Source organism: Drosophila miranda (assembly GCF_003369915.1).
Source record: "Drosophila miranda strain MSH22 chromosome Y unlocalized genomic scaffold, D.miranda_PacBio2.1 Contig_Y1_pilon, whole genome shotgun sequence".
Classification (NCBI taxonomy): Eukaryota; Metazoa; Arthropoda; class Insecta; order Diptera; family Drosophilidae; genus Drosophila; species Drosophila miranda.
Window position 1 is genome coordinate 14,777,502 of NW_022881603.1, and position 144,179 is coordinate 14,921,680.

The window sequence follows — 144,179 nt, forward strand, 5'->3', positions numbered from 1 at the left end:
TAGTCCAGAAAGATCGATGAACGGGTTGAGCGAACTAATAGAACTGGATTTCATGACTTGACCATTGCGCCGAATCTCCTTTATGTCCATCCACAAATTTGCCAGCTGAATGTGTCGAATTAGAAGATGCGTTCCTTGCCGAATATCAGAAACGGTGAGTCCTGGATGCCTAAGACGATGTATAAATTTATGCATGTAGGCGAATGTGCGCTGCATGCGAAAGAATGAATTCGCAAATTTGCATCCGGACGTGAGATCGGCATGTGGAGACGTGATTAGCAATCCTCTCTTGCGAAGCTCCAAAGTTGCTATGTTGTTAGATGGAGATACAGGCCACTTATCCTTGGAGCCTAGCAAAAAGGATGGGCCGTGAAACCATAGCTCTGACTGGATAAGATGGTTGGGAAGCGAGCCTCTCGAGAGAATATCAGCAGGATTTAACGATGTGGGAACATAGCGCCATTCCATGGCTGCCGTCAACTCCTGAATTGATGCCACTCGATTTGCCACGAAAACTTGAAATTTAGCTGGCTCGTCCCTAATCCAAGATAATGCTGTTGACGAATCCGACCAGCAATAGAACCGACCTGTAAAGATTCCCATGTCCTTAACATTCTGCATGATTTTCGCAAGCAAATGGGCTCCACTTAATTCCAGCTTAGGAATCGATATAGTCTTTAGCGGACACGACATACACGCAAGCGCCATATGCTTCTAAGCTGGCATCACAGAATCCGTGAACTTCTGTAGCCACACTAGAACGAAGAACCAAGCGAGGAAATGAGATCCGAGAAATGCTTGCCAAACTATTTCTCAAGTCCATCCAAGTTGAATGCAACGCTGAGGGTAGGCTTTCATCCCAATCCAAATTTTCTCTCCAAAGCTGCTAAAGGAAGATTTTGCACCTGACAATGACTGGATTTATCAATCCAAGAGGGTCGTAGAACCGCGCAATCGTAGATAAAACCGACCGCTTTGATGGCTTTGAGTTTGTGTCCAGTGCGGACAAGGCAAAAAGCAGCTGATCCGAAGCAGGGTCCCACGCTAAGCCGAGAGTTTTGGCAATGTCGCTTCCATCATTAAACTTTAGGAACTTCTCTATGTCATCTTCAGGGGTTCCCTCAAGTACTTCCTGGTGACTGGAGCACCATTTCCTAAGTCTAAAATTACCACGGGACAGTAAAGCTGATGTTTGGTGCATCTTGTCCATGACCTGTGCGACCGAATTACCGCCCGAAATAAGGTCATCCACGTAAAACTCCTGCCGCAGACCAGCTGAGCCAAGAGGGTAGGACTCACCCACGTCGATGGCCAGCTGGTGCATTGCGCGGACCGCTAAAAATGATGCAGCCCTCGTCCCGCATGTGACGGTGTCTAATGTGTAGACTTGAACCTCGGACTCGATGGAATCTCGCCATAGGATGCACTGATACAAATTGTCGGGTGGAGACACTCGTACGCAGCGGTACATTTTACAAATGTCCCCAGTGAGAGCGACTGGATATGTTCGAAAGCGAATCAATATGTTAAACAATGCAGGCTGAATAACAGGGCCTGTCATCATCACATCATTTAGAGAATATCCAGTTGATGTAGCTGCGGATCCGTCGAAAACGACACGGAGTTTTGTCGTCGTACTGTCCTCCTTTAGGACACAGTGATGAGGCAAGAAATATTTGCAGAGACTACGGGAATCTGGGTTGACTTGGTGCATATGATGCAAATCAATGTACTCCCTCATAAAGGCGGAATACCGCTCCTTGAGTGTAGGATTACGCTCCAGTTTTCGCTCCAGACTGATGAACCGTCGATAAGCCTGAGCATAAGATTCTCCTAAACGATCAGTATTGTTATTTAGCGGCAGACGAACTGCATACTCCCCGGATGGCAACCGTGAAAGGTGGCTTACGAAATGTGCTTCACAATCGTCTTTTTCTTTGGTATTCAACCCAGCCTCCACACAATTCTCGACTTCCCAAAACATACGAAGAGTTTTATCCAACCTTGCTTCCATCTCAGCTATCGAATCTGGACAATTGTGCGTAGCCAAAAGCGCCGAGCTTGATACCTTCTGTCCACCGCCAGATACGATCCACCCAAGCCGGGTCTTCTGCAGAAGAGGCAGTCCATCGGTGAGTTTGATTTGCCCTACGCAAAGGAGATCATAAAAAACGCTCGCACCAATGAGAAGATCAACCCGTTGAGGATTGAAAAATGCAGGATCAGCGAGCTGAATGTTAGATGGAATACGCCAATCGGATACATTAACTGTCATACTTGGTTGAGAATCGGTAATCGTGGGGGCGATGAGAGCAGTAAGTGTAGTTGTGTAAGCAGAGGTGCGAGAATGCATACAAATGCTTATGGTGGATCCCTCAGTAGAAACGCTGGTATCGCCCAGCCCAGACACAAGTGCAGACGATTGAGTTCTCCTAAGCTGAAGCTGCTGGGCGAACCTGGATGTGACGAGATGCAGCTGCGATCCTGAATCTAAGATGGTACGACAAGGAACTAAAACGCCAGACCGATTCTTTACGAGAACCACGGCTGTAGCCAGAAGCACGACATCAGAGTGAAGACCTTGGGCAGCAAGAGAGGTAGACGAAGGTAGAGACGAGCTGCTAGCAGAATTTTGAGCAACGGAAAGAGAGTCCGGTTGAACGGCCAGATCGGGAGGAGTAATACCTGGGCAGCCTTGTGTTGTGGGCTGTATACTATCGAAGTGCAACAAACTATGATGACTACCGCCGCATACTCGACATTTTCCACTATTGCATGCGCGGGTCCGGTGCCCCGGCTTTAGGCAATTGAAGCATAGGGAAAGCTTCTTCACTTCTTTGTGGCGCAGCAACGGTGAGAGATTTCCGAATATCTTTCACGAGTATATTCCATGGCCCGCTGAGTGGCAAAAGACGCATACAGACGGGTCGGCGGAAGAGTTGGAAGCTACAAACGTTTTCTTAACCTGCGTATAGGAATGGTTTTTTCCCACCTGATCGCTACTAGCGTGTGTCGCTGTAGCATATTCCAACCGCTCCATTTTCTGGCAGCGTTGCTGCAAGAATTCGAAGAATTCCTCTGCTCCTCCCATTTGGTTTGCGTCTTCGAATCCAACTTCTGCAGCAGCATGTTGATGACCATGAATCCTGAAATCTCCTCAGCAGTTCCCAATGTCTGCAACGCTCGCATGTGTAAATTGACTGCATCCGAAAACTCCCGAAGCCTTTTAGCAGAAGGTGAGTCTACCCTCTTTAGCCCAAGAATCTTCTTGATGTGTGCCTGGAAAACAAGTCTTTTGTTATTAAAGCGTTTATTAAGTATATCCAGAGCCGCACGATAATTGGAACTGGAGGGATCTAACGATCGAACCGAATCCAAAGCCGCATCAGCGAGGCAAGAGCGAAGGTGCTGGAATTTCTCGATGTCACTGAGATCCGCATCCGCTTCAATCACCGATTTGAACATTGCCATAAAATCCGAGAACTCGAGGTATCCACCAGAAAATTTAGGCACCTTCAGCCCAGGAAGTCGCTGCTTGTGAGCCATGATGATGGTACTATGTCCGGAATGGCTTGGCAGAGTCGTAGAATGGGCAGCGGCGTGTGACTGGCTTACTTCAAAAGCAGCCAGCAACTCAGCTTTCAACGATATGAAAAGAGTATCGAAGATTTCGCGCAGCTCACTCCCAATCTCGTTTTGATCGAGAGCCTCCAACTCATTATGGGCCTTATTAAATTCCTCTCGAATTTCTGCCAACATATCAAGGCGCACCTCGACTTCCGCGGCGGTCTGCTTATCGATTTTATTCCCCGCGAAGGCTTCGCCAAGCCTGTGCAATCGATCATATAATGACTGACTTTTACGCTTATATTTCCGCCCGCGCCTGTATTCGGATCGTTGTCCATGTTAACCGTTGTGCAATTCGACACAACAACGGAAAATGAAATACCGCTTAAGCGACGATGTATAGACGCGAGAGCGAGAATGCAAGACATGAAAAGTCAAGAACCGCGGCTACAGCTGCGCAGAGAATGAGAGATTCGACGCTTAAAGTACCGGAATTTGTCTATAAATATTCCAGCCGCACTCTTACTGAATTTGCACTTTAAACTGTTTTTCAACGTGCACCCAAATGTATTTGTTGGTAGTTAAACTACCCAACAACAAAATATTGTATAAATAATAAGTGTTTTAACGGAACGCGATTAAGCAATGGTTTTATATCACGTCGGGGTCACCAATGTTTGAGATGCCAAGCTTTTTTGGCACCTATGTGTTTCAAAATGAAAAGAGATTTTGGGTTAAACCTTATAATTCGTATTTAATCTTGGTGGCTTAGCGGAAGCCGATTGCTTGCTATTGCCAGATAAACTTTATGCGAGATCGATATGCAACCAATGCGCAGAGGGGTTAGCATAGAACTAAACTATAGACGACGGCGTTAGATCAAAGTGATTGCCGAAGTGGCGGCAGCAGATCAAAGTAGTTGCCGAAGTGGCGGCGGCAGAGAGCCCATTTAGCGGGAGAGCGCAGCAGCTCTGCAGAACGTCAACGTTTTACAACATAGGCGGCTCTCTCTGCTCATACAATACTAATGTTAAAGTTACGGTTATTCTTCAGCGGCTGGCCCGAACAGTAGTCTTTAATTATTCGTCAAATAAAGAACACGGACTTCGTCCGCAAGAAAACTCAATACGTTGAATTTATTAATATAAAAATTTAACTTGTATAAGTTTATTATATTTTGCTTATTTTTTATTTTCATTTATGTATATGTATGTACATATGTATATCTAACAGATTTAATTTTAGGCGGGGAACATGGATGTGACTTAATTACTTAAAAGTCTTGAAATTAAGTCATATCAAGTCGACTCAAAGGTCAGATTAATTTTTGACCCCATTTAATATATAATGGCCTCCTCGTGGTGTTCCCTGGGTACCGATCTTCAATCGGGAGCCAATTTGAGCGGCGACTTTAAGTACATATGTATGTATTTACGTATATATGTATATGTAGTTACATATATGAACATTCTTAAGGCATATCCTCTATTTATAGAAAGAAATATATATATTTGTGCAAATTTATTTAAGTATATATATATTTTTTCTTATATTGTATATTTAGATACATCATTGTTTTAGTTATAATAAACAAAAAAGTCGAGAACATAATTTTTATAATTTATAATAAACCTGTTTAAAATAAGGAAATAAATGTGTATACACTACCATACACTAAAACATGCTGGTGGCAAAACAGAACCAGACCTGAGAGAGTTCAAAAAATCTGAAAAAGCATACAATCACATATTTTTGTCGAAACATATTGCGTATGTACTAACACATGCAAAGATGTTCTCTCTGCGCTCTCTCTCTCATGATGACGTCACTCTGGCGTACTGAACGCGCTAGCCAGTGTGTGACGCTTTCGTTGTATGAACTGGCACATCTATGTACATATGTATGTATATACTGTATGGTTAGTGCTTGCGTCGATGGAACAAACGAATTCCTGGCCGTGGGTAGCGATGCGGGCATTGTATTCTGGTACAATCGCCAAACGGGCGAGATGCAGAAGCTCAAGTCGGAGGTAGTCTATGACTCATTCTACAATTTAATCTCAATAGCATGACCCATCCCTTGCGTGTCATTCACTCATAATTTTGGCTAACGGTGGCGTGGGCTTCCCCCGTCTAATGTCTTTGCAGGTTGCCACACGCATTACGTGCGTGAAGATAGTCAATTCGGTGGAGTACATGGTGGCTGCAGGATGCGCCAATGGACAAGTCAGCATATTCCAGATACAGAAGGAACTGCCCCAGGACTTGAATCTGGTGGCTCCCTGTACGCGCAGCAAGCCCATCGAACGCTACACCATCCGCGACCTGCACCGCTGCGTGGTCAGCTGCTGCGAGTGGTCGAAGAATGGAATGACACTCTTCTCCGGCGACCGCCAAGGCGTTGTGGTGCTAACGGAATTCGACTATCAATCGGTGGGTACAAGAGTTTTGAAAGAATCCTCCAGTAGCCACTATATTTTCCATCCAGCACCTAAGCAAATCTGTTGAGATCCTGAGCGAAGCCTATGAAATCGTCCAGCTAAGCGTACACCAAAGCCACTTGCTCGTGGCCACGCTCTATCGTTGTATCGTGTGCCAGCGCGACGTCCAAACTGGACAGTGGCACATCACCCAGGTGGGCAAGAAGGATCGCAAGCAGCTCATCGACTGTGGCGGCGTGTTCCTTAAGAAGTTGTCGAATAGCAAGCCACAGCTCATTTGCGGGCGACCTGGTCTGCGCTTCTGGATAGCCGACACCATCGGCAATGTGTCTAGGACCCTTATATTTAGGGACGCTGTGCTGCACAGTCACACGTGGGAGATACCCATACTAAACCCGAAGCTGCGCAGTGATCCATCCACAAGGCCACAACCAGCCGTTGCGGAAGATGGAGAAAACGAAGTGCCCTACGTGGCCAGCAGCAATTTCCGCCAGTTGTATTTTTACGACGGCCAGGACTCCTTGCTGGTGACCCATGACGATACCACTTTGTATATATTGAATGTCGACCGCCTCAAGGTGGAAGCGATAGCGCGCGGGTTTCGCAAAATTCTCGACTTTTGCGCTTATGGCAAGGAAATCTTTGTTCTGGAAGGCGAGCGCTCCCTGTTGCGGTTGGCTCCACTTCCGGAGCCACCAAACAAGACGGCGAAAGTAATATTTAATCCGTTGATGCCGCCGCCAGTTCCTGTCCTAGGCGCTCCGCACTCCTACCAGCTGGAGTCACCGCTGGAACTGCAAGCGGAGCCCCTGCACTGTGCCGAAGAATGCTTTGAGCTGATCGAGAAGCTCGATCTGAACGTTCCCATTGAGCTGGCCGTGGAGTCGCCGTTGGCTCAGCAGAACCGACGCCTAGACATTTTTCGTCGCATAGGCGAAATGGATTTCGAGCAGTCTATAGTTCACACCAGCGGTACGACCTCCAGTAAAAAGCGCAAGACATCTGTGGGAAAGCAGAGCAGTGGCTTGGGCGTCGTAGAAATCGGCCACGAGACACATGAGATGAAACTGCCGCTCACTAGTGCCGCCACGATAATGGTGGCCAGCTACTGTCAGATGGAGAAGTGAGTATTCAAAGATTTCACCATTTTTTTTTGCAATCAAGATGTATCTCTATATCCCGTGCAGCAATGGCCTGGCCTCGCCTTTGGATTTGAAGAGCGCCTTTATGGAGCACCTACCGGACACCTTTAGCCCGACCACACTTCAAAAGACCGTGGCGGCCAAGGCCAAGTCCCTCGCCGCCGAGCTGGACCTGCCCGAGGTGCTCCTGGCCCCACTCACTCAAGAAGAGCTGTGTGCCGCCCATGCTCAGACGAAACAACTGACTGAGTCTTTGATCAGCTGCTATCCCACGCGACTGGAGGAGGCCAGTGTGCAGACAGCTCCACACAAAATGAATACCGTCGACGATTACAATGCGGGCCAGCCGATAGACGGGATTTGTGCGTCTGCTCCCACGAAGCCAAAAGTGGCGCCTCTAAAGTTTGTCAACAGCAGGCCGAAGGCAACACTAACCCTGAAAGATGAGACGGACGAGGAGGAGTACACAAGCTTTTTGCCAGACTTTCGACGGGCTGGAGACCCCTTGAGAAATGAAACCCCAGCCACAAGCGATTCCAACACGTCCAGTGAATGGGAGTTTCTGGACAATTAGTTGCAGTATTACCCATAAGTGTATCATTTGCACTTGCTGTCAAATTGATTTTGAGCACATTACACGCTTTTTCTTGCAGCTCCACTCAACGAAACTGTTGAGCGTTTTAGAGTGTGATTATCGTGATTTATTTATATGAGTCGAATTAACACAAGTGTACATAGCTTTAGGATTAGTAATCTTCATTCAAAATTTAAGCCTGTCATATGGAGGTAACACTTAGATGAGCACTGTGATCTTGTCCTAGTGCTAGGATATTGATATCAATCCCTGTGTTAGTTCCCTCACACATTCGAATGCTTTAAGTTTTTTATATTGCAACACACAAAATACAATTATCTTACATAAATGCAATCATTCTACGTATGCACACGAGTGTGTTCATTCACATTAAGGGAAACCCACGCCACAGGAAATGGATGTGGCGCTTAGGGCGTGTCTGAGCTGATAAGGTTCCATCTGGGGGAAATGAGCCTCCCACGACAGCATGTGCCTGATTTGGCGATAGACCTGGTCGACCAAGAGGATCAATTGATGCAAAACGGCTCGTTTCGGTTCTATGGAAAACTTCTGAAGTGGACACATACCGATCAGTTGACGGTGATTGTTATTCAATCCCGAAACAAACCACAACTTGGGCTTGTCAAAAGAAACCAGACCCACCATATTTATTAAGAAACAATTCGTAATTTGAGCTCGGTTTGCTTTCAATTGACTGTAACAATAGAAAGTTTTTCATTTATAAGATGTGCATGTTTCTGGAAGATTCTAGGAACAAGAAATTGTATTGGGGAGCTATTAAGAGGGCCGTTTCAAGGGTTGTAACCCCATGGAATACGGCCCGCAACCACTGGACATCAGATCTTAATACATTAGAATCAGAAAGTTTTTTCGAGTTAAGTTCAAAAACACTCCACTTAAGACAAGGGTATAAAAAGGGCAAGACATATGATCCAATTTCATTTATAATACTTTAAAATGCATTCAGTTTAAATTTATGAACCCTTCCATTAAAAAAGACAATTTTAGTTAAAGAAGAACTTTATAAATTTCTGATTGATATGTCCAAGCGGGATCACTCCTATAATAGTATGTGTTACGTTCAAAACATAGAAAGAGAGAGTAGGAATGTTATGAGAGAGGGAACGAAAGTCTTACCTTGTACTAATTCACCTTTCTTAAATACCTGTCCATGATCTTTATAAAGAGCACGATGAGAAGGGGTTCTATCCTGTGCTGTTCAGATTGAAACCCATCCACAAGCACACACTCACGCAAATGTTCTCTTCTCAGTTTTTACAGAGCGCGGGAGAGCGGCTGAGAGTCCACATGGTGTTTTTATATAAATATGCATATGTACAGTGGCTCCCAGCTTAAATAAACCAGAGAGCACCTTTCACACTTGAAAATGTGTTAAAAAATGTTTCAATACATATGAGGTTGGTTTAAATTAAGCTTAAATGTGTGTCTATCAGTTTACATTTGATTTTTAGTGGTAGGTTAGATAGCTTAGAAGCTATAACAGTTTTAAGTGTGAAAGGTGCTCTGGTTCATCTAAGCAGTGAGCCACTGTACTCACATTTCTATAAAAGCGGCTTCCACACTCGTTTGGCAAATCATTCGCTTTCATTGCCTTCAGCAGAACCTTTCCAGTCCCATTGGATTCCCGCACAAGCAGCCCGGCAGCAAGTGAGAAAATAATTCCTGTAACAAAAAAACGCAAGTGGTGTGGGTGTGAAAATTGTCAAAAGTACAGGAAGAAAAAGAAACAAAGTCGCACGCAGACAGAAAAAACATAGCATTTTTTTGCTGAAAATGAAGCCCACAAATAATTCGGCTCGAAATCATATTGCCCAAGGTGCGGGTGGACGATGACTTCATTGAGACGGACTACGAATATCAGACATCGCATGTGAAGCGTACCGCCAGCGGACAACTGCAGGTGAGTTAATTTGTGAGAAAAAATTGATTAGTTGGAGCAGTTGCCTAAGGATTTCATAAGTTTCCCTTGGAAATGTACCAATACTGACCTTCACATTGAATTTGCCCGACTTCCAGTCATCCACTGCAGCACATACACACACTTACACACCCGGACATTTGCTTAGGAACAGTGGAAATTTTCCATTGTTTGGGCAAGGGATAGGTTGTGGATTGTGGATGAGTGGTTGTGGTTCATACGTACATACATAAGTGATATCCAATATGTGCGCTCCCGATAAGGCGTAGTCCGAAGAGGCGTGGGTGGGTGGGTACAGTCACAGTTACAGATTATTGGTTCCAGAAAACAGCTGATGCTGACACCCGATACTGTGGGCGGCGTGGTTCTACGCGCGCAGGCGCCGTTTGGTGTCGGTTGGCTGTGTCGTCGCAGTTCTTGCTATTGGATTGCAGTAGAACGAACCGAATCGAAAGCCGATTACGTCCCTATTCCAACAACTGTGGTCGTCGTTTGTGCACTGTTTACATCTCACCACCGTCCACCCTCCAGGAGGGGAACAATTGCTGCATGTATGTACATACAGCGGCGTCAGTTTATTCAAGGTCAATGATAGATAATAAAATGAAATGCCGGGATAACTTTTGCTATTAGCTGTCCAAGAAAGAGAAACAGTTTAAATTCTTCGCCTCTCTTTAACTGCAAATGATATGTACATAATTATGCCGGCCGGCAAATGAGCTGACAACAATTCTTACCGGACTTTGGACGAACACGTTGTTAAATTATTAATGCAATCATCGTTCCTTATTTATTCTTTCACGATTTCATTTTTGGGTAAAATCAAAAACACAAATCTCATAAACAACCAAACGAAAATGCCTTTCATATTGTGCTTCGACTATAAAATACCTGATTTCTTTTGGCCTTTTGGTTGTAAAGAAAAATGTAAATGTATTTAAGAGTAGTGTAGAGCAAAGATTAGGCAGCTCAAAGATATCTGGCCCTTTAACTACTTGAAATAACATATTGACTATACAATATGTAAATATATACGTTTGTTATTCCACCCAAATACGGAATCTATATACTCTTCCTCTCTGCAATGGTAACCGGTACCGAAATCAGGTAATTTATACTTACTACTATACTACTACTTACTCAGGTATACTTACTAATCAGCGATTCCGCCGTCTGATCTTTGCAGGTGCACCCTCAGACGACTGCCCTAAAGATTCGTACGGGTCGCCAGGTGCCCAAGCTGGGAGTCATGCTGGTGGGCTGGGGTGGCAACAACGGATCCACCCTCACTACCGCCCTTGAGGCCAACCGCCGCCAGCTGAAGTGGCGCAAGCGCACGGGCGTGCAGCACGCCAACTGGTACGGTTCGATCACGCAGGCCTCGACCGTGTTCATTGGCTCGGACGAGACGGGCAGCGATGTGTTTGTGCCCATGAAGGAGCTCCTGCCCATGGTGGAGCCGAACGACATTGTTGTGGATGGCTGGGACATTAGCAATTTGCACCTGGCGGATGCCATGGTGCGTGCCGAGGTCCTCGATGTGGCCCTGCAGGACCAGCTGTACGAGCAGATGGCCAAACTTAAGCCCCGTACATCGATCTACGATCCGGACTTCATCGCGGCCAACCAGTCGGATCGGGCCAACAACCTCATCAAGGGCACTAGACAGGAGCAGTACGAGCAGATCCGTCGCGACATCCGCGACTTTAAGCAGCGCAGCGGCGTCCTCTGGACGGCCAATACCGAGCGGTTCTCTGAGGTGCAGCCAGGTCTGAACACCACTAGCCAGGAGCTTCTTGCCTCTCTCAAGGCCAACCATTCGGAGGTCTCGCCGTCTACCATCTTTGCCATGGCCAGCGTAGCCGAGGGTGTAAGTATTTCACTCGTTGGCTACTTGATGTGATCTTGAACTCATCCTATTGGACTTCCCCGCAGTGTACCTACATCAACGGCTCGCCGCAAAACACCTTTGTGCCGGGTCTCATCCAGCTGGCCGAGGAGAAGAATGTATTCATTGCCGGCGACGATTTCAAGTCCGGCCAGACCAAGATCAAGAGTGTGCTGGTCGACTTCCTGGTGGGAGCCGGCATCAAGCCAGTTTCCATTGCCAGCTACAATCACCTTGGCAACAACGACGGCAAGAACTTGTCTGCTCCCCAGCAGTTCCGCTCCAAGGAGGTAGGGTGATGTTGATCAATTATTGTCCCTTTGCTGTGACTAACAATCCCTTCCGCCGGCAGATATCCAAGAGCAATGTGGTGGACGATATGGTGGCCTCCAATAGGCTGCTCTACGGCGCCAACGAGCATCCCGACCATGTGGTTGTCATCAAATACCTGCCCTATGTGGGTGACAGCAAGCGGGCCATGGACGAGTACACCTCCGAGATCATGATGGGTGGCCACAACACTCTGGTAATCCACAACACCTGCGAGGACTCGCTCCTGGCCACACCCCTTATTTTGGATCTGGTTATTTTGGGCGAGCTGAGTACACGTATCCAGCTGCGCAGTGCGGAGGAGTCTGCTTCCTGGGTGCCATTCAAGCCGGTCCTTCCGCTGGTGAGCTATCTGTGCAAGGCCCCTCTTGTTCCCCAGGGATCACAAGTGGTCAACTCGCTGTTCCGCCAGCGTGCTGCCATTGAAAACATCCTGCGCGGCTGCATCGGACTTCCGCCAATTTCAAACATGACTCTGGAACAGCGCGTGAGTACATACCGAATCATTTTACTCCATCCACTCCTAATAATCTATCTGACTTTTTGTTTCCTTCAGTTCGACTTTGCCACCATCACGAATGAGCCGCCCGTGAAGCGGGCCAAGCTACTGGGTCAGCCCTGTGCCTAGGAGTCCTCCACCAACGGAGGTAGGCTGCATGCCAATGGACACAGCAATGGCACCAAGTTGGCCGCGAACGGAAATGGCCACTGAAGGGTCACATCCTCCATTGAATCGATTTGTGTGTTGAAAAGTATATAGCTTTGAATATATACATATATGGTTTTTGATGGATGAATTTGAACTTAGTCTTAAGCTATTAATATATATACTGTAAACGTTAAAAAAAACGGGCTCCTCCGAATAAAGCCTAATATTACTAAAAATAAACAGTTATCAGTTGCCTGTTTTTGTTACAAAACACTAGTAGCGGGCCCTGCCAGGTTTCGCTGTGCCACATGGATGAGAAATGAGAAATTATGAAATAGTTGTGGGTATACAATATTTGTTGTGTTAGCGACACGTGAGCACGCAATATTCCGTTCCAGTTCCCGCGATTATTATCTTTTAATATACAACGGACTTGGATTTTAAGAATCCAAATAGAGGAACTGCGCACATCCATCCAGAATGCCCAAATTGTTTGGGATTGGATGTAGCTTTATTATTGAATACATATATTTGAGAATCTGCCAAGTAGTAAGGCAACTATGAGTATATTTCCGTTATTCAACGCTAAAGATTGTTTGGACGAAATATCTGAAAAACATATAGAAACGACTGTGCAATTGATGGTTCCGTTTCCCTTGGACGTCATCGGGAGTATCGGGGAATGCTAGCCAATCCATTAAAGTATTGATAAATGTAACCAAGGAACCGCCTAAGGGTATGCAATGTAAATTCAGTCGAACCTTGACGCTCCTTGATAAGATAAGGTGGTGCACTGTGGATTCCGATGACTCTATACGTTTGGATCTTTGGGTTCTTCGGCGCTGATTACATACAAACTATTTTATGAGATACACTATATCTAATGGTTATTTCTTTGGTATCGTATCGTTGATGGCAGTAAAAGGTACTTTAGATAAGACGTTTCTAATAATACAATCTTTACTCTCCCCAATCAAACATATTTTTTGTAGAATTTACCACTACTCGTATCACGGTTTCATATATCAAAGAATATTCAAATGGCGCTAATGTTTAGACCATCTAATGACAGTCACTCCCTGAATATCCCTCCCTCCATAATTATAATCCACTAGTGGTATATTATGAAGTAATATTGAACGGTTTCATTCGGTTGATTGATAGTGATATGTTTAACGTATTGGATTGTAATTAGTCCACCTTTCGACCATCACTTATCAAGGAGAAGTTCCGTCCAGCCATTCGAACGAACCAAATGGAATTCCCTCCGAGAATTTTCGGATAGAGCTCGTTCGTGCATTCTGTACTCCGCACTCGAGAGCCAAGGCTGTGCAAAGGGCCCGACTGGGCTTGGCGCTTCAACGTCAAGTTGTTGGCACAGAATGACACTTCTGGCGGTGCCGGGTCTGCGTGTGCTCTTGCAACGACACGAATGGTCTCATAAATTAACTGGAGCATCAGGGTATTTTAATTAAAAAACGAGGGGGAACGTTGTGAGTTGCTGCGGACACCGCAACTCTACAGTTATACCCGATACTAAGTCAGTATGGCTCTCCTCCGGCAGACGCCGCGAATATTAAACGACACGACAAAGAGTGCGTGCGAGAGAGACAGAAAATCAGTCTGAGCGTGACGTCGGGCGCTGCGTAGCCACTACAAATTGATTTGTTCCTTTTGGCTATAAAAATTATCTGATCTGATCCAGATTCAGCAATCTGATAGATATGGTCGCTATCTACGATTCTGCGTTTTTAGTTTTCTCGAATCTGCAATATTGTGGATGCAACAGATTTTCGTCTTTTGTGTGGGCGGAAGGGGGTGGGGCGAAATTTTGAGATATACGTTTTATAGTGAGATCTAACAGGAGTGCGGATACTAAATTTGGTTACTCTAGCGTAAATAGTCTCTGAGATTTGTGGATGCCCCAGATTCGTCCTTTGCGGGCCCGGAAGGGGGTGTGGCGAAATTTTGACACAAAACGGTCAAGGTCCGATATCACAGGAGTGTGGATACCAAAATTGGTTGCCCTGGCTCTTATAGGTTCTGAGATCCTTGAACTCATATTTTGCAATTGGCAAAACCGACCATGAAACCTGTGTGTTAGAGAGAGACAGAGCGAGAAAGAATGAAATTGCTTTCTTGATTCTGGCTATAATAATTATACGATCTGGTTCAGATTTTGCACTCTAGAAGATATAGTCATCTTCTACGATTCTGCGTTTTTAGTTTTCTCGAATCTGCAATATTGTGGATGCAACAGATTTTCGTCTTTTGTGTGGGCGGAAGGGGGTGGGGCGAAATTTGAGATATACGGCTTATAGTGAGATCTAACAGGATTGCGGATACTAAATTTGGTTACTCTAGCGTAAATAGTCTCTGAGATTTGTGGGTGCCCCAGATTTTCGTCCTTTGCGGGGGCGGAAGGGGGTGTGGCGAAATTTTGACATAAAACGGTCAAGGTCCGATATCACAGGAGTGTGGATACCAAATTTGGTTGCTCTAGCTCTTATGGGTTCTGAGATCCTTGAACTCATATTTTGCAATTGGCAAAACCGACCATGAAACCTGTGTGTTAGAGAGAGACAGAGCGAGAAAGAATGAAATTGTTTTCTTGATTCTGGCTATAATAATTATACGATCTGGTTCAGATTTTGCACTCTAGAAGATATAGTCATCTTCTACGATTCTGCGTCTTTGGTTTTCTCGTATCGTCGAAATTGTGGATGCCACAGATTTTCGTCCTTTGTGGGGGCGGAAGTGGGCGGGGCAAAGTTTTGAAATTTTCTTGTATAGTCTTTGATCACTAGGCGCTGAAGGGGACGGACAGACGGACAGACGGACGGACGGACAGACGGACAGACGGACGGACGGACAGACGGACAGACAGACATGGCTCAATCGACTCGGCTATTGATGCTGATCAAGAATATATATACCTTATATATACTCCTTTTGAGTATCGGGTATAATGAATTTAGCTGGTGCGAAGAATTATTTCATCCGGATTAAGTGATTGAGCAGTGGAGAAAACGGGACTGTAATGGCGATTTGTATCTAGTCTTTGTAGTTCCGGTTGTGTGGCAAGATCAAATATGTATGAACATATGAATGTATGGCACAAAGTGGGTTGCTCCGCGGTTATGCTTTACTCCAGTCTTCAGTCTCTCATGTAATTCCGAAGCCATATCTGTGTACCTGTGGCTTTACCCTATCGCACATTGCCATCTCTGAATCAGGCAGTTAGTTGGAGTTTGATTGATTGACGTTCCCAGGGGGAAGCACTGAAAATACTACACTATAGACATGATTATCTGGCCATGAATCGAAAGATATTTGTATTATCTCTCTATGTGATTGAGTCACTTCGTATTGACTTTAAGCATAGCTATGCCATCTAGGTAACGAATCTGCTTCAAACGCGAACCTGGCTGAGAGCACCCCAAATTAGAAGTTCACCTGCCACTCGCTATCGAAAATCTACATGTGTATCAGGTGTGTATTCCGAAATTGGAACACACGGCGATAGTAACTATATTATGTCTTGCAAATCTCTAGATAAGGCTCCGCGTAAGCATGAACCAGCACCATCCAACGAACTTTCACTCTCTGTGGCCAGGAGAATCGAACTGGACACACTACCAGCCCGAAGACTTTATCTTATCGCTTATCGGCGCTCGTGCTCGGTGCGGCTATCTTCTGGCAGAGCCAGAACTATATTGTACACCTCGTACTGCCAACAGTGGTACTAATAATACCAACCTGAGTACAAGCTGCAGCGGGGCGGTTGTCGCTGCCGCTGCCACTATCGGCTTAGGGCTGGGTGGGTGGGCCAGTTGTTTAGTTGCCAGTTGCGTTGCATTGCGTGCGGTTGTGGTTCCAGTAACCGTACTTGAGTCGCCCTCACATTGTTCGAGGAGTTCCTCCGACCCCAAGCTGGTTCGTCTTTAATAAATAAATCATTTCACTAATGTTGAAGTAGTGTTTTTATACCCGATACTCAAAATGAGTATTGGGGTATATTAGATTTGTGGTAAAAGTGGATGTGTGTAACGTCCAAAAGGAATCGTTTCCGACCCCATAAAGTATATATATTCTTGATCAGCATCAATAGCCGAGTCGATTGAGCCATGTCTGTCTGTCCGTCTGTCCGTCCGTCCGTCTGTCCGTCTGTCCGTCCCCTTCAGCGCCTAGTGCTCAAAGACTATAAGAGCGAGAGCAACGATGTTTTGGATCCAGACTTCTGTGATATGTCACTGATACAAGAATATTTCAAAACTTTGCCCCGCCCACTTCCGCCCCCACAAAGGGCGAAAATCTGTGGCATCCACAATTTCGACGATACGAGAAAACTAAAAACGCAGAATCGTAGAAGATGACTATATCTTCTAGAGTGCAAAATCTGAACCAGATCGTATAATTATTATAGCCAGAATCAAGAAAACAATTTTATTTTTTCTCGCCCTGTCTCTCTCTAACACACACGTAGCATAGCCGGCTTTGCTTAGAGTAAAACATTAGCGCCTAGATCTCAGAGACTATAAAAGCTAGAGCAACCAAATTTGGTATCCACACTCCTAATATATCGGACCGAGACGAGTTTGTTTCAAAATTTCGCCACACCCCCTTCCGCCCCCGCAAAGGATGAAAATCTGGGGATATTCACAAATCTCAGAGACTATTAAGGCTAGAGTAACCAAATTTGGTATCCGCACTCATTTCGCCCCACCCCCTTCCGCCCCCACAAAGGACGAAAATCTGTTGCATCCACAATATTGAGGATACGAGAAAACTAAAAACGCAGAATCATAGATAATGATCATATATATCAGATTGCTGAATCTGGATCAGATGAGATCATTTTTATAGCCAAAAGGAACAAATCAATTTGCACTGGCTACGCAGCACCCGACGTCACGCTCAGACTGATTTTCTGTCTCTCTCGCACGCACTCCTTGTCGTGTCGTTTAATATTAGCGGCGTCTGCCGGAGGAGAGCCATACTGACTTAGTATCGGGTGTGGAGATAATGTTTTTTATCCCCAATCGGCCGACTAATTATTTCGAATTAAACAAAACTCCGCGCAGAAATAAAATTACGATATGTTCTTTAATGCGTGACATCCAAATTGCAAGTGTGGCTTGCCTGCCCTTTACATTGCCGCTCCGATCGCTAAGCGCAGCTTCGCTCGGCCGACGTCGGTAGGCAGACGCAAAGCGGAGATAGCGAAGAGCGAGCTGGCAGAGAGCGTTTAGCAGGGCAAGCAAGCGCAAAGCTTTAACAAACAAATGAGTGACATAGACATAAGTAACAAACAAAATAAGCGGCTGAGGGCCAAGAATTAGGTGCTATTTGGCAAGCAGCTAATCGGCTGGGTTCTGCTCCGAACATTCACCCCCCGTTGGAAGGCAAAGGCTTTCAACAGATCCATCCTGAAGGGGCAGAACCGCTATTTTTCCAACGGCCCTCTTGAAGATGCTTGCTTGGGCGCAGCTGGCGGCTACGCTGGGATGATCGTCGAACGCAGCAATCGGCGCTTCTTTACGAAGGCGGCTTGTCGTGACTACGTCTTGATCATCGGGAACCTTTGTAATTGCATAGAATGGCAGGAAATTTGGCAATGTAGAAACTGTTGAAAGTTGAATTTCATTTGGCGTGGATATGTAGGTTTTTAATATATGGAAAAGTTCGCGCTGCAGTTCCTGATTCTCCGATCGCAGTTTTTCCACTTGCACCTGGCACTCGAGCAGCTGCTTCCTGCATTGCTGCTCTAAGTTTTGGTACTCCAGCGTTGTGGGTCGAAAATCGTCAATAGAGATGCACGAGGAATTTTCAAAAGCGGCTAAAGCTGCACGCTTATTCTCCGAGCTATCAATGCTTCCTGATACTATCCAACCAAGTTTAGTCTCCTGCAATGTTGGCAATTGGGCTGATAGTCGAATCTGTCCGACGCACATTAAATCGAAGAACAAACCAGAACCTATCAACAGATCGATACGTTGGGGCTTGGAGAAATTAGGATCAGCTAGTTTTAGATTATTCGGCATTGGCCAATCCTTTGCGTCTACGCCGAAGTTAGGCTGCATTTCCGTAATTGAGTTGGTGACAATTGCAGCGAAGGAAGCTCGATAGCTTGCGTCTTGGGATTGTACAACTATATGTACAGACTTGCTCGAAGGTAGAATGGAATCTCCGATTCCAGAGATGTGAACATAAGACGAGCAATGATCCAACTGCAACTGATCAGCAAGTCTAGATGTTACAAAGTTTGCCTGTGATGCAGAATCCAAAATGGCACGACATGGGATAAGTGCTCCATAACGATCTGTTACATGGACGAGGGCAGTAGGTAGCAACACGTTCTGGCTAAGCTGAGATTTCTGGATCGAGGGGGGAGGGCTAGAACACCCGCTTGCTAGAAGCACAGTCGCGGCCTCTTGCTGGATCGATTCCTCGGCCGGTGAAGAGGAAGATGAAGCACCAGTTCCCGATGGAATGTGGAGTAGCGTGTGATGTTTGGCCTGGCAATGCCTGCAAAGTCCTGACCTGCACCTCTGCAATTCATGGCCTTTGTTGAGGCAGTTCAAACACAAGCGGCTCTTCTTTGCTTCTTTGTATCGTTCAAACGCAGAGAGATTCAGGAATGCCTGACATCTAGATATGTAATGCTCGGAGGAATTGCAATGGTTACATATGGGGTTAGGATGGTCGTTACTGGAGGTGATAAGGGTGACAGGATTGTCTTCTCCCACCTGTTGACTAGGACTTGTTGCCATGGCTGATCCCAAATTCTCCAGCATCCGACATCTCGCTTCCAAAAATGAGGCCATGCTTGACCACCGAGGCAATCCTGACGTAGGCAAGTTCTCTTCCCATTTCTCCTTTGTTTTGTGGTCCAGTTTCGTTCCTATGATGAAGATCAGCAACCCATCCGAAATCTCCTGCGGGGTCGCCAAGGTCTGAAGTGCACGCAAGTGCGAATTGATTTTGTCGCTGAGCGCGCACAAGCCGATAGCTGAGCCCTTCTCCACCCCTTGCAGCCCGAAAATAGCCTTGACGTGTGCCTGAAAATGTAACAGTTTATTATCGAAGCGCAACATTAGCAAAGTCAACGCCTTGTCGTAATTCTCCTCAGAAAGTTCCAAGGAATGAATCGTATCCAGCGCAGCACCATCTAGACATCCACGAAGATATTGGAATTTTTCGATGATTGGTATACGATGGTCTTTGTGCACCATTGTCGAGAACATCGAGTGGAATTCTGGCCAATCCATGTAGTTCCCCCGAATCGCGGAAGCTGCAACTCGGGCATTCGAGAACGGCCTATACTATTATAGGCGAACAACGACGAATTCCCCTCGAGAGTATGCCGAGCCGTTGAATTGGCAACATTTACCGTGCGAGCAGCCATCAACTCCCGCGACAGCCTGGACCTAACCTTGACATAAACATTCGAAAAGTCCAGCCGGGCATCATGGGCTAACTGCAGGAAATCCAGCCTTTCAAGGCTCGTTTGAGCGGCATCGAAATCCGCATTCATTCGCTCGATTTGCTCTAAGCGAGCTTGAAGTTCTGCCTCATCTAACTCGGCAAGCTCTTCCTTGGTGAGAAAGCGATCCATGGCCTTTAGTTGGCGCGCGATGGACTCGGCCTTGTGCTTGTAGAAATCTACATCACTCGGCATTGCTGCGTTCGCGACATTGGTAGGCTCAGGTGCTGCCATGTTGAGGTTTTAAAAGAGTCACTCAGCACGACCGAAAAAGACACCCTGTATACGTATAAACGTGGGAACCGAAAGCAAAGGGATTACAGCTAATGCCTTTAGCTGTGCGGCTGTGCGAGCTGTCCGATTCCGCTTTGTACTCCGCTTGTGTGTATTAGTGAGTTCGCTGCACTGCCTACCGCACTGCACTGACCGAATTGTCGCGACGGAGAAATTAATAGCCAGCAATGCGTGTATGTAGGTGTATGTAAGTGTGTTTTAGCACCGAATTGTGCTTAACCGCCGAAAATTTGCTAGGGCTAGCGATTGTCGATCGCGAATGATTTTTAATTGACACTGCAACTCAGAGATCACGTCGGGGTCACCAAATTTTATGTGGAGATAATGTTTTTTATCCCCAATCGGCCGACTAATTATTTCGGCGCAGAAATAAAATTACGATATGTTCTTTAATGCGTGACATCCAAATTGCAAGTGTGGCTTGCCTGCCCTTTACATTGCCGCTCCGATCGCTAAGCGCAGCTTCGCTCGCCCGACGTCGGTAGGCAGACGCAAAGCGGAGATAGCGAAGAGCGAGCTGGCAGAGAGCGTTTAGCAGGGCAAGCAAGCGCAAAGCTTTAACAAACAAATGAGTGACATAGACATAAGTAACAAACAAAATAAGCGGCTGAGGGCCAAGAATTAGGTGCTATTTGGCAAGCAGCTAATCGGCTGGGTTCTGCTCCGAACATCGGGTATAACTGTAGAGTTGCGGTGTCCGCAGCAACTCACAACTTTCCCCCTCGTTAATATTTGTAAACACTTTGCCAAAGGATTGCGGCTATTGTGGCGTATTATCTATCTATGCCGTTCAAGTTTGTCTCGAAATACTTATACAAAATGTGCAAACTGGTTTCTCTAATAAGGAATTGTTCAATAACTATAATGATTAGAGCCACAAGTGATAAGATAGTGAGAGACACCCTTTGAGCGTCAACAAAGATATACCCCATATACATACATACTTCTGTGTATGGCCCCAGCTAACCCCGATGGACAAAGGTGGAGACTGTCGAAACTACAAGCTACACAAGAACCGCGTGTACATTCTGGAGTGGCATGTGTTTGTTTGTTGGAGTTCGATGGGCCTGGGAGAAGAGCATAATAACCCAGAGCGATATGGCATCCGCTAGATAATGCTCAGTTGTATACATGTCAGATAGTGCCTCAGCTATTAATCATATGTGACGCAGATGCACGGGCCGATCGGTTGAGTCAGACAACCTGTACCTCACCTGTCTATGCGTGCTTCCCGTGGGCTTACCCAGACCGACTTTGACAAACGACCCGACAACTCGTCCTCGTTCTCAACAAATCCCGGCACTTACAAGCTTTCCCAATACACCAAACCCCTACAATATCAGTTGATAAGTGTGTATGGGTTTACTCATATGTATATATGATATATGTATTTTGGGAGGGAGCAGTATAATGGCGACGTTTAGTTTGGCGCGTAGACAGAAACAGATACTCGTATCGCGGATTTCAGAAAGAATGGAAATGTCTATTTGAATTCAGGGTTGAACTCATTTGAGGAATGAAACATCTGGCAAACACTGAGAAAGTCTGAGTTGAAGAGTGCCAAGTTCACACAGGCTCTGTAGCAATGCATTGCATTGCCAATAATGGCAGGCCAGTCCCTGTAATTATATATATTACTTAAAGAATATAAATAGAGTCATGCAGTGCTATAGACTAGATTTCGCCCGATGGGTGTTTTTGAAGCTGCTCTACCTAACAATTTTCATAAATATTTTATTCTCAACTGCAATCAAGAAAAGCCAACGGCAGAGGACACTAGCCAATACGGCCATTTATATTATGTATAGTGGAAAAAATTGCTTAGATTAAAGGGAAACTGGATGGATAAAAACATATGTACTTTCCGTTTGAGGAATGGAATACATTTTTATACCCGATACTCAAAATGAGTATTGGGGTATATTAGATTTGTGGTAAAAGTGGATGTGTGTAACGTCCAGAAGGAATCGTTTCCGACCCCATAAAGTATATATATTCTTGATCAGCATCAATAGCCGAGTCGATTGAGCCCTGTCTGTCTGTCCGTCCGTCCGTCTGTCCGTCTGTCCGTCCCCTTCAGCGCCTAGTGCTCAAAGACCTCTGTGATATGTCACTGCTACAAAAATATTTCAAAACTTTGCCCCGCCCACTTCCGCCCCCACAAAGGGCGAAAATCTGTGGCATCCACAATTTCGACGATAAGAGAAAACTAAAAACGCAGAATCGTAGAAGATGACTATATCTTCTAGAGTGCAAAATCTGAACCAGATCGTATAATTATTATAGCCAGAATCAAGAAAGCAATTTCATTCTTTCTCGCTCTGTCTCTCTCTAACACACAGGTTTCATGGTCGGTTTTGCCAATTGCAAAATATGAGTTCAAGGATCTCAGAACCTATAAGAGCCAGGGCAACCAATTTTGGTATCCACACTCCTGTGATATCGGACCTTGACCGTTTTGTGTCAAAATTTCGCCACACCCCCTTCCGGGCCCGCAAAGGACGAATCTGGGGCATCCACAAATCTCAGAGACTATTTACGCTAGAGTAACCAAATTTAGTATCCGCACTCCTGTTAGATCTCACTATAAAACGTATATCTCAAAATTTCGCCCCACCCCCTTCCGCCCACACAAAGGGCGAAAATCTGTTGCATCCACAATATTGCAGATTCGAGAAAACTAAAAACGCAGAATCATAGATAACGACCATATCTATCAGATTGCTGAATCTGGATGAGATCAGATAATTTTTATAGCCAAAAGGAACAAATTAATTTGTAGTGGCTACGCAGCGCCCGACGTCACGCTCAGACTGATTTGCTATCTCTCTCGCACGCACTCTTTGTCGTGTCGTTTAATATTCGCGGCGTCTGCCGGAGGAGAGCCATACTGACTAAGTATCGGGTATAAATGTAGAGTTGCGGCGTCCGCAGCAACTCACAACGTTCCCCCCCCTTAAATTTCAGTTCCCGAATCGAACCTCATCGCAATGGATACGCCCAAGGGATCGGATGCTGAGTTTATCGTGAAATACCGTCAGGAGTACTATGATCTGTCCGAGTTCATGCACAAGCATCCGGGTGGCATCAACACTCTTAAAGGTCTCAATCAGGCGGATATGACAGCACGTTTCATGAAGGCCCCACCGCACTCGGATGCGGCCATGTACATATCTGATGAAGGAGTACAAAGTAAAATCTGAGGACCCTCGTATTCCCATGACCAAACCTCGACATCAGGCTCGAAGAATAGACAATGGCCAGGACTCACAGGAGCGGTCGAACGAGTCCGAGGACAAAAACAACAATCAATTGGATGAGAGCATGGAGGTGAGTTTTTTTTAGATTACTGTTTAATGAAGAAATTCTGTTGTGTTTACTGGAGTCTTCACTTGGTTGCATTCATAAGACTGGCTCCATTGATGACGTGGAAACTATTCTTAAATATAGTTAACACAAGACTAGATTCATGCATTCATAAAGACTCCTTAAGGCACATGTACGGCGGAGGTCATAGTAGATAGTTTTTAGGGAGATCGTAGAACTAACAATCATTTGATGCAAAGACTTCTTTGGGATGTTGCGAGTACAGCCATCACAGCTACTGATATTTGCTAGAGCAGATGTATACCTTGGGCTTGGAGTAGACGCGTATCTCCTCATCTACGATACCCAGCTCCTTGTCGATTTCCGCCTTGCGGTTGCGCACCCGAAGAGTCTGGGCGGTCATGGGCATGTGATTAAGCTCACTGATTGGACCATCATAGCCTGTCAAGCGAACCGTATTGAAACATATGCAAAATTAAGATACTATCTGTAAGACTTACGCTTCTTTGCGCTGTTCAAGTGGCCAACACGATCCTCCTCCGAGAGCAGAGTATGTCCGCGTGGACAGTCCGGATCCCGTGCATCGGCAAGCTCCTTGGCTGCGGCCTTTTCGCGCTTTTCCTTCTCCAGGTAGCGCGGAAGACGCAATTCGTCGCGTGCTGTTGAAAACAAAGCTTGATTAGCCATCGAGCCGCCGAGTTCCCCTATATATACTCACATCCCAGCTTGTGCTCGCGGCGCTTCGATGTTATGGACGTGGTGCTAGCATTTGATGCCATTGTGGCCACTGTAAAGCGGCTGCGGGCACTAAGCGGAGCCTCTTCATCCGAAGCAACTTCAGTTCTCAGATCAACGTCGGGTAAGGGTATCATTGCGTTCAACTCATTCATGTTGAACCGACTGGGCTGAAGATGCTCGTTTTCGTTATTATCGTAACGATTGGAGGACCGTCTGTAATTGTTGTCATATTTATTGGGGTGCTCATCCAGCATAGAATCACCATCAAAACTGCATCTAAAATAGCAAGAATAGAGTACGTTAAGGTATGGGTTGCTGCTGCTTTCATTGCCGGCTGCTTTTCTTACTTTTTTAAGGCATTTGTTAGGTAGAGCTCATCTGTGATATCTTCTGTCTGTATGCCAATGCTTGTGAAGCTGCGTTGGGTGCGGCAAGAGCTGCAGCGTTCTGAATATCTGTCCGGTGACTGCTCAAAATCTTTCTGTGCTTCCACCGACGGGTCATTGCGCATAGGATTGCGCGATTCCAAGCCGTCAAAACGTTCGCCAGCGTAGGTATCGGACGAATTGATGTGTTTGACATATTCTATTCCGACGATAGTGTGGCGAAATTTTGACATAAAACGGTCAAGGTCCGATATCACAGGAGTGTGGATACCAAATTTGGTTGCTCTAGCTCTTATGGGTTCTGAGATCCTTGAACTCATATTTTGCAATTGGCAAAACCGACCATGAAACCTGTGTGTTAGAGAGAGACAGAGCGAGAAAGAATGAAATTGTTTTCTTGATTCTGGCTATAATAATTATACGATCTGGTTCAGATTTTGCACTCTAGAAGATATAGTCATCTTCTACGAATCTGCGTCTTTGGTTTTCTCGTATCGTCGAAATTGTGGATGTAGCATAGCCGGCTTTGCTTAGAGTAAAACATTAGCGCCTAGATCTCAGAGACTATAAAAGCTAGAGCAACCAAATTTGGTATCCACACTCCTAATATATCGGACCGAGACGAGTTTGTTTCAAAATTTCGCCACACCCCCTTCCGCTCCCGCAAAGGATGAAAATCTGGGGATATTCACAAATCTCAGAGACTATTAAGGCTAGAGTAACCAAATTTGGTATCCGCACTCATTTCGCCCCACCCCCTTCCGCCCCCACAAAGGACGAAAATCTGTTGCATCCACAATATTGAGGATACGAGAAAACTAAAAACGCAGAATCATAGATAATGATCATATATATCAGATTGCTGATCTGGATCAGATGAGATCATTTTTATAGCCAAAAGGAACAAATCAATTTGCACTGGCTACGCAGCACCCGACGTCACGCTCAGACTGATTTTCTGTCTCTCTCGCACGTACTCCTTGTCGTGTCGTTTAATATTAGCGGCGTCTGCCGGAGGAGAGCCATACTGACTTAGTATCGGGTATAACTGTAGAGTTGCGGTGTCCGCAGCAACTCACAACGTTCCCCCTCGTTAATATTTGTAAACACTTTGCCAAAGGATTGCGGCTATTGTGGCGTATTATCTATCTATGCCGTTCAAGTTTGTCTCGAAATACTTATACAAAATGTGCAAACTGGTTTCTCTAATAAGGAATTGTTCAATAACTATAATGATTAGAGCCACAAGTGATAAGATAGTGAGAGACACCCTTTGAGCGTCAACAAAGATATACCCCATATACATACATACTTCTGTGTATGGCCCCAGCTAACCCCGATGGACAAAGGTGGAGACTGTCGAAACTACAAGCTACACAAGAACCGCGTGTACATTCTGGAGTGGCATGTGTTTGTTTGTTGGAGTTCGATGGGCCTGGGAGAAGAGCATAATAACCCAGAGCGATATGGCATCCGCTAGATAATGCTCAGCTATGTCAGATAGTGCCTCAGCTATTAATCATATGTGACGCAGATGCACGGGCCGATCGGTTGAGTCAGACAACCTGTACCTCACCTGTCTATGCGTGCTTCCCGTGGGCTTACCCAGACCGACTTTGACAAACGACCCGACAACTCGTCCTCGTTCTCAACAAATCCCGGCACTTACAAGCTTTCCCAATAGACCCAACCCCTACAATATCAGTTGATAAGTGTGTATGGGTTTACTCATATGTATATATTATATATGTATTTTGGGAGGGGGCAGTATAATGGCGACGTTTAGTTTGGCGCGTAGATAGAAACAGATACTCGTATCGCGGATTGCAGAAAGAATGGAAATGTGTATTTGAATTCAGGCTTGAACTCATTTGAGGAATGAAACATCTGGCAAACACTGAGAAAGTCTGAGTTGAAGAATGCCAAGTTCACACGGGCTCTGTAGCAATGCATTGCATTGCCAATAATGGCAGGCCAGTCCCTGTAATTATATATATTACTTAAAGAATATAAATAGAGTCCTGCAGTGCTATAGACTAGATTTCGCCCGATGGGTGTTTTTGAATCAAAACAAACCCACTTCTTGGTCGAAGCTGCTGCCCCATCAATCGAAAGCAGCTAGCTGCTCTACCTAACAATTTTCATAAATATTTTATTCTCAACTGCAATCAAGAAAAGCCAACGGCAGAGAACACTAGCCAATACCGCCATTTATATTATGTATAGTGGAAAAAATTGCTTAGATTAAAGGGAAACTGGATGGATAAAAACATATGTACTTGCCGTTTGAGGAATGGAATACATTTTTTCCAGACTTCTGTGATATGTCACTGCTACAAGAATATTTCAAAACTTTGCCCTGCCCACTTCCGCCCCCAAAAAGGGCGAAAATCTGTGGCATCCACAATTTCGACGATACGAGAAAACTAAAAACGCAGAATCGTAGAAGATGACTATATCTTCTAGAGTGCAAAATCTGAACCAGATCGTATATTTATTATAGCCAGCATCAAGAAAACAATTTCATTCTTTCTCGCCCTGTCTCTCTCTAACACACACGTAGCATAGGCGGCTTTGCTTAGAGTAAAACATTAGCGCCTAGATCTCAGAGACTACAAAAGCTAGAGCAACCAAATTTGGTATCCACACTCCTAATATATCGGACCGAGACGAGTTTGTTTCAAAATTGCGCCACACCCCCTTCCGCCCCCGCAAAGGATGAAAATCTGGGGATATTCACAAATCTCAGAGACTATTAAGGCTAGAGTAACCAAATTTGGTATCCGCACTCCTGTTAGATCTCACTATAAAACGTATATCTCAAAATTTCGCCCCACCTTCCGCCCCCACAAAGAACGAAAATCTGTTGCATCCACAATATTGAGGATACGAGAAAACTAAAAACGCAGAATCATAGATAATGATCATATATATCAGATTGCTGAATCTGGATCAGATCAGATCATTATTATAGCCAAAAGGAACAAATCAATTTGCACTGGCTACGCAGCACCCGACGTCACGCTCAGACTGATTTTCTGTCTCTCTCGCACGCACTCCTTGTCGTGTCGTTTAATATTAGCGGCGTCTGCCGGAGGAGAGCCATAATGAATTAGTATCGGGTATAACTGTAGAGTTGCGGTGTCCGCAGCAACTCACAACGTTCCCCCTCGTTTATATTTAAAGTTATTAGTTAATTTGACCGTGTCTGATACAACCGATAACTAATTTAACAATACAATCATGGTAACGTGCTATACGATGGCACGCAAAGTAATTATTAAGCTAGGAATCTGTAACAGTATTGGGTGTAGTAGTAGTGGTTATATAGTAGTATTATCTGACCGCATTTTTATACCCGATACTCAAAATGAGTATTGGGGTATATTAGATTTGTGGTAAAAGTGGATGTGTGTAACGTCCAGAAGGAATCGTTTCCGACCCCATAAAGTATATATATTCTTGATCAGCATCAATAGCCGAGTCGATTGAGCCCTGTCTGTCTGTCCGTCCGTCCGTCTGTCCGTCTGTCCGTCCCCTTCAGCGCCTAGTGCTCAAAGACTATAAGAGCTAGAGCAACGATGTTTTGGATCCAGACCTCTGTGATATGTCACTGCTACAAAAATATTTCAAAACTTCGCCCCGCCCACTTCCGCCCCCACAAAGGGCGAAAATCTGTGGCATCCACAATTTCGACGATACGAGAAAACTAAAAACGCAGAATCGTAGAAGATGACTATATCTTCTAGAGTGCAAAATCTGAACCAGATCGTATAATTATTATAGCCAGAATCAAGAAAGCAATTTCATTCTTTCTCGCTCTGTCTCTCTCTAACACACAGGTTTCATGGTCAGTTTTGCCAATTGCAAAATATGAGTTCAAGGATCTCAGAACGTATAAGAGCCAGGGCAACCAATTTTGGTATCCACACTCCTGTGATATCGGACCTTGACCGTTTTGTGTCAAAATTTCGCCACACCCCTTCCGGGCCCGCAAAGGACGAATCTGGGGCATCCACAAATCTCAGAGACTATTTACGCTAGAGTAACCAAATTTAGTATCCGCACTCCTGTTAGATCTCACTATAAAACGTATATCTCAAAATTTCGCCCCACCCCCTTCCGCCCACACAAAGGGCGAAAATCTGTTGCATCCACAATATTGCAGATTCGAGAAAACTAAAAACGCAGAATCATAGATAACGACCATATCTATCAGATTGCTGAATCTGGATCAGATCAGATAATTTTTATAGCCAAACGGAACAAATTAATTTGTAGTGGCTACGCAGCGCCCGACGTCACGCTCAGACTGATTTTCTATCTCTCTCGCACGCACTCTTTGTCGTGTCGTTTAATATTCGCGGCGTCTGCCGGAGGAGAGCCATACTGACTAAGTATCGGGTATAAATGTAGAGTTGCGGCGTCCGCAGCAACTCACAACGTTCCCCCTCGTTAAATTTCAGTTCCCGAATCGAACCTCATCGCAATGGATACGCCCAAGGGATCGGATGCTGAGTTTATCGTGAAATACCGTCAGGAGTACTATGATCTGTCCGAGTTCATGCACAAGCATCCGGGTGGCATCAACACTCTTAAAGGTCTCAATCAGGCGGATATGACAGCACGTTTCATGAAGGCCCCACCGCACTCGGATGCGGCCATGTATCTGATGAAGGAGTACAAAGTAAAATCTGAGGACCCTCGTATTCCCATGACCAAACCTCGACATCAGGCTCGAAGAATAGGCAATGCCCAGGACTCACAGGAGCGGTCGAACGAGTCCGAGGACAAAAACAACAATCAATTGGATGAGAGCATGGAGGTGAGTTTCTTTTAGATTACTGTTTAATGTGTTTACTGGAGTCTTCACTTGGTTGCATTCATAAGACTGGCTCCAATGATGACGTGGAAACTATTCTTAAATATAGTTAACACAAGACTAGATTCATGCATTCATAAAGACTCCTTAAGGCACATGTACGGCGGAGGTTCTAGTAGATAGTTTTTAGGGAGATCGTAGAACTAACAATCATTTGATGCAAAGACTTCTTTGGGATGTTGCGAGTACAGCCATCACAGCTACTGATATTTGCTAGAGCTGATGTATACCTTGGGCTTGGAGTAGACGCGTATCTCCTCATCTACGATACCCAGCTCCTTGTCGATTTCCGCCTTGCGGTTGCGCACCCGAAGAGTCTGGGCGGTCATGGGCATGTGATTAAGCTCACTGATTAGACCATCATAGCCTGTCAAGCGAACCGTATTGAAACATATGCAAAATTAAGATACTATCTGTAAGACTTACGCTTCTTTGCGCTGTTCAAGTGGCCAACACGATCCTCCTCCGAGAGCAGAGTATGTCCGCGTGGACAGTCCGGATCCCGTGCATCGGCAAGCTCCTTGGCTGCGGCCTTTTCGCGCTTTTCCTTCTCCAGGTAGCGCGGAAGACGCAATTCGTCGCGTGCTGTTGAAAACAAAGCTTGATTAGCCATCGAGCCGCCGAGTTCCCCTATATATACTCACATCCCAGCTTGTGCTCGCGGCGCTTCGATGTTATGGACGTGGTGCTAGCATTTGATGAGATTGTGGCCACTGTAAAGCGGCTGCGGGCACTAAGCGGAGCCTCTTCATCCGAAGCAACTTCAGTTCTCAGATCAACGTCGGGTAAGGGTATCATTGCGTTCAACTCATTCATGTTGAACCGACTGGGCTGAAGATGCTCGTTTTCGTTATTATCGTAACGATTGGAGGACCGTCTGTAATTGTTGTCATATTTATTGGGGTGCTCATCCAGCATAGAATCACCATCAAAACTGCATCTAAAATAGCAAGAATAGAGTACGTTAAGGTATGGGTTGCAGCTGCTTTCATTGCCGGCTGCTTTTCTTACTTTTTTAAGGCATTTGTTAGGTAGAGCTCATCTGTGATATCTTCTGTCTGTATGCCAATGCTTGTGGAGCTGCGTTGGGTGCGGCAAGAGCTGCAGCGTTCTGAATATCTGTCCGGTGACTGCTCAAAATCTTTCTGTGCTTCCACCGACGGGTCATCGCGCATAGGATTGCGCGATTCCAAGCCGTCAAAACGTTCGCCAGCATCTGGAACAGCCACACCCAATTGGTGATGCGAACGCGAGTGGTTACGGTTGCGTTGCAGACTGGTTTCCTGGGTGTTTTGTCTGGACACCGGGGGTCTTCCTGTTTTCGATTCCCGTACCTCGCTGCCAGCGCGTCGCATAGGTGGCATCCATTTGGGACGCACTGGTTCCTTGGCTGCTAGTTTTTCACTTGTTGATTTCTCCAGCGAGCGCAAGCTCACTTTATTCTCCTTAAGAAAGTTGCGGCCCTGATTAGCTCCGGCTCCTGTAATAAAATTACCAAAACAAATTATACCTCGGTTGCCATGACCGTACAAGTTTCGAGAAAAATCTTACGCGGCACTGAAAAAATCCCTTTCAGCGTAGGTATCGGACTAATTGATGTGTTTGACATATTCTATTCCGACGATAGTATAACTATGTGCAGTCGGCACTATGTGTAGTATTATGAATCTGCTATTAGAATATTGAATGTTTTATCGCAGGTAGTCGCGCTGCGTCGTTGAATTTGAGTTTTTGATCAGTGTGACCGCGGATTTATCGTTAAAATATACCATCCGACTCTCAGAAATATACGAAAATATACCGTCGCATTTTAAAAATATACCGTAAATATACTGACGAATTTAAGTTATATTATACATATTCGTGGATTTTGATATTCCGTGGAATATTACTAGCCACATTGTTCTATCCAATTAATGAACCTTTTTACTACTTGACTGGTTTATTTTAAATACTTGCTTTTATTGAATTTTGCGTAAAAAAAGGTTTCAAAGAGAGCATACCCGATTCAAGTTCGGTTATCGATACTATCGACTGGATGGTGCGCGCCATATTTAAAAACACTTGTAACCCGTTTCAGCACCTGGTTGATTGGTCAAAGGCCATGCTGCCGCAAATCGTCAACATAACGAAATGCTACGATGAGTGGGTGCACAAGCCAGTAGACAGGCCACTGCGGCTCTTCGGCCCCTGGTATTTGGAAATGTTGACCAAGACGCCTTGGTGGCTGGTGCCCGTATTTTGGCTTCCCGTCATTATACGGTGTGCGTGTGAGGACATTCACACCAGTTGGAATTACAAAAGTCAGGTACGCATATATTTTTTTGAACCAATTAATGACTATCATTAATCATTATCAAATATTACAGCTTGCGTGTCTCACTGGCTACTTTTTGTTCGGCGTGCTCCTGTGGACATTTCTGGAGTACACTATACATCGTTGGGTGTTTCATATTAAACTGAAGAGCAACAGTGGGCCCTGGATATGCACTTTTCACTTCATGATCCATGGGCTGCATCATAAAGTACCTTTCGATCCCATGCGCCTCGTGTTTCCCCCACTTCCGGGTGCCATTCTTGCTACGCTTATTTATTACCCACTTAGTTATTTTCTCATCCAACCGCGAGTTGTCCAATCAGGTGCTCTCGTCGGCTACCTGTGTTACGACATGATGCACTATTACCTACATTACGGAAATCCATCTTTCAGGCACATTGTCCATATGAAACGATATCATTACCAACACTATTTTACGCACCAGGACCTGGGATATGGTATTAGCAGTCCGCTGTGGGATGTTGTCTTTAAGACGCGCATTCATATATGTACCAACTGCGTTGGTCTTAGCCAGAGCTTGGTTAGAGTTTGATCAAATGTTGCTATTTTAGAACAAATTATTTAGATGTAAGAATAAGCCGTAAGTTTTTTATAAAAGTGAAAGAAAGAATGAAGACATTGTTGTTTCATCAATCGGAAACAATGATGTAGGCAGAGCTGAAAGTCTTAGTTAGCCAGCATTATTAAACGGAATATCAAAATTTAGCAATTGGAACGATTATTGTGCTTTGACTTTATTAGTTTAAACCTTATTTAAGAACCAATTCAATAATAAGGAGCAATTAAAATTAGCATATCTTGTAGAAAATGGATCTATCAATCGGATATAGTTATGTGTTCAGGTATGGAAGTCCGAGCTAGCTGGTAATGTCAAATCGAAAGTCAAAATTGAAGAATATGGTTTTCAATTCTTCACGGAGCACCATTAACCCATTGTAGACCAAGGTGGTATTTAAATGTTTCATCGAAAATAATGAAAATAATGTAAATGATATCGTGGATTTTTGTAAGTAGAGATAGAATGGATCTACAAGAAAAATGTACATACTGTATTATTTTCCGCGGTTCAACTAAACTTGTTCACCTCTATAAATAGGGGGGGTTAAGTGGGCTAAGTTTTTTTTTGTGCCACCGTACATTTTATGGAAAAATCCGCGGTCACACTCTTTCCTTTTTCGTCGGTACGTGCACGCGGGCATTGATTTTTTTAAACGCGAATTCAGATCAAGAAATCAACTAAAATGGCTTTCGGTGATGTAAAGACCCCACAGGGACTGAAGGAATTGAACAACTTTCTGGCCAACAGCAGCTACATCAGCGGGTAAGCATCAGCACGCGGCGCCAGGAAGTGAGGTTATGTGAGAACCGCTCACGTCGGCGATTTCTTTTTGCTCACTTTGACGCTCATGTAATTTATTTTCCGCCGCAGATACACACCCAGCAAGGCCGATTTGTCTGTGTTCGATGCCCTGGGCAAGGCTCCAGCTGGAGACTACGCCCACGTTGCACGTTGGTACCGCCACATTGCCTCCTTCGAGGCCGGAGAGCGCTCCGCTTGGACAGGCGCTCCCCTGCCTCAGTTGGCTGGTGGCAAACACACAGTGGCTGCTCCGGCCAAGGCAGCTGCTGACGACGATGACGATGTCGATCTATTCGGCTCCGACGACGAGGAGGACGACGCTGAGGCAGAGCGCATCAAGCAGGAGCGTGTTGCTGCCTACACCGCCAAGAAATCGAAGAAACCCGCCCTTATTGCCAAGTCGTCGGTGCTGCTCGATGTCAAACCATGGGATGATGAGACCGACATGAAGGAGATGGAGAATAATGTCCGCACCATCGAAATGGACGGTCTGCTGTGGGGCGCATCCAAATTGGTGCCCGTCGGCTATGGCATCCAAAAGCTGCAGATCATGTGCGTCATTGAGGACGAGAAGGTGTCCATCGATCTTCTGCAGGAGAAGATTGAGGAGTTCGGGGACTTTGTGCAGTCCGTCGATATTGCTGCCTTCAACAAGATCTAAACTGAGATTCTTACTATTTTGAATAAATCCAAGCAAAAGCGAAGCAACTAAAAATTTATAAACTCTCTTAAATAGTGTATTTACAAACATTTACCATAGTATCTGTGTGTCTCTCTTTCTGATGAGCAGTTCTCTCTGCCCAGTTCTCAGCGTGAGTCTTTCGTTCGGAAGCTTTCAGTAAGCTTTAGCTCAACAAAACTATGAAGCACGGCCCGCTGCAAGCTCACTTGTCGGTTAAGCGCGAAAGCGTTCGTTCGGTTGCTAAAATAAAATCACAGATACGCTTTATTGTGCTATCCGGTTTAAACAAATCTTTTTCGGACAATAAAAACTGCTAATAATGGCTGCCAACAAATTGTGCTGCACTTTGGTGTTTGGTACTTTATTGTGCCTGGGACTGGTTGCTCTTATTCAGGCGCAGGGTGAGTCAAATATATTTAAGCCGGAATTGTATCATATTGAGAGATTAGCTTTGGAATACCGTCTCGGGTGCGGGATTCGTGCATTTCATTAACATTAATTAGCAATTGTATAAATATTTGTGTCTTTTGTTCTGTGCCAAGACATCTTTCGTTCTTAGATGGATTTCTGATGGGATTGCCCAACAAGTCTGTTCGTATTTGCATCAAACAAGCATCTGGATGTTGACAAATGTCCATAAATACTGCGGCTATCGAATACGTATGCGAGACTGGCGCATCTATCATTAGGAACGAGCCGGGACATTGACTGCGGTGGTTTCAATAACACGGCATTGCCATTGAAATCGCTTCCGATTTGTGTATCCCCCTTACATTAGACGGAAATTAATTCACTTGAAAAATGTCTTGTAGTAATATTGTACAATATTGTACAATTATTCCAGGGTGGGCTCATAGGATATGTATTCGATTAAATAATTAGTTGCATAAGTAGCTGATTATATCAGAGATAAAACAATTTAAACTGTGGACTCGTCATGAAAATTAATTGAATTTGGAAAATAATTGTTTAGCTCGGAATAACCTGAACAATCCCACCTTCGTGATGTGACAATTCCCTTCCGCTTAAATGACGTTTATTTGTGAGCAAACAATTCGCATTATCTTTGCCTGAGTGTGTGTTATCTCTAGTGCCTGGAAATTCCCAATTTTTCTATACTAGCCCCGAGTAAATCAAATCTCAGCAATAAGAAAAGTAAAATTATGCAAGCAATTTAAATTTCTGGAGGCTATTTTAAAATCTTGACCCGATTTCTACGACTTTCAAGACTACATATGTATGTATATTTTGCATAGTTCAGTGAACTCATAGAGTGATTACGTGGGTGAATAAAGATGATTGGTAGGGTGTTCTCACAGAGAATTTGGCGCATGCTGACAACCTCCTCCGCTTTTCAAATTGCCGCTGTTCATGGAAAAATAAATAATTAAATTACAAGAACAACAGTTATTGATAACACTGAAAATATTGACTCATCTTCGCCTACGGGGGGCTAGCATAGAGATGCCTCAGCTCAATGTTGACATTGAAAGTTGCAAAACTAGTTCGGCAGAGAGTCGGAGGCTGAAACTGGCGGAGCAGATACGATGGAGCTTTGTCTGAGGTTCATGGGCGTACGACCATCGGATTTGTTTTTTCACGTTCTTATAAGTCGTATTATAAATGCGTTTATATGTTTTCGAAATTTTATGAGGTTGAAATTCGAACGATCTTGGTTCGAAATCATTCTCAAGACTTGCACATTACGGAACGCCCTGAATAAAGCGATGACATGGGTGGGTAAAAATGTTAATTCGAGTTTTATTTTGTTTACTCTGTTTACGTGGTTCCCGTGGCTAATCGCGTGCCCGATCTCAAACTAATTCGCCTGCCCTCTGCCCCCAAAACAGATAAGCCGGTGACGGATGTGAGTCTCGGCTGCATTTGCGAGGCCATCAGCGGATGCAATCAGACACGATTCTGCGCCGGCGGCGTATGCGGCCTGTTTTGCATTACCTGGGCCTACTGGTCGGATGGAGGCAAGCTGACCTTGGGAAACGAGAGCTCCAGTCTGAAGATGGTAAGCCTGTTTGCCGCACTTCGCCATCGTTCTTCTTCTTAACTTGCTTAAACTCCTTTTCAGCCTATACCAACTGCGTGAACGATCCCTACTGCGCGGCCAACACCATCCAGAACTACATGACCAAGTTTGGGCAGGACTGCAACAAAGATGGGGGCATCGACTGTTACGACTACGCTGCTATTCACAAGTTGGGGGGCTATGGCTGCGGTGGGGAGCTGGCTTATCACTACCAAACCAGCCTACAGAGCTGCCTGAACTCGTTCCAGCAAATGGACGTTCGCTCTGGACCTTGAGCGCAAGAGTAGGGCACATACGCATCAAATAATTAACGATAACTAATATTTAAAATAATAATTTATGGCAATGCATTTGAATTGAAGCTAGATTGTGAAATTGAGATTGATATTAAAACTATAATGGTAAAGCAACACGGAATTTAGCTTTTACTGCGAGATATTTTTACAATCAAATCAGTTTTAAATTACCGTTGACAACGCTGGCGACATTCAGCGGAAATAAATGGAAGATTTTACATTCGCACGAATTCGTCGGCAGGTGTCTCTGTCACGACATGTAGTTACTTGTGGTTACTACATGCCCGTAGAGTAGCAGCTCTCCGGAAAGGTCTCATGGCCAAGAAATATATCCAATATCTTTCCATTTTTAGTCAGTGGTCGGTTCAGGGTATTTCTTTCTTTCACTCGCATCTTCTACCGATCATTCGATTGGTAGCAGGTAATTGGTAATTCCCGCATTATTTAGTTATAGCGATGGCTGTTGTTGGCAGAGATTCGTGTGGATGCGCCCTAGAAACCGGTACTGGTGGGGAGAGACCCGGGAGACTCGAGAGCTGGCTGTTGGAATTGCTGGCACCATTTGCGATTTAGGTGCGGAACTGTTTGAACCAAGTTGAAGAGCATTAAGAGCATTAGAATGAGTTTTGAGGTGGAATATATGCTATATATGTGAGGCCATCAGCGGCTGCAATGCCACAAGGATTTGCACCAGCCCGGAGAAGGGCACATGCGGCATTTTTCGCATCACCTGGGCCTACTGGGTGGACGCCGGCAAACTGACCATCGACGGGAGCATCCCGAATCGGAGCGGGCCTTCATCAACTGCGCCAGCGATCCGCATTGCGCCGCCAATCGTGTTCAGAACTACATGAAGAAATTCAATCAGGACTGCAATGACGATGGCGAGATGGATTGCCATAACTATGCGAGGATCCACAAGCTGGGGGCCTACGGCTGTCAGGCGGATTTGCCATACAATTACCAGAGCGTCTTCGATGAGTGCATCGAGAACTATGAAGATCAGGGTTTCGAGTGATCTTCCGGAACACAGAGTTTGTTATGCATCAAATAAATATCGCGGGGAATCTCCCCTACGGATCAGAGCAGACTAGATCACTTCCTATTCCCACACCCATTACAATGCCCCCATTGACTAGTATATATTGAACTCGTTCTCGGCTCGGCAGGCCAATATAAATCTATAGTCAGTGCTGCGAGCGTTCGGTGGCTGAATGGTCGAGCAACGCATTGAATCGGTAGTGAATATTCGGCTTACCATGTCCACATATGAATATACGCTGATAATTCTTTTGGCTCTGGGCTTGGTTCAGGCGGAGAGCCCTGAACGGTGCCTGCGGCATCTTCAGGATCACCTGGGATCAGTGGGTCGATTCGGGACGACTGACAGTGCCGGGTGACACAGCCGTAACGGACAGCGGTGAGTTAACCACAGCACATTCGCCATTGAGAGGGAGAGGATCTGATCATCCATAATTTACCGCTATAGCGTTTACCAACTGCGCCAACGATCCGCACTGTGGGGCGGCCACTCTCCAGAACTACATGGTGAAGTACGGACAGGACTGCAATGATGATCAGCGGGAGGACTGCTACGATTACGGCGCGATCCATTACATGGGTGTCCATCCAACTGCAAAGCAGACATGCCCTACAACTACGAGAACATCTTCAAGCGGTGCCTGAGACGGGCGCAGCGGGAACAGCAGCGACAGTCGTCCACATAATCCACGGCTGGGAAACCACTAATACCTAGTTTCTAGTTTCTAGTATTTAATATCTAATTTATGAGGAAGAGTCAGCGAAATTTGTGTCAGAAAATTGCATTGCAAATAGCCAGCCTCTCGATTAATAAACAACAGATCGGTTGATCAGCGTAGATCAGTTGTGCAGTAAACACGGCGACGGCAGGTCCGGTTCTCGTCTACAAATCCATCGGAGTTTAGTTTGAGATACTATGTTAGCCAGTCTCAAATTACTCACCAGTTTGTGGCTGCTGCTGTGGCTACGGCTGGACAGTGTTCCCGGCCATGCAGGTAAGTGTACTCATCGTTCCACTTGCCCCACTGTGCCGCTTTAGAAACAAGCCGGAACGTTGTACTACATTACGATCTTCGTCTGACCAGATACAGACAGAGGTGTAGACACGGAAACTAGAAAATAGTCGAATATATCCTGGCATTCTGCGAATATCGCGCGTAAAAACAATTATTTGTGGCACACTTCGAGTATGTATGGGAGAGTGCAATACAATAATGGTAATCCATTGTAAACTAAAACCGGATCAGTTCATTAGAATAGTATATATACCAAGTATGCACAGACTTACATCCGCCAATTTCCATCGCTGCCTTTGGCTTTCGATCTCTCGCATTCAGTGGAAAACAAAACCGTCACGGAAGACTGCCTGGAATGTCTCTGCGAGACGATGAGCGGCTGCAATACCACAGAGATCTGTGTGAACAGGGCATGTGGCATCTTTCGGATAACCGAGGGTTATTGGGTGGAGGGGGGACAACTAACGCTGTAAGTACTCTAGCTTTCCCCCAAGCTGACGACTAATGTGTCTTCATCCTCTTTTAGCCTTCACCAATTGTGTCAATCAGCCCCTCTGTGCGGCGAATACGATCCAGAGCTATATGTACAAGCACGGGCAGGACTGCAATGGCGATGATCACATCGATTGCCTGGACTTTGGAGCTTTGCACAACCTGGGAAATCTGAAGTGCCGCGGCGAGCTACCCTACATATTCGCCAAGGTATTCAACAGCTGTCTAAAGTACAAGGAGAGACAGGCCCAGAACGCGGACCAGACCCCGAACCAAGTGAAAATCAAGGACCAGTCCTCAACATAATTGATTCTTTATTGGGTTGAATCGTTTTACTGCTTTTTAAACAATCTTTTAATACATATACATACATACATCGAAACATTGCTTATCTTTGACGCTTGAACAGTTTCCAATATTGGTATGGTATGGAGATATAGTAGATATTGGTATAGGTATACAATACACATAGTACATACAAACATACGAGTAGTATGTATATATAGAGGGTATATGAAAACTACTGTAATATGCTTCCCATTTAGAATTTGTTAGTCAACAAGTTATGTAAATATCTGTACGAGTATATATGTATAGTACATGTACATATATCCGGATCATTGCAGCTCACTTTTGCTATAGATTGGCTCTAACATTCGTAAGTTTTTCTAAGATGGTCATTGTTTATAGTTCTATAGTTTGAATTGGGGACTATTATAATTGGGGGGAGTTCTTCATTAGTAGTAAAAACTATTATTTGGAAATTGGAAAGTTAAAGGTTTTCTCTCTCTCTCTTTCTCTCTTCTTTAAGATATAATTGATGATTATCTGCATCTTCCACCCCTATCAGAATCTGTTCTAGTCGATATTTGTTCAACAACCTTTAAGTTGATGTTGAGATAAATGGGCTGAGGCAATGTTTAACGAAAGGCAGCGATGACTTAGTTTGTTGGGCAGCTCTCCATCTTACGCTCTTATCATATCTCTAGACGACGAAGAGCCATGAAAGTTCTCAGTGAGCCCATAAATAATATGCTACTTACAAGAAAATTTACTTGGACGATTCGGCAAAGAACTAAACATAGATCAAGGCTAAGGAACATAATGATAGCTAAGTCTTTGCAAAGATCCAGATGCCAGAACTGTGTAGAAGAAGTAACACCATATCTTAGGCAGTATGTGTATGCAAGGACGCTTATTGTTCCTTCTATAGTTTTTGGTTAAATCTTCCCCAAATTTGTTTTTTTAGATCTGTTGAGAGTCACAAAGTCGATAGGAAAAGATCTCTTTTCTGGGTTCTCTTCAAAGATCTTTTGGATAATTGGAACTCATTAGAGAGGTGTTCTGGTATGGATATTCACAATACAGTATTTCTTGGCTCTCTTCTCTTGGTTTGAAACGATCCGTGGCTATTATCCTTAAAATACAATCAAGCTCGATATATACGGATTGCGGATGGGTGTGTGTGGGTATGTCCGGTCTGATCTGATTTGATATACATACTACTATAATTCATTCAATCGGTGATGGTCTTAAATCTAGAATTGCAACTGAAAATATGCGTTTGGTTTGCCAAAATTGGGTTTACTTCTTGATGTCATTGGCCAATAGCAGCTCCTTGGCCTCCTTCTTGCCGCGCTTCTTCTCCTCCTTGGCGTGCAGCTTGCCCACCCGCTCCTCCTCCTTGGCCAGCCGCTTCTCCTCCTGCAAAAAGCACAATTCTTATGAGAACTTCAGTTGAGATTGGATGGTGCGTGTGGGGTCGGGTGAGGTTTGTTGGCTATAACTTTGTTTGAATGCACTGGAAAGCATAAAGAAGAAATCGGAATTATGAGCAGCCTCCTCTCCCCCTTTTGGAATTTATGCACAAAAGACGATGAAATCCCCTACCCTTTCCTGCATTTCCACTCTCCACCCACGCGATTAATTAATTACAAACAATGCAATGTAAAAACTGCCAAAGCGGGATCAGGGGTCGAATGAGGATAACAATGAATCTCCGGAACAATGCAGGGTAGACTGGTAAAGGATGGGGACATACCACACTCACCTTCCGGGCCTCCTTCTCTGCCCTTAGCTTGAGCTTCTCCTCCTTCTTCTTGCACTCCACAGACTCGTTCTTTTTATTGTCAGCCCGTTCTCCTACAACCAATTGGAAAAGGATTAATCTCCGGATCTCCGCCGGAATCTCTACGGCTGGGGTTGGGAAATTGAAAACCTACTCTGATTGCTGCCGGCGAAGAAGAGCGGAAAGCTGCGATTGGAAGAGCTGGAAGAAACTGGCTTGGGATTACTGGATGCGGATGTCCCCGAGCCTGTTCCAGAGCCAGAGACCGTGCCTTCCCCTGAAGATGTCCCAGTCTTGGATGTGCTGCCTGATCCCTGAATCGATGTCTTAGATGAGCCAGCAGAACCAGCACCCTTGCACCCGCCTGCTGCCGGGGCTTTTCTATCTTCTTTCCCTTGGGCATCACATAGGCGCTCTTTGGCAGCGCGTTCTTCGGGGTCACAGGGCATATCTTGGCGCCACCCGCCTTCAGCGGTGGCGGGGCCAGGGTGGTGCAACTCAGCTGGATGTTCATGGGGCTGGGACGACGTGGAGGAGGCGGTGCAGTGGGGGCAGCTCGTGAGTACTGGACTTTGTGTATGAGGCATACCTGAAAGGAAGCGGTGAATTCGTGTGAGATGAGAGACAATGACCCACCGAGTGAAGGATGAGGACTCACCGAAACCTGGGATTGCTGACGTGTACCGGCGAGGGGTGTGGCACCTTGGCCGGGCTGCGGAGCTCCTTGAGGGCGGCAGGCGGTTCTGGATGTCCAGCAGACGATTCTTAACGTGCCTCCGACTCGGATAGGTGTGCATGGGCGTCATGGTGCCGCTACCATTGCTGCTACCGCTACCCCCACTACTGCCACTGCCACTCGAAGAAGATGCGGATGTGGATGTGATGCAGTTGCTCAGCGTGTGGAGGGGCTTGCGGGGCACAGCTCCGGAGCAGCCGCTGGGACAGCCACCATGGTGGGAGTGACTTCCATTATCGCGCGGGGAGAGGGAACTGCACGAAGAGCCAGAGGGCGTGGGGGATGTGGACGCGTGATGGGGATCTCTGGGGTGATGATGATGCGGGTGATGGTGGGTGGCGGGCGAAGGCGGGGCCAGGTGATGGGAGCTGGAGGCCGCTGCCGAGGCTGGGGAGCAGGGGCCGCTGCTCGATATGGAAGACGTCTTGGAGTAGTGCGAGTATCCGGAGAGAGACGACCCCGCCGATCCTGTTGAGCTCATCGAGTAGAGGCTGTCGGACTGAGACACTACACGGCCGCGCGTCCCACGCACCGCCTGATGATGTCGCCCCACCGTCGCCGCCTTGTGCAGCGTGGGCTGGTGGCGGAACGTGTGGTGTCCACTGTGTGCGTCGTTCATGGAATAGGAGCTGGCGGAGGCCACCACCCCGCCAGCGGCCACGCCAGCCGAGGACCAGCTCTTGGCGCCCATCGAGTAGCTGCTGGCCGACTCCTGGATGCGCCAGGTGCCCGACGAGGGGGTCAGTCGGTTACCCGAGCCCTGAAGATCACACAGCGCAGGGGCAACAGTCGTTGCGCCACCGCGCTCTGTATAGTCTTCACGAAGCAGCGGCGGCAGACGACGCGGTGGCCGCACGGCGAGGTCTGCATGGTGGCCCTGGCATTGATGCAGATCACGCACTCGTCCTCCTGGGAGATAGGCGGATCCGGTTCGCTCTCCTCCTCAAGCTTGCTCAGCAATTTGTTCTGCAAAAACGAGAGGGAAATTGCTTGAGTGAATTGATTTCCTATAAGTATGCAAGGGAACTCTTTGGTTCGGGTCTAATTTGGGGAGAGCGTTCAGAATGGCCAAATCCCAAGATCTTCAATCCGCTTGTAAGGTGCGGGAGAGCACTCTTCATCTTTGCCACTAATATACCCCATCCAGCTCTTCATTTAAGGGGTATAATTAATTGACCCAACACCCAAGACATTTATTGGTCTTGGCTCTCGGTGTGACGACAACTCATTTGACAGCTGCTTAGCTGTAAAAGATGGCAGCCAAGCGGCAACTAACTATTGAAGGCCGCATCCGGAAGCCGTCTGACATGCCCATAAAGATCACCACCGGCAGAAATTTCAGCCCATCGACCCATAAAAATGAAATTTTTCGAAATCGATGGAAATCGATTGCAATCTTCGCGTTGGCTAACTGTAGGTCTGTTTTGTTTGGCGAATGAATCTTTATGCAAATCGATTATCAACTCGATTCGCTTTGTCTCTCTCGCCGCAGACGCCTTCTGAGGTCAGCTTGGGTGTTCGACCTGAGGCCGAACATATATTTTATTGATCATATATTTAATCTCTCAAGAATTGCCCAATGTTGCCCATCCCTCCGTCATTAATTTTGTGATTCAGCAGCTTTTTAAGGCGCTGATTGAATGGACTACTTTATAACATCTTAAGTATCGAGATATTAATATCCTTTTGGCTATTTTTATACCCGATACTCAAAATGAGTATTGGGGTATATTAGATTTGTGGTAAAAGTGGATGTGTGTAACGTCCAGAAGGAATTGTTTCCGACCCCATAAAGTATATATATTCTTGATCAGCATCAATAGCCGAGTCGATTGAGCCATGTCTGTCTGTCCGTCTGTCCGTCCGTCCGTCTGTCCGTCTGTCCGTCCCCTTCAGCGCCTTGTGCTCAAAGACTATATGAGCTAGAGCAACAATGTTTTGGTTCCAGACTTCTGTGATATGTCACTACTACAAGAATATTTCAAAACTTTGCCCCGCCCACTTCCGCTCCCACAAAGAGCGAAAATCTGTGGCATCCACAATTTCGACGATACGAGAAAACTAAAAACGCAGAATCGTAGAAGATGACTTTATCTTCTAGAGTGCAAAATCTGAACCAGATAATATACTTATTATAGCCAGAATCAAGAAAACAATTTCATTCTTTCTCGCTCTGTCTCTCTCTAACACACAGGTTTCATGGTCGGTTTTGCCAATTGCAAAATATGAGTTCAAGGATCTCAGAACCCATAAAAGCTAGAGCAACCAAATTTGGTATCCACACTCCTGTGATATCGGACCTTGACCGTTTGGTGTCCAAATTTCGCCACACCCCCTTCCGCCCACGCCAAGGACGAAAATCTGGGGCATCCACAAATCTCAGAGACTATTAACGCTAGAGTAACCAAATTTGGTATCCGCACTCCTGTTAGATCTCACTATAAAACGTATATCTCAAAATTTCGCCCCACCCCCTTCCGCCCACACAAAAGACGAAAATCTGTTGCTTCCACAATATTGCAGATTCGAGAAAACTAAAAACGCAGAATCATAGATAACGACCATATCTATCCGATTGCTGAATATGGATCATATCAGATAATTTTTATAGCCAAAAGGAACAAATCAATTTGCACTGGCTACGCAGCGCCCGACGTCACGCTCAGACTGATTTTCTGTCTCTCTCGCACGCACTAAACTAAAACTATCTTGAAAATTCGATTGGAAAATTCTCTATTAGATGCGTACATTAAATTTATCTAAAGCACTCATACAATTTTTTGACAATTTCGGCTGAGTCCCCACTGTGCCGCGCCAAAGACATCAGCGACCACGCTGCCCTACGGTTTCGGCACGCAGATACTGACATGCTTTCACACCGACTCGACGCTGACCGAGGCATTGACGAAGCCGAGTAGCATTTCGGAGGCGAAGGTAGCGTAAAAGAGAATTGAAGTACTAGCCCCGCGCGCCCGTACCATGAAGCGTCAAACGGAAATTGAAAAAGCATTTGTTCCTCATGCAACATCTTGGTATTGTTTAGTCTTTGGTAGAACCCAAACACCTCGCATGTGGGGCCCAATAATGTGGCGGTTCCGCTTGGCTGAAGTGGGCGGCGATGGTCAGCCCTTGCACTTGATGGCTTCTCAATGTCGTAGCGGCGCTGCATAAATCGTGCGAGTTGTTTGACTGCGAAGGTCTTTGCCAACTTATTGGCTCATTGTGGAAATGCATATACATACATGTACATGTATGTAAGAGCTTTAATTGCTGGTTAGCTCTCCGCCGATTATGAAAGCAATGGCAAATCAATCAACTGTTAGATTTCCAATCAACCGCAGATGTACCAAGAATCTTTACGCAAGGTTTTACTTCTTCCCATCTAAATTCACGGTTCAGGGCACACAACATCGATATCTAAAGTCGAGACAATGACGAAATAGCCGCGAAATTGCACGCCCGCAACAAGATGAGACTCAATTAGAATAACGGATACCCTTCTCCTTCTCCACCCAAAGAGCATAAGCAGATAGATCCTCTCAGATTTAAATGTACTGCGCCAAAAGATGGTTTCTTGCCAAAGTGACCAACTGTCTAAAGAAGTCACTAATCCTGTTTTTAAACAAAAGAAGGGTACCCTTCGTCTGATTAATGTAGATCTCAGCGCCACACTAATTGACCCGCACAGACAAGAGATACACAAGACGTGGCTCCGATCCACTGAGGATGGGTCAGAACCGCTTAAGCCTGATGTCGGATCGAAAGGCAATAAGTGTATTGAAACGGAAAGTCGACATCATCTGGTCAAGGTGAGCGGGCTGTCGGCTGAACTTTGCCAGGTGATGCTTGATGCTTGATGCCTGATGTGACCACCCCCAGGTGATCTCATTGGGCTCATTGCGTATGCCCCTCAGGGCGTGGGTGTGGGCGCTGGGCGCGCGACAATCAGGAAATTATAAACTTTTTACGAACTCAGACAGTGCCCTGGCCTGCATGCCTGATTAACTCATTTAAATACGGAACATTCAGGCCCACAGCCGAGCTGAGTTTGTTGCCTCAGTCTTTTGCTTAGGGCCGTGCGAATTCTGTTTCTCCGAGGAGCAGCACAGCGGCAGCAGAAGTTGCGACAGAGGTCCGAATAGCGGCAGAGCTTTTCTAGGGGGACGGGACCAGGCGAGTCTACCTGGCCGAATCGGGCCGCTCGTCGTGCTCAGTCCGTCTTCGCCGCTCGGCCAGAACAGAGCTTCGTTGTAGTCGTAGTCGTCATAGCCGTTGTCGCTGTTATTGCTTTCGTTATCGATTCTCGATCTCGAAAGCGTTTTGGCGCGTCTCTATCGCGATTGTAACCCATTCAAAAACGGCCAAAAACTCAAATGCGGAAGTCACACTTAATGTTTATTCTAAAGCCTCAAAAGTGAATTAAAATTGAAATCGAATCTGAAGGAAAAGGGTTCATTGAACGGTAGACGTATATTTGCAGTACTTATTATGGTGCTGCCAGCCACCTTGACATTGTGCAATGTGCTCACATTTTTGCTGGGTAAGTTAACGCCTCCTTCTCTCGCTACGCCTCGCCTTGCCACGCCGCGCCCTATGGCACTCAAATATGGAAATAGGAGCCCGCTGTTGTGCGGCTTCTAATATTAGCATTGATTCTGCTGCCACAATGTCAGCTGGGAAATCGTGTGGTATCTGCCAGATGGGGGAGCAGGGGACAAGGTACGAACAACACATCTCTGTGCATAAGTTCAAGGTGGAACGGCTTGTAAATCAGAGGAGCGGAGGCGGGGTAGTGGACATGTTTAAACAAGTTGATGTCTTTGTTGATACGCGCACTCTCAAACGATTCAATTGTTGGCTCTCGCCAATGTTTGACTTGCATTGAGGCAGTTCGGGGCGGAGCCCCCATTCAGCCATGAAAGAAGGTCGCAGAAGGGGAGGGAGTAGGCCATGGATGACACTGTCCGATGTACTTACTAACTGTAGGCAGAGGAGCTTAAGTTCTGGCCCTCTCTTTAGCGGAACGAGAGAGGGAGTAACACAAAGCCGAACCGATCTAAGGCGAAGGGAAAACGAATGGAAGCTTGAAACCTCCGAGCGTGTTGTGATCGAATGCGGATATTTGCATACACTTTATTCTTCCTGAATATCATCGTTACTCTGTAATTTGGTTCATCATATTTAAAAGTGGAAGACATTTCACAACTTTTCAATGCCACCATTTGGAGGAATCATATCTAGAACCATAAAGCCGGTTCAAAAACTCACTAAAGTTCTGAGTACCAGCCAACACAAAAATCACAATCACAATCGTATATAGCCGCTAATTAACTGCTGGCCAAACGTATATTTACATTAAAGTCGGCAGCGTGATAATTAAAAAAGAAATAAAAATTAAAAAACGACATGGAAACAAAGCAAAAAAACAAAACAAAACAGAGAAAATGAAAAAAAAAAACAAATGGTTAAAACAATGCTCGTTTCCCCATAAATAAAACGCGACAAAAAGCTCTTCCGCAGCCCCCTTTTCGCAGCCCCCAAAATAGCAAAACAAACAGTGCGAAAACGAAGAAGCAGCTGCAGTAGCAGCAGCAGCGTCATTGACATCACATCGCCATCAGTTGACCCAGTGGCAGTAGACGCCTCCACCTGCAGCCAATCGAACGCCTTGCGGCAGCGTGAATATCGATATGGAAATTCAAACTTGTTTTTGCTTCTTTTACCTCTACTCTTGTTGATTTTGTCGACTGCGTAACACGCGGCGTATGCGTCACGTGCTGCCCGCGTTGTTGTTGCCGCTGCTTCTTGTACTTTTATGGTTGTTATTGTTGCTATCCGTACAACCGAATACTTTTCCACGCCACTCGACTCCACTCTGCAGCACACCCCATCGCACTCGACGCCGTTTCATTCAAGTTCAGGGCCAAGTAGGTTTTCGTTTGGGCCAGTTTCGTTTTCTTTGTATTTTGTTATTTCTGCTGGTTATTGTTACGGCTACCTGGCGTTGGCATTTCGGCCAGTTAATGAAGCAATGAATCTTTCTGTCCTTTAGCCGGTTCGCCCATTTTCTACAGCGCTGCCCCGCGTGGTTTGTGCTGCATACCGGGTAAGCCTTAGCAGCTCATGCTTAATTGATAGGAGAACCTAGAGGATAATGCCATTTCAGACAGAACCGCCACACAGCCCAATTTCAATTACCCGCTAGCTATCTACCTGCACGGATTCTCAGAGTCGGCCACCGGAGAGCGACAGAGCAGCCAGGAGCTGAAGGATGGTAAGCGATATGGCGGAGAGAAGGGGTTCCTCTACGGTCAATTTGCATATCCATATGCTGCTCTCTTGCAGCCTTCCTAAGGCGGGGCAACCATAATGTCATTCTCATCGACTGGAGCGCGATGACAGCGGTGCCGTGGTACTCGAATTCCGTGGAGAACCTGCCTATCACGGCTCGCTACATTGCGCGATTCCTGGCGTGGGGCGTGGCTATTCTGCGAAACACATCCACCTGATTGGCTTCATCCACCTGATTCCGGCGCCGAGGTGGCCGGATTCGCGGGCAAGCAGCTGCAGGAATGGGGCATCAAGCTGCCCAGAATAACGGCACTCGATCCGGCCCTGCCCCTGTTCGAGGGCAACAGCTCCAACCGTCGTCTCAGTCCGACCGATGCCAGATTCGTGGATGTCATACACAGGGATGGCGGGATCCTGGGCAATCCCACGGCCATGGGTCATGCGGACTTTTATCCTAATGGAGGAAGGCCCCTACAGCCTGGATGTGCTCGCCAGGAGATTGCCAATAATCTCTGGCTGGGCATATTAAGTGAGTGAGAGAGTGTTTTGGAACAACGTGGCCGAATATGCAATCCATTTTGTCCTCTTCACAGTTGGCTGCAGTCACCAGCGCGCCTGGGAGTACTTTGTGGAGAGCATAGCCCAGCCGCGGGGCTTTCCGGCCAAGCGATGTGAGCCCTCGGTGACATTTGGCGTCTGCCGGGACGGAGGAAACGGCCTGGCCTTCATGGGCATGGCCGCAGATCCCAGGCAAGGGAGCTACCGAATTTCCAACTCTACTCTCAAGCTAACCCAGCATTATTCTTTTCACAGGCTGCGGGGGAAATTCTATCTGGAAACGAACGGTGCCAAGCCATTTGGGAGGAATAGTCGGAGCCAGGCAATTGTCTCGCTGGCGCCTCAGCTGCCCATCGCCTCCGCATTGCCCCCAATTGCCAGCAGGCCAACAGTCCAGAGCCAGAGCCTGAGCCCATCCGTCAATCAGTATGGACCAGCAGGACAAGACCCATTGCAGGAGGGGGATGAGAACAACAGCATTGACAGCTCCTCTCTGACGTGACGAAATGTAAAAAGTGGCCGAAGAGACGGCGAGGATTCGGTGGGACGGACAGCTACCATTCTCTCGGTAGAGATTTGTGGGATGCTGCGTGATTGTGTTCCAAGTTTTTGCACTTGTACGAGCAAATGCGAGTAGCATTTGTAGTTGGCCCGTAAGCAGGCAACGTTTTCTTGTGATCTTTCTCTTAAGTATTGCTAGCACGTAGTCAGGACATTTGTTAACAGCTTAAACATATCCTTTATATATAAAGAGTTGAATGGGGAACGCTTTGTGCGAATGGAAATTGGCCAGAAGGAGCTTGTGGGGCAGTATTCACTCATAAAATTTTTGTGGGAATGGACTTATGCTGTTGGATTGATTTCACATTTAAAAAGAGATTTGTGGCACACTGTTTGAGATGCCAAGCTTTTTTGGCACCTATGGGTTTCAAAAATGAAAAGAGATTTTGGGTTAAACTTTATAATTCGTATCTAATCTTGGTGGCTTAGCGGAAGCCGATTGCTTGCTATTGCCAGATAAAATTTATGCGAGATCGATATGCAACCAATGCGCAGAGGGGTTAGCATAGAACTAAACTATAGACGACGGCGTTAGATCAAAGTGATTGCCGAAGTGGCGGCAGCAGATCAAAGTAGTTGCCGAAGTGGCGGCGGCAGAGAGCCCCTTTAGCGGGAGAGCGCAGCAGCTCTGCAGAACGTCAACGTTTTACAACATAGGCGGATCTCTCTGCTCATACAATAATAATGTTAAAGTTACGGTTATTCTTCAGCGGCTGGCCCGAACATACTCCCCCCGTTGGGAGCTAGTCTCTCAACAGATTCCTTAAGGGGCAGCAAACATAGCCGAGTGACGGCCCTCCTGATGTTTCCTGAGGATGTCTTCAGGTCAGCGACGCGACACACTCCGTCCTTGCCCAAAACGACATCGACCACTCTAGCCAGTGGCCAACGCATTGGAGGAAGATTTTCGTCCTTCACCAGAACGAGGTCGTTCTTGCAGATGTTTTGCGCGGGGGTACGCCACTTCGCGCGCTCTTGCAAAAGAGTGAGATACTCTTCGCGCCAACGGCTCCAAAATATTTGCTGTAGTTGGGTGACCCGCTGCCAGCCATCCAGACGATTGTAGTTCAGCTTCGTTAGGTCAGGCTCGAGGATTTGCTCATGGGGGCCGCCTAAAAGCAGTTGAGCAGGAGTCAAAACGTCTAAATCATCAGGATTTTCTGAAAGCGAGAGCAAAGGGCGAGAGTTAACAATTGCAGTGATCTGACAGATCAGAGTGCGCAGCTCGTCGAAGCTAAGCACAGATGGTCCAACTGAGCGGTACAGGTGATATTTTGCGGTCTTCACGGCCGCTTCCCACAACCCGCCAAAATGCGGAGAGCGAGGTGGGATGAAACGCCAGTCGATCGAGTCAGCCAAGCAGGATTCGTGGACCTCCTTCATATGCGGTTCGCTCAGACAAAGCTTCTTTAGCTCCAGAAGCTCGTTCTTGGCCCCAACGAAGTTTGTCGCATTGTCCGACCAAATTTGACTTGGCCTTCCTCGAGTGGAAGTAAAACGCTTTAGTGCGACTAGAAACGATGCGGTGGTCAAATCCTTTACGAGCTCCATGTGTATAGCCTTAGAAGTGAAACAGATGAATACGCTAATGTAGCACTTGATCGGAGGCCTCGTGCGGATTTCTGATCGGTAGAAAAAAGGTCCACAGTAATCTACTCCAGTGACTTCAAAAGCTCGAGATCCTTCCAAACGTTCCTTAGGTAGGTCTCCCATGATGTGTTCGACCATGCGCGGCCTAGTCCTGAAGCATCTCACACATCTGCTGACGACCCTTGACACTGCCTTAACACCTCCAATGGGCCAATATTCCAGCCGAATTTTGGATAGCAAGGCGCGAGGTCCGGCATGGAGGTTTCTTTCATGATAATATCTTATCAGCGCAAAGGTAATGGAATGTCCCTTTGGCAGAATGAGCGGGTGCTGAGCGTCAAATCCTAGCGATGAGTTGCCAAGACGACCTCCAACTCTAAGTAGTCCAGAATGATCGATGAACGGGTTGAGCGAACTAATAGAACTGGATTTCATGACTTGACCATTGCGCCGAATCTCCTTTATGTCCATCCACAGATTTGCCAGCTGAATGTGTCGAATTAGAAGATGCGTTCCTTGCCGAATATCAGAAACGGTGAGTCCTGGATGCCTAAGACGATGTATAAATTTATGCATGTAGGCGAATGTGCGCTGCATGCGAAAGAATGAATTCGCAAATTTGCAGCCGGACGTGAGATCGGCATGTGGAGACGTGATTAGCAATCCTCTCTTGCGAAGCTCCAAAGTTGCTATGTTGTTAGATGGAGATACAGGCCACTTATCCTTGGAGCCTAGCAAAAAGGATGGGCCGTGAAACCATAGCTCTGACTGGATAAGATGGTTGGGAAGCGAGCCTCTCGAGAGAATATCAGCAGGATTTAAAGATGTGGGAACATAGCGCCATTCCATGGCTGCCTGCAACTCCTGAATTGATGCCACTCGATTTGCCACGAAAACTTGAAATTTAGCTGGCTCGTCCCTAATCCAAGATAATGCTGTTGACGAATCCGACCAGCAATAGAACCGACCTGTAAAGATTCCCATGTCCTTTACATTCTGCATGATTTTCGCAAGCAAATGGGCTCCACTTAATTCCAGCTTAGGAATCGATATAGTCTTTAGCGGCGCCACTCGCGACTTTAAGCACAAAACGTGCCTCGAAGACTGGGCTTCCCTGGACACGACATACACGCAAGCGCCATAAGCTTCTAAGCTGGCATCACAGAATCCGTGAACTTCTGTAGCCCCACTAGAACGAAGAACCAAGCGAGGAAATGAGATCCGAGAAATGCTTGCCAAACTATTTCTCAAGTCCATCCAAGTTGAATGCAACGCTGAGGGTAGGCTTTCATCCCAATCCAAATTTTCTCTCCAAAGCTGCTGAAGGAAGATTTTGCACCTGACAATGACTGGATTTATCAATCCAAGAGGGTCGTAGAACCGCGCAATCGTAGATAAAACCGACCGCTTTGATGGCTTTGAGTTTGTGTCCAGTGCGGACAAGGCAAAAAACAGCTGATCCGAAGCAGGGTCCCACGCTAAGCCGAGAGTTTTGGCAATGTCGCTTCCATCATTAAACTTTAGGAACTTCTCTATGTCATCTTCAGGGGTTCCCTCAAGTACTTCCTGGTGACTGGAGCACCATTTCCTAAGTCTAAAATTACCACGGGACAGTAAAGCTGATGTTTGGTGCATCTTGTCCATGACCTGTGCGACCGAATTACCGCCCGAAATAAGGTCATCCACGTAAAACTCCTGCCGCAGACCAGCTGAGCCAAGAGGGTAGGACTCACCCACGTCGATGGCCAGCTGGTGCATTGCGCGGACCGCTAAAAATGATGCAGCCCTCGTCCCGTATGTGACGGTGTCTAATGTGTAGACTTGAACCTCGGACTCGATGGAATCTCGCCATAGGATGCACTGAAACAAATTGTCGGGTGGAGACACTCGTACGTAGCGGTACATTTTACAAATGTCCCCAGTGAGAGCGACTGGATATGTTCGAAAGCGAATCAATATGTTAAACAATGTAGGCTGAATAACAGGGCCTGTCATCATCACATCATTTAGAGAATATCCAGTTGATGTAGCTGCGGATCCATCGAAAACGACACGGAGTTTTGTCGTCGTACTGTCCTCCTTTAGGACACAGTGATGAGGCAAGAAATATTTGCAGAGACTACGGGAATCAGGGTTGACTTGGTGCATATGATGCAAATCAATGTACTCCCTCATAAAGGCGGAATACCGCTCCTTGAGTGTAGGATTACGCTCCAGTTTTCGCTCCAGACTGATGAACCGTCGATAAGCTTGAGCATAAGATTCTCCTAAACGATCAGTATTGTTATTTAGCGGCAGACGAACTGCATACTCCCCGGATGGCAACCGTGAAAGGTGGCTTACGAAATGTGCTTCACAATCGTCTTCTTCTTTGGTATTCAACCCAGCCTCCACACAATTCTCGACTTCCCAAAACATACGAAGAGTTTTATCCAACCTTGCTTCCATCTCAGCTATCGAATCTGGACAATAGTGCGTAGCCAAAAGCGCCGAGCTTGATACCTTCTGTCCACCGCCAGATACGATCCACCCAAGCCGGGTCTTCTGCAGAAAAGGCAGTCCATCGGTGAGTTTGATTTGCCCTACGCAGAGGAGATCATAAAAAACGCTCGCACCAATGAGAAGATCAACCCGTTGAGGATTGAAAAATGCAGGATCAGCGAGCTGAATGTTAGATGGAATACGCCAATCGGATACATTTACTGTCATACTTGGTTGAGAATCGGTAATCGCATACGCTGGTATCGCCCAGCCCAGACACAAGTGCAGACGATTGAGTTCTCCTAAGCTGAAGCTGCTGGGCGAACCTGGATGTGACGAGATGCAGCTGCGATCCTGAATCTAAGATGGCACGACAAGGAACTAAAACGCCAGACCGATTCTTTACGAGAACCACGGCTGTAGCCAGAAGCACGACATCAGAGTGAAGACCTTGGGCAGCAAGAGAGGTAGAGACGAGCTGCTAGCAGAATTTTGAGCAACGGAAAGAGTGTCCGGTTGAACGGCCAGATCGGGAGGAGTAATACCTGGGCAGCCTTGTGTTGTGGGCTGTATACTATCGAAGTGCAACAAAGTATGATGCCTACCGCCGCATACTCGACATTTTCCACTATTGCATGCGCGGGTCCGGTGCCCCGGCTTTAGGCAATTGAAGCATAGGGAAAGCTTCTTCACTTCTTTGTGGCGCAGCAACGGTGAGAGATTTCCGAATATCTTGCACGAGTATATTCCATGGCCCGCTGAGTGGCAAAAGACGCATACAGACGGGTCGGCGGAAGAGTTGGAAGCTACAAACGTTTTCTTAACCTGCGTATAGGAATGGTTTTTTCCCACGTGATCGCTACTAGCGTGTGTCGCTGTAGCATATTCCAACCGCTCCATTTTCTGGCAGCGTTGCTGCAAGAATTCGAAGAATTCCTCTGCGGTGGGTATAGCATCCGACGATGTGTGCTCCTCCCATTTGGTTTGCGTCTTCGAATCCAACTTCTGCAGCAGCATGTTGATGACCATGAATCCTGAAATCTCCTCAGCAGTTCCCAATGTCTGCAACGCTCGCATGTGTAAATTGACTGCATCCGAAAACTCCCGAAGCCTTTTAGCAGAAGGTGAGTCCACACTCTTTAGCCCAAGAATCTTCTTGATGTGTGCCTGGAAAACAAGTCTTGTTATTAAAGCGTTTATTAAGTATATCCAGAGCTGCACGATAATTGCCACTGGAGAGCTCTAACGATCGAACCGAATCCAAAGCCGCATCAGCGAGGCAAGAGCGAAGGTGCTGGAATTTCTCGATGTCACTAAGATCCGCATCCGCTTCAATCACCGATTTGAACATTGCCATAAAATCCGAGAACTCGACGTATCCACCAGAAAATTTAGGCACCTTCAGCTCAGGTAGTCGCTGCTGGGGAGCCATGATGATGGTACTATGTCCGGAATGGCTTGGCAGAGTCGTAGAATGGGCAGCGGCGTGTGACTGGCTTACTTCAACAGCAGCCAGCAACTCAGCTTTCAACGATATGAAAAGAGTATCGAAGATTTCGCGCAGCTCACTCCCAATCTCGTTTTGATCGAGAGCCTCCAACTCATTATAGGCCTTATTAAATTCCTCTCGAATTTCTGCCAACATATCAAGGCGCACCTCGACTTCCGCGGCGGTCAGCTTATCGATTTTATTCCCCGCGAAGGATTCGCCAAGCCTGTGCAATCGATCATATAATGACTGACTTTTACGCTTATACAGACTCAGTCTGGAATCAGCCACCACAATATTTCCGCCCGCGCCTGTATTCGGATCGTTGTCCATGTTAACCGAGGAGCAAGACGACAAAGCAACGGAAAATGAAATACCGCTTAAGCGACGATGTATAGACGCGAGAGCGAGAATGCAAGACACGAAAAGTCAAGAACCGCGGCTGCAGCTGCGCAGAGAATGAGAGATTCGACGCTTAAAGTACCGGAATTTGTCTATAAATATTCCAGCCGCACTCTCACTGAATTTGCACTTTAAACTGTTTTTCAACGTGCACCCAAATGTATTTGTTGGTAGTTAAACTACCCAACAACAAAATATTGTATAAATAATAAGTGTTTTAACGGAACGCGATTAAGCAATGGTTTTATATCATGTCGGGGGGTCACCAATGTTTGAGATACCAAGCTTTTTTGGCACCTATGTGTTTCAAAAATGAAAAGAGATTTTGGGTTAAACTTTATAATTCGTATTTAATCTTGGTGGCTTAGCGGAAGCCGATTGCTTGCTATTGCCAGATAAACTTTATGCGAGATCCATATGCAATATGCAGATCAAAGTAGTTGCCGAAGTGGCGGCGGCAGAGAGCCCCTTTAGCGGGAGAGCGCAGCAGCTCTGCAGAACGTCAACGTTTTACAACATAGGCGGATCTCTCTGCTCATACAATAATAATGTTAAAGTTACGGTTATTCTTCAGCGGCTGGCCCGAACATACTCCCCCCGTTGGGAGCTAGTCTCTCAACAGATTCCTTAAGGGGCAGCAAACATAGCCGAGTGACGGCCCTCCTGATGTTTCCTGAGAATGTCTTCAGGTCAGCGACGCGACACACTCCGTCCTTGCCCAAAACGACATCGACCACTCTAGCCAGTGGCCAACGCATTGGAGGAAGATTTTCGTCCTTCACCAGAACGAGGTCGTTCTTGCAGATGTTTTGCGCGGGGGTACGCCACTTCGCGCGCTCTTGCAAAAGAGTGAGATACTCTTCGCGCCAACGGCTCCAAAATATTTGCTGTAGTTGGGTGACCCGCTGCCAGCCATCCAGACGATTGTAGTTCAGCTTCGTTAGGTCAGGCTCGAGGATTTGCTCATGGGGGCCGCCTAAAAGCAGTTGAGCAGGAGTCAAAACGTCTAAATCATCAGGATTTTCTGAAAGCGAGAGCAAAGGGCGAGAGTTAACAATTGCAGTGATCTGACAGATCAGAGTGCGCAGCTCGTCGAAGCTAAGCACAGATGGTCCAACTGAGCGGTACAGGTGATATTTTGCGGTCTTCACGGCCGCTTCCCACAACCCGCCAAAATGCGGAGAGCGAGGTGGGATGAAACGCCAGTCGATCGAGTCAGCCAAGCAGGATTCGTGGACCTCCTTCATATGCGGTTCGCTCAGACAAAGCTTCTTTAGCTCCAGAAGCTCGTTCTTGGCCCCAACGAAGTTTGTCGCATTGTCCGACCAAATTTGACTTGGCCTTCCTCGAGTGGAAGTAAAACGCTTTAGTGCGACTAGAAACGATGCGGTGGTCAAATCCTTTACGAGCTCCATGTGTATAGCCTTAGAAGTGAAACAGATGAATACGCTAATGTAGCACTTGATCGGAGGCCTCGTGCGGATTTCTGATCGGTAGAAAAAAGGTCCACAGTAATCTACTCCAGTGACTTCAAAAGCTCGAGATCCTTCCAAACGTTCCTTAGGTAGGTCTCCCATGATGTGTTCGACCATGCGCGGCCTAGTCCTGAAGCATCTCACACATCTGCTGACGACCCTTGACACTGCCTTAACACCTCCAATGGGCCAATATTCCAGCCGAATTTTGGATAGCAAGGCGCGAGGTCCGGCATGGAGGTTTCTTTCATGATAATATCTTATCAGCGCAAAGGTAATGGAATGTCCCTTTGGCAGAATGAGCGGGTGCTGAGCGTCAAATCCTAGCGATGAGTTGCCAAGACGACCTCCAACTCTAAGTAGTCCAGAATGATCGATGAACGGGTTGAGCGAACTAATAGAACTGGATTTCATGACTTGACCATTGCGCCGAATCTCCTTTATGTCCATCCACAAATTTGCCAGCTGAATGTGTCGAATTAGAAGATGCGTTTCTTGCCGAATATCAGAAACGGTGAGTCCTGGATGCCTAAGACGATGTATAAATTTATGCATGTAGGCGAATGTGCGCTGCATGCGAAAGAATGAATTCGCAAATTTGCATCCGGACGTGAGATCGGCATGTGGAGACGTGATTAGCAATCCTCTCTTGCGAAGCTCCAAAGTTGCTATGTTGTTAGATGGAGATACAGGCCACTTATCCTTGGAGCCTAGCAAAAAGGATGGGCCGTGAAACCATAGCTCTGACTGGATAAGATGGTTGGGAAGCGAGCCTCTCGAGAGAATATCAGCAGGATTTAAAGATGTGGGAACATAGCGTCATTCCATGGCTGCCTGCAACTCCTGAATTGATGCCACTCGATTTGCCACGAAAACTTGAAATTTAGCTGGCTCGTCCCTAATCCAAGATAATGCTGTTGACGAATCCGACCAGCAATAGAACCGACCTGTAAAGATTCCCATGTCCTTTACATTCTGCATGATTTTCGCAAGCAAATGGGCTCCACTTAATTCCAGCTTAGGAATCGATATAGTCTTTAGCGGCGCCACTCGCGACTTTGAGCACAAAACGTGCCTCGAAGACTGGGCTTCCCTGGACACGACATACACGCAAGCGCCATATGCTTCTAAGCTGGCATCACAGAATCCGTGAACTTCTGTAGCCCCACTAGAACGAAGAACCAAGCGAGGAAATGAGATCCGAGAAATGCTTGCCAAACTATTTCTCAAGTCCATCCAAGTTGAATGCAACGCTGAGGGTAGGCTTTTATCCCAATCCAAATTTTCTCTCCAAAGCTGCTGAAGGAAGATTTTGCACCTGACAATGACTGGATTTATCAATCCAAGAGGGTCGTAGAACCGCGCAATCGTAGATAAAACCGACCGCTTTGATGGCTTTGAGTTTGTGTCCAGTGCGGACAAGGCAAAAATCAGCTGATCCGAAGCAGGGTCCCACGCTAAGCCGAGAGTTTTGGCAATGTCGCTTCCATCATTAAACTTTAGGAACTTCTCTATGTCATCTTCAGGGGTTCCCTCAAGTACTTCCTGGTGACTGGAGCACCATTTCCTAAGTCTAAAATTACCACGGGACAGTAAAGCTGATGTTTGGTGCATCTTGTCCATGACCTGTGCGACCGAATTACCGCCCGAAATAAGGTCATCCACGTAAAACTCCTGCCGCAGAGCAGCTGAGCCAAGAGGGTAGGACTCCCCCTCGTCGATGGCCAGCTGGTGCATTGCGCGGACCGCTAAAAATGATGCAGCCCTCGTCCCGTATGTGACGGTGTCTAATGTGTAGACTTGAACCTCGGACTCGATGGAATCTCGCCATAGGATGCACTGATACAAATTGTCGGGTGGAGACACTCGTACGCAGCGGTACATTTTACAAATGTCCCCAGTGAGAGCGACTGGATATGTTCGAAAGCGAATCAATATGTTAAACAATCTAAATGATGTGATGATGACAGGCCCTGTGCTGAATAACAGGGCCAGTTATCCAGAATATCCAGTTGATGTAGCTGCGGATCCGTCGAAAACGACACGGAGTTTTGTCGTCGTACTGTCCTCCTTTAGGACACAGTGATGAGGCAAGAAATATTTGCAGAGACTACGGGAATCAGGGTTGACTTGGTGCATATGATGCAAATCAATGTACTCCCTCATAAAGGCGGAATACCGCTCCTTGAGTGTAGGATTACGCTCCAGTTTTCGCTCCAGACTGATGAACCGGCGATAAGCCTGAGCATAAGATTCTCCTAAACGATCAGTATTGTTATTTAGCGGCAGACGAACTGCATACTCCCCGGATGGCAACCGTGAAAGGAGGCTTACGAAATGTGCTTCACAATCGTCTTCTTCTTTGGTATTCAACCCAGCCTCCACACAATTCTCGACTTCCCAAAACATACGAAGAGTTTTATCCAACCTTGCTACCATCACAGCTATCGAATCTGGACAATTGTGCGTAGCCAAAAGCGCCGAGCTTGATACCTTCTGTCCACCGCCAGATACGATCCACCCAAGCCGGGTCTTCTGCAGAAAAGGCAGTCCATCGGTGAGTTTGATTTGCCCTACGCAGAGGAGATCATAAAAAACGCTCGCACCAATGAGAAGATCAACCCGTTGAGGATTGAAAAATGCAGGATCTACTAGCGTGTGTCGCTGTAGCATATTCCAACCGCTCCATTTTCTGGCAGCGTTGCTGCAAGAATTCGAAGAATTCCTCTGCGGTAGGTATAGCATCCGACGATGTGTGCTCCTCCCATTTGGTTTGCGTCTTCGAATCCAACTTCTGCAGCAGCATGTTGATGACCATGAATCCTGAAATCTCCTCAGCAGTTCCCAATGTCTGCAACGCTCGCATGTGTAAATTGACTGCATCCGAAAACTCCCGAAGCCTTTTAGCAGAAGGTGAGTCTACCCTCTTTAGCCCAAGAATCTTCTTGATGTGTGCCTGGAAAACAAGTCTTTTGTTATTAAAGCGTTTATTAAGTATATCCAGAGCCGCACGATAATTGCCACTGGAGAGCTCTAACGATCGAACCGAATCCAAAGCCGCATCAGCGAGGCAAGAGCGAAGGTGCTGGAATTTCTCGATGTCACTAAGATCCGCATCCGCTTCAATCACCGATTTGAACATTGCCATAAAATCCGAGAACTCGACGTATCCACCAGAAAACTTAGGCACCTTCAGCTCAGGAAGTCGCTGCTTGTGAGCCATGATGATGGTACGATGTCCGGAATGGCTTGGCAGAGTCGTAGAATGGGCAGCGGCGTGTGACTGGCTTACTTCAACAGCAGCCAGCAACTCAGCTTTCAACGATATGAAAAGAGTATCGAAGATTTCGCGCAGCTCACTCCCAATCTCGTTTTGATCGAGAGCCTCCAACTCATTATAGGCCTTATTAAATTCCTCTCGAATTTCTGCCAACATATCAAGGCGCACCTCGACTTCCGCGGCGGTCAGCTTATCGATTTTATTCCCCTCGAAGGATTCGCCAAGCCTGTGCAATCGATCATATAATGACTGACTCTTACGCTTATACAGACTCAGTCTGGAATCAGCCACCACAATATTTCCGCCCGCGCCTGTATTCGGATCGTTGTCCATGTTAACCGTTGTGCAATTCGACACAACAACGGAAAATGAAATACCGCTTAAGCGACGATGTATAGACGCGAGAGCGAGAATGCAAGACACGAAAAGTCAAGAACCGCGGCTGCAGCTGCGCAGAGAATGAGAGATTCGACGCTTAAAGTACCGGAATTTGTCTATAAATATTACAGCCGCACTTTCACTGAATTTGCACTTTAAACTGTTTTTCAACGTGCACCCAAATGTATTTGTTGGTATTTAAACTACCCAACAACAAAATATTGTATAAATAATAAGTGTTTTAACGGAACGCGATTAAGCAATGGTTTTATATCACGTCGGGGGTCACCAATGTTTGAGATGCCAAGCTTTTTTGGCACCTATGTGTTTCAAAAATGAAAAGAGATTTTGGGTTAAACTTTATAATTCGTATTTAATCTTGGTGGCTTAGCGGAAGCCGATTGCTTGCTATTGCCAGATAAACTTTATGCGAGATCCATATGCAACCAATGCGCAGAGGGGTTAGCATAGAACTAAACTATAGACGACGGCGTTAGATCAAAGTGATTGCCGAAGTGGCGGCAGCAGATCAAAGTAGTTGCCGAAGTGGCGGCGGCAGAGAGCCCCTTTAGCGGGAGAGCGCAGCAGCTCTGCAGAACGTCAACGTTTTACAACATAGGCGGATCTCTCTGCTCATACAATAATAATGTTAAAGTTACGGTTATTCTTCAGCGGCTGGCCCGAACATACTCCCCCCGTTGGGAGCTAGTCTCTCAACAGATTCCTTAAGGGGCAGCAAACATAGCCGAGTGACGGCCCTCCTGATGTTTCCTGAGGATGTCTTCAGGTCAGCGACGAGACACACTCCGTCCTTGCCCAAAACGACATCGACCACTCTAGCCAGTGGCCAACGCATTGGAGGAAGATTTTCGTCCTTCACCAGAACGAGGTCGTTCTTGCAGATGTTTTGCGCGGGGGTACGCCACTTCGCGCGCTCTTGCAAAAGAGTGAGATACTCTTCGCGCCAACGGCTCCAAAATATTTGCTGTAGTTGGGTGACCCGCTGCCAGCCATCCAGACGATTGTAGTTCAGCTTCGATAGGTCAGGCTCGAGGATTTGCTCATGGGGGCCGCCTAAAAGCAGATGAGCAGGAGTCAAAACGTCTAAATCATCAGGATTTTCTGAAAGCGAGAGCAAAGGGCGAGAGTTAACAATTGCAGTGATCTGACAGATCAGAGTGCGCAGCTCGTCGAAGCTAAGCACAGATGGTCCAACTGAGCGGTACAGGCGATATTTTGCGGTTTTCACGGCCGCTTCCCACAACCCGCCAAAATGCGGAGAGCGAGGTGGGATGAAACGCCAGTCGATCGAGTCAGCCAAGCAGGATTCGTGGACCTCCTTCATATGCGGTTCGCTCAGACAAAGCTTCTTTAGCTCCAGAAGCTCGTTCTTGGCCCCAACGAAGTTTGTCGCATTGTCCGACCAAATTTGACTTGGCCTTCCTCGAGTGGAAGTAAAACGCTTTAGTGCGACTAGAAACGATGCGGTGGTCAAATCCTTTACGAGCTCCATGTGTATAGCCTTAGAAGTGAAACAGATGAATACGCTAATGTAGCACTTGATCGGAGGCCTCGTGCGGATTTCTGATCGGTAGAAAAAAGGTCCACAGTAATCTACTCCAGTGACTTCAAAGGCTCGAGATCCTTCCAAACGTTCCTTAGGTAGGTCTCCCATGATGTGTTCGACCATGCGCGGCCTAGTCCTGAAGCATCTCACACATCTGCTGACGACCCTTGACACTGCCTTAACACCTCCAATGGGCCAATATTCCAGCCGAATTTTGGATAGCAAGGCGCGAGGTCCGGCATGGAGGTTTCTTTCATGATAATATCTTATCAGCGCAAAGGTAATGGAATGTCCCTTTGGCAGAATGAGCGGGTGCTGAGCGTCAAATCCTAGCGATGAGTTGCCAAGACGACCTCCAACTCTAAGTAGTCCAGAATGATCGATGAACGGGTTGAGCGAACTAATAGAACTGGATTTCATGACTTGCCCATTGCGCCGAATCTCCTTTATGTCCATCCACAAATTTGCCAGCTGAATGTGTCGAATTAGAAGATGCGTTCCTTGCCGAATATCAGAAACGGTGAGTCCTGGATGCCTAAGACGATGTATAAATTTATGCATGTAGGCGAATGTGCGCTGCATGCGAAAGAATAAATTCGCAAATTTGCATCCGGACGTGAGATCGGCATGTGGAGACGTGATTAGCAATCCTCTCTTGCGAAGCTCCAAAGTTGCTATGTTGTTAGATGGAGATACAGGCCACTTATCCTTGGAGCCTAGCAAAAAGGATGGGCCGTGAAACCATAGCTCTGACTGGATAAGATGGTTGGGAAGCGAGCCTCTCGAGAGAATATCAGCAGGATTTAACGATGTGGGAACATAGCGCCATTCCATGGCTGCCGTCAACTCCTGAATTGATGCCACTCGATTTGACACGAAAACTTGAAATTTAGCTGGCTCGTCCCTAATCCAAGATAATGCTGTTGACGAATCCGACCAGCAATAGAACCGACCTGTAAAGATTCCCATGTCCTTTACATTCTGCATGATTTTCGTAAGCAAATGGGCTCCACTTAATTCCAGCTTAGGAATCGATATAGTCTTTAGCGGCGCCACTCGCGACTTTGAGCACTAAGACTGGGCTTCCCTGGACACGCAAGCGCCATATGCTTCTAAGCTGGCATCACAGAATCCGTGAACTTCTGTAGCCCCACTAGAACGAAGAACCAAGCGAGGAAATGAGATCCGAGAAATGCTTGCCAAACTATTTCTCAAGTCCATCCAAGTTGAATGCAACGCTGAGGGTAGGCTTTTATCCCAATCCAAATTTTCTCTCCAAAGCTGCTGAAGGAAGATTTTGCACCTGACAATGACTGGATTTATCAATCCAAGAGGGTCGTAGAACCGCGCAATCGTAGATAAAACCGACCGCTTTGATGGCTTTGAGTTTGTGTCCAGTGCGGACAAGGCAAAAAGCAGCTGATCCGAAGCAGGGTCCCACGCTAAGCCGAGAGTTTTGGCAATGTCGCTTCCATCATTAAACTTTAGGAACTTCTCTATGTCATCTTCAGGGGTTCCCTCAAGTACTTCCTGGTGACTGGAGCACCATTTCCTAAGTCTAAAATTACCACGGGACAGTAAAGCTGATGTTTGGTGCATCTTGTCCATGACCTGTGCGACCGAATTACCGCCCGAAATAAGGTCATCCACGTAAAACTCCTGCCGCAGAGCAGCTGAGCCAAGAGGGTAGGACTCACCCTCGTCGATGGCCAGCTGGTGCATTGCGCGGACCGCTAAAAATGATGCAGCCCTCGTCCCGTATGTGACGGTGTCTAATGTGTAGACTTGAACCTCGGACTCGATGGAATCTCGCCATAGGATGCACTGATACAAATTGTCGGGTGGAGACACTCGTACGCAGCGGTACATTTTACAAATGTCCCCAGTGAGAGCGACTGGATATGTTCGAAAGCGAATCAATATGTTAAACAATGTAGGCTGAATAACAGGGCCTGTCATCATCACATCATTTAGAGAATATCCAGTTGATGTAGCTGCGGATCCGTCGAAAACGACACGGAGTTTTGTCGTCGTACTGTCCTCCTTTAGGACACAGTGATGAGGCAAGAAATATTTGCAGAGACTACGGGAATCAGGGTTGACTTGGTGCATATGATGCAAATCAATGTACTCCCTCATAAAGGCGGAATACCGCTCCTTGAGTGTAGGATTACGCTCCAGTTTTCGCTCCAGACTGATGAACCGTCGATAAGCCTGAGCATAAGATTCTCCTAAACGATCAGTATTGTTATTTAGCGGCAGACGAACTGCCTACTCCCCGGATGGCAACCGTGAAAGGTGGCTTACGAAATGTGCTTCACAATCGTCTTCTTCTTTGGTATTCAACCCAGCCTCCACACAATTCTCGACTTCCCAAAACATACGAAGAGTTTTATCCAACCTTGCTTCCATCTCAGCTATCGAATCTGGACAATTGTGCGTAGCCAAAAACGCCGAGCTTGATACCTTCTGTCCACCGCCAGATACGATCTACCCAAGCCGGGTCTTCTGCAGAAGAGGCAGTCCATCGGTGAGTTTGATTTGCCTTACGCAGAGGAGATCATAAAAAACGCTCGCACCAATGAGAAGATCAACCCGTTGAGGATTGAAAAATGCAGGATCAGCGAGCTGAATGTTAGATGGAATACGCCAATCGGATACATTTACTGTCATACTTGGTTGAGAATCGGTAATCGCATACGCTGGTATCGCCCAGCCCAGACACAAGTGCAGACGATTGAGTTCTCCTAAGCTGAAGCTGCTGGGCGAACCTGGATGTGACGAGATGCAGCTGCGATCCTGAATCTAAGATGGCACGACAAGGAACTAAAACGCCAGACCGATTCTTTACGAGAACCACGGCTGTAGCCAGAAGCACGACATCAGAGTGAAGACCTTGGGCAGCAAGAGAGGTAGAGACGAGCTGCTAGCAGAATTTTGAGCAACGGAAAGAGTGTCCGGTTGAACGGCCAGATCGGGAGGAGTAATACCTGGGCAGCCTTGTGTTGTGGGCTGTATACTATCGAAGTGCAACAAACTATGATGCCTACCGCCGCATACTCGACATTTTCCACTATTGCATGCGCGGGTCCGGTGCCCCGGCTTTATGCAATTGAAGCATAGGGAAAGCTTCTTCACTTCTTTGTGGCGCAGCAACGGTGAGAGATTTCCGAATATCTTGCACGAGTATATTCCATGGCCCGCTGAGTGGCAAAAGACGCATACAGACGGGTCGGCGGAAGAGTTGGAAGCTACAAACGTTTTCTTAACCTGCGTATAGGAATGGTTTTTTCCCACCTGATCGCTACTAGCGTGTGTCGCTGTAGCATATTCCAACCGCTCCATTTTCTGGCAGCGTTGCTGCAAGAATTCGAAGAATTCCTCTGCTCCTCCCATTTGGTTTGCGTCTTCGAATCCAACTTCTGCAGCAGCATGTTGATGACCATGAATCCTGAAATCTCCTCAGCAGTTCCCAATGTCTGCAACGCTCGCATGTGTAAATTGACTGCATCCGAAAACTCCCGAAGCCTTTTAGCAGAAGGTGAGTCTACCCTCTTTAGCCCAAGAATCTTCTTAATGTGTGCCTGGAAAACAAGTCTTTTGTTATTAAAGCGTTTATTAAGTATATCCAGAGCCGCACGATAATTGCCACTGGAGAGCTCTAACGATCGAACCGAATCCAAAGCCGCATCAGCGAGGCAAGAGCGAAGGTGCTGGAATTTCTCGATGTCACTAAGATCCGCATCCGCTTCAATCACCGATTTGAACATTGCCATAAAATCCGAGAACTCGACGTATCCACCAGAAAACTTAGGCACCTTCAGCTCAGGAAGTCGCTGCTTGTGAGCCATGATGATGGTACTATGTCCGGAATGGCTTGGCAGAGTCGTAGAATGGGCAGCGGCTTGTGACTGGCTTACTTCAACAGCAGCCAGCAACTCAGCTTTCAACGATATGAAAAGAGTATCGAAGATTTCGCGCAGCTCACTCCCAATCTCGTTTTGATCGAGAGCCTCCAACTCATTATAGGCCTTATTAAATTCCTCTCGAATTTCTGCCAACATATCAAGGCGCACCTCGACTTCCGCGGCGGTCAGCTTATCGATTTTATTCCCCGCGAAGGATTCTCCAAGCCTGTGCAATCGATCATATAATGACTGACTTTTACGCTTATACAGACTCAGTCTGGAATCAGCCACCACAATATTTCCGCCCGCGCCTGTATTCGGATCGTTGTCCATGTTAACCGTTGTGCAATTCGACACAACAACGGAAAATGAAATACCGCTTAAGCGACGATGTATAGACGCGAGAGCGAGAATGCAAGACACGAAAAGTCAAGAACCGCGGCTGCAGCTGCGCAGAGAATGAGAGATTCGACGCTTAAAGTACCGGAATTTGTCTATAAATATTCCAGCCGCACTCTCACTGAATTTGCACTTTAAACTGTTTTTCAACGTGCACCCAAATGTATTTGTTGGTAGTTAAACTACCCAACAACAAAATATTGTATAAATAATAAGTGTTTTAACGGAACGCGATTAAGCAATGGTTTTATATCACGTCGGGGGGTCACCAATGTTTGAGATGCCAAGCTTTTTTGGCACCTATGTGTTTCAAAAATGAAAAGAGATTTTGGGTTAAACTTTATAATTCGTATTTAATCTTGGTGGCTTAGCGGAAGCCGATTGCTTGCTATTGCCAAATAAACTTTATGCGAGATCCATATGCAACCAATGCGCAGAGGGGTTAGCATAGAACTAAACTATAGACGACGGCGTTAGATCAAAGTGATTGCCGAAGTGGCGGCAGCAGATCAAAGTAGTTGCCGAAGTGGCGGCGGGAGAGCGCAGCAGCTCTGCAGAACGTCAACGTTTTACAACATAGGCGGCTCTCTCTGCTCATACAATAATAATGTTTAAGTTACGGTTATTCTTCAGCGGCTGGCCCGAACACACACCATGCAACAGATTTCCAAGATGAGAACTTAAATGAGAACCATTTGATGGCCTAAAGAACTTATAGAACATTGACTCAAAAGTTATGAAAAAGTTTTAGCTTACAAAATAATATTTGCCCTCCCGCTCTCCCAATACTCTTTTAGAACAAGTTCGAGAGGAAAAAAAACTAGAAGCCTCATATGTGCCCACGTCTTCTTGGAAATAACTAAAAATTCAGGTAGCAACCCGACAATCCACGAAACCTTCGTCATTCCCCAAAAAAAGTGGGGCAGAACGTGAGAGGCAGAGGATACTTTGTACACTTTTAGCCATGACTCATCGTGACAATCGCTCTAAAAGGCAAGTAATTTAATTTAGTTAGCCCCACCCCCTGGGGTCGATGCGGGAGAGCGAGACGACATGCAAAGTGGATACGCCTATGACGCAACGGAAAGCCTTAGAAAAACACGGCTCAAAATGGCGAGAATACTCGTATGTACGATATATAAAGGAATTATGTATGTGCAGTATGTAAGGAGCAACAATAAGTGTACGTACTCAAGGCCGTAGAGACCCAAAAATTTCCAAGGAACCCGAGCTATTGCCAGTGCAATTAAAAAGTAATTAACGAATAATGCGCCTGCCAGAGCGGCCCCAGTCGCCATAAGGAGTGCAAATTGTTTATTAACTTCGATGGTGGGTAAGAGTGTTGGAGCTCCTTAAAATGCAGCCACCTCCCCATAATTATGCAAGGCAGAAGGGTGGCTGGCAGACAGGACATGGGCCATAATGTGCAATGAACGTCGGAGCTCATTTTCACAGGCCATCATCATCGAATCCCCGCAGCGAGAGCTGAAAAGGTTTGACGGATGTCAATGATATACGAGTGTTTCGGGACGCGGATTCGGGTAATTGTCTGTTGAATCTAATCTTTTTTACGATTCCGGCACATTTATAGCCATCGAATTGGCCATTACGAAAAGCTATGAGAGGAGGAAAGGACACACGGAATGCTTAAAACTATCAAAGGAAGTGCCCAAGTCCGTGCGATCAAGGTTATGCCTTCAATCGACGGGAATATACATGGTTAACCGATTTGTCCATTGAGCAATCAAATGAATTCACTCTATGCACTCATTTCCTGAATAATTTCCAGCATGGTTGGGGCCTTCCGCTAACGGGCTGTCAATTATGGACATTTTTGTAGCGTGGGGGTAGCGGCCAGGTAAAGTAGGCCACTAATAAAAAAGCTCCACATCCTTCTCCCTGGCTACCCACTTTTGCTCCTTCTCTACGGCTTTCTTTCCATCCACTTCTGCTTCTACTTTACGGTTTCCTCTCCACCCACTGCAGCTCCTTCTCTATTGCTTTCTCTCCTGCTCCTTCGCAATGGCTGTCAGGCATGCCATGACCAAGAGAGCGACAACTGCGGAGGACACGAGCGAATGCGTCTGAGTCGCCGTTGCTGCTGACTCATGAAGGCTAATGAGGGATTGCAGAGGAAGAGAGCAGAGAGTGAAGGACAGGGCGGAGCTGTCAATGAGCTTTGCTGACTGAATGATTGCTGATTGATTGAGGTCGGAATTGATTATTAATATCGTGTGTGTTGTCCCTATTCTTGTTTGCTTTAACTTAAGAACATTTATATAACGTTCACAGGTGGAAAATAATGTGAGCGGTAGGAAATCCAGATATTTTTGGCAATAATCTTAAACAGAAATAGGAAGAAAGTACATAAGCAGTTTTCTTTTAACAAAAAATCTCTCTCTCTCCGTAGCTGCTCTCAAGAAATGCTTTAAAAGATGCTGTGGAGATAATGTTTTTTATCCCCAATCGGCCGACTAATTATTTCGAATTAAATAAAACTCGGCGCAGAAATAAAATTACGATATGTTCTTTAATGCGTGACATCCAAATTGCAAGTGTGGCTTGCCTGCCCCTTACATTGCCGCTCCGATCGCTAAGCGCAGCTTCGCTCGGCCGACGTCGGTAGGCAGACGCAAAGCGGAGATAGCGAAGAGCGAGCTGGCAGAGAGCGTTTAGCAAGGCAAGCAAGCGCAAAGCTTTAACAAACAAATGAGTGACATAGACATAAGTAACAAACAAAATAAGCGGCTGAGGGCCAAGAATTAGGTGCTATTTGGCAAGCAGCTAATCGGCTGGGTTCTGCTCCGAACATTCACCCCCCGTTGGAAGGCAAAGGCTTTCAACAGATCCATCCTGAAGGGGCAGAACCGCTATTTTTCCAACGGCCCTCTTGAAGATGCTTGCTTGGGCGCAGCTGGCGGCTACGCTGGGATGATCGTCGAACGCAGCAATCGGCGCTTCTTTACGAAGGCGGCTTGTCGTGATTACGTCTTGATCATCGGGAACCTCTGTAATTGCATAGAATGGCAGGAAATTTGGCAATGTAGAAATTGTTGAAAGTTGAATTTCATTTAGCGTGGATATGTAGGTTTTTAATATATGGAAAAGTTCGCGCTGCAGTTCCTGATTCTCCGATCGCAGTTTTTCCACTTGCACCTGGCACTCGAGCAGCTGCTTCCTGCATTGCTGCTCTAAGTTTTGGTACTCCAGCGTTGTGGGTCGAAAATCGTCAATAGAGATGCACGAGGAATTTTCAAAAGCAGCTAAAGCTGCACGCTTATTCTCCGAGCTATCAATGCTTCCTGATACTATCCAACCAAGTTTAGTCTCCTGCAATGTTGGCAATTGGGCTGATAGTCGAATCTGTCCGACGCACATTAAATCGAAGAACAAACCAGAACCTATCAACAGATCGATACGTTGGGGCTTGGAGAAATTAGGATCAGCTAGTTTTAGATTATTCGGCATTGGCCAATCCTTTGCGTCTACGCCGAAGTTAAGCTGCATTTCCGTAATTGAGTTGGTGACAATTGCAGCGAAGGAAGCTCGATAGCTTGCGTCCTGGGATTGTACAACTATATGTACAGACTTGCTCGAAGGTAGAATGGAATCTCCGATTCCAGAGATGTGAACATAAGACGAGCGATGATCCAACTGCAACTGATCAGCAAGTCTAGATGTTACAAAGTTTGCCTGTGATGCAGAATCCAAAATGGCACGACATGGGATAAGTGCTCCATAACGATCTGTTACATGGACGAGGGCAGTAGGTAGCAACACGTTCTGGCTAGGCTGAGATTTCTGGATCGAGGGGGGAGGGCTAGAACACCCGCTTGCTAGAAGCACAGTCGCGGCCTCTTGCTGGATCGATTCCTCGGCCGGTGAAGAGGAAGATGAAGCACCAGTTCCCGATGGAATGTGGAGTAGCGTGTGATGTTTGGCCTGGCAATGCCTGCAAAGTCCTGACCTGCACCTCTGCAATTCATGGCCTTTGTTGAGGCAGTTCAAACACAAGCGGCTCTTCTTTGCTTCTTTGTATCGTTCAAACGCAGAGAGATTCAGGAATGCCTGACATCTAGATATGTAATGCTCGGAGGAATTGCAATGGTTACATATGGGGTTAGGATGGTCGTTACTGGAGGTGATAAGGGTGACAGGTTTGTCTTCTCCCACCTGTTGACTAGGACTTGTTGCCATGGCTGATCCCAAATTCTCCAGCATCCGACATCTCGCTTCCAAAAATTAGGCCATGCTTGACCACCGAGGCAATCCTGACGTCGGCAAGTTCTCTTCCCATTTCTCCTTTGTTTTGTGGTCCAGTTTCGTGCCTATGATGAAGATCAGCAACCCATCCGAAATCTCCTGCGGGGTCGCCAAGGTCTGAAGTGCACGCAAGTGCGAGTTGATTTTGTCGCTGAGCGCGCGCAAGCCGATAGCTGAGCCCTTCTCCACCCCTTGCAGCCCGAAAATAGCCTTGACGTGTGCCTGAAAATGTAACAGTTTATTATGGAATCGCAACATTAGCAAATTCAACGCCTTGTCGTAATTCTCCTCAGAAAGTTCCAAGGAACGAATCGTATCCAGCGGAGCACCATCTAGACATCCACGAAGATATTGGAATTTTTCGATTATTGGTATACGATGGTCTTTGTGCACCATTGTCGAGAACATCGAGTGGAATTCTGGCCAATCCATGTAGTTCCCCCCGAATCGCGGAAGCTGCAACTCGGGCATTCGAGAACGGCCTATACTTTTAAAGGCGAACAACGACGAATTCCCCTCGAGAGTATGCCGAGCCGTTGAATTGGCAACATTTACCGTGCGAGCAGCCATCAACTCCCGCGACAGCCTGGACCTAACCTTCACATAAACATTCGAAAAGTCCAGTCGGGCATCATGGGCTAACTGCAGGAAATCCAGCCTTTCAAGGCTCGTTTGAGCGGCATCGAAATCCGCATTCATTCGCTCGATTTGCTCTAAGCGAGCTTGAAGTTCTGCCTCATCTAACTCGGCAAGCTCTTTCTAGGTGAGAAAGCGATCCATGGCCTTTAGTTGGCGCGCGATGGACTCGGCCTTGTGCTTGTAGAAATCTACATCACACTGCAGCTCAGAGATCACGTCGGGGTCACCAAATTTTATGTGGAGATAATGTTTTTTATCCCCAATCGGCCGACTAATTATTTTGAATTAAATAAAACTCGGCGCAGAAATAAAATTACGATATGTTCTTTAATGCGTGACATCCAAATTGCAAGTGTGGCTTGCCTGCCCTTTACATTGCCGCTCCGATCGCTAAACGCAGCTTCGCTCGGCCGACGTCGGTAGGCAGACGCAAAGCGGAGATAGCGAAGAGCGAGCTGGCAGAGAGCGTTTAGCAGGGCAAGCAAGCGCAGAGCTTTAACAAACTAATGAGTGACATAGACATAAGTAACAAACAAAATAAGCGGCTGAGGGCCAAGAATTAGGTGCTATTTGGCAAGCAGCTAATCGGCTGGGATCTGCTCCGAACAGATGCTTTATTCAAGTTACAAAAATTCTTTAAACTTGCACATCAAATTTTGGTTTTCCAGTAACGTTTCCAGCCAATTTCAATTGAGGCACTTTGAAGCCTGGAAAGTAGGTTGTTAGCAATCCAGTGGTGCATCAGTTTGCAGTCAGTCAGTCAGTCAGTTTTTGGAACCTGCTGCCAGTTCAAAGGGAAGGAAAAATTAATTTAATCGATAGGGCGTTTTGTTCTCTGCTCTGTTGTATGGGTGTAACCCTCTTTCTCTTTGTCCCAAGCTCTCTGTCGCTTCTCACCATATGTCCCTGCTTTTTCCCCTGCTTCTGTTATTCTTGTTTATTGTGCCGCTGCCCTGGCTGCTGCTCCTGCTGCACTTTTCACTTTATGCGCCGATAATTGGACGGAGAGAGCAGACCGGCGCGGCGCAGGGGGAGTGCAACAGAGCGGGAACAGCAACAATTTCATTTCGCCTGTGCCACGCCTCCCTTTGTTGCTTGTTTATTTGAAGCATTCTTGCTGCTTGCAACGTAGCAACATTGTCGTGAGAAATTGCATTTATAGCAGGCAACGTTTACGTGTCTGCGAGTCTACTTCTCTACACAAACACAGAGTCAGTGAGGGGTGCAGAGGCAGAGACAGAAACGAGATGTTTCCACTGTGTGTGCGCTTGCTGGTGCCCCATGTTGCCGCTAAGTGAATTTATTGCATTTAATATGCTTTTCATGTCAATCCTCACTGCTCTAGCATACATGTAGGAAACGAAGGAAAGAGAGAGACACGAAGCGGTCGTGTTTTCGTCGTGTCGTCGGGATAGAGCAGTAATCGGCTCTGAGAGAGCCGATAGCAAGAGAGAGAGAGAGATCAGTCAGTTGTCAGTTCAGCCACGCATCAGACGTACACGCATATAATTAGTCACAAACATACTTGTAAAACTTGGAGCTGTTATAATTTTAAGTCCAACATACTTATCAAATAAATGTTACTCGTTGCCATCAAGCAACTTAAACTACTACAAATTGGGCGCTCGTCCGAAAATAAGCCCAAGACAACAACATTTGCAAGTGAGATTTGTGCGTGTATTTGGAAATTTTGGCGAACACGAGACTGGTGACACAAGAGATCGGTCGCGGTGCGAAATTGAATTGCAGTCTGGCCTATAAGTGCGAGAGAGACACTTGTCGAAGAAGGCGCATTAGTGTGAGCAGACATTCAAGAGAGGCTAGAGCTACAAGGAGACAAGCGGCACAGAGACGACAATCTGAGCGCGTTCGTTCCAAAGAGAGCAGAAGCGACAAAACGACGGCAGACGGCAGCAAACACAGCAAGAATCAAAACCTTCGTTGCTGTTGTGCATTGCGTCTGAGAGGCTAGAGCTACAAGGAGACAAGCGGCACAGAGACGACAATCTGAGCGCGTTCGTTCCAAAGAGAGCAGAAGCGACAAAACGACGGCAGACGGCAGCAAACACAGCAAGAATCAAAACCTTCGTTGTTGTTGTTGTGCATTGCGTCTGAGATGCTAGAGCTACAAGGAGACAAGCCGCACAGAGACGACAATCTGAGCGCGTTCGTTCCAAAGAGAGCAGAAGCGACAAAACGACGGCAGACGGCAGCAAACACAGCAAGAATCAAAACCTTCGTTGTTGTTGTTGTGCATTGCGTCTGAGAGGCTAGAGCTACAAGGAGACAAGCGGCACAGAGACGACAATCTGAGTGCGTTCGTTCCAAAGGAAGCAGAAGCGACAAAACGACGGCAGCAAACAGCAAGAATCAAAGAACATTGATTGTTGTTGTGTTGCACTTCGTCGGACGGAGACTACAACTACAAGAAGAGACAAGCAGCAAGGAGACGACCATTTTGTAACAGAAGAAGCAGCGACGATTCGGGAAGCGACAACAAGTTAACGGCGAACAGCGAGAGCAAGGCAAGGCAACAAAGAGAGGACGGCAACAGCGACATCGACAGGCAAGCGAGATCTGGATGTGGTGGTGTGTGTGCGTCAAATTTGGAGTCTGGAAAGTTCTGCGCAGAAGCGAGAGTTAACAAGGGTAAACCCATAGTAAGGTGAGCGTTAACAGAGAAGCGATCGTTAACAGTGACGACTTTAAAGGCGTTTTCGGAGTCGATGTTAACTGGAAAATTGTTAACAGGCCAGCAGTAATAAGGTTGTTTAAGTTGATTTAATTACATTTTCTTAGATATAAGCTAATATCAATTATTTTGTATTTAAATCGTCACGATGCAAGTTGAAGAGATAATGACACTGAGAGTCGCAGATTTGCGAGAGAAGTTAAGAGAGCTTGCGTTGCAGACGACGGGACGAAAGCGCGAATTGCAAGATAGACTATTAATACATTACGGCTTTCCAGTTGAGAATGAAGAAGAGTCAGAGGATGAGTCCGTAGTAACAGCAGTTGATGATACCGTAGCAGTTCATCCAGGTACGCGACAGGCAGAGTATAAATCTTGGTTTACGCTAAAAGACGTGGAAGGTAGTGTGTCACAATTTTCTGGTTCTAATAACCCCGACATCAATCAATGGATAGAGGAATTAGAAGAATGCGCAGCTACTGTTCAATGGAGTCAATTACAATTATTCATTTATGCCAAGCAGTTGTTAGTTGGTGCAGCAAAATCTTTCGTTCGTAGTTTGCGTGATATTCGTAACTGGAATTCGTTGAAGGCAACTCTGTTGGATGAGTTTAGTGTTAAACTGTCGTCCGTAGAATGTTGCAAAAGCGCCAGCAGAAAAAAGGAGAGTCGTTGCATGAGTTTTTGTATGCGTTAATGGAGATAGCCAAGCCAATTAAACTAGATGATGAGAGTTTAATCGAATATTTTGTGGATGGTATACCAGACGCTAGGGCAAGTAAGGCAATGTTGTACCAAGCTAGAAACTTAAAGGAGCTTAAATTTCAGATCGATGTTTACCTGAAAGCTAGAGGCAGATCCAAGCCGATGAGTAAGAATTGGCCGCTGAGTAATAAAAGTGAGAGTTCGGTGGCAGAGAATTTTAGGAAATGTTTTAAGTGTGGAGACAAATCGCATTTGAGGAAAGATTGTCCCAAAAATGATTTTTGTTGTTTCAAATGTGGCCAACCAGGACACCGTGCTGCAAGCTGTAATGTCAAGGTCGAAACCAGACAAGAAAAGAGATCGAATACGAACATTATTCGAGATAAGGAAGTCGTTGATAAGCCGTCAGGTATTTTCACTCCATCAGGTTTGGAATTAAAGGATATTAAGTACGCGAATTTGGTATTCCAAGGTTTGATTGATACTGGAGCAGATTTGTGTTTAATTCGCAGGAGCATATTTTTGAAATTTGGAAATCTTGAACTGATCGGCCAGGAGAAATGTTTAACAGGTTTTGGAGATAGTCAAGTTGTAACTTTTGGTAGCTTTTCGATACCAGTGAAAATCGATGAGATTGAAATGGAGGTAGAATTTCATGTCATTCCAGACGAGGATATTGGTTTTGAAGCCATTTTAGGAAGGACTATTCTGGATCATGTGGACATGCAAGTTTCTAGGACAAGAACAAGATTTGTTTGTAGAGTTTGTGGCGAGGATAAAGATAAGAAACTTGATCAGGTAGCATCGTCCTCATGCGTGGAATTGTTTAATGAATATAAAGGCATTTGCATGTCAAGTATTGACGAAGTTGAGAAGGAGTTTTCAATTGATGTTGGTCATCTCAGTGAAGGTTAGGGGTATGGTAGGAAAGTACCAACCTCAGAGAAATGTAGATGCGCCGATAAAAATTAAAATTGTATTAGTCGATGAGATACCAGTTTTCCAGCATCCGAGACGATTACCGTTGTGTGAAAAGGAAATCGTGGACAAGCAAGTGGAAGAGTGGCTGGCTCAGAAGATTATAAAGCCAAGTACATCGGAGTATGCATCACCAGTAGTGTTGGTACCCAAAAAGAACGGTAGCAAGAGACTATGCTGTGATTACCGAAAGCTGAATGAGAAAATAGTTCGCGATAACTTTCCAATGTCACATATGGATACAGTGTTGGAGAAACTGCAGGGTGCAAAGTATTTCACCACGTTGGATTTAACGAATGGTTTTTTCCATGTGCCTGTAGAAGTCGAGTCTCAAAAATATACTTCTTTTGTGACTCAGAATGGTCAGTTCGAATTTTTATATGTACCATTTGGAATTTCAAACTCTCCAGCGGTGTTTACCAGATTTATAATGGCTGTGTTGAGAGACTTGGTAAAGAATAATGAAGCAGCAGTCTATATGGATGACGTTATTATTTGTAGTCAAGATATAGAAGAGGGTTTGTTAAAGTTGAGAAAAGTACGAAGATAGCGGAAATGAATGGGCTACGTATAAATTGGAGAAAGTGTCAGCTGTTACGACAAAAGGTTAATTTTCTGGGGTATATAATAGAAAAGAATACGATAATACCAAGTGATGAGAAGACGAGGGCAGTCGAAAAGTTCCCAGTGCCAGTTGATAAAAAAACAGTGCAGCGTTTCATAGGATTGACTTCTTATTTCCGAAAGTTTATTGAGGGTTATGCTGTTATTGCAAAACCATTGACAGATCTGCTGCGGAAGGATGTTAAATTTGAATTTAAGGATATACATCAGGTTGCGTTTGAACAACTAAAGGTAGCATTGATTAGTAGACCTGTTTTAGAAATGTACAACCCGAAGTTGGAGACAGAAATCCATACTGACGCATCAAAATGGGGGTATCGAGCCGTGTTACTGCAAAAGAGTTTGGAAGACAGCCAATTCCATCCAGTTCAATATATGAGCCGTAGGACTAAGCCATGTGAAGAGAAATATCCTGCTTATGACCTTGAGGTGGCGTGTATACGTTTTGGGTATAAAGTTCAAAATTGTCACAGATTGTAATGCATTTACAATGACGATCAAAAAGAAAGACGTTCCTTTGAGAGTAGCACGTTGGGCCATGTACCTACAAGATTTTAATTATGTTATAGAACATCGCTCAGGAACGAAGATGAGGCACGTTGACGCGTTGAGTCGTGTATCTTGTTATATGGTGACCGAAAGTATAGCTCATCGTTTGAAAGAAGCTCAGCTAACCGACGATTGGGTTAAGGCTGTTAAAAGTATTGTGGAGGACAAGGAATATGAGGATTATTATATTCAGAATCAGATTTTGTTTAAGGATCCGGATAAGGAGCTCATCGTAGTACCAGCTCAGTTGGAAAATGAGATTATATCAATAGCACATAAGCAAGGACATTTTTCAGTTAAAAAGACACAAGATATCATTGAAAAGTCGTATTATATTCCGAAGTTAAAAGACAAAGTATGGCGCGTAATAAATAGTTGTGTCGAGTGTATCATTGTCAATGAAAAGACAGGAAAACGTGAGGGTTATTTGCAACCAATAGACAAGGGTGATAGGCCGTTACAAACGTATCACATTGATCACGTTGGACCAATGGAAATGACTAAAAAACAGTACAATTATATACTGGTTGTCGTTGATGGATTTTCTAAGTTTGTTTGGTTATATTCTACACGTAGTACAGGCGTTGAAGAGGTCGTTAAGTGTTTGGAAATTCAGGGGACTAGTTTTGGTAATCCGAACAGAATAGTGACGGATAGGGGTGCAGCGTTTATGTCCAATTTGTTTCGTGAATATTGTGAGAGAGAGAAAATACAGCATTTAATGATTGCCACAGGCGTTCCACGTGGGAATGGTCAAGTCGAAAGGATGCACAAGATAGTGGTGCCTATGTTGTCGAAATTGTGTCAGGGTAATTCCGGTAGTTGGTATAAGCATCTAGGAAAAGTACAGCAAATGATCAACAGTGTTGAGCCGCGAAGTACCAAGGTAACACCTTTCAAGATATTGACTGGGCTAGACATGCGTATAGAAATGGATCCAAAAATAAAAGAAATATTGGAAGAATCACTTATCGAAGAGTTGAACAAGGACCGCGAAAAAATTAGAAAGGAAGTAGTTGAAAACATTGCACGGTTACAGCAGGAAAACAAGAAGAGTTTTGACTTAAAAAGGAAACTAGATAGACAGTATGAGGTTAATGAGCTAGTAGCTATCAAGCGTACTCAGTATGGTACTGGATTAAAGCTAAAAGGAAAGTATCTAGGGCCGTATAAGGTGGTTAGGGTAAAGAATCATGGAAGGTACGAAGTCGAGAAGATTGGGGATACTGAGGGTCCCTATAAGAACTCTACAGTTTCAGAATATATGAAACCTTGGCTAGACCCATCCGAGGCGAATGGTCCGTCAGGACAGCCGAATGTAGGAAACGAAGGAAAGAGAGAGACACGAAGCGGTCGTGTGTTCGTCTTGTCGTCGGGATAGAGCAGTAATCGGCTCTGAGAGAGCCGATAGCAAGAGAGAGAGAGATCAGTCAGTTGTCAGTTCAGCCACGCATCAGACGTACACGCATATAATTAGTCACAAACATACTTGTAAAACTTGGAGCTGTTATAATTTTAAGTCCAACATACTTATCAAATAAATGTTACTCGTTGCCATCAAGCAACTTAAACTACTACATACATAAATCAAACAGTTTTTATGGCCCGCTAGAGGCCTTCATTGCCGCCACTGGAACTGGAATAAGATGTCAAAGCAGATGTCAAACAGAGAGTTCTGAAGCTTTAAAATTGTCCAGATGATAGCGTGGCGCATGGGTTGCTCTCGCCCTGGCTGCCAGCTGCCAGTTACTCGTAATTGTTGTTCATATTAAAAACCATAAAAGTCAAATCAAACCATGTGCGGGGGACAGGCATGTCCGTGCTTGTCGGTGCCTGTCTGTGGGGGAGACAACAGCAAGAGCGTTGCTGTTCTCCTCTCCATCACTGGTTCATCCTCTGCCCTCGCCATCAATTGTCAGACTATGGGGCTAATTGCAAAACTCTCGCCCACACACACACACACACACACACACACGAGTGCAGCAAAAGACCTGTCCGTCGTGGAAACGACCTGCAACCAAACGATAGCGCGCATTCAACAGTGGCTGGACCTGGTCGGGCTCGAACTCGCACCCCACAAAACAGAGGCAGTGCTGGTATCCAGCCGGAAGAAAGTCGAGACGGCCAACATCTCAATGGCAGGTACCCTGGTTTCGTCTAAGCGCGCTATCAAATACCTGGGTGTCCTGGTGGACACACGTCTCTGCTTTCGGGAGCACTTGGCCTACATGGGCACGAAGGCGGCGACCACCAACGGTGCGCTCTCGAGGCTAATGCTGAACACCCGAGGACCAAAGCAAGGGCGGCGACAACTGCTAACGAGTGTCACGAGGTCGGTGATGCTATATGCGGCGCCAATCTGGGCAAAGGCCCTTCGAACAGCGAGCTACGCACGGGGTCTGGCAGCCACGCACCGCCTCTCTTCGATTCGGATCACCAGTGCCTTCCGAACGGTCTCGGACGAGGCAGCACACGTGATCGCGGGCATAGCACCCCTGGAATTCCTGGCGGAGGAACGGTCCACATACTACCAGGAAACACATGGCAGAGGAATGGACGCGGCGGCGAAAAGGCAGGTACGCATGGCGTGCAAACAGGAGAGTCTCAGAAGGTGGCAACAGCGCTGGGACACGACCACTAAGGGGCGTTGGACCCACCAGCTTATCCCGTCCATCGACGCGTGGGTAAGCAGGAAGCACGGGCAGGTCAACTTTTACCTGACTCAGCTCCTCAGTGGTCACGGCTGATTCCGAAGCTACCTTCATCGCTTCGGGCACGCGGACTCCGCAGAATGCTCTTGGTGCGGGCACTACGTGGAGGAGGATGCCGAGCATGCGATATTTTCGTGTGGCAGGTTCGCAGCGCAGCGCCAGCGGCTAGAAGAAGCGCTGGGTGGAGCCGTAGTCAAGCAGAGCTTGGTGCCGTGCATGCTCATGTCCCCGGAAAACTGGGAGGCGACGAGCTGCTTCGCGGCGACCATTATGAGGGAACTGCGCGCTGTTGAGCACCAGACAAGAGTCCAGTTAGTCTAAACGAAGCCTGCACATGTGTGAAGCATTGCTTCACGGCCGTACCACACATGTTGGGCTTGCATATCCTAGCCTTTTATATAGTTTGCTTTAAGTATAAAATAAGTTGTAAATACGATCAATTAAATGGAATTAAAAAAAAAAAAAAACACGAGTGCAGCAGCTGTGGCTGTGTGCCTCGACAGGAACAGGAAGAACAAAAATAGCAACGAACAGGCGGGAGTGAGAGGAAAGGACTGCAAAGGGCTCACTAGACTATACTGCACTACAAGAAAATATGCTCTGACTGTTTGCCCGCACGATGGAGATTAGTCTAAGCTTCTCTTCGTGATCAGACACGATTGCCAGCCTCGGCTTGGTGGCGATCTTGCCTTCGTTTGGTATTGAAAGAGAGCGCCTGGTGCCCAAGGTGTACGCAGAAAGGGTGAGTGCTTTCATTTAATGCTCTGATTTCACTCTCTGCACCACAGCTGCGTTTGCAGGCTATACAAAATTATGACAAAAGTGTCAAATTTGCCAACTAGACACATGGGCAACAGGATGTGTGTGCATGTGTTCGTGTGTCGTTGCACGGGACGGTGCGGAGGAGGTGTTGCAGAGAGCGTAACTACTGCTTTTAGCAGAAAAGTGCAAAGTGAAACCGAAGCGTTGCCATTATCGATTGAAACTCATTGAAATCAAGCTGCCCGCGCGGGCGAGGTGGAGGAGAGTGTGAATAATGTAGTCGCTTAGTCAGCTGCACCTCGGCTGGTGAAATAGTGTATAAAGAGAGTGTATGAGAGGTGGCGAGCGAGAGAGCGAAGGGCTTTGAAAGTTATGTTGGTGCTCACAGGCGCACACACACTCGAATGTATTTCTATTTCCAGTCTTTGCTGCTACTTCTTTATATTTTTCGTATTTTTTTTATACCCGATACTCAAAATGAGTATTGGGGTATATTAGATTTGTGGTAAAAGTGGATGTGTGCAACGTCCAGAAGGAATCGTTTCCGACCCCATAAAGTATATATATTCTTGATCAGCATCAATAGCCGAGTCGATTGAGCCCTGTCTGTCTGTCCGTCTGTCCGTCCGTCCGTCCGTCCGTCCGTCCGTCCGTCCGTCTGTCCGGCTGTCCGTCTGTCCGTCTGTCCGTTCCCTTCAGCGCCTAGTGCTCAAAGACTATAAGAGCTAGAGCAACGATGTTTTGGATCCAGACTTCTGTGATATGTCACTGCCCCGCCCACTTCCGCCCCCACAAAGGGCGAAAATCTGTGACATCCACATTTTTAAAGATACGATAAAACCAAAAACTCAGAATCGTAGAGAACAACCATATATTTTAGACTGCAGAATATGAATTTGAACGTATTATTATTATAGCCAGAATCAAGAATACAATTTCATTCTTTCTCGCTCTGTCTCTCTCTAACACACAGGTTTCATGGTCGGTTTTGCCAATTGCAAAATATGAGTTCAAGGATCTCAGAACCTATAAGAGCCAGAGCAACCAAATTTGGTATCCACACTCCTGTGATATCGGACCTTGACCGTTTCGTGCCCAAATTTTGCCACACCCCCTTCCGCCCCCGCAAAGGACGAAAATCTAGGGCATCCACAAATCTCAGAGACTATTAAGGCTAGAGTAACCAAATTTGGTATCCGCACTTCAGTTAGATCTCACTATAAAACGTATATCTCAGAATTTCGCCCCACCCCCTTCCGCCCCCACAAAGGACGAAAATCTGTTGCATCCACAATATTGCAGATTCGAGAAAACTAAAAACGCAGAATCATAGATAATGACCATATCTATCAGACTGCTGAATCTGGATCAGATCGGATCATTTGTATACCCAAAAGGAACAAATCAATTTGCACTGGCTACGCAGCGCCCGACGTCATGCTCAGACTAATTTTCTGTCTCTCTCGCACGCACTCTTTGTCGTGTCGTTTAATATTAGCGGCGTCTGCCGCAGGAGAGCCATACTGACTAAGTATCGGGTATAACTGTAGAGTTGCGGTGTCAGCAGCAACTCACAACGTTCCCCCTCGTTTTTATTATGCCGGTGCGTCCGCACCGTGTCACTGCTATGTCACTGCTACAAAAATATTTCAAAACTTCGCGCCGCCCACTTCCACCCCCACAAAGGACGAAAATCTGTGACATCCACATTTTTAAAGATACGATAAAACCAAAAACTGAGAATCGTAGAGAACAACCATATATTTTAGACTGCAGAATATGAACTTGATCGTATTATTATTATAGCCAGAATCAAGAAAACAATTTCATTCTTTCTCGCTCTGTCTCTCTCTAACACACAGGTTTCATGGTCGGTTTTGCCAATTGCAAAATATGAGTTCAAGGATCTCAGAACCTATAAGAGCCAGAGCAACCAAATTTGGTATCCACACTCCTGTGATATCGGACCTTGACCGTTTCGTGCCCAAATTTTGCCACACCCCCTTCCGCCCCCGCAAATGACGAAAATCTAGGGCATCCACAAATCTCAGCGACTATTAAGGCTAGAGTAACCAAGTTTGGTATCCGCACTTCAGTTAGATCTCACTATAAAACGTATATCTCAGAATTTCGCCCCACCCCCTTCCGCCCCCACAAAGGACGAAAATCTGTTGCATCCACAATATTTCAGATTCGAGAAAACGAAAAACGCAGAATCATAGATAATGACTATATCTATCAGACTGCTGAATCTGGATCAGATCGGATCATTTTTATACCCAAAAGGAACAAATCAATTTGCACTGGCTACGCAGCGCCCGACGTCATGCTCAGACTGATTTTCTGTCTCTCTCGCACGCACTCTTTGTCGTGTCGTTTAATATTAGCGGCGTCTGCCGCAGGAGAGCCATACTGACTAAGTATCGGGTATAACTGTAGAGTTGCGGTGTCCGCAGCAACTCACAACGTTTCCCCTCGTTATTTGCCAGCTTTAAATTCGAGAGAGCCAGAAAAAACAGCAGCAAAAGACAGACAGGAAGCGAGAAACACCTTAAAAAAGAAAGAGGGTCTGGCTTTGTGAAGCGAATCTGTTGATGACCTAGGAAATGCATTGGTTCTATGTCATCTATAAGGTATAGTCATTTGATTTTGATCTAAATTGGGTGAGTAAAGGAGAAACATTTAAAGATATGGCTGGTTGGACTGGAGAAATGGCTATATCGGCTGCTATATTGTAAATAATTCCTTGCATTTCGAACGCCTGCTCAAATGCGTAATACCCTCCTTGAAGGGGGTATCGAAAAATGCAGAGCAACGAGGCAGAGCGGCTACTATGCGGCTCTCTTTGGGAAGCTGGGGCTCCTGTCGCCGCAGCTTAATGATGCCCGACTGATGCCCGCTCTGATAAGCGCTCTCTTCTGTTTGCTCCCATCTCCGCTTATATTGCGTTACATTCTGTCGAGATGCGGACGCACCGGCATAATAAAAACGAGGGGGAACGTTGTGAGTTGCTGCGGAGACCGCAACTCTACAGTTATACCCGATACTAAGTCCGTATGGCTCTCCTCCGGCAGACGCCGCTAATATTAAACGACACGACAAGGAGTGCGTGCGAGAGAGACAGAAAATCAGTCTTAACGTGACGTCGGGGGCTGCGTAGCCAGTGCAAATTGATTTGTTCCTTTTGGCTATAAAAATGATCTGATCTAATCCAGATTCAGCAATCTGATAGATATGGTCATTATCTATGATTCTGCGTTTTTAGTTTTTTCGAATGTGCAATATTGTGGATGCAACAGATTTTCGTCCTTTGTGGGGGCGGAAAAGGGTGGGGCGAAATTCTGAGATAAACGTTTTATAGTGAGATCTAACAGAATTGCGGATACCAAATTTGGTTACTCTAGCCTTAATAGTCTCTGAGATTTGTGAATATCCCCAGATTTTCATCCTTTGCGGGGCGGAAGGGGGTGTGGCGAAATTTTGAAACAAACTCGTCTGGGTCCGATATATTAGGAGTGTGGATACCAAATTTGGTTGCTCTAGCTTTTATAGTCTCTGAGATCTAGGCGCTAATGTTTTACTCTAAGCAAAGCCGGCTATACTACGTGTGTGTTAGAGAGAGACGGCGAGAAAAAATTAAATTGTTTTCTTGATTCTGGCTATAATAATTATACGATCTGGTTCAGATTTTGCACTCTAGAAAATATAGTCATCTTCTACAATTCTGCGCTTTTAGTTTTCTCGTATCGTCGAAATTGTGGATGCCACAGATTTTCGTCCTTTGTGGGGGCGGAAGTGGGCGGGGCGAAGTTTTGAAATATTTTTGTAGCAGTGACATATCACAGAAGTCTGGATCCAAAACGTCGTTGCTCTCGCTCTTATAGTCTTTGACCACTAGGCGCTGAAGGGGACGGACAGACGGACGGACGGACAGACGGACAGACAGACATGGCTCAATCGACTCGGCTATTGATGCTGATCAAGAATATATATACTTTATGGGGTCGGAAACGATTCCTTCTGGACGTTACACACATCCACTTTTACCACAAATCTAATTTACCCCAATACTCATTTTGAGTATCGGGTATAACGAGGGGGAACGTTGTGAGTTGCTGCGGACACCGCAAGTCTACGGTTATACCCGATACTAAGTCAGTATGGCTCTCCTCCGGCAGACGCCGCTAATATTAAACGACACGACAAAGAGTGCGTGCGAGAGAGACAGAAAATCAGTCTGAGCGTGACGTCGTGCGCTGCGTAGCCACTGCAAATTGATTTGTTCCTATTGGCTATAAAAATGATCTGATCTGATCCAGATTCAGCAATCTGATAGACATGGTCATTATCTATGATTCTGCGTTTTTAGTTTTCTCGAATGTGCAATATTGTGGATGCAACAGATTTTCGTTCTTTGTGTGGGCGGAAGGGGGTGGGGCAAAATTTTGAGATGCACGTTTTATAGTCAGATCTAACAGGAGTGCGGATACCAAATTTGGTTATTCTAGCCTTAATAGTCTCTGAGATTTTTGAATATCCCCAGATTTTCGTCCTTTGCGGGGGCGGAAGGGGGTGTGGCGAAATTTTGAAACAAACTCCTTTCGGTCCGATATATTTGGAGTGTGGATACCAAATTTGGTTGCTCTAGCTTTTGTAGTCTCTGAGATCTAGGCGCTAATGTTTTACTCTAAGCAAAGCCGTCTATGCTACGTGTGTGTTAGAGAGAGACAGGGCGAGAAAAAATGAAATTGTTTTCTTGATGCTGGCTATAATAATAATACGATCCAATTCAGATTCCGCAGTCTTAAAGATATGGTCATTCTCTACAATTCTACGTTTTTGGTTTTCTCATAACTTTAAAATTGTGGATGCCACAGATTTTCGTCCTTTGTGGGGGCGGAAGTGGGCGGGGCGAAGTTTTGAAATATTTTTGTAGCAGTGACATATCACAGAAATCTGGATCCAAAACATCGTTGCTCTAGCTCTTATAGTCTTTGAGCACTAGGCGCTGAAGGGACGGACAGACGGACAGACGGACAGACGGACGGACGGACAGACGGACAGACAGACAGGGCTCAATCGACTCGGCTATTGATGCTGATCAAGAATATATATACTTTATGGGGTCGGAAACGATTCCTTGTGGACGTTACACACATCCACTTTTACCACAAATCTAATATACCCCAATACTCATTTTGAGTATCGGGTATAAAAACGAGGGGGAACGTTGTGAGTTGCTGCGGACACCGCAACTCTACAGTTATACCCGATACTAAGTCCGTATGGCTCTCCTCCGGCAGACGCCGCTAATATTAAACGACACGACAAGGAGTGCGTGCGAGAGAGACAGAAAATCAGTCTGAGCGTGACGTCGGGTGCTGCGTAGCCAGTGCAAATTGATTTGTTCCTTTTGGCTATAAAAATGATCTGATCTGATCCAGATTTAGCAATATGATATATATGATCATTATCTATGATTCTGCGTTTTTAGTTTTCTCGTATCCTCAATATTGTGGATGCAACAGATTTTCGTCCTTTGTGGGGGCGGAAGGGGGTATGGCGAAATTTTGAGATAAACGTTTTATAGTGAGATCCAACAGGAGTGCGGATACCAAATTTGGTTACTTTAGCCTTAATAGTCTCTGAGATTTGTGAATATCCCCAGATTTTCATCCTTTGCGGGGGCGGAAGGGGGTGTGGCGAAATTTTGAAACAAACTCGTCTCGGTCCGATATATTAGGAGTGTGGATACCAAATTTGGTTGCTCTAGCTTGTATAGTCTCTGAGATCTAGGCGCTAATGTTTTACTCTAAGCAAAGCCGGCTATGCTACGTGTGTGTTAGAGAGAGACAGGGCGAGAAAAAATTAAATTGTTTTCTTGATTCTGGCTATAATAATTATACGATCTGGTTCAGATTTTGCACTCTAGAAGATATAGTCATCTTCTACGATTCTGCGCTTTTAGTTTTCTCGTATCGTCGAAATTGTGGATGCCACAGATTTTCGCCCTTTGTCGGGGGGCGGAAGTGGGCGGGGCAAAGTTTTGAAATATTCTTGTAGCAGTGACATATCACAGAAGTCTGGATCCAAAAAATCGTTGCTCTCGCTCTTATAGTCTTTGACCACTAGGCGCTGAAGGGGACGGACAGACGGACAGACGGACGGACGGACAGACGGACAGACGGACAGACAGACATGGCTCAATCGACTCGGCTATTGGTGCTGTTCAAGAATATATATACTTTATGGGGTCGGAAACGATTCCTTTTGGACGTTACACACATCCACTTTTACCACAAATCTAATATACCCCAATACTCATTTTGAGTATCGGGTATAAATATAAACGAGGGGGAACGTTGTGAGTTGCTGCGTACACCGCAACTCTACAGTTATACCCGATACTAAGTCAGTATGGCTCTCCTGCGGCAGACGCCGCTAATATTGAACCACACGACAAAGAGTGCGTGCGAGAGAGACAGAAAATCAGTCTGAGCGTGACGTCGGGCGCTGCGTGGCCACTGCAAATTGATTTCTTGCTGTTGGCTATAAAAATGATCCGATCTGATCCAGATTCAGCAATCTGATAGATATGGTCATTATCTATGATTCTGCGTGTTTAGTTTTCTCGAATGTGCAATATTGTGGATGCATCAGATTTTCGTCCTTTGTGTGGGCGGAAGGGGGTGGGGCGAAATTTTTAGATACACGTTTTATAGTCAGATCTAACAGGAGTGCGGATACCAAATTTGGTTACTCTAGCCTTAATAGTCTCTGAGATTTTTGAATATTCCCAGATTTTCGTCCTTTGCGGGGGCGGAAGGGGGTGTGGCGAAATTTTGAAACAAACTCGTCTCGGTCCGATATATTAGGAGTGTGGATACAAAATTTGGTTGCTCTAGCTTTTGTAGTCTCTGAGATCTAGGCGCTAATGTTTTACTCTAAGCAAAGCCGCCTATGCTACGTGTGTGTTAGAGAGAGACAGGGCGAGAAAAAATGAAATTGTTTTCTTGATGCTGGCTATAATAATGATACGATCCAATTCAGATTCCGCAGTCTTAAAGATAATGTCAGTCTCTACAATTCTACGTTTTTGGTTTTCTCATATCTTTAAAATTTGGGATGCCACAGATTTTCGTCCTTTGTGGGGCGGAAGTGGGCGGGGCGAAGTTTTGAAATATTTTTAAAGCAGTGACATATCACAGAAGTTTGGATCGAAAACATCGTTGCTCTAGCTCTTATAGTCTTTGAGCACTAGGCGCTGAAGGGGACGGACAGACGGACAGACGGACGGACGGACAGACGGACAGACAGACAGGGCTCAATCGACTCGGCTATTGATGCTGATCAAGAATATATATACTTTATGGGGTCGGAAACGATTCCTTCTGGACGTTACACACATCCACTTTTACCACAAATCTAATATACCCCAATACTCATTTTGAGTATCGGGTATAAAAACGAGGGGGAACGTTGTGAGTTGCTGCGGACACCGCAACTCTACAGTTATACCCGATACTAAGTCCGTATGGCTCTCCTCCGGCAGACGCCGCTAATATTAAACGACACGACAAGGAGTGCGTGCGAGAGAGACAGAAAATCAGTCTGATCTGATTCAGATTCAGCAATATGATATATATGATCATTATCTATGATTCTGCGTTTTTAGTTTTCTCGTATCCTCAATATTGTGGATGCAACAGATTTTCGTCCTTTGTGGGGGCGGAAGGGGGTGGGGCGAAATTTTGAGATACACGTTTTATAGTGAGATCCAACAGGAAGACGGATACCAAATTTGGTTACTCTAGCCTTAATAGTCTCTGAGATTGGTGAATATCCCCAGATTTTCATCCTTTGCGGGGGCGGAAGGGGGTGTGGCGAAATTTTGAAACAAACTCGTCTCGGTCCGATATATTAGGAGTGTGGATACCAAATTTGGTTGCTCTAGCTTTTATAGTCTCTGAGATCTAGGCGCTAATGTTTTACTCTAAGCAAAGCCGGCTATGCTACGTGTGTGTTAGAGAGAGACAGGGCGAGAAAAAATTAAATTGTTTTCTTGATTCTGGCTATAATAATTATACGATCTGGTTCAGATCTTGCACTCTAGAAGATATAGTCATCTTCTACGATTCTGCGCTTTTAGTTTTCTCGTATCGTCGAAATTGTGGATGCCACAGATTTTCGCCCTTTGTGGGGGCGGAAGTGGGCGGGGCAAGGTTTTGAAATATTCTTGTAGCAGTGACATATCACAGAAGTCTGGATCCAAAAAATCGTTGCTCTCGCTCTTATAGTATTTGACCACTAGGCGCTGAAGGGGACGGACAGACGGACAGACGGACGGACGGACAGACGGACAGACGGACAGACAGACATGGCTCAATCGACTCGGCTATTGATGCTGTTCAAGAATATATATACTTTATGGGGTCGGAAACGATTCCTTTTGGACGTTACACACATCCACTTTTACCACAAATCTAATATACCCCAATACTCATTTTGAATATCGGGTATAAATATAAACGAGGGGGAACGTTGTGAGTTGCTGCGTACACCGCAACTCTACAGTTATACCCGATACTAAGTCAGTATGGCTCTCCTGCGGCAGACGCCGCTAATATTGAACCACACGACAAAGAGGGCGTGCGAGAGAGACAGAAAATCAGTCTGAGCGTGACGTCGGGCGCTGCGCGGCCACTGCAAATTGATTTCTTGCTGTTGGCTACAAAAACGATCCGATCTGATCCAGATTCAGCAATCTGATAGATATGGTCATTATCTATGATTCTGCGTTTTTAGTTTTCTCGAATGTGCAATATTGTGGATGCAACAGATTTTCGTTCTTTGTGGGGGCGGAAAGGGGTGGGGCGAAATTCTGAGATATACGTTTTATAGTGAAATCTAACAGGAGTGCGGATACCAAATTTTTGTAGCAGTGACATATCACAGAAGTCTGGATCCAAAACATCGTTGCTCTAGCTCTTATAGTCTTTGAGCACTAGGCGCTGAAGGGGACGGACAGACGGACAGACGGACAGACAGACAGGGCTCAATCGACTCGGCTATTGATGCTGATCAAGAATATATATACTTTATGGGGTCGGAAACGATTCCTTCTGGACGTTACACACATCCACTTTTACCACAAATCTAATATTCCCCAATACTCATTTTGAGTATCGGGTATAAAAACGAGGGGGAACGTTGTGAGTTGCTGCGGACACCGCAACTCTACAGTTATACCCGATACTAAGTCCGTATGGCTCTCCTCCGGCAGACGCCGCTAATATTAAACGACACGACAAGGAGTGCGTGCGAGAGAGACAGAAAATCAGTCTGAGCGTGACGTCGGGTGCTGCGTAGCCAGTGCAAATTGATTTGTTCCTTTTGGCTATAAAAATGATCTGATCTGATCCAGATTTAGCAATATGATATATATGATCATTATCTATGATTCTGCGTTTTTAGTTTTCTCGTATCCTCAATATTGTGGATGCAACAGATTTTCGTCCTTTGTGGGGCGGAAGGGGGTGGGGCGAAATTTTGAGATAAACGTTTTATAGTGAGATCCAACAGGAGTGCGGATACCAAATTTGGTTACTTTAGCGTTAATAGTCTCTGAGATTTGTGAATATCCCCAGATTTTCATCCTTTGCGGGGCGGAAGGGGGTGTGGCGAAATTTTGAAACAAACTCGTCTCGGTCCGATATATTAGGAGTGTGGATACCAAATTTGGTTGCTCTAGCTTGTATAGTCTCTGAGATCTAGGCGCTAATGTTTTACTCTAAGCAAAGCCGGCTATGCTACGTGTGTGTTAGAGAGAGACAGGGCGAGAAAAAATTAAATTGTTTTCTTGATTCTGGCTATAATAATTATACGATCTGGTTCAGATTTTGCACTCTAGAAGATATAGTCATCTTCTACGATTCTGCGCTTTTAGTTTTCTCGTATCGTCGAAATTGTGGATGCCACAGATTTTCGCCCTTTGTCGGGGGCGAAAGTGGGCGGGGCAAAGTTTTGAAATATTCTTGTAGCAGTGACATATCACAGAAGTCTGGATCCAAAAAATCGTTGCTCTCGCTCTTATAGTCTTTGACCACTAGGCGCTGAAGGGGACGGACAGACGGACAGACGGACAGACGGACGGACGGACAGACGGACAGACGGACAGACAGACATGGCTCAATCGACTCGGCTATTGGTGCTGTTCAAGAATATATATACTTTATGGGGTCGGAAACGATTCCTTTTGGACGTTACACACATCCACTTTTACCACAAATCTAATATACCCCAATACTCATTTTGAGTATCGGGTATAAATATAAACGAGGGGGAACGTTGTGAGTTGCTGCGTACACCGCAACTCTACAGTTATACCCGATACTAAGTCAGTATGGCTCTCCTGCGGCAGACGCCGCTAATATTGAACCACACGACAAAGAGTGCGTGCGAGAGAGACAGAAAATCAGTCTGAGCGTGACGTCGGGCGCTGCGTGGCCACTGCAAATTGATTTCTTGCTGTTGGCTATAAAAATGATCCGATCTGATCCAGATTCAGCAATCTGATAGATATGGTCATTATCTATGATTCTGCGTTTTTAGTTTTCTCGAATGTGCAATATTGTGGATGCAACAGATTTTCGTCCTTTGTGTGGGCGGAAGGGGGTATGGCGAAATTTTTAGATACACGTTTTATAGTCAGATCTAACAGGAGTGCGGATACCAAATTTGGTTACTCTAGCCTTAATAGTCTCTGAGATTTTTGAATATCCCAGATTTTCGTCCTTTGCGGGGGCGGAAGGGGGGGTGGCGAAATTTTGAAACAAACTCGTCTCGGGCCGATATATTAGGTGTGTGGATACCAAATTTGGTTGCTCTAGCTTTTGTAGTCTCTGAGATCTAGGCGCTAATGTTTTACTCTAAGCAAAGCCGCCTATGCTACGTGTGTGTTAGAGAGAGACAGGGCGAGAAAAAATGAAATTGTTTTCTTGATGCTGGCTATAATAATGATACGATCCAATTCAGATTCCGCAGTCTTAAAGATAATGTCAGTCTCTACAATTCTACGTTTTTGGTTTTCTCATATCTTTAAAATTGTGGATGCCACAGATTTTCGTCCTTTGTGGGGGCGGAAGTGGGCGGGGCGAAGTTTTGAAATATTTTTGTAGCAGTGACATATCACAGAAGTCTGGATCCAAAACATCGCTGCTCTAGCTCTTATAGTCTTTGAGCACTAGGCGCTGAAGGGGACGGACAGACGGACAGACGGACGGACGGACAGACGGACAGACAGACAGGGCTCCATCGACTCGGCTATTGATGCTGATCAAGAATATATATACTTTATGGGGTCGGAAACGATTCCTTCTGGACGTTACACACATCCACTTTTACCACAAATCTAATATACCCCAATACTCATTTTGAGTATCGGGTATAACGAGGGGGAACGTTGTGAGTTGCTGCGGACACCGCAACTCTACAGTTATCCCCGATACTAAGTCCGTATGGCTCTCCTCCGGCAGACGCCGCTAATATTAAACGACACGACAAGGAGTGCGTGCGAGAGAGACAGAAAATCAGTCTGAGCGTGACGTCGGGTGCTGCGTAGCCAGTGCAAATTGATTTGTTCCTTTTGGCTATAAAAATGATCTGATCTGATTCAGATTCAGCAATATGATATATATGATCATTATCTATGATTCTGCGTTTTTAGTTTTCTCGTATCCTCAATATTGTGGATGCAACAGATTTTCGTCCTTTGTGGGGGCGGAAGGGGGTGGGGCGAAATTTTGAGATACACATTTTATAGTGAGATCCAACAGGAAGACGGATACCAAATTTGGTTACTCTAGCCTTAATAGTCTCTGAGATTGGTGAATATCCCCAGATTTTCATCCTTTGCGGGGGCGGAAGGGGGTGTGGCGAAATTTTGAAACAAACTCGTCTCGGTCCGATATATTAGGAGTGTGGATACCAAATTTGGTTGCTCTAGCTTTTATAGTCTCTGAGATCTAGGCGCTAATGTTTTACTCTAAGCAAAGCCGGCTATGCTACGTGTGTGTTAGAGAGAGACAGGGCGAGAAAAAATTAAATTGTTTTCTTGATTCTGGCTATAATAATTATACGATCTGGTTCAGATCTTGCACTCTAGAAGATATAGTCATCTTCTACGATTCTGCGCTTTTAGTTTTATCGTATCTTTAAAAATGTGGATGCCACAGATTTTCGTCCTTTGTGGGGGCGGAAGTGGCCGGGGCAAAGTTTTGAAATATTTTTGTAGCAGTGACATTTCACAGATGTCTGGATCCAAAACATCGTTGCTCTAGCTCTTATAGTCTTTGAGCAATAGGCGCTGAAGGGGACGGACGGACGGACGGACGGACGGACGGACAGAAGGACGGACGGACGGACGGACGGACGGACGGACGGACGGACAGACGGACAGACAGACAGGGCTCAATCGACTCGGCTATTGATGCTGATCAAGAATATATATACTTTATGGGGTCGGAAACGATTCCTTCTGGACGTTACACACATCCACTTTTACCACAAATCTAATATACCCCAATACTCATTTTGAGTATCGGGTATAATAAACGAGGGGGAACGTTGTGAGTTGCTGCGGACACCGCAACTCTACAGTTATACCCGATACTTAGTCAGTATGGCTCTCCTCCGGCAGACGCCGCTAATATTAAACGACACAACAAGGAGTGCGTGCGAGAGAGACAGAAAATCAGTCTGAGCGTGACGTCGGGTGCTGCGTAGCCAGTGCAAACTGATTTGTTCCTTTTGGCTATAAAAATGATCTGATCTGATCCAGATTCAGCAATCTGATATATATGATCATTATCTATGATTCTGCGTTTTTAGTTTTCTCGTATCCTCAATATTGTGGATGCCACAGATTTTCGCCCTTTGTGGAGGCGGAAGTGGGCGGGGCAAAGTTTTGAAATATTCTTGTAGCAGTGACATATCACAGAAGTCTGGATCCAAAACATCGTTGCTCTCGCTCTTATAGTCTTTGACCACTAGGCGCTGAAGGGGACGGACAGACGGACAGACGGACGGACGGACAGACGGACAGACGGACAGACAGACATGGCTCAATCGACTCGGCTATTGATGCTGATCAAGAATATATATACTTTATGGGGTCGGAAACGATTCCTTTTGGACGTTACACACATCCACTTTTACCACAAATCTAATATACCCCAATACTCATTTTGAGTATCGGGTATAAATATAAACGAGGGGGAACGTTGTGAGTTTCTGCGGACAACGCAACTTTTCGGTTATACCCGATACTAAGTCAGTATGGCTCTCCTGCGGCAGACGCCGCTAATATTGAACCACACGACAACGAGTGCGTGCGAGAGAGACAGAAAATCAGTCTGAGCGTGACGTCGGGCGCTGCGTGGCCACTGCAAATTGATTTCTTGCTGTTGGCTACAAAAATGATCCGATCTGATCCAGATTCAGCAATCTGATAGATATGGTCATTATCTATGATTCTGCGGTTTTAGTTTTCTCGAATGTGCAATATTGGGGATGCAACAGATTTTCGTTCTTTGTGGGGGCGGAAGGGGGTGGGGCGAAATTTTGCGATACACGTTTTATAGTCAGATCTAACAGGAGTGCGTATACCAAATTTGGTTACTCTAGCCTTAATAGTCTCTGAGATTTTTGAATATCCCCAGATTTTCGTCCTTTGCGGGGGCGGAAGTGGGCGGGGCGAAGTTTTGAAATATTTTTGTAGCAGTGACATATCACAGAAGTCTGGATCCAAAACATCGTTGCTCTAGCTCTTATAGTCTTTGAGCACTAGGCGCTGAAGGGGACGGACAGACGGACAGACGGACGTACGGACAGACGGACAGACAGACAGGGCTCAATCGACTCGGCTATTGATGCTGATCAAGAATATATATACTTTATGGGGTCGGAAACGATTCCTTCTGGACGTTACACACATCCACTTTTACCACAAATCTAATATACCCCAATACTCATTTTGAGTATCGGGTATAAAAACGAGGGGGAACGTTGTGAGTTGCTGCGGACACCGCAACTCTACAGTTATACCCGATACTAAGTCCGTATGGCTCTCCTCCGGCAGACGCCGCTAATATTAAACGACACGACAAAGAGTGCGTGCGAGAGAGACAGAAAATCAGTCTGAGCGTGACGTCGGGTGCTGCGTAGCCAGTGCAAATTGATTTGTTCCTTTTGGCTATAAAAATGATCTGATCTGATCCAGATTCAGCAATCTGATATATATGATTATTATCTATGATTCTGCGTTTTTAGTTTTTTCGTATCCTCAATATTGTGGATGCAACAGATTTTCGTTGTTTGTTAGGGCGGAAGGGGGTGGGGCGAAATTTTGAGATACACGTTTTATAGTGAGATTCAACAGGAGTGCGGATACCAAATTTGGTTACTCTAGTCTTAATAGTCTCTGAGATTTGTGAATATCCTCAGATTTTCATCCTTTGCGGGGCGGAAGGGGGTGTGGCGAAATTTTGAAACAAACTCGTCTCGGTCCGATATATTAGGAGTGTGGATACCAAATTTGGTTGCTCTAGCTTTTATAGTCTCTGAGATCTAGGCGCTAATGTTTTACTCTAAGCAAAGCCGGCTATGCTACGTGTGTGTTAGAGAGAGACAGGGCGAGAAAAAATTAAATTGTTTTCTTGATTCTGGCTATAATAATTATACGATCTGGTTCAGATCTTGCACTCTAGAAGATATAGTCATCTTCTACGATTCTGCGCTTTTAGTTTTCTCGTATCGTTGAAATTGTGGATGCCACAGATTTTCGCCTTTGTGGGGGCGGAAGTGGCGGGGCAAAGTTTTGAAATATTCTTGTAGCAGTGACATATCACAGAAGTCTGGATCCAAAACATCGTTGCTCTCGCTCTTATAGTCTTTGACCACTAGGCGCTGAAGGGGACGGACAGACGGACAGACGGACGGACACAGACGGACAGACAGACATGGCTCAATCGACTCGGCTATTGATGCTGATCAAGAATATATATACTTTATGGGGTCGGAAACGATTCCTTTTGGACGTTACACACATCCACTTTTACCACAAATCTAATATACCCCAATACTCATTTTGAGTATCGGGTATAAATATAAACGAGGGGGAACGTTGTGAGTTGCTGCGGACACCGCAACTCTACAGTTATACCCGATACTTAGTCAGTATGGCTCTCCTGCGGCAGACGCCGCTAATATTAAACGACACGACAAAGAGTGCGTGCGAGAGAGACAGAAAATCAGTCTGAGCGTGACGTCGGGCGCTGCGTAGCCAGTGCAAATTGATTTGTTCCTTTTGGTATAAAAATGATCCGATCTTATCCAGATTCAGCAGTCTGATAGATATGGTCATTATCTATGATTCTGCGTTTTTAGTTTTCTCGAATCTGCAATATTGTGGATGCAACAGATTTTCGTTCTTTGTGGGGCGGAAGGGGTGGGGCGAAATTCTGAGATATACGTTTTATAGTGAGATCTAACAGAAGTGCGGATACCAAATTTGGTTACTCTAGCCTTAATAGTCTCTGAGATTTGTGGATGCCCAGATTTTCGTCCTTTGCGGGGGCGGAAGGGGTGTGGCGAAATTTGGACACGAAACGGTCAAAGTCCGATATCACAGGAGTGTGGTTACCAAATTTGGTTGCTCTGGCTCTATAGGTTCTGAGATCCTTGAACTCATATTTTGCAATTGTCAAAGCCGACCATGAAACCTGTGTGTTAGAGAGAGACAGAGCGAGAAAGAATGAAATTGTTTTCTTGATTCTGGCTATAATAATTATACGATCTGATTGAGATTTTACACTCTAGAACATATAGTCATCCTCTACGATTCTGCGTTTTTAGTTTTATCGTATCTTTAAAATTGTGGATGCCACAGATTTTCGTCCTTTGTGGGGGCGGAAGTGGCATAGCGAAGTTTTGAAATATTTTTGTAGCAGTGACATATCACAGAAGTCTGGATCCGAAGCATCGTTGCTCTAGCTCTTATAGTCTTTGAGCACTAGGCGCTGAAGGGGACGGACAGACGGACGGACGGACAGACGGACAGACAGACATGGCTCAATCGACTCGGCTATTGATGCTGATAAGAATATATATACTTTATGGGGTCGGAAACGATTCCTTCTGGACGTTACACACATCCACTTTTACCACAAATCTAATATACCCCAATACTCATTTTAAGTATCGGGTATAACGAGGGGAACGTTGTGAGTTGCTGCGGACACCGCAACTCTACAGTTATACCCGATACTTAGTCAGTATGGCTCTCCTCCGGCAGACGCCGCTAATATTAAACGACACAACAAGGAGTGCGTGCGAGAGAGACAGAAAATCAGTCTGAGCGTGACGTCGGGTGCTGCGTAGCCAGTGCAAACTGATTTGTTCCTTTTGGCTATAAAAATGATCTGATCTGATCCAGATTCAGCAATCTGATATATATGATCATTATCTATGATTCTGCGTTTTTAGTTTTCTCGTATCCTCAATATTGTGGATGCCACAGATTTTCGCCCTTTGTGGAGGCGGAAGTGGGCGGGGCAAAGTTTTGAAATATTCTTGTAGCAGTGACATATCACAGAAGTCTGGATCCAAAACATCGTTGCTCTCGCTCTTATAGTCTTTGACCACTAGGCGCTGAAGGGGACGGACAGACGGACAGACGGACGGACGGACAGACGGACGGACGGACAGACAGACATGGCTCAATCGACTCGGCTATTGATGCTGATCAAGAATATATATACTTTATGGGGTCGGAAACGATTCCTTTTGGACGTTACACACATCCACTTTTACCACAAATCTAATATACCCCAATACTCATTTTGAGTATCGGGTATAAATATAAACGAGGGGGAACGTTGTGAGTTGCTGCGGACACCGCAACTCTACGGTTATACCCGATACTAAGTCAGTATGGCTCTCCTGCGGCAGACGCCGCTAATATTGAACCACACGACAAAGAGTGCGTGCGAGAGAGACAGAAAATCAGTCTGAGCGTGACGTCGGGCGCTGCGTGGACACTGCAAATTGATTTCTTGCTGTTGGCTACAAAAATGATCCGATCTGATCCAGATTCAGCAATCTGATAGATATGGTCATTATCTATGATTCTGCGTTTTTAGTTTTCTCGAATGTGCAATATTGTGGATGCAACAGATTTTCGTTCTTTGTGGGGGCGGAAGGGGGTGGGGCGAAATTTTGCGATACACGTTTTATAGTCAGATCTAACAGGAGTGCGTATACCAAATTTGGTTACTCTAGCCTTAATAGTCTCTGAGATTTTTGAATATCCCCAGATTTTCGTCCTTTGCGGGGGCGGAAGTGGGCGGGGCGAAGTTTTGAAATATTTTTGTAGCAGGGACATATCACAGAAGTCTGGATCCAAAATATTGTTGCTCTAGCTCTTATAGTCTTTGAGCACTAGGCGCTGAAGGGGACGGACAGACGGACAGACGGACGGACGGACAGACGGACAGACAGACAGGGCTCAATCGACTCGGCTATTGATGCTGATCAAGAATATATATACTTTATGGGGTCGGAAACGATTCCTTCTGGACGTTACACACATCCACTTTTACCACAAATCTAATATACCCCAATACTCATTTTGAGTATCGGGTATAAAAACGAGGGGAACGTTGTGAGTTGCTGCGGACACCGCAACTCTACAGTTATACCCGATACTAAGTCCGTATGGCTCTCCTCCGGCAGACGCCGCTAATATTAAACGACACGACAAAGAGTGCGTGCGAGAGAGACAGAAAATCAGTCTGAGCGTGACGTCGGGTGCTGCGTAGCCAGTGCAAATTGATTTGTTCCTTTTGGCTATAAAAATGATCTGATCTGATCCAGATTCAGCAATCTGATATATATGATTATTATCTATGATTCTGCGTTTTTAGTTTTTTCGTATCCTCAATATTGTGGATGCAACAGATTTTCGTTCTTTGTGGGGGCGGAAGGGGGTGGGGCGAAATTTTGAGATACACGTTTTATAGTGAGATTCAACAGGAGTGCGGATACCAAATTTGGTTACTCTAGTCTTAATAGTCTCTGAGATTTGTGAATATCCTCAGATTTTCATCCTTTGCGGGGGCGGAAGGGGGTGTGGCGAAATTTTGAAACAAACTCGTCTCGGTCCGATATATTAGGAGTGTGGATACCAAATTTGGTTGCTCTAGCTTTTATAGTCTCTGAGATCTAGGCGCTAATGTTTTACTCTAAGCAAAGCCGGCTATGCTACGTGTGTGTTAGAGAGAGACAGGGCGAGAAAAAATTAAATTGTTTTCTTGATTCTGGCTATAATAATTATACGATCTGGTTCAGATTTTGCACTCTAGAAGATATAGTCATCTTCTACGATTCTGCGCTTTTAGTTTTCTCGTATCGTTGAAATTGTGGATGCCACAGATTTTCGCTCTTTGTGGGGGCGGAAGTGGGCAGGGCAAAGTTTTGAAATATTCTTGTAGCAGTGACATATCACAGAAGTCTGGATCCAAAACATCGTTGCTCTCGCTCTTATAGTCTTTGACCACTAGGCGCTGAAGGGGACGGACAGACGGACAGACGGACGGACAAACAGACGGACAGACAGACATGGCTCAATCGACTCGGCTATTGATGCTGATCAAGAATATATATACTTTATGGGGTCGGAAACGATTCCTTTTGGACGTTACACACATCCACTTTTACCACAAATTTAATATACCCCAATACTCATTTTGAGTATCGGGTATAAATATAAACGAGGGGGAACGTTGTGAGTTGCTGCGGACACCGCAACTCTACAGTTATACCCGATACTTAGTCAGTATGGCTCTCCTGCGGCAGACGCCGCTAATATTAAACGACACGACAAAGAGTGCGTGCGAGAGAGACAGAAAATCAGTCTGAGCGTGACGTCGGGCGCTGCGTAGCCAGTGCAAATTGATTTGTTCCTTTTGGGTATAAAAATGATCCGATCTTATCCAGATTCAGCAGTCTGATAGATATGGTCATTATCTATGATTCTGCGTTTTTAGTTTTCTCGAATCTGCAATATTGTGGATGCAACAGATTTTCGTTCTTTGTGGGGGCGGAAGGGGGTGGGGCGAAATTCTGAGATATACGTTTTATAGTGAGATCTAACAGAAGTGCGGATACCAAATTTGGTTACTCTAGCCTTAATAGTCTCTGAGATTTGTGGATGCCCCAGATTTTCGTCCTTTGCGGGGGCGGAAGGGGGTGTGGCGAAATTTGGACACGAAACGGTCAAAGTCCGATATCACAGGAGTGTGGTTACCAAATTTGGTTGCTCTGGCTCCTATAGGTTCTGAGATCCTTGAACTCATATTTTGCAATTGTCAAAGCCGACCATGAAACCTGTGTGTTAGAGAGAGACAGAGCGAGAAAGAATGAAATTGTTTTCTTGATTCTGGCTATAATAATTATACGATCTGATTGAGATTTTACACTCTAGAACATATAGTCATCCTCTACGATTCTGCGTTTTTAGTTTTATCGTATCTTTAAAATTGTGGATGCCACAGATTTTCGTCCTTTGTGGGGGCGGAAGTGGGCATAGCGAAGTTTTGAAATATTTTTGTAGCAGTGACATATCACAGAAGTCTGGATCCGAAGCATCGTTGCTCTAGCTCTTATAGTCTTTGAGCACTAGGCGCTGAAGGGGACGGACAGACGGACGGACGGACAGACGGACAGACGGACAGACAGACATGGCTCAATCGACTCGGCTATTGATGCTGATAAAGAATATATATACTTTATGGGGTCGGAAACGATTCCTTCTGGACGTTACACACATCCACTTTTACCACAAATCTAATATACCCCAATACTCATTTTAAGTACCGGGTATAACGAGGGGGAACGTTGTGAGTTGCTGCGGAGACCGCAACTCTACAGTTATACCCGATACTAAGTCAGTATGGCTCTCCTCTGGCAGACGCCGCTAATATTAAACGACACGACAAGGAGTGCGTGCGAGAGAGACAGAAAATCAGTCTAAGCGTGACGTCGGGTGCTGCGTAGCCAGTGCAAATTGATTTGTTCCTTTTGGCTATAAAAATGATCTGATCTGATCCAGATTCAGCAATCTGATATATATGATCATTATCTATGATTCTGCGTTTTTAGTTTTCTCGTATCCTCAATATTGTGGATGCAACAGATTTTCGTTCTTTGTTGGGGCGGAAGGGGGTGGGGCGAAATTTTGAGATATACGTTTTATAGTGAGATCCGACAGGAGTGCGGATACAAAATTTGGTTACTCTAGTCTTAATAGTCTCTGAGATTTGTGGATGCCCCAGATTTTCGTCCTTTGCGGGGGCGGAAGGGGGTGTGGCGCAATTTGGACACGAAACGGTCAAGGTCAGATATCACAGGAGTGTGGATACCAAATTTGGTTGCTCTGGCTCTTATAGGTTCTGAGATCCTTGAACTCATATTTTGCAATTGGCAAAGCCGACCATGAAACCTGTGTGTTAGAGAGAGACAGAGCGAGAAAGAATGAAATTGTTTTCTTGATTCTGGCTATAATAATTATACGATCTGGTTGAGATCTTACACTCTAGAACATATAGTCATCTTCTCCGATTCTGCATTTTTGGTTTTCTCATATCTTTAAAATTGTGGCTGCCACAGATTTTCGTCCTTTGTGGGGGCGGAAGTTGGCGGGGCGAAGTTTTGAAATATTTTTGTAGCAGTGACATATCACAGAAGTCTGGATCCAAAACATCGTTGCTCTAGCTCTTATAGTCTTTGAGCACTAGGCGCTGAAGGGGACGGACAGACGGACAGACAGACAGGGCTCAATCGACTCGGCTATTGATGCTGATCAAGAATATATATACTTTATGGGGTCGGAAACGATTCCTTCTGGACGTTACACACATCCACTTTTACCACAAATCTAATATACCCCAATACTCATTTTGAGTATCGGGTATAACGAGGGGGAACGTTGTGAGTTGCTGCGGAGACCGCAACTCTACAGTTATACCCGATACTAAGTCAGTATGGCTCTCCTCCGGCAGACGCCGCTAATATTAAACGACACGACAAAGAGTGCGTGCGAGAGAGACAGAAAATCAGTCTGAGCGTGACGTCGGGCGCTGCGCGGCCACTGCAAATTGATTTCTTGCTGTTGGCTACAAAAATTAACCGATCTGATCCAGATTCAGCAATCTGATAGATATGGTCATTATCTATGATTCTGCGTTTTTAGTTTTCTCGAATGTGCAATATTGTGGATGCAACAGATTTTCGTTCTTTGTGGGGGCGGAAAGGGGTGGGGCGAAATTCTGAGATATACGTTTTATAGTGAAATCTAACAGGAGTGCGGATACCAAATTTGGTTACTCTAGCCTTAATAGTCTCTGAGATTTGTGGATGCCCAGATTTTCGTCCTTTGCGGGGCGGAAGGGGGTGTGGCGCAATTTGGACACGAAACGGTCAAGGTCAGATATCACAGGAGTGTGGATACCAAATTTGGTTGCTCTGGCTCTTATAGGTTCTGAGATCCTTGAACTCATATTTTGCAATTGGCAAAGCCGACCATGAAACCTGTGTGTTAGAGAGAGTCAGAGCGAGAAAGAATGAAATTGTTTTCTTGATTCTGGCTATAATAATTATACGATCTGGTTGAGATTTTACACTCTAGAACATATAGTCATCTTCTACGATTCTGCATTTTTGGTTTTATCGTATCTTTAAAAATGTGGATGCCACAGATTTTCGTCCTTTGTGGGGGCGGAAGTGGCCGGGGCAAAGTTTTGAAATATTTTTGTAGCAGTGACATATCACAGAAGTCTGGATCCAAAACATCGTTGCTCTAGCTCTTATAGTCTTTGAGCACTAGGCGCTGAAGGGGACGGACAGACGGACAGACAGACAGGGCTCAATCGACTCGGCTATTGATGCTGATCAAGAATATATATACTTTATGGGGTCGGAAACGATTCCTTCTGGACGTTACACACATCCACTTTTACCACAAATCTAATATACCCCAATACTCATTTTGAGTATCGGGTATAACGAGGGGGAACGTTGTGAGCTGCTGCGGAGACCGCAACTCTACAGTTATACCCGATACTAAGTCAGTATGGCTCTCCTCTGGCAGACGCCGCTAATATTAAACGACACGACAAGGAGTGCGTGCGAGAGAGACAGAAAACCAGTCTAAGCGTGACGTCAGGTGCTGCGTAGCCAGTGCAAATTGATTTGTTCCTTTTGGCTATAAAAATGATCTGATCTGATCCAGATTCAGCAATCTGATATATATGATTATTATCTATGATTCTGCGTTTTTAGTTTTCTCGTATCCTCAATATTGTGGATGCAACAGATTTTCGTTCTTTGTTGGGGCGGAAGGGGGTGGGGCGAAATTTTGAGATATACGTTTTATAGTGAGATCCGACAGGAGTGCGGATACCAAATTTGGTTACTCTAGCCTTAATAGTCTGAGATTTGTGAATATCCCCAGATTTTCATCCTTAGCGGGGGCGGACGGGGGTGTGGCGAAATTTTGAAACAAACTCGTCTCGGTCCGATATACTAGGAGTGTGGATACCAAATTTGGTTGCTCTAGCTTTTATAGTCTCTGAGATCTAGGCGCTAATGTTTTACTCTAAGCAAAGCCGCCTATGCTACGTGTGTGTTAGAGAGAGACAGGGCGAGAAAAAATGAAATTGTTTTCTTGATGCTGGCTATAATAATAATACGATCCAATTCAGATTCCGCAGTCTTAAAGATATGGTCATTCTCTACAATTCTACGTTTTTGGTTTTCTCATATCTTTAAAATTGTGGCTGCCACAGATTTTCGTCCTTTGTGGGGGCGGAAGTGGGCGGGGCGAAGTTTTGAAATATTTTTGTAGCAGTGACATATCACAGAAGTCTGGATCCAAAACATCGTTGCTCTAGCTCTTATAGTCTTTGAGCACTAGGCGCTGAAGGGGACGGACAGACGGACAGACGGACAGACAGACAGGGATCAATCGACTCGGCTATTGATGCTGATCAAGAATATATATACTTTATGGGGTCGGAAACGATTCCTTCTGGACGTTACACACATCCACTTTTACCACAAATCTAATATACCCCAATACTCATTTTGAGTATCGGGTATAACGAGGGGGAACGTTGTGAGTTGCTGCGGAGACCGCAACTCTACAGTTATACCCGATACTAAGTCAGTATGGCTCTCCTCCGGCAGACGCCGCTAATATTAAACGACACGACAAGGAGTGCGTGCGAGAGAGACAGAAAATCAGTCTGAGCGTGACGTCGGGCGCTGCGCGGCCACTGCAAATTGATTTCTTGCTGTTGGCTACAAAAATTAACCGATCTGATCCAGATTCAGCAATCTGATAGATATGGTCATTATCTATGATTCTGCGTTTTTAGTTTTCTCGAATGTGCAATATTGTGGATGCAACAGATTTTCGTTCTTTGTGGGGGCGGAAAGGGGTGGGGCGAAATTCTGAGATATACGTTTTATAGTGAAATCTAACAGGAGTGCGGATACCAAATTTGGTTACTCTAGCCTTAATAGTCTCTGAGATGTGTGGATGCCCCAGATTTTCGTCCTTTGCGGGGGCGGAAGGGGGTGTGGCGCAATTTGGACACGAAACGGTCAAGGTCAGATATCACAGGAGTGTGGATACCAAATTTGGTTGCTCTGGCTCTTATAGGTTCTGAGATCCTTGAACTCATATTTTGCAATTGGCAAAGCCGACCATGAAACCTGTGTGTTAGAGAGAGACAGAGCGAGAAAGAATGAAATTGTTTTCTTGATTCTGGCTATAATAATTATACGATCTGGTTGAGATTTTACACTCTAGAACATATAGTCATCTTCTACGATTCTGCATTTTTGGTTTTATCGTATCTTTAAAAATGTGGATGCCACAGATTTTCGTCCTTTGTGGGGGCGGAAGTGGCCGGGGCAAAGTTTTGAAATATTTTTGTAGCAGTGACATTTCACAGATGTCTGGATCCAAAACATCGTTGCTCTAGCTCTTATAGTCTTTGAGCAATAGGCGCTGAAGGGGACGGACGGACGGACGGACGGACGGACGGACAGACGGACGGACGGACGGACGGACGGACGGACGGACGGACAGACGGACAGACAGACAGGGCTCAATCGACTCGGCTATTGATGCTGATCAAGAATATATATACTTTATGGGGTCGGAAACGATTCCTTCTGGACGTTACACACATCCACTTTTACCACAAATCTAATATACCCCAATACTCATTTTGAGTATCGGGTATAAATATAAACGAGGGGGAACGTTGTGAGTTGCTGCGGACACCGCAACTCTACGGTTATACCCGATACTAAGTCAGTATGGCTCTCCTGCGGCAGACGCCGCTAATATTGAACCACACGACAAAGAGTGCGTGCGAGAGAGACAGAAAATCAGTCTTAACGTGACGTCGGGCGCTGCGTGGCCACTGCAAATTGATTTCTTGCTGTTGGCTACAAAAATGATCCGATCTGATCCAGATTCAGCAATCTGATAGATATGGTCATTATCTATGATTCTGCGTTTTTAGTTTTTTCGTATCCTCAATATTGTGGATGCAACAGATTTTCGTTCTTTGTGGGGGCGGAAGGGGGTGGGGCGAAATTTTGAGATACACGTTTTATAGTGAGATTCAACAGGAGTGCGGATACCAAATTTGGTTACTCTAGTCTTAATAGTCTCTGAGATTTGTGAATATCCCCAGATTTTCATCCTTTGCGGGGGCGGAAGGGGGTGTGGCAAAGTTTTGAAATATTTTTGTAGCAGTGACATATCACAGAAGTCTGGATCCAAAACATCGTTGCTCTAGCTCTTATAGTCTTTGAGCACTAGGCGCTGAAGGGGACGGACAGACGGACAGACGGACGGACGGACAGACGGACAGACAGACAGGGCTCAATCGACTCGGCTATTGATGCTGATCAAGAATATATATACTTTATGGGGTCGGAAACGATTCCTTCTGGACGTTACACACATCCACTTTTACCACAAATCTAATATACCCCAATACTCATTTTGAGTATCGGGTATAAAAACGAGGGGGAACGTTGTGAGTTGCTGCGGACACCGCACCTCTACAGTTATACCCGATACTAAGTCCGTATGGCTCCCCTCCGGCAGACGCCGCTAATATTAAACGACACGACAAAGAGTGCGTGCGAGAGAGACAGAAAATCAGTCTGAGCGTGACGTCGGGTGCTGCGTAGCCAGTGCAAATTGATTTGTTCCTTTTGGCTATAAAAATGATCTGATCTGATCCAGATTCAGCAATCTGATATATATGATTATTATCTATGATTCTGCGTTTTTAGTTTTTTCGTATCCTCAATATTGTGGATGCAACAGATTTTCGTTCTTTGTGGGGGCGGAAGGGGGTGGGGCGAAATTTTGAGATACACGTTTTATAGTGAGATTCAACAGGAGTGCGGATACCAAATTTGGTTACTCTAGTCTTAATAGTCTCTGAGATTTGTGAATATCCCCAGATTTTCATCCTTTGCGGGGGCGGAAGGGGGTGTGGCGAAATTTTGAAACAAACTCGTCTCGGTCCGATATATTAGGAGTGTGGATACCAAATTTGGTTGCTCTAGCTTTTATAGTCTCTGAGATCTAGGCGCTAATGTTTTACTCTAAGCAAAGCCGGCTATGCTACGTGTGTGTTAGAGAGAGACAGGGCGAGAAAAAATTAAATTGTTTTCTTGATTCTGGCTATAATAATTATACGATCTGGTTCAGATTTTGCACTCTAGAAGATATAGTCATCTTCTACGATTCTGCGCTTTTAGTTTTCTCGTATCGTTGAAATTGTGGATGCCACAGATTTTCGCCCTTTGTGGGGGCGGAAGTGGGCGGGGCAAAGTTTTGAAATATTCTTGTAGCAGTGACATATCACAGAAGTCTGGAGCCACAACATCGTTGCTCTCGCTCTTATAGTCTTTGACCACTAGGCGCTGAAGGGGACGGACAGACGGACAGACGGACGGACGGACAGACGGACAGACAGACATGGCTCAATCGACTCGGCTATTGATGCTGATCAAGAATATATATACTTTATGGGGTCGGAAACGATTCCTTTTGGACGTTACAGGAGTGCGGATACCAAATTTGGTTACTCTAGCCTTAATAGTCTCTGAGATTTGTGAATATCCCCAGATTTTCATCCTTTGCGGGGGGGGAAGGGGGGGGGGGGAAATTTTTAAAAAAACCTCGTCTCGGTCCGATATATTAGGAGTGTGGATACCAAATTTGGTTGCTCTAGCTTTTATAGTCTCTGAGATCTAGGCGCTAATGTTTTACTCTAAGCAAAGCCGGCTATGCTACGAGTGTTAGAGAGAGACAGGGCGAGAAAAAATTAAATTGTTTTCTTGATTCTGGCTATTATAATTATACCATCTGGTTCAGATTTTGCACTCTAGAAGATATAGTCATCTTCTACGATTCTGCGCTTTTAGTTTTCTGGTATCGTTGAAATTGTGGATGCCACAGATTTTCGCCCTTTGTGGGGGCGGAAGTGGCCGGGCAAAGTTTTGAAATATTCTTGTAGCAGTGACATATCACAGAAGTCTGGATCCAAAACATCGTTGCTCTCGCTCTTATAGTCTTTGACCACTAGGCGCTGAAGGGGACGGACAGACGGACAGACGGACGGACGGACAGACGGACAGACAGACAGGGCTCAATCGACTCGGCTATTGATGCTGATCAAGAATATATATACTTTATGGGGTCGGAAACGATTCCTTCTGGACGTTACACACATCCACTTTTACCACAAATCTAATATACCCCAATACTCATTTTGAGTATCGGGTATAAAAACGAGGGGGAACGTTGTGAGTTGCTGCGGACACCGCAACTCTACAGTTATACCCGATACTAAGTCCGTATGGCTCTCCTCCGGCAGACGCCGCTAATATTAAACGACACGACAAAGAGTGCGTGCGAGAGAGACAGAAAATCAGTCTGAGCGTGACGTCGAGTGCTGCGTAGCCAGTGCAAATTGATTTGTTCCTTTTGGCTATAAAAATAATCTGATCTGATCCAGATTCAGCAATCTGGTATATATGATTATTATCTATGATTCTGCGTTTTTAGTTTTTTCGTATCCTCAATATTGTGGATGCAACAGATTTTCGTTCTTTGTGGGGGCGGAAGGGGGTGGGGGGAAATTTTGAGATACACGTTTTATAGTGAGATTCAACAGGAGTGCGGATACCAAATTTGGTTACTCTAGTCTTAATAGTCTCTGAGATTTGTGAATATCCCCAGATTTTCATTCTTTGCGGGGGCGGAAGGGGGTGTGGCGAAATTTTGAAACAAACTCGTCTCGGTCCGATATATTAGGAGTGTGGATACCAAATTTGGTTGCTCTAGCTTTTATAGTCTCTGAGATCTAGGCGCTAATGTTTTACTCTAAGCAAAGCCGGCTATGCTACGTGTGTGTTAGAGAGAGACAGGGCGAGAAAAAATTAAATTGTTTTCTTGATTCTGGCTATAATAGTTATACGATCTGGTTCAGATTTTGCACTCTAGAAGATATAGTCATCTTCTACGATTCTGCTTTTTTAGTTTTCTCGTATCGTTGAAATTGTGGATGCCACAGATTTTCGCCCTTTGTGGGGGCGGAAGTGGGCGGGGCGAAGTTTTGAAATATTTTTGTAGCAGTGACATATCACAGAAGTCTGGATCCAAAACATCGTTGCTCTCGCTCTTATAGTCTTTGACCACTAGGCGCTGAAGGGGACGGACAGACGGACAGACGGACGGACGGACAGACGGACAGACGGACAGACAGACATGGCTCAATCGACTCGGCTATTGATGCTGATCAAGAATATATATACTTTATGGGGTCGGAAACGATTCCTTTTGGACGTTACACACATCCACTTTTACCACAAATTTAATATACCCCAATACTCATTTTGAGTATCGGGTATAAATATAAACGAGGGGGAACGTTGTGAGTTGCTGCGGACACCGCAACTCTACAGTTATACCCGATACTTAGTCAGTATGGCTCTCCTGCGGCAGACGCTGCTAATATTAAACGACACGACAAAGAGTGCGTGCGAGAGAGACAGAAAATCAGTCTGAGCGTGACGTCGGGCGCTGCGTAGCCAGTGCAAATTGATTTGTTCCTTTTGGGTATAAAAATGATCCGATCTTATCCAGATTCAGCAGTCTGATAGATATGGTCATTATCTATGATTCTGCGTTTTTAGTTTTCTCGAATCTGCAATATTGTGGATGCAACAGATTTTCGTTTTTTGTGGGGGCGGAAGGGGGTGGGGCGAAATTCTGAGATATACGTTTTATAGTGAGATCTAACAGAAGTGCGGATACCAAATTTGGTTACTCTAGCCTTAATAGTCTCTGAGATTTGTGGATGCCCCAGATTTTCGTCCTTTGCGGGGGCGGAAGGGGGTGTGGCGAAATTTGGACACGAAACGGTCAAAGTCCGATATCACAGGAGTGTGGATACCAAATTTGGTTGCTCTGGCTCCTATAGGTTCTGAGATCCTTGAACTCATATTTTGCAATTGGCAAAGCCGACCATGAAACCTGTGTGTTAGAGAGAGACAGAGCGAGAAAGAATGAAATTGTTTTCTTGATTCTGGCTATAATAATTATACGATCTGGTTGAGATTTTACACTCTAGAACATATAGTCATCCTCTACGATTCTGCGTTTTTAGTTTTATCGTATCTTTAAAATTGTGGATGCCACAGATTTTCGTCCTTTGTGGGGGCGGAAGTGGGCGGGGCGAAGTTTTGAAATATTTTTGTAGCAGTGACATATCACAGAAGTCTGGATCCAAAACATCGTTGCTCTCGCTCTTATAGTCTTTGACCACTAGGCGCTGAAGGGGACGGACAGACGGACAGACGGACGGACGGACAGACGGACAGACAGACAGGGCTCAATCGACTCGGCTATTGATGCTGATCAAGAATATATATACTTTATGGGGTCGGAAACGATTCCTTCTGGACGTTACACACATCCACTTTTACCACAAATCTAATATACCCCAATACTCATTTTGATTATCGGGTATAAAAACGAGGGGGAACGTTGTGAGTTGCTGCGGACACCGCAACTCTACAGTTATACCCGATACTAAGTCCGTATGGCTCTCCTCCGGCAGACGCCGCTAATATTAAACGACACGACAAAGAGTGCGTGCGAGAGAGACAGAAAATCAGTCTGAGCGTGACGTCGAGTGCTGCGTAGCCAGTGCAAATTGATTTGTTCCTTTTGGCTATAAAAATAATCTGATCTGATCCAGATTCAGCAATCTGGTATATATGATTATTATCTATGATTCTGCGTTTTTAGTTTTTTTGTATCCTCAATATTGTGGATGCAACAGATTTTCGTTCTTTGTGGGGGCGGAAGGGGGTGGGGCGAAATTTTGAGATACACGTTTTATAGTGAGATTCAACAGGAGTGCGGATACCAAATTTGGTTACTCTAGTCTTAATAGTCTCTGAGATTTGTGAATATCCCCAGATTTTCATCCTTTGCGGGGGCGGAAGGGGGTGTGGCGAAATTTTGAAACAAACTCGTCTCGGTCCGATATATTAGGAGTGTGGATACCAAATTTGGTTGCTCTAGCTTTTATAGTCTCTGAGATCTAGGCGCTAATGTTTTACTCTAAGCAAAGCCGGCTATGCTACGTGTGTGTTAGAGAGAGACAGGGCGAGAAAAAATTAAATTGTTTTCTTGATTCTGGCTATAATAATTATACGATCTGGTTCAGATTTTGCACTCTAGAAGATATAGTCATCTTCTACGATTCTGCGTTTTTAGTTTTCTCGTATCGTTGAAATTGTGGCTGCCACAGATTTTCGTTCTTTGTGGGGGCGGAAGGGGGTGGGGCGAAATTTTGAGATACACGTTTTATAGTGAGATTCAACAGGAGTGCGGATACCAAATTTGGTTACTCTAGTCTTAATAGTCTCTGAGATTTGTGAATATCCCCAGATTTTCATCCTTTGCGGGGCGGAAGAGGGTGTGGCGAAATTTTGAAACAAACTCGTCTCGGTCCGATATATTAGGAGTGTGGATACCAAATTTGGTTGCTCTAGCTTTTATAGTCTCTGAGATCTAGGCGCTAATGTTTTACTCTAAGCAAAGCCGCCTATGCTACGTGTGTGTTAGAGAGAGACAGGGCGAGAAAAAATGAAATTGTTTTCTTGATGCTGGCTATAATAATGATACGATCCAATTCAGATTCCGCAGTCTTAAAGATATGGTCATTCTCTACAATTCTACGTTTTTGGTTTTCTCATATCTTTAAAATTGTGGATGCCACAGATTTTCGTCCTTTGTGGGGGCGGAAGTGGGCGGGGCGAAGTTTTGAAATATTTTTGTAGCAGTGACATATCACAGAAGTCTGGATCCAAAACATCGTTGCTCTAGCTCTTATAGTCTTTGAGCACTAGGCGCTGAAGGGGACGGACAGACGGACAGACGGACAGACAGACAGGGCTCAATCGACTCGGCTATTGATGCTGATCAAGAATATATATACTTTATGGGGTCGGAAACGATTCCTTCTGGACGTTACACACATCCACTTTTACCACAAATCTAATATACCCTAATACTCATTTTGAGTATCGGGTATAAAAACGAGGGGGAACGTTGTGAGTTGCTGCGGACACCGCAACTCTACAGTTATACCCGATACTAAGTCCGTATGGCTCTCCTACGGCAGACGCCGCTAATATTAAACGACACGACAAGGAGTGCGTGCGAGAGAGACAGAAAATCAGTCTGAGCGTGACGTCGGGTGCTGCGTAGCCAGTGCAAATTGATTTGTTCCTTTTGGCTATAAAAATGATCTGATCTGATCCAGATTCAGCAAACTGATATATATGATCATTATCTATGATTCTGCGTTTTTAGTTTTCTCGTATCCTCAATATTGTGGATGCAGCAGATTTTCGTCCTTTGTGGGGGCGGAAGGGGGTGGGGCGAAATTTTGAGATATACGTTTTATAGTGAGATCCAACAGGAGTGCGGATACCAAATTTGGTTACTCTAGCCTTAATAGTCTCTGAGATTTGTGAATATCCCCAGATTTTCATCCTTTGCGGGGGCGGAAGGGGGTGTGGCGAAATTTTGAAACAAACTCGTCTCGGTCCGATATATTAGGAGTGTGGATACCAAATTTGGTTGCTCTAGCTTTTGTAGTCTCTGAGATCTAGGCGCTAATGTTTTACTCTAAGCAAAGCCGCCTATGCTACGTGTGTGTTAGAGAGAGACAGGGCGAGAAAAAATGAAATTGTTTTCTTGATGCTGGCTATAATAATTATACGATCCAATTCAGATTCCGCAGTCTTAAAGATAAGGTCATTCTCTACAATTCTACGTTTTTGGTTTTCTCATATCTTTAAAATTGTGGATGCCACAGATTTTCGTCCTTTGTGGGGGCGGAAGTGGGCGGGGCAAAGTTTTGAAATATTTTTGTAGCAGTGACATATCACAGAAGTCTGGATCCAAAACATCGTTGCTCTCGCTCTTATAGTCTTTGACCACTAGGCGCTGAAGGGGACGGACAGACGGACAGACGGACAGACGGACGGACGGACAGACGGACAGACGGACAGACAGACATAGCTCAATCGACTCGGCTATTGATGCTGATCAAGAATATATATACTTTATGGGGTCGGAAACGATTCCTTCTGGACGTTACACACATCCACTTTTACCACAAATCTAATATACCCTAATACTCATTTTGAGTATCGGGTATAAAAACGAGGGGGAACGTTGTGAGTTGCTGCGGACACCGCAACTCTACAGTTATACCCGATACTAAGTCCGTATGGCTCTCCTACGGCAGACGCCGCTAATATTAAACGACACGACAAGGAGTGCGTGCGAGAGAGACAGAAAATCAGTCTGAGCGTGACGTCGGGTGCTGCGTAGCCAGTGCAAATTGATTTGTTCCTTTTGGCTATAAAAAAGATCTGATCTGATCCAGATTCAGCAAACTGATATATATGATCATTATCTATGATTCTGCGTTTTTAGTTTTCTCGTTTCTTCAATATTGTGGATGCAGCAGATTTTCGTCCTTTGTGGGGGCGGAAGGGGGTGGGCCGAAATTTTGAGATATACGTTTTATAGTGAGATCCAACAGGAGTGCGGATACCAAATTTGGTTACTCTAGCCTTAATAGTCTCTGAGATTTGTGAATATCCCCAGATTTTCATCCTTTGCGGGGGCGGAAGGGGGTGTGGCGAAATTTTGAAACAAACTCGTCTCGGTCCGATATATTAGGAGTGTGGATACCAAATTTGGTTGCTCTAGCTTTTGTAGTCTCTGAGATCTAGGCGCTAATGTTTTACTCTAAGCAAAGCCGCCTATGCTACGTGTGTGTTAGAGAGAGACAGGGCGAGAAAAAATTAAATTGTTTTCTTGATTCTGGCTATAATAATTATACGATCTGGTTCAGATTTTGCACTCTAGAAGATATAGTCATCTTCTACGATTCTGCGCTTTTAGTTTTCTCGTATCGTCGAAATTGTGGATGCCACAGATTTTCGCCCTTTGTGGGGGCGGAAGTGGGCGGGGCAAAGTTTTGAAATGTTCTTGTAGCAGTGACATATCACAGAAGTCTGGATCCAAAACATCGTTGCTCTCGCTCTTATAGTCTTTGACCACTAGGCGCTGAAGGGGACGGACAGACGGACAGACGGACGGACGGACAGACGGACGGACGGACAGACGGACAGACAGACATGGCTCAATCGACTCGGCTATTGATGCTGATCAAGAATATATATACTTTATGGGGTCGGAAACGATTCCTTTTGGACGTTACACACATCCACTTTTACCACAAATCTAATATACCCCAATACTCATTTTGAGTATCGGGTATAAATATAAACGAGGGGGAACGTTGTGAGTTGCTGCGGACACCGCAACTCTACAGTTATACCCGATACTTAGTCAGTATGGCTCTCCTGCGGCAGACGCCGCTAATATTAAACGACACGACAAAGAGTGCGTGCGAGAGAGACAGAAAATCAGTCTGAGCGTGACGTCGGGCGCTGCGTAGCCAGTGCAAATTGATTTGTTCCTTTTGGGTATAAAAATGATCCGATCTTATCCAGATTCAGCAGTCTGATAGATATTGTCATTATTTATGATTCTGCGTTTTTAGTTTTCTCGAATCTGCAATATTGTGGATGCAACAGATTTTCGTTCTTTGTGGGGGCGGAAGGGGGTGGGGCGAAATTTTGAGATACACGTTTTATAGTGAGATTCAACAGGAGTGCGGATACCAAATTTGGTTACTCTAGCCTTAATAGTCTCTGAGATTTGTGGATGCCCCAGATTTTCGTCCTTTGCGGGGGCGGAAGGGGGTGTGGCGAAATTTGGACACGAAACGGTCAAAGTCCGATATCACAGGAGTGTGGATACCAAATTTGGTTGCTCTGGCTCCTATAGGTTCTGAGATCCTTGAACTCATATTTTGCAATTGGCAAAGCCGACCATGAAACCTGTGTGTTAGAGAGAGACAGAGCGAGAAAGAATGAAATTGTTTTCTTGATTCTGGCTATAATAATTATACGATCTGGTTGAGATTTTACACTCTAGAACATATAGTCATCCTCTACGATTCTGCGTTTTTAGTTTTATCGTATCTTTAAAATTGTGGATGCCACAGATTTTCGTCCTTTGTGGGGGCGGAAGGGGGCGGGGCGAAGTTTTGAAATATTTTTTTAGCAGTGACATATCACAGAAGTCTGGATCCAAAACATCGTTGCTCTAGCTCTTATAGTCTTTGAGCACTAGGCGCTGAAGGGGACGGACAGACGGACGGACGGACAGACGGACAAACGGACAGACAGACATGGCTCAATCGACTCGGCTATTGATGCTGATCAAGAATATATATACTTTATGGGGTCGGAAACGATTCCTTCTGGACGTTACACACATCCACTTTTACCACAAATCTAATATACCCCAATACTCATTTTGAGTATGTTGTGAGTTGCTGCGGACAACGCAACTCTACGGTTATACCCGATACTAAGTCAGTATGGCTCTCCTCCGGCAGACGCCGCTAATATTAAACGACACGACAAAGAGTGCGTGCGAGAGAGACAGAAAATCAGTCTGAGCGTGACGTCGGGCGCTGCGTAGCCACTGCAAATTGATTTGTTCCTATTGGCTATAAAAATGATCTGATCAGCAATCTGATAGATATGGTCATTATCTATGATTCTGCGTTTTTAGTTTTCTCGAATGTGCAATATTGTGGATGCAACAGATTTTCGTCCTTTGTTGGGGCGGAAGGGGGTGGGGCGAAATTTTGAGATACACGTTTTATAGTCAAATCTAACAGGAGTGCGGATACCAAATTTGATTACTCTAGCCTTAATAGTCTCTGAGATTTTTGAATATCCCCAGATTTTCGTCCTTTGCGGGGGCGGAAGGGGGTGTGACGAAATTTTGAGACAAACTCGTCTCGGTCCGATATATTAGGAGTGTGGATACCAAATTTGGTTGCTCTAGCTTTTATAGTCTCTGAGATCTAGGCGCTAATGTTTTACTCTAAGCAAAGCCGGCTATGCTACGTGTGTGTTAGAGAGAGACAGGGCGAGAAAAAATGAAATTGTTTTCTTGATTCTGGCTATAATAATTATACGATCCAATTCAGATTTCGCAGTCTTAAAGATATAGTCATTCTCTACAATTCTACGTTTTTGGTTTTCTCATATCTTTAAAATTGTGGATGCCACAGATTTTCGTCCTTTGTGTGGGCGGAAGTGGGCGGGGCGAAGTTTTGAAATATTTTTGTAGCAGTGACATATCACAGAAGTCTGGATCCAAAACATCGTTGCTCTAGCTCTTATAGTCTTTGAGCACTAGGCGCTGAAGGGGACGGACAGACGGACGGACGGACAGACGGACAGACAGACATGGCTCAATCGACTCGGCTATTGATGCTGATCAAGAATATATATACTTTATGGGGTCGGAAACGATTCCTTCTGGACGTTACACACATCCACTTTTACCACAAATCTAATATACCCCAATACTCATTTTGAGTATCGGGTATAACGAGGGGGAACGTTGTGAGTTGCTGCGGACACCGCAACTCAACGGTTATACCCGATACTAAGTCAGTATGGCTCTCCTCCGGCAGACGCCGCTAATATTAAACGACACGACAAAGAGTGCGTGCGAGAGAGACAGAAAATCAGTCTGAGCGTGACGTCGGGCGCTGCGTAGCCACTGCAAATTGATTTGTTCCTATTGGCTATAAAAATGATCTGATCTGAGTCAGATTCAGCAGTCTGATAGATATGGTCATTATCTATGATTCTGCGTTTTTAGTTTTCTCGAATGTGCAATATTGTGGATGCAACAGATTTTCGACTTTTGTGTGGGCGGAAGGGGGTGGGGCGAAATTTTGAGATACACGTTTTATAGTCAGATCTAACAGGAGTGCGGATACCAAATTTGGTGACTCTAGCCTTAATAGTCTCTGAGATTTTTAAATATCCCCAGATTTTCGTCCTTTGCGGGGGCGGAAGGGGGTGTGGCGAAATTTTGAAACAAACTCGTCTCGGTCCGATATATTAGGAGTGTGGATACCAAATTTGGTTGCTCTAGCTTTTGTAGTCTCTGAGATCTAGGCGCTAATGTTTTACTCTAAGCAAAGCCGCCTATGTTACGTGTGTGTTAGAGAGAGACAGGGCGAGAATAAATGAAATTGTTTTCTTGATGCTGGCTATAATAATGATACGATCCAATTCAGATTCCGCAGTCTTAAAGATAAGGTCATTCTCTACAATTCTACGTTTTTGGTTTTCTCATATCTTTAAAATTGTGGATGCCACAGATTTTCGTCCTTTGTGTGGGCGGAAGTGGGCGGGGCGAAGTTTTGAAATATTTTTGTAGCAGTGACATATCACAGAAGTCTGGATCCAAAACATCGTTGCTCTCGCTCTTATAGTCTTTGACCACTAGGCGCTGAAGGGGACGGACAGACGGACAGACGGACAGACGGACGGACGGACAGACGGACAGACGGACAGACAGACATAGCTCAATCGACTCGGCTATTGATGCTGATCAAGAATATATATACTTTATGGGGTCGGAAACGATTCCTTTTGGACGTTACACACATCCACTTTTACCACAAATCTAATATACCCCAATACTCATTTTGAGTATCGGGTATAAAAAGGGACTTTGCCTCCCTATGCTTACGGGGGGTACTTACGATTTTATGATGCAGCGCCGAGAGTTCGCGCTCGGTGACCCGTCGGCTGGCCGCCTCGCGGCGACGCTGCCGGAACTGGCTGTACTTGTAGGCGAGCATCACACCGGGGAGGGCCAGCGCCTCCAGCGGAGACTTGCGACCGAAGGGCATTCCTGCACACACTCTCCTTTCGCTCTGTCTCTCTCTCTCTCTGTCTCTCTCTCTCTCTCTCTCTCTCTCTTTCTCTCTCTCTCTCTCTCACTTGGTTCTCTTTCGGTTTTCTTTGGGGTTTTTCTGGCTAGTTGAAATATTGCTTGCTGGTTTTCAAACACTTGGCACTTTTTCTTACTTCTATTCTCCTCTTTTCTTCTTTCATCTCTCCTTTGGACTTTGACTTTTAGCGGCCTCTCATTATGCAATCACGATTTGGACACTGGCACAACACTTACAACATTTGGCTGGGGGGCCCGCTGCTGGCCTGGCCCTGCCTAGAGTCCACTTTGGTTCTCTTTCTCTTTCGCTTTCATTTCACTTTTCTTTCTCCTTCGCATGCTGTTACTGTTATTACTAATGCTGTAGCTGGTGCGCCCTTTGCTGGCAACCCTGCTACTGCTCTGCTTCTGCTGCTGATGAGCTGCAATGAATTTTGCATTCTGCAATTTGAGAGACCTTTGCATGAGTGAGCGTGGGCGTGGGCTTGGGTGTGGGGGGAGTCCTGATTGGGAAAGGTTAAAAGCTCCCCCAGGATATACGTGAGTGAGGTCGAATGGGGACGACAGAGATCTACCTACGCGAAGCTCTCTAAAACGGACATCATATAGGAAAAGCTACAAATTATGTTGATATCAACAAATCGAAACAAAAACGAGGGGGAACGTTGTGAGTTGCTGCGGACACCGCAACTCTACAGTTATACCCGATACTAAGTCAGTATGGCTCTCCTCCGGCAGACGCCGCTAATATTAAACGACACGACAAAGAGTGCGTGAGAGAGAGACAGAAAATCAGTCTGAGCGTGACGTCGGGCGCTGCGTAGCCACGTAGATATGGTCGTTATCTATGATTCTGCGTTTTTAGTTTTCTCGAATGTGCAATATTGTGGATGCAACAGACTTTCGTCCTTTGTGGGGGCGGAAGGGGGTGGGGCGAAATTCTGAGATATACGTTTTATAGTGAAATCTTAAAGGAGTGCGGATACCAAATTTGGTTACTCTAGCCTCAATATTCTCTGAGATTTGTGGATGCCTCAGATTTTCGTCCTTTGCGGGGGCGGAAGGGGGTGTGGCGAAATTTTGACACAAAATGGTCAAGGTCCGATATCACAGGAGTGTGGATACCAAATTTGGTTGCTCTGGCTCTTATAGGTTCTGAGATCCTTGAACTCATATTTTGCAATTGGCAAAACCGACCATGGAACCTGTGTGTTAGAGAGAGACAGAGCGAGAAAGAATGAAATTGTTTTCTTGATTCTGGCTATAATAATAATACGATCTGGTTCAGATTTTGCACTCTAGAAGATATAGTTTTGAAATATTCTTGTAGCAGTGACATATCACAGAAGTCTGGATCCAACACATCGTTGCTCTCGCTCTTCTAGTCTTTGAGCACTAGGCGCTGAAGAGGACGGACAGACGGACAGACGGACGGACGGACGGACAGACGGACAGACGGACAGACAGACAGGGCTCAATCGACTCGGCTATTGATGCTGATAAAGAATATATATACTTTATAGGGTCAGAAACGATTCCTTCTGGACGTTACACACATCCACTTTTACCACAAATCTAATATACCCCAATACTCATTTTGAGTATCGGGTTTAACGAGGGGGAACGTTGTGAGTTGCTGCGGACACCGCAACTCTACAGTTATACCCGATACTAAGTCAGTATGGCTCTCCTCCGGCAGACGCTGCTAATATTGAACGACACGAAAAAGAGGGCGTGCGAGAGAGACAGAAAATCAGTCTGAGCGTGACGTCGGGCGCTGCGTAGCCACTGCAAATTGATTTGTTCATTTTGGCCATAAAAATGATCCGATCGGATCCAGATTCAGCAGTCTGATAGATATGGTCGTTATCTTTGATTCTGCGTTTTTAGTTTTCTCGAATCTGCAATATTGTGGATGTAACAGATTTTCGTTTTTTGTGGGGGCGGAAGAGGGTGGGGCGAAATTTTGAGATATACGTTTTATAGTGACATCTTAAAGGAGTGCGGATACCAAATTTGGTTACTCTAGCTTCAATATTCTCTGAGATTTGTGGATGCCTCAGATTTTCGTCCTTTGCGGGGGCGGAAGGGGGTGTGGCGAAATTTTGACACAAAATGGTCAAGGTCCGATATCACAGGAGTGTGGATACCAAATTTGGTTGCTCTGGCTCTTATAGGTTCTGAGATCCTTGAACTCATATTTTGCAATTGGCAAAACCGACCATGGAACCTGTGTGTTAGAGAGAGACAGAGCGAGAAAGAATGAAATTGTTTTCTTGATTCTGGCTATAATAATAATACGATCTGGTTCAGATTTTGCACTCTAGAAGATATAGTTTTGAAATATTCTTGTAGCAGTGACATATCACAGAAGTCTGGATCCAACACATCGTTGCTCTCGCTCTTATAGTCTTTGAGCACTAGGCGCTGAAGGGGACGGACAGACGGACGGACGGACAGACGGACAGACGGACAGACGGACGGACGGACAGACGGACAGACAGACATTGCTCAATCGACTCGGCTATTGACGCTGATCAAGAATATATATACTTTATGGGGTCGGAAACGATTCCTTCTGGACGTTACACACATCCACTTTTACCACAAATCTAATACACCCCAATACTCATTTTGAGTAGAGGGTATAAAAACAGGGCAGTACAAATTTTTATATAATTTACTTTAATTAATTAAAACTATCTTTTTAAGCCCGTTTTAAAAATTCGGAAAGTAAAAGTTTTTAATAAAACGAGGTGGAACGTTGTGAGTTGCTGCGGACACCGCAACTCTACAGTTATACCCGATACTAAGTCAGTAGGCTCTCTCCGGCAGACGCTGCAAATATTGAACGACACGACAAAGAGTGCGTGCGAGAGAGACAGAAAATCAGTCTGAGCGTGACGTCGGGGGCTGCGTAGCCACTGCAAATTGATTTGTTCCTTTTGGCTACAAAAATGATTCGATCTGATCCAGATTCAGCAATCTGATATATATGGTCATTATCTATGATTCTGCGTTTTTAGTTTTCTCGAATGTGCAATATTGTGGATGCAACAGATTTTCGTTTTTTGTGGTGGCGGAAGGGGGTGGGGCGAAATTCTGAGATATACGTTTTATAGTGAGATCTAACAGAAGTGCGGATACCAAATTTGGTTACTCTAGCCTTAATAGTCTCTGAGATTTGTGGATGCCCCAGATTTTCGTCCTTTGCGGGGGCGGAAGGGGGTGTGGCGAAATTTGGACACAAAACGGTCAAGGTCCGATATCACAGGAGTGTGGATACCAAATTTGGTTGCTCTGGCTCCTATAGGTTCTGAGATCCTTGAACCCAAATTTTGCAATTGGCAAAACCGACCATGAAACCTGTGTGTTAGAGAGAGACAGAGCGAGAAAGAATGAAATTGTTTTCTTGATTCTGGCTATAATAATTATACGATCTGATTGAGATTTTACACTTTAGAAGATATAGTCATCTTCTACGATTCTGCGTTTTTAGTTTTATCGTATCTTTAAAAATGTAGATGCCACAGATTTTCGTCCTTTTTTGGGGGCGGAAGTGGGCGGGGCGAAGTTTTGAAATATTTTTGTAGCAGTGACATATCACAGAAGTCTGGATCAAAAACATCGTTGCTCTAGCTCTTATAGTCCTTGAGCACTAGGCGCTGAAGGGGACGGACAGACGGACGGACGGACGGACGGACGGACGGACGGACAGACGGACAGACAGACATGGCTCAATCGACTCGGCTATTGATGCTGATCAAGAATATATATACTTTATGGGGTCGGAAACGATTCCTTCTGGACGTTACACACATCCACTTTTACCACAAATCTAATATACCCCAATACTAATTTTGAGTATCAGGTATAATAAAGGACGAGTATTTGTTCAGCTTCTTCCCCAAGGAAAATACTTTATATTCTCTGTGCAAAATAATTTCGTTGATGATTTTTTGCTCTCCTTTGACTGATTTCTACTTTTGTTGGCCCTGAGGGGGGAACCTTTTTAATAACAGAAAGTGTCGGGACTCGTTTTGGGATCCTATTCTGTCAGTAAAGTTACAAGACAGCAACTGAAATTAGAGAGCAGACGGCCGCGATGATCATTAATTTCAATTATAGTGCAAACAGAGACACAAAGGCTGGGGGCCACAGAAATTACAGAGCTTGTCGCGCACTTTTTGTGGGGAGGGGGCAAGTAATGTCTGTTCTTTGACTTGATGTGTTTACGGGATATTTTTGTGTCACACTTTTGTCCGACCCCCTCAACCCACCATCTAGTGTGGAGGATGTACCGTAGCCGTACCCGTACCCGTACCCGTAGCCGTAGCCGAAACCGTAACCGATTTGGAGCTTCAGGTGTAACCCACGTGCACGCTGGCCGACCTCTGAACGGTGAATGTCGCAGAGGAGTCCTCGCCTCGCCAGTGTCCCACGCAACCGTCGTGGAAGCTGAGTGAGCTTGACGCAATTTCCAGGGCGGGCGGCGGGGCTACAGTATGCTGGTCCGTTGGCCCTTCCAGTGCTCGGACACGTTTTGTTTACGCGAGTTTTTTTTCCCAATTGTTTTGACTGTTTTATTCAGTAGGGGCGGGGGCTGTGGCGGGGGTGGGAGTGCCTGGCAAATGGCAGGTTTAATTGATCAATATCAACCTCGAATTTATTTCGCGACGGAAAGTGAACAGTTGTCCGCGCTACGTATACGCCGCGTGTGCCGTCCACCTGCACTGTAGCGCCATCGAAAGCGACTGCCTGCCTGCCAGCGAGTTCAGGTCCGATTCTGAGTCGGAGTCCCCCGTCTCAGGCCCGTTTAGCAGGCCGAGTTTTGCATGGATTTTCCAGAGGCAGTTATTTCATTTTGGCGCAGGCGCCTGACGGCATTTACCGGCTATGCTCGTACTTCGGTATAACAGATTCGATTCTGTTACTTCCTGCTTCCCCGCACCTGCTGTGTGTTGCCAATTTATTTTTTACTCAGTTCACACTTCCCTCTCTCTCTCTCTCTCTCTCTCTCTCTCTCTCTGTGTCTGTTCCACTCTGTAATGCCAAAACGTCATCAGTGTGAGCCGTATAAAATAATCACGAACTTTGCGGCAACATTTCCATGTGCCTGCCTCCTGTTCGTCGTGTGGTGCCTCCGCTATTGGTGTTGTGGCTTTGTCAGCTCACGCCATTGTGTCCGTTCAATTTTATGAGACACTGTTAATTGTGGCCAGCCATTTGCCTCTTGTCCGGCTAATTGCTGCGGTTTTGTGCCACGTACGGTGTCCGATGGGCAATAAATAAAATGCACAAGAGCTGTAAATATTAAGTGTAATGTGCGCTTTTTTGGCAAGCATTTCCATGGGGGATATTGTGTAGAGAAAACAACCATTTGACAAATTCATTTCATGAAGTGTCAGCCAGCTTTATTACCTGAATATCGTCCACATAGATATTGTATATTGCTATTGGGTAGTTCGCATTGTATTTTGTAATCCCCAGAGCCTTCCTGTAAAAAGATATGTACAGAGATTTGGTAGTAGCAATATTTAACCAGCTGATCAAATGAGTTTGTTGTCTTTTGCACTGCAATTTGTAGGAGTTTTTGACCACAGTCTCTCTCTGGCTTCCACTCGTCACAGGTGCAATGCAGATCAATAGGTGGCAAGAGCGCAGGTCAGCTAAGCAGCTAAAAGAATTTCCAAATGTGCGAAGGTTTTCGAACGGCGACCAACGTAAAGCAAAAGTAATAGAAACCAAAGAAAAGTCGAAGAAAATGGCTGCAATATAAGTAAATTGTGGCATCAAGATGTGGTCTTTATCCTCAGAAGAACGTCTTTCAAAACCGAGCAAAAGGATTTCGTTGTGGAAAAAGGGATCATGGCAAGTGGCGATCAAGAAAAGGACCAGTTGCGGTACCTTCGGACCAAATTGTGGCAGCCGTTACTGGAAGCAAAAGCAAATGTAAACTGTTATACAAAAGCCAAAGAGAGCCAGAAAAAGTCTCTCTCACTCTCTCTATCTCTGGCTCTTTTGCCTGCTTTCGTGAACGGGTAGAACGTGGGGGGAAACACTGTTTGGCGACGCCATGGAAATGATGACGTAAATTGAAACCAAAAGCTGCTACGGCAACGAAATCTATTTGCAAGAAGGGGAACGGGGAACGACTGTAAGGCAGTGCCTCCCAACTAACGACCCCACCACCTCCTCCATCACAGCACCACCTCACAGGTGTTGTAGCCATCTCCGAGTGCATATTTATCGATTCGCTGAGTGCACTTCTGAGAGACAGTGGCAGGGCACAGATACAAATGGATATATTGAGCAGAGGCCGAGATGCAATGGCTTGGACTTTGTTCTAATGACATTTGCCGTTGGCTTGTTTGTTTCGCCCGCTGTTCTGCTGACAAACGCTTTCCATTTCCGCTTAAATGCATTCCACCCCTGCGCGTGTGTGTGTGTGTGTGTGTGTGGGTCTTACTCATATTTCGCTTGCCACGTCACAAAATGTTTTGGTTTAGATTTCAGAAGCTTTTAGTTTGTTTGTTCTGTGCAGCAGGGTTTTCTGTGTGTGTGTGTGTGTGTGTGTACACACTTATATGTATGTGTATGTCCTTCCATGTACTGTGTGCACTCTGTGCTCAATTTTGCGTTTTCTATTTCTATTTTTAGCCCTGCACTAAACCAAGCACAAGCGACAGGGGTGCCAAAGAGGGTCTCCGTCTCCGTCTCCTGCTGCACATTCGTCAGAGAAATGTTGCATAAATTAATCAACAATGACAACAAGCATATACATATCCGTAGATAGAAATAAATCGAAGCGAACTGCCACACACACACACACACAACAATACACAGAAAAGCTGCTCGAGACCGAGACCCTCATAAACAATCTCACCCTCGAAATGGACCACGCGTAGCCGATTGCAGGCAATGTAAACAAACACCCTAAACTGGAAGTTGAACATAAAACAATAGATGCCGCACTAGAATCCAGCCGCACTAGAATCCAGCCGCACCAGAATCACGCCACTCTTCAGAGATCAATTACTAATCGATTCTCAAGAATCACACCATCCTAGCTGACCAATCAGAGGCCCTATTCTCAGCCACCCCCAAGTAATGCAACACCGCTCATACGCAGCGGAAGCCTTTCATCAAAAGCCGCCTATCCCTCATATCGATCGAGTCACGTACTCCATCTCCGAAGCCGAAGTCGAAGCCAACGCCTCCGAATCCAAATCCGAATCCCAAACCGAGCATCATAATATAAATAGTCTACATCTAAGAAGCCAGCTGAGTTCTGTTCAAGACAAACGTCAATCGCGACACCGTCGGAGAATTCAACCAAAGTTAATTCCGTTCAAGACATCAGACCTCAGTCATCGTCGGGGAAATAACTAACCAATGTACGCTAAGTTTAAGTGAAAGAATAAAACCTTTTTTAAAACTTAAACTGAAGTGTCGCATATTTAACTGGCGCAGTCGGTAGGATCTCAGTTAAAAGTGAATCCTTTTTTTAAGACGATCAATTGGCGTAGTGACAGTTACAGTGCGTAATAACCTACAGTGATCAGAGAAAAAGTAACGCTAATACTAAAGAGATCCGCCAAAGAATCTACACACGATTAAACTCAATTAATATTAGAAAAAAATAAATAAATAAAAAGAAATCAACATGCCGCTAACAGAAATACACATAAACCAAGCCTTGAAGTCAATCAGGCAAATTCCACCATACGACGGATGCCAAGAACGCCTAAGCTCGTTCATAAGCAGGATTGAGTACATCTCCGAATTGTACCCAACAGAAGACATCCGGCAACAAAGCATCATGTACGGAGCCACTGAGGGTCAACTGTGCGGACGAGCACAACTTTTATCACAAAGCCTTCAACCCAACACCTGGACCGATCTAAAAGCAGCCCTAATAATTCAACAACCACACTCCATACGAAACGCTGCTACAACAATTACACGACACCAAATTCAATGGGAATATTCGTAAGTTCGTAGAGGAAATAGAAATTAAGTCAAATGTTATAGTAAGTAAACTAAATCTGGAGACTAGCCCAGAAAATAAGATAATCTTTAAAAACGCTCTGGCAAATGCCACCAGACATACTGTGGAGATAATGTTTTTTATCCCCAATCGGCCGACTAATTATTTCGAATTAAATAAAACTCGGCGCAGAAATAAAATTACGATATGTTCTTTAATGCGTGACATCCAAATTGCAAGTGTGGCTTGCCTGCCCTTTACATTGCCGCTCCGATCGCTAAGCGCAGCTTCGCTCGGCCGACGTCGGTAGGCAGACGCAAAGCGGAGATAGCGAAGAGCGAGCTGGCAGAGAGCGTTTAGCAGGGCAAGCAAGCGCAAAGCTTTAACAAACAAATGAGTGACATAGACATAAGTAACAAACAAAATAAGCGGCTGAGGGCCAAGAATTAGGTGCTATTTGGCAAGCAGCTAATCGGCTGGGTTCTGCTCCGAACATTCACCCCCCGTTGGAAGGCAAAGGCTTTCAACAGATCCATCCTGAAGGGGCAGAACCGTTATTTTTCCAACGGCCCTCTTGAAGATGCTTGCTTGGGCGCAGCTGGCGGCTACGCTGGGATGATCGTCGAACGCAGCAATCGGCGCTTCTTTACGAAGGCGGCTTGTCGTGACTACGTCTTGATCATCGGGAACCTCTGTAATTGCATAGAATGGCAGGAAATTTGGCAATGTAGAAACTGTTGAAAGTTGAATTTCATTTGGCGTGGATATGTAGGTTTTTAATATATGGAAAAGTTCGCGCTGCAGTTCCTGATTCTCCGATCGCAGTTTTTCCACTTGCACCTGGCACTCGAGCAGCTGCTTCCTGCATTGCTGCTCTAAGTTTTGGTACTCCAGCGTTGTGGGTCGAAAATCGTCAATAGAGATGCACGAGGAATTTTCAAAAGCGGCTAAAGCTGCACGCTTATTCTCCGAGCTATCAATGCTTCCTGATACTATCCAACCAAGTTTAGTCTCCTGCAATGTTGGCAATTGGGCTGATAGTCGAATCTGTCCGACGCACATTAAATCGAAGAACAAACCAGAACCTATCAACAGATCGATACGTTGGGGCTTGGAGAAATTAGGATCAGCTAGTTTTAGATTATTCGGCATTGGCCAATCCTTTGCGTCTACGCCGAAGTTAGGCTGCATTTCCGTAATTGAGTTGGTGACAATTGCAGCGAAGGAAGCTCGATAGCTTGCGTCCTGGGATTGTACAACTATATGTACAGACTTGCTCGAAGGTAGAATGGAATCTCCAATTCCAGAGATGTGAACATAAGACGAGCGATGATCCAACTGCAACTGATCAGCAAGTCTAGATGTTACAAAGTTTGCCTGTGATGCAGAATCCAAAATGGCACGACATGGGATAAGTGCTCCATAACGATCTGTTACATGGACGAGGGCAGTAGGTAGCAACACGTTCTGGCTAGGCTGAGATTTCTGGATCGAGGGGGGAGGGCTGGAACACCCGCTTGCTAGAAGCACAGTCGCGGCCTCTTGCTGGATCGATTCCTCGGCCGGTGAAGAGGAAGATGAAGCACCAGTTCCCGATGGAATGTGGAGTAGCGTGTGATGTTTGGCCTGGCAATGCCTGCAAAGTCCTGACCTGCACCTCTGCAATTCATGGCCTTTGTTGAGGCAGTTCAAACACAAGCGGCTCTTCTTTGCTTCTTTGTATCGTTCAAACGCAGAGAGATTCAGGAATGCCTGACATCTAGATATGTAATGCTCGGAGGAATTGCAATGGTTACATATGGGGTTAGGATGGTCGTTACTGGAGGTGATAAGGGTGACAGGTTTGTCTTCTCCCACCTGTTGACTAGGACTTGTTGCCATGGCTGATCCCAAATTCTCCAGCATCCGACATCTCGCTTCCAAAAATGAGGCCATGCTTGATCACCGAGGCAATCCTGACGTCGGCAAGTTCTCTTCCCATTTCTCCTTTGTTTTGTGGTCCAGTTTCGTGCCTATGATGAAGATCAGCAACCCATCGGATATCTCCTGCGGGGTCGCCAAGGTCTGAAGTGCACGCAAGTGCGAATTGATTTTGTCGCTGAGCGCGCGCAAGCCGATAGCCGAGCCCTTCTCCACCCCTTGCAGCCCGAAAATAGCCTTGACGTGTGCCTGAAAATGTAACAGTTTATTATCGAATCGCAACATTAGTAAATTCAACGCCTTGTCGTAATTCTCCTCAGAAAGTTCCAAGGAACGAATCGTATCCAGCGCAGCACCATCTAGACATCCACGAAGATATTGGAATTTTTCGATGATTGGTATACGATGGTCTTTGTGCACCATTGTCGAGAACATCGAGTGGAATTCTGGCCAATCCATGTAGTTCCCCCCGAATCGCGGAAGCTGCAGCTCGGGCATTCGAGAACGGCCTATACTATTATAGGCGAACAACGACGAATTCCCCTCGAGAGTATGCCGAGCCGTTGAATTGGCAACATTTACCGTGCGAGCAGCCATCAACTCCCGCGACAGCCTGGACCTAACCTTGATATAAACATTCGAAAAGTCCAGCCGGGCATCATGGGCTAACTGCAGGAAATCCAGCCTTTCAAGGCTCGTTTGAGCGTGGTCGAAATCCGCATTCATTCGCTCGATTTGCTCTAAGCGAGCTTGAAGTTCTGCCTCATCTAACTCGGCAAGCTCTTCCTTGGTAAGAAAGCGATCCATGGCCTTTAATTGGCGCGCGATGGACTCGGCCTTGTGCTTGTAGAAATCTACATCACTCGGCATTGCTGCGTTCGCGACATTGGTAGGCTCAGGTGCTGCCATGTTGAGGTTTTAAAAGAGTCACTCAGCACGACCGAAAAAGACACCCTGTATACGTATAAACGTGGGAACCGAAAGCAAAGGGATTACAGCTAATGCCTTTAGCTGTGCGGCTGTGCGAGCTGTCCGATTCCGCTTTGTACTCCGCTTGTGTGTATTAGTGAGTTCGCTGCACTGCCTACCGCACTGCACTGACCGAATTGTCGCGACAGAGAAATTAATAGCCAGCAATGCGTGTATGTAGGTGTATGTAAGTGTGTTTTAGCACCGAATTGTGCTTAACCGCCGAAAATTTGCTAGGGCTAACGAATGTCGATCGCGAATGATTATTAATTGACACTGCAACTCTTCGATCACGTCGGGGTCACCAAATTTTATGTGGAGATAATGTTTTTTATCCCCAATCGGCCGACTAATTATTTCGAATTAAATAAAACTCGGCGCAGAAATAAAATTACGATATGTTCTTTAATGCGTGACATCCAAATTGCAAGTGTGGCTTGCCTGCCCTTTACATTGCCGCTCCGATCGCTAAGCGCAGCTTCGCTCGGCCGACGTCGGTAGGCAGACGCAAAGCGGAGATAGCGAAGAGCGAGCTGGCAGAGAGCGTTTAGCAGGGCAAGCAAGCGCAAAGCTTTAACAAACAAATGAGTGACATAGACATAAGTAACAAACAAAATAAGCGGCTGAGGGCCAAGAATTAGGTGCTATTTGGCAAGCAGCTAATCGGCTGGGTTCTGCTCCGAACACATACCATAGAAGATGCTCTACCCAATAAACTGTTCATCATTTTAGCAAAGAAAGACATTTCTACTATGGCTAATCTAGAAAAATCAGCTCAAGAGTTAGGAATCTACGAAAATTTCGTAACTGATAACAAGAATCACGAACACACAAGAAACGGAAATAACAATCGTAGGAATGTTGGAACTTATTACCCTCGCTATAGTAGTAACGATTATAACAAAAAATTATAACAAATAATAAAGGATTATTTAACGAATTTAGAAATTCCTTAAACCAGGGCAGAGTACAGAATCACACAAACTATCAAATCAATCAGACTCAGGCAGGTAGCAGTGCACCAAATCAGCTAGTCAAACGATCTACGGAAAGCCAAAGCGGACAAATGAAAATGGATGTAAATTTTCAGCAGAGTGCCTCGGAAGAAATCAAGGAAAACCATATATAGAAATAATCGTAAATAATAAAAAATTAAGAGGTATCGCGGACTCGGGATCGTCAATAAATATAATAAAAGAAAACTATACAGATTCCAAAGTCGATAGCGACAACCTCACCGTCCATACCATCAATGGACCCGTCCGTCTGACACAGAGCATTACACGTAATGCAACCAAAAACTGTCCGACAAAACAAAAATTGTATATTCATAATTTCTCTGAAAATTATGACATACTCTTAGGCAGAGAATATTTGATGGCCAGCAAAGCCGTCATCGATTACCGAAATGAAACGGTAACGTTAGGAGAAAGGTCATACCCAATCATCCAAAGTGGAGAAGCAATTGCCGTCGGCAAGACCGCACACAAAGGTGTTAAGCCATCTTCAAAGGAAGATATAACTACACCTAAGTGCCTTGACCCATCTCCTGAAGGAGAGCAATACTTCGCTTCCGCATTAGAGAATGAATTAAGGGAATGCAACCAGCTAAGGTTGGAACATTTAAATGACGAAGAAAAGGAGAAACTAAAGAAAGTTCTCTATGAATTTAAGGACGTGCAGTATAAAGAAGGTGACATTTTGACCTTCACTAGTACTATAAAGCACGAAATTAAAACCCATCACGAAGATCCTGTATATCGTCGACCATATAAATATGCTCAAATACACGATCAAGAAGTGACTCAACAAATCAAAGATATGATTAGACAGGGAATCATTCGTAAGTCGAACTCTCCCTATTGTGCACCCATCGCTATGATACCAAAGAAAATAGATGCTTCAGGAAAGCAGAAATATCGTATGGTAGTAGATTATAGAAGTCTAAACGAGGTGACAATAAAGGATAAATTTCCTACACCCAGAATGGACGAAATACTAGATAAACTAGGTAGGTGCCAATATTTCACAACAATCGATTTAGCTAAGGGATTCCATCAAATTCCTATGGAACCTAGCTCAATCCCAAAAACAGCTTTCTCCACGAAGCATGGTCATTACGAGTTCACTCGTATGCCCTTTGGGCTAACCACTGCCCCCGCTATCTTCCAAAGATGTATGAACAATCTGCTAGAAGAGTTAATTTTCAAAGATTGCCTCGTATACTTAGACGACATCATTATATTTTCCACTTCATTGGAAGAACACGTGTTGTCACTAAGGAGAGTATTTGGAAAGTTGAGAGACGCCAACTTAAAGCTACAAATGGATAAGTGTGAATTCCTGAAGAAAGAAACGGAATTCCTAGGCCATGTAGTAACAACTAACGGCATAGTTCCTAATCCAAAGAAAATATCTGCCATAATAAACTTCCCAATACCCAATACAACCACAAAAATAAAATCATTCATAGGTTTATGTGGATTCTATAGGAAATTCATTCCCAACTTCGCTAATATATCAAAACCTATGACACTCAAATTAAAGAAACGAGCAGTCATAGACCCAACAGAGGAAAAATACGTCGAGGCCTTCGAAAAATTGAAAGTACTTATCACCTCAGACCCCATCCTCGCATTCCCAGATTTCAACAGAATGTTCACGGTAACAACCGATGCAAGTAACATTGCATTAGGAGCAGTGTTGTCGCAAGACCACAAACCCATCTGCTATGCAAGTAGAACCTTAAACGAACATGAAATCAATTATTCAGCAATAGAAAAGGAATTACTAGCTATAGTTTGGGCAACTAAGTATTTCAGATCATACCTGTTTGGTAGAACGTTTGAGATATTAAGTGATCACAAACCCTTGATTTGGTTGAATAACCTCAAGGAACCAAATATGAAGCTACAACGATGGAAGATCAAATTAAATGAATTTGACTTCAAAATAAAATATTTACCAGGAAAGGAGAACCATGTAGCCGATGCGCTATCAAGAGTAAAGATTAACGAAAACCTACTCGGGGAAATCATTAATAGTGATTGTGCAACGGTCCATAGCGCTCAAGAAGATAATACAAATTATATTCCACTTACAGAGAGACCAATCAATTACTATAATAGGCAAATAGAACTGATTAAAGGTAATGAGGATAAGGTAGAAACATCGCACTATTTCCACAAGATACTGATAAAAATCACATATACCGAAATGATAGAATCATTAGCAAAAGATATAATAAAGGAATATGTGTGTACCAAAAAGAGTGCACTATATTTCCATAACGAAGCGGACTTCCCACTGTTCCAAAGGGCATTCCTGGAGAAAATCAGTCCAAATCACTTCACTAAACTGATTAAGTCCAGTACCAAACTCATAAATATTCCGAACTACTCCGAATTCAAAGAACAAATATTGAAGAATCATAAAAAGCTACTTCACCCAGGTATCGAAAAGACCACTAATTGGTTTAAAGGAAAATTCTACTACCCCGATTATCAAAAGTTAATCCAAAATATTATCAATGAATGTCCTACGTGCAACGTTGCTAAAACAGAGCATCGTAACACCAATCTAACCTTCGAAATCACCCCTGAAATACAAAATATCAGAGAAAAGTATGTCATGGATTTCTATTTGGTAGGCAATCAACAATTCCTATCATGCATTGATGTATATTCTAAATTCGCTACCCTTGTAGAAGTTAAGAGTCGTGACTGGTTAGAAACCAAGACAGCCATCATAAAAGTCTTTAACGAAATGGGCAAGCCACAGGGAATTAAAGCCGACAAAGATTCAGCCTTTATGTGCGCAGCATTGCAAGCATGGTTGAATGCGGAAAATGTGAAAATCGAAATCACTACCAGTAAAAACGGAGTTTCTGATGTAGAACGACTACATAAAACGATCAATGAAAAATTAAGAATCATTTCAAGTGAGGATAACATAGAAAACAAGCTCACAAAATTCGAGTTAATTCTATACACTTATAACCATAAAACGGTTCATAATACTACAAAAAGATCCACAGCCGATATCTTCCTGTACGCCGGACTACCACATTATAACACCCAACTGAATAAAGTTAGGAAGATCAATAATTTGAATAACGATAGAATCGACTTTAAAGTAGAAACACGCTACAAGAATGCACCCCAAGTTAAAACAAAAACAACCAACCCGTCCAAAAGAACAGGGGAAATTAGGCAGGTAGACGAAAAGCACTTTGAAGAGAAAAATAGAGGGAGGAAAATCACCCACTATAAAACGAAATTCAAAAGAAAGAAAAAATCTAATAAGTGTAAATACGATAATTGCAGAGTACCCGAAGAGAGTACTGGGAATCCGGAGCTACAACATGATTAAGATTATAATCTTACTAGTGTTCACCGTCCTACAGTCTTCCGGACAGAATATAGAGATAGATCCCATCAACTCAAGGAATGGATATCTCATATTCAAAACAAATACCATTAACATACCCATTAATTATGAATACCATTATCTAACAATTAATATAACAAGAACAGATGAAAAATATCAGAGTTTACTAGAACAGGCAACCCAATTTAATAACGTAATCCTAGTTCAATATTTAATCGAGAAATTGCAACGTGAATTCAACGGCATCAAAATAGCCAAAAGAAACAAAAGAGGCCTTATAAATGCAGTAGACACAGTATATAAATATCTATTTGGAACGTTAGATCAAGATGATAAAGTCGAATTAAAAGGGAAAATAAACAATCTGGCTAGCCACAGTGTTCAAGCTAACGAATTAAACTTAGTAATTCAAGCAGTAAATTCTGGCATAGAAGTTGTCAATAAATTAAACAAGGATAATGATAGAAATAAGCAACTAGAGATATTAATATTTAACCTTCAACATTTTACAGAGTACATAGAGGATATTGAATTAGGCATGCAGCTAACAAGATTAGGGATCTTTAATCCAAAATTATTGAGGCAGGATTACCTGAAACACATCGATTCAGAGAAATTATTAAATATCAAAACATCTACCTGGTTGAAATCAGACACTAACGAAATACTAATAATTTCCAACATCCCACGAGAGATCAGAAATATTCCTATACTTAAAATTGTCCCATATCCAGATGACCTAACGCAAAACAATTATTACGTTCTAGAAAACGAGGTATATGAAAAAGAATCAAAACGAAAAATAAATAACGAATGTATTTCAGGAATAGTCAAACAAGTAGAAACAAAATGTCCATACACCAAAGCACACCAAAACTTTCAAATAAGTTTCATAGAACCCAATATATTGTTAACTTGGAAATTACCAAAAACCATATTAAACCAAGATTGCCTAAACCAAGAAATAAAAGTAGAAGGTAACGCATTAATAAAAATACATAATTGCAGTATACAGTTAAATGAATTCTTAATATCCAACTCCATACCAGAATTTGCACAAAGCATCTACATCAACAATAACGTAACAAAAATGAAGCCATTGTCTTATTTGCAAACCAAAGAAATCGTAATAGAAAATACGCGATTAAATAATGTATTACATGTAAGCTTAATACTACTATTTGTCATAATCATAATAGGATTAAGCTTCAAATTGTTTAATCTAAGTAAAAGCAATAAGCCTAAAACCGACCCGCACATAGAAACACCCTTAGCCGAAGACGAGGAATCCCCAGCAGGCACAGTTTTAGACGCACCTGAACTATATCCAAGGATAATCGCCTGAGGATTGCATTCGCACTAGAATCCAGCCGCACCAGAATCACGCCACTCTTCAGAGATCCATTACTAATCGATTCTCAAGAATCACACCATCCTAGCTGACCAATCAGAGGCCCTATTCTCAGCCACCCCCAAGTAATGCAACACCGCTCATACGCAGCGGAAGCCTTTCATCAAAAGCCGCCTTTCCCACATATCGATCGAGTCACGTACTCCATCTCCGAAGCCGAAGTCGAAGCCAACGCCTCCGAATCCAAATCCGAATCCCAAACCGAGCATCATAATATAAATAGTCTACATCTAAGAAGCCAGCTGAGTTCTGTTCAAGACAAACGTCAATCGCGACACCGTCGGAGAATTCAACCAAAGTTAATTCCGTTCAAGACATCAGACCTCAGTCATCGTCGGGGAAATAACTAACCAATGTACGCTAAGTTTAAGTGAAAGAATAAAACCTTTTTTAAAACTTAAACTGAAGTGTCGCATATTTAACTGGCGCAGTCGGTAGGATCTCAGTTAAAAGTGAATCCTTTTTTTAAGACGATCAATTGGCGTAGTGACAGTTACAGTGCGTAATAACCTACAGTGATCAGAGAAAAAGTAACGCTAATACTAAAGAGATCCGCCAAAGAATCTACACACGATTAAACTCAATTAATATTAGAAAAAAATAAATAAATAAAAAGAAATCAACATGCCGCTAACAGAAATACACATGAACCAAGCCTTGAAGTCAATCAGGCAAATTCCACCATACGACGGATGCCAAGAACGCCTAAGCTCGTTCATAAGCAGGATTGAGTACATCTCCGAATTGTACCCAACAGAAGACATCCGGCAACAAAGCATCATGTACGGAGCCACTTAGGGTCAACTGTGCGGACGAGCACAACTTTTATCAGAAAGCCTTCAACCCAACACCTGGACCGATCTTAAAGCAGCCCTAATAAGCAAATTCAACAACCACACTCCATACGAAACGCTGCTACAACAATTACACGACACCAAATTCAATGGGAATATTCGTAAGTTCGTAGAGGAAATAGAAATTAAGTCAAATGTTATAGTAAGTAAACTAAATCTGGAGACTAGCCCAGAAAATAAGATAATCTTTAAAAACGCTCTGGCAAATGCCACCAGACATACCATAGAAGATGCTCTACCCAATAAACTGTTCATCATTTTAGCAAAGAAAGACATTTCTACTATGGCTAATCTAGAAAAATCAGCTCAAGAGTTAGGAATCTACGAAAATTTCGTAACTGATAACAAGAATCACGAACACACAAGAAACGGAAATAACAATCGTAGGAATGTTGGAACTTATTACCCTCGCTATAGTAGTAACGATTATAACAATCAAAACCCAAGTACTTCCAGAAATAATCATGGATCGAATCGAAATAATTCAGGAAATAATGCCGTAAATAATAAAGGATTATTTAACGAATTTAGAAATTCCTTAAACCAGGGCAGAGTACAGAATCACACAAACTATCAAATCAATCAGACTCAGGCAGGTAGCAGTGCACCAAATCAGCTAGTCAAACGATCTACGGAAAGCCAAAGCGGACAAATGAAAATGGATGTAAATTTTCAGCAGAGTGCCTCGGAAGAAATCGAGGAAAACCATATATAGAAATAATCGTAAATAATAAAAAATTAAGAGGTATCGCGGACTCGGGATCGTCAATAAATATAATAAAAGAAAACTATACAGATTCCAAAGTCGATAGCGACAACCTCACCGTCCATACCATCAATGGACCCGTCCGTCTGACACAGAGCATTACACGTAATGCAACCAAAAACTGTCCGACAAAACAAAAATTGTATATTCATAATTTCTCTGAAAATTATGACATACTCTTAGGCAGAGAATATTTGATGGCCAGCAAAGCCGTCATCGATTACCGAAATGAAACGGTAACGTTAGGAGAAAGGTCATACCCAATCATCCAAAGTGGAGAAGCAATTGCCGTCGGCAAGACCGCACACAAAGGTGTTAAGCCATCTTCAAAGGAAGATATAACTACACCTAAGTGCCTTGACCCATCTCCTGAAGGAGAGCAATACTTCGCTTCCGCATTAGAGAATGAATTAAGGGAATGCAACCAGCTAAGGTTGGAACATTTAAATGACGAAGAAAAGGAGAAACTAAAGAAAGTTCTCTATGAATTTAAGGACGTGCAGTATAAAGAAGGTGACATTTTGACCTTCACTAGTACTATAAAGCACGAAATTAAAACCCATCACGAAGATCCTGTATATCGTCGACCATATAAATATGCTCAAATACACGATCAAGAAGTGACTCAACAAATCAAAGATATGATTAGACAGGGAATCATTCGTAAGTCGAACTCTCCCTATTGTGCACCCATCGCTATGATACCAAAGAAAATAGATGCTTCAGGAAAGCAGAAATATCGTATGGTAGTAGATTATAGAAGTCTAAACGAGGTGACAATAAAGGATAAATTTCCTACACCCAGAATGGACGAAATACTAGATAAACTAGGTAGGTGCCAATATTTCACAACAATCGATTTAGCTAAGGGATTCCATCAAATTCCTATGGAACCTAGCTCAATCCCAAAAACAGCTTTCTCCACGAAGCATGGTCATTACGAGTTCACTCGTATGCCCTTTGGGCTAACCACTGCCCCCGCTATCTTCCAAAGATGTATGAACAATCTGCTAGAAGAGTTAATTTTCAAAGATTGCCTCGTATACTTAGACGACATCATTATATTTTCCACTTCATTGGAAGAACACGTGTTGTCACTAAGGAGAGTATTTGGAAAGTTGAGAGACGCCAACTTAAAGCTACAAATGGATAAGTGTGAATTCCTGAAGAAAGAAACGGAATTCCTAGGCCATGTAGTAACAACTAACGGCATAGTTCCTAATCCAAAGAAAATATCTGCCATAATAAACTTCCCAATACCCAATACAACCACAAAAATAAAATCATTCATAGGTTTATGTGGATTCTATAGGAAATTCATTCCCAACTTCGCTAATATAGCAAAACCTATGACACGCAAATTAAAGAAACGAGCAGTCATAGACCCAACAGAGGAAAAATACGTCGAGGCCTTCGAAAAATTGAAAGTACTTATCACCTCAGACCCCATCCTCGCATTCCCAGATTTCAACAGAATGTTCACGGTAACAACCGATGCAAGTAACATTGCATTAGGAGCAGTGTTGTCGCAAGACCACAAACCAATCTGCTATGCAAGTAGAACCTTAAACGAACATGAAATCAATTATTCAGCAATAGAAAAGGAATTACTAGCTATAGTTTGGGCAACTAAGTATTTCAGATCATACCTGTTTGGTAGAACGTTTGAGATATTAAGTGATCACAAACCCTTGATTTGGTTGAATAACCTCAAGGAACCAAATATGAAGCTACAACGATGGAAGATCAAATTAAATGAATTTGACTTCAAAATAAAATATTTACCAGGAAAGGAGAACCATGTAGCCGATGCGCTATCAAGAGTAAAGATTAACGAAAACCTACTCGGGGAAACCATTAATAGTGATTGTGCATCGGTCCATAGCGCTCAAGAAGATAATACAAATTATATTCCACTTACAGAGAGACCAATCAATTACTATAATAGGCAAATAGAACTGATTAAAGGTAATGAGGATAAGGTAGAAACATCGCACTATTTCCACAAGATACTGATAAAAATCACATATACCGAAATGACAGAATCATTAGCAAAAGATATAATAAAGGAATATGTGTGTACCAAAAAGAGTGCACTATATTTCCATAACGAAGCGGACTTCCCACTGTTCCAAAGGGCATTCCTGGAGATAATCAGTCCAAATCACTTCACTAAACTGATTAAGTCCAGTACCAAACTCATAAATATTCCGAACTACTCCGAATTCAAAGAACAAATATTGAAGAATCATAAAGAGCTACTTCACCCAGGTATCGAAAAGACCACTAATTGGTTTAAAGGAAAATTCTACTACCCCGATTATCAAAAGTTGATCCAAAATATTATCAATGAATGTCCTACGTGCAACGTTGCTAAAACAGAGCATCGTAACACCAATCTAACCTTCGAAATCACCCCTGAAATACAAAATATCAGAGAAAAGTATGTCATGGATTTCTATTTGGTAGGCAATCAACAATTCCTATAATGCATTGATGTATATTCTAACTTCGCTACCCTTGTAGAAGTTAAGAGTCGTGACTGGTTATAAACCAAGACAGCCATCATAAAAGTCTTTAACGGATACATTGCCCAAGGATTAATAGTTCTCTCATATGGGTTCATTTCTTAGGTCTTCTTTGGGGCTTCCGTTGTCTGGCCCTAAACATTTGTGGGGGGAACTTTGTTGGCTGCCCCGACGCTTGGTCTGGGTCTCCTCTTGACCACGCGGGTCAGTTGCTGGACGGTCTCCACGTCGCGCGGTTCTCAACCAGATTAGCAGTCCCTTTTTTCGTTGTCTTGCCTCGTTGCTGCATCCTTGTCAATGGCTGACGCTGCTGTTGCCACCCCAGGGGCCACTGTGCTGCCGTCAGGACCTGTTGCCGCTCTGCCAGTAGGTGCGGGCGCGGCACCTGCCGGCAAGGGACCAAGCAATCTGCTGGAGATTGTTGCCGAGGCGAGGGTCAGGAGATTGTGAATGGGCATCGGTTCGGGATGCGCTTCTTCAAGCAGCCCACCTACTGTGGCCAGTGCAAGGACTTCATCTGGTGAGCGGCGCAAAGACAGGGGACCTGTATTTTGTAGTCCCTTTAAATACCCTTGCAGAAGGTGCTAGTAGTGATGATCCTAGTAGTAGTGCCTAGTATCCTATAGCTATCCCAAAGTACAGTTTCCTCTGCTAGGGTATTCAATGCCTCGGGGCCCCGAGGCCGGTTAGTTTTTCCGCAAATTTCCACACTGCACTTTAATTTAATTAGCGCGCTGCTGGTTGACACAATTTTCTTTGTTTTCGCTGTTCTTTTTCGGTGTTTTCCGCCTCGCATTCGTGTTGCATTTGTGGACTACGTTGGACGGGATTAGGGGCTTTGGAAAGCCTGGTTTTCAGTGCGAGGGTGGGTTAAGCTGTTTTCCCGAAATGCAGAAAACGTTGTTAATTGAGTTGCACTTGCATCCCAAGCAGAGTGCCGCTTCAACATCCACCAGAAGTGCTGCAAGTCTGTCGAGTTCAAGTGCCCCGGCAAGGACACGGACTTCGATGCGGACTGCGCCAAGGTGAAGCACGGCTGGAACTCCACCACCTACACCACGCCCACTTTCTGCGATGAGTGCGGCTTGCTGCTCCACGGCGTGGCCCATCAGGGAGTGAAGTGCTAGAGTGAGTGGGCGTTTGTCAGGTGGTGAGACAACTCTAATGGCTCTCATGTCACCCCTTTAGACTGCAACCTGAATGTGCATCATGAGTGCCAGGAGCGATGCCACCGATGTGCGGAGCGGACATCAGCGAGGTCCGCGGCAGGCTGCTGATCTACGTGGAACTCAAGGGGAACAACCTTAAAGTTGTAGGGGTCATGAATCGACTCAGTATGTGTTGGAAGGCGCCTTGCTGATCAGCTGCATGGACAGCTGACCGCAGAACGGACAAGTGTAGAAGTCAGCCGAGGTCAGGGTTGCTCAATTTTGACAACCTAGAGGGCGTAACCTCCCCATGCAAGAGTGCATGCAAATGACAAGCGGCCAGATCAAGTTTCCGGCTTCGATCTTTTCCTGTGCGACAATCAAGCCAACAAGACGTGTTTTTTAAACAGTGAAAAGTTTGCCATCCGCGCCGAATTACACTACCTAAAGTAAAAAGTGTGTACAGTGCCGGAAGGTGTATAAGTGTAGCCGTTTCTGCTGGAACAACCTCTTCTGTGGGCGTTCCAACCCAGAGGAACGCCAGAGGCTGGATTAATCTGTGAACATCCACGGATTCCGCTGCCACTGCGGTAAGATAAATGTCGATCCTCATTCTCCGGACGAAAATGTAATAGAGTTAACTCGTATTTTTGCGCAGCAAAAGATTTCCTGCGGAAATTGCGGACCAGCTCTTCGAAAAGACGCCGCCTTGCGCGCCCCAGCCTAGCGCGACCCGTGCCAAGGCGCCGCAAGGCACCCCCACGTTTGCGGCACCAAAGAGTGACCAGCAAAGTGGAGTTCTTAAACCCGCCTGGAAATCGCAGGCGTCAGCACTCTGATTCATCATTTATTCTGGATCCGCCGAGGGGCCCGTAGATTCCACGTGCCGCATCAACGAGCGATCCACTGCGCCCACTGCTCGTGGGCTGAGATTCTCGTCCCGTTGGCCGCTCCCCGTCCCCAGCCGGCGCACAAGTCGCCCGACGAGGAGTGTGTGCCGACAAAACAAGGCACGTACGAGCCGCGCCACATTTAAAATATTCATAAACATTGATAGAAATACCGAAAGAAAACTCAATATACCGTTCCCGCTTGTATTAGCCTTGTATTAATAGAGTTTCGTCGACATATAAAAAGATCTCGGTCCGTGGTTAGAATAATTAAAATTAATAGTTACGGTTTTTTTTGGAGACCAGATGCCAGTTTCCCAATTATCAGTTCCAAAACAGACCAATGAAGTTCCTAATATTTAGCTTTAATTATTAGTATAGCCCGTTCGTATTAAGAATTTATATAAAGTATGGAAAATAGATAAAGGAAATTGTGAGAAACCTAAGAAGTACCGAGAAGAAAAGGAAAAACAGAAATTTAATGGTTCTAGGACTAACTCCGTATGAGAAAAGTCAAAGGTTGCGAAAAATAGTAATGTAAACGAAAGGAAGGATAATGTTCTATTTCAGAGTCGCCGGGAGATCGATCTTTCGCCGATGGAGGAGCATGACTGCGTGAGTACAATCCTGCGCCTTTCGTTTGATTCTGGTAGTTACGCCCGATCCTAATCTCTCCAAAAAAAAAAAAAACGAGGTGGAACGTTGTGAGTTGCTGCGGACACCGCAACTCTACAGTTATCCCCGATACTAAGTCAGTATGGCTCTCCTGCGGCAGACGCCGCTAATATTGAACCACACGACAAAGAGTGCGTGCGAGAGAGACAGAAAATCAGTCTGAGCGTGTCATCGGGCGCTGCGTAGCCACTGAAAATTGATTTCTTGCTTTTGGCTACACAAATGATCCGATCTGATCCAGATTCAGCAATCTGATAGATATGGTCATTATCTATGATTCTGCGTTTTTAGTTTTTTCGAATGTGCAATATTGTGGAGGCAACAGATTTTCGTCTTTTGTGGGGGCGGAAGGGGGTGGGGCGAAATTCTGAGATATACGTTTTATAGTGAGATCTAACAGAAGTGCGGATACCAAATTTGGTTACTCTAGCCTTAATAGTCTCTGAGATTTGTGGATGCCTTAGATTTTCGTCCTTTGCGGGGGCGGAAGGGGGTGTGGCGAAATTTGGACACGAAACGGTCAAGGTCCGATATCACAGGAGTGTGGATACCAAATTTGGTTGCTCTGGCTCTTATAGGTTCTGAGATCCTTGAACTCATATTTTGCAATTGACAAAACCGACCATGAAACCTGTGTGTTAGAGAGAGACAGAGCGAGAAAGAATGAAATTGTTTTCTTGATTCTGGCTATAATCATTATACGATCTGGTTCAGATTTTGCACTGTAGAAGATATGGTCATCCTCACCGATTCTGCGTTTTTGGTTTTATCGTATCTTTAAAAATGTGGATGCCACAGATTTTCGTCCTTTGTGGGGGCGGAAGTGGGCGGGGCGAAGTTTTGAAATATTTTTGTAGCAGTGACATATCACAGAAGTCTGGATCCAAAACATCGTTGCTCTAGCTCTTATAGTCTTTGAGCACTAGGCGCTGAAGGGGACGGACGGACGGACGGACGGACGGACGGACGGACGGACGGACGGACGGACGGACGGACGGACGGACGGACAGACGGACAGACAGACAGGGCTCAATCGACTCGGCTATTGATGCTAATCAAGAATATATATACTTTATGGGGTCGGAAACGATTCCTTCTGGACGTTACACACATCCACTTTTACCACAAATCTAATATACACCAATACTCATTTTGAGTATCGGGTATAAAAAGGCTTGAACATAAGATAAAATTGCTAATGAATAGCTACCACCTTACACTTTCCTCACTATATCCCATATTACCCGTCGTGTACAAACGACCGAAGTAACGAAAAATGTAAATGAATTTATGCCAGGAATACCCTGCTTACAATAAGACGAACCTTAATCATTAACTTCACCCCATCTCACGTTATATACGCCTCAGAATCTTCATACACATGCATATACATGTGCACATACTCGATATAAATACCTAGAATTAGAAAATTATGCCAGGAATACCCTGCTTACAATAAGACGAACTTTAATCATTAACTTCACCCCATATCACGTTATATACGCCTCAGAATGCTCATACACATGCATATACATGTACATATATTAGATATAAAGACCTAGCATTAGAAAATTATGCCATCTCCGATTATATTAGTTTTAACCGTTTCCCGAACAAATATATAATGAAATTCAGATAAAGATAAGGTAGAATGAACTCTGTGCCGGCGTGCGTGTAGCCGCGATCTAGCTGAAGGGGCCGTCTGAATCTTCCAGTTTCGAGGAAGATGGTCATAGGTTGGGTGGGCAAAATGGGCTACCACACTGACATCCGTGGGATAGCAACCGATATGTCCTCCCTTTTTCTCTCCTTTTCCTCTCACCCCTTCACCCCCTTTTTCTCTCTCTCTCTCTCTCTCGCTCTCTCTCCTCTCCTCCTCCCCTCTCTGCCCTATCCTTTTCGAAGCCTTTTTATCTTTTTGATCGTTCTACCGATAGTTTTCTAGCACTGTATCGTTGCAGCACGCTCAATTCTTGGGAAAACAAGACAATCGTTAAAATTGTCGTGTGATAACGTTGAAAAGTGGAGACGATCGGCACGAGCAAGAACCACCACCCCAAAGCCGACGAGCTAGAGCCGGAACATTTAAAGCGTGCCCCGCCTTTGCAGATCGCCCCTCCTTTGTCTCACGTAGACGAGCGTTACACGTTACAGTTATAATAGTATTTTTATAATTAAAAAGATAATTTTATTAAATGATTTTAAGATAAGATTTTCATAAGTTTTCATAAGTGGCGCCCAACGCCCAACGGCCCGACTGGGTAGATTCAAATACTCGGCTGGACCCGTGAATGATTAGATAGAAATTATTTCATTTCATATTTCATTTTCATTTTTTGTCAAAGTTCTTTCGCTATTCCTTGCTGAATAGTCATCTGCAGTGGAAATCAGATAAAGGAGAAGAGGTATTCCTTTCTGACCCCAGATGACAGTCAGCAAGAAGAGGCTCAGTTGACTGGAAGCGACGTAGGCTAGATCCTTCAGTGGAATTGCAGAGCGCGAATGACGAATGTCGACCGCCTGACCCTGCGGGAAATACCGCGTTAGTTTTCACACGATCCTATTAAGTAAAAGGCTTCTTGGACTCCAGCGCTTTGGAACATAGATATTCTGCTTTCGAGCGTTACTCTATCCACGATGGAGGGAAGAGATTTATTCAAGATTTACTGACGGTGGTCTTAGAGTTGGCTGTCGAAAGCTGGAAAACAGATAAACCAGGTTTTATTATCGGTTACTGTCCGCTGCCGGCGTCGCACAATCTGGGTCGAGATCAGTGTTGATCCATGGATGCGAGTCGCGTTAGAACCGAAACGTAAACCTTTCAAAAGAGATATCGGAAAAAAAAGAAATAGCAAGTAGATTGCGGTGCGCGAGCGTCGGTCATAGAGTTCATTCATTATAAGTATTAAAGTTTATTACCGAAATTTGAAGGGAATAAAACAAAGTTAGGAAGAATTATAGTCACGGCCTTCAGTACAGTATTGTTGAACCAATCACATGAGACATAGATTATAGGAGACGACTGAAACAAGTAGTATTTTCTTGCCATGGGTTTGGACAGATCTCCTGGAAAGGAAGCCCAAAGGGCAGGTGAAGGTGTCAGCCTTGTGTGCGCGCTGTGCCAGAAAGCCATACTGACCACGGATGAGGTATTCCGTTCGGTTTGCGAGCACGAGTTCCATCTTCCCTGTATGAGCACCCATTTAAAGACTAGTAATGTTTGCCCGGTATGTAAAAGCAGGTGTAGAGCTGTAAGCGGGGCGGTACCGAAGGTAGTAGCGCAAAATACTCGCGCTCAGTCTACGGAACGTGCAAAAGGGGGAGACGAAGCGAGTTCGTCTAAAAATATAGACCTGGTGGCTATGGAACAGAGATTGCTCGCTTCGCTAAGTAAACGAATGGCAGAGCTGATTCAAAGCTTGGTAGTTGATTCAATGCAACAGTTAACCCGAACCTGAAGTCAGTCCACTGTCACCGCAGCTTTAGACCGTTCTCCAACGCCGTTGTCCGGGCAGTTGCAAGCAACCAGCTATGGAGAGGGAACTGGTCCTGGCCGTAGACAAGCACCCCAAAGCATAGATCATCCGTCACCATTGCGAAGCGGTTCCTCTGTTTTATCCCAGAGACCGGACAAAGTGGTCCATATACTTAATGGCTGGAAAATTAAGTTCTCGGGAGTCAGGGTGTCGATAGATAATTTCATATATAGAGTAGAGGCATTGACCCATCAAACTTTGGAAGGAAATTTTTCCGTGCTTTGCCGGAATGTGAGTGTTTTGTTTGAAGGGAAAGCTAACGAGTTCTACTGGCGACATCATAAGGCTGTAGTTGAAGTTCAATGGGATACTTTATGTGCTGCCTTACGACTGCAGTTTCGCCAAGAAAAAGATGACGTTGATATCGAAGAACTGATCCGAAACCGAAAGCAGAAGGCAAGCGAGACTTTCGATGGGTTTTACGATAGCATCTCTAGCTTGACCGATCAGTTGGAAGTACCCTGGACCATTCAGAA

The 144,179-nt window shown here is 45.0% G+C and overlaps 8 protein-coding genes, 1 long non-coding RNA gene and 5 pseudogenes across 9 annotated transcripts; 10 read left to right on the forward strand and 4 right to left on the reverse strand.

The window, feature by feature from the left end:
• Positions 1–5,500: 5,500 nt before the first annotated feature.
• On the forward strand, positions 5,501–8,077 carry LOC117190639 (WD repeat-containing protein CG11141-like). Its single transcript, XM_033395686.1, has 4 exons — positions 5,501–5,596; positions 5,715–5,999; positions 6,055–7,130; positions 7,195–8,077. The coding sequence occupies exons 1-4, from the start codon at positions 5,576–5,578 to the stop codon at positions 7,721–7,723; spliced, it is 1,911 nt and encodes a 636-aa protein (XP_033251577.1). The 5' UTR covers positions 5,501–5,575; the 3' UTR covers positions 7,724–8,077.
• Positions 7,765–9,392, reverse strand: LOC117190641. The gene is made up of 3 exons (XR_004473778.1): positions 9,303–9,392; positions 8,882–9,040; positions 7,765–8,438 (listed from the first exon to the last, which is right to left on the reverse strand). It is a non-coding gene; the product is annotated as an uncharacterized LOC117190641 (long non-coding RNA).
• On the forward strand, positions 9,378–12,790 carry LOC117190640 (inositol-3-phosphate synthase-like). The gene is made up of 5 exons (XM_033395688.1): positions 9,378–9,665; positions 10,870–11,553; positions 11,619–11,861; positions 11,924–12,388; positions 12,458–12,790. The coding sequence occupies exons 2-5, from the start codon at positions 10,933–10,935 to the stop codon at positions 12,527–12,529; spliced, it is 1,401 nt and encodes a 466-aa protein (XP_033251579.1). The 5' UTR covers positions 9,378–9,665; positions 10,870–10,932; the 3' UTR covers positions 12,530–12,790.
• Positions 12,791–16,384: 3,594 nt separating this feature from the next.
• LOC117190506 lies at positions 16,385–33,229 on the forward strand (annotated as a pseudogene).
• On the reverse strand, positions 23,678–25,014 carry LOC117191443 (enkurin domain-containing protein 1-like). The gene is made up of 4 exons (XM_033396309.1): positions 24,743–25,014; positions 24,376–24,671; positions 24,158–24,316; positions 23,678–24,098 (listed from the first exon to the last, which is right to left on the reverse strand). The coding sequence occupies exons 1-4, from the start codon at positions 25,012–25,014 to the stop codon at positions 23,932–23,934; spliced, it is 894 nt and encodes a 297-aa protein (XP_033252200.1). The 3' UTR covers positions 23,678–23,931.
• On the reverse strand, positions 29,612–31,387 carry LOC108160555. The gene is made up of 5 exons (XM_017294627.2): positions 31,215–31,387; positions 30,675–31,143; positions 30,308–30,603; positions 30,090–30,248; positions 29,612–30,030 (listed from the first exon to the last, which is right to left on the reverse strand). The coding sequence occupies exons 1-5, from the start codon at positions 31,270–31,272 to the stop codon at positions 29,864–29,866; spliced, it is 1,149 nt and encodes a 382-aa protein (XP_017150116.2). The 5' UTR covers positions 31,273–31,387; the 3' UTR covers positions 29,612–29,863.
• On the forward strand, positions 33,155–34,076 carry LOC108160506 (probable elongation factor 1-beta). The gene is made up of 2 exons (XM_017294546.2): positions 33,155–33,322; positions 33,431–34,076. The coding sequence occupies exons 1-2, from the start codon at positions 33,243–33,245 to the stop codon at positions 34,020–34,022; spliced, it is 672 nt and encodes a 223-aa protein (XP_017150035.2). The 5' UTR covers positions 33,155–33,242; the 3' UTR covers positions 34,023–34,076.
• Positions 34,077–34,178: 102 nt separating this feature from the next.
• Positions 34,179–36,491, forward strand: LOC108160507. The gene is given in 4 exon segments (XM_017294547.2): positions 34,179–34,444; positions 35,894–36,046; positions 36,049–36,063; positions 36,127–36,491. Coding segments are annotated over 4 exon segments (483 nt in total). The 5' UTR covers positions 34,179–34,362; the 3' UTR covers positions 36,360–36,491.
• A 345-nt stretch (positions 36,492–36,836) lies between these two features.
• On the forward strand, positions 36,837–37,470 carry LOC117191444 (annotated as a pseudogene).
• A 209-nt stretch (positions 37,471–37,679) lies between these two features.
• LOC117191445 lies at positions 37,680–38,277 on the forward strand (annotated as a pseudogene).
• Positions 38,278–38,285: 8 nt separating this feature from the next.
• LOC117190970 lies at positions 38,286–39,306 on the forward strand. Its single transcript, XM_033395957.1, has 2 exons — positions 38,286–38,416; positions 38,964–39,306. Exons 1-2 carry the CDS (start codon positions 38,338–38,340, stop codon positions 39,233–39,235), a joined length of 351 nt encoding a protein of 116 aa, XP_033251848.1. The 5' UTR covers positions 38,286–38,337; the 3' UTR covers positions 39,236–39,306.
• LOC117190969 lies at positions 39,224–117,312 on the reverse strand (annotated as a pseudogene).
• On the forward strand, positions 42,798–49,453 carry LOC117190080 (annotated as a pseudogene).
• A 20,562-nt stretch (positions 117,313–137,874) lies between the features above and the next one.
• Positions 137,875–138,582, forward strand: LOC117190734 (protein kinase C, eye isozyme-like). Its single transcript, XM_033395798.1, has 3 exons — positions 137,875–137,974; positions 138,288–138,319; positions 138,388–138,582. The coding sequence occupies exons 1-3, from the start codon at positions 137,922–137,924 to the stop codon at positions 138,579–138,581; spliced, it is 279 nt and encodes a 92-aa protein (XP_033251689.1). The 5' UTR covers positions 137,875–137,921; the 3' UTR covers position 138,582.
• The last annotated feature ends 5,597 nt before the right edge of the window (positions 138,583–144,179 follow it).

Coding starts and splice junctions, on each gene's coding strand:
- LOC117190640 (XM_033395688.1), top strand. CDS start 10,933: ATGCTGGTGGGCTGGGGTGGCAACAACGGATCCACCCTCACTACCGCC. Junction 11,554..11,618: donor TGGCCAGCGTAGCCGAGGGT/GTAAGTATTTCA, acceptor ACTTCCCCGCAG/TGTACCTACATCAACGGCTC. Junction 11,862..11,923: donor AGCAGTTCCGCTCCAAGGAG/GTAGGGTGATGT, acceptor TTCCGCCGGCAG/ATATCCAAGAGCAATGTGGT.
- LOC117190970 (XM_033395957.1), top strand. CDS start 38,338: ATGTTAGCCAGTCTCAAATTACTCACCAGTTTGTGGCTGCTGCTGTGG. Junction 38,417..38,963: donor CAGTGTTCCCGGCCATGCAG/GTAAGTGTACTC, acceptor ATCCTCTTTTAG/CCTTCACCAATTGTGTCAAT.
- LOC108160506 (XM_017294546.2), top strand. CDS start 33,243: ATGGCTTTCGGTGATGTAAAGACCCCACAGGGACTGAAGGAATTGAAC. Junction 33,323..33,430: donor AACAGCAGCTACATCAGCGG/GTAAGCATCAGC, acceptor TTTCCGCCGCAG/ATACACACCCAGCAAGGCCG.
- LOC117190639 (XM_033395686.1), top strand. CDS start 5,576: ATGCAGAAGCTCAAGTCGGAG. Junction 5,597..5,714: donor TGCAGAAGCTCAAGTCGGAG/GTAGTCTATGAC, acceptor ATGTCTTTGCAG/GTTGCCACACGCATTACGTG. Junction 6,000..6,054: donor CGGAATTCGACTATCAATCG/GTGGGTACAAGA, acceptor TTTTCCATCCAG/CACCTAAGCAAATCTGTTGA.
- LOC117191443 (XM_033396309.1), bottom strand. CDS start 25,014: ATGTCAAAATTTCGCCACACTATCGTCGGAATAGAATATGTCAAACAC. Junction 24,672..24,742: donor CTAACAAATGCCTTAAAAAA/GTAAGAAAAGCA, acceptor TTGCTATTTTAG/ATGCAGTTTTGATGGTGATT. Junction 24,099..24,157: donor CTTGAACAGCGCAAAGAAGC/GTAAGTCTTACA, acceptor TTCGCTTGACAG/GCTATGATGGTCCAATCAGT.
- LOC117190734 (XM_033395798.1), top strand. CDS start 137,922: ATGCGCTTCTTCAAGCAGCCCACCTACTGTGGCCAGTGCAAGGACTTC. Junction 137,975..138,287: donor CAGTGCAAGGACTTCATCTG/GTGAGCGGCGCA, acceptor GGACGGGATTAG/GGGCTTTGGAAAGCCTGGTT. Junction 138,320..138,387: donor GCCTGGTTTTCAGTGCGAGG/GTGGGTTAAGCT, acceptor CATCCCAAGCAG/AGTGCCGCTTCAACATCCAC.
- LOC108160555 (XM_017294627.2), bottom strand. CDS start 31,272: ATGTCAAACACATCAATTAGTCCGATACCTACGCTGAAAGGGATTTTT. Junction 31,144..31,214: donor AGGGATTTTTTCAGTGCCGC/GTAAGATTTTTC, acceptor ATTTTATTACAG/GAGCCGGAGCTAATCAGGGC. Junction 30,604..30,674: donor CTAACAAATGCCTTAAAAAA/GTAAGAAAAGCA, acceptor TTGCTATTTTAG/ATGCAGTTTTGATGGTGATT.